Source organism: Convolutriloba macropyga, chromosome 9, assembly GCF_964194025.1.
Source record: "Convolutriloba macropyga chromosome 9, txConMacr16.3, whole genome shotgun sequence".
NCBI classification, from domain to species: domain Eukaryota; kingdom Metazoa; phylum Xenacoelomorpha; order Acoela; family Convolutidae; genus Convolutriloba; species Convolutriloba macropyga.
The window spans coordinates 50,949,700-51,093,878 of record NC_134476.1 but is presented as its reverse complement, the minus strand read 5'-3'; the positions used below and the strand labels follow the sequence as shown (position 1 = coordinate 51,093,878).

Below are 144,179 nucleotides of genomic sequence, written 5' to 3'. Positions count from 1 at the left end.
GCGACCAATTGTTTCGACAAGGTTATTATTCAATCTCACCCTGCCAAGAACCAAGGTGTAAAGCTCTAGAACCAGGCTGTGATATATCGGTTCCGCTGAGATTCTTGATCAGTCGCAACATGTTCGATTCCTCCCTTGACCCATACCTAGTTGCTGATCACCACGTAATATCTTAAGGTCGGTTTTAATACATTTGACAATAGTTCTTCCAATTATTGGTCCAAAAGTCCTGAGAACTTCCCCATTCCTACCGGTCGTACTTCGAATCATTTAGATAGAGCTAACAACCGACGTGCATTTTACTGGATTGAAAGTCAAATGAAACGTAGCTTTGTGCATTGCTAATTTTGCATGGATCAGTTGAGGACGACCTAAGTGATGTGAGAAGCTTTTGTCATTCGTTGGCATCCAGGCCGTAAGGGCCATGACTTCCATGCGTCTTCATGGCAGTTTATTAACCATTGAGGCATTGAGTTGTTCAAAAATGGATTGATGGCATGGAAAAAATTTGGGCGTTCATTGTTCACTAGATAATGCAATTTTGCGTGGTTCCGGGTTTTTTTTCGCGTAAGCCATCAAGAACTGTGTTTTTGTCAATTTTGTCAGTTAAAAAGGTACACAACTTTTCGCTTTTTCTGTAAGACTTCGAATGGCATTGAAAGTTTTTTTTGGTGACATGTATTCTTCAAATTCTTTGTATTCAACTGATCGTTTTGATTTAGTTCTGCTCAAACGTGCCTGGATGGCTTTTGCTTCAAGAAACAGGGAATGTTTTTCCCACTTTACCCATTGAAGTAACGTTCTTGCAATGGTTTTGCTATTTGAGACGTCATCTTCCGTTCTTGTTCTTGCAAGATTGAGATGAGGTGTCACCATTGCGCAGTGCATTGCTGTTTCCGCGTTAGAATCATTTAATGTGGCAGACAGGATTTCATTCAATGTATTAGTGAACTTAAGGCATGTCTTGTTTCTTGGTAGCGTAAAAAAGATTGTTTTCCATTGAGCAACTTGCTTCATAAGCTTTGCTTCATAAGTTTTGCTTTGCTCTGTTTTGCTTTTGATCGAGGTTCAGCCAGTAGATACAGGGATCAGGACAGGCTTCTCTAAAATCTCGCGATGTCTGGCTATCAGCCGCTGCTTGGCTTAGAGTTGTTTCCTCTGAGGAGAAAAGAGATGCGTTCTTTTCGCTCCTTACGCAGCGGAAGTTCTCATAGTGTTCTCGCCTAGCGTTGAGTCTGCCACACTTATTGTGCTGATAAGTTCCGCATGAATGAGATCAAACCTCTCCACCTCTGAGAGCGTTTGAACATGTGAACGATATCTAAATAAGGGAGACTGTTCGTAGTGTGTATACACATGATTAACCATCGAGTGAAGAATTCGAACATGCGGGTTAAATAACAAGCAAACACTTGGTTACTATAGAAAATGTATACCATCTTTACAGAAATGATTATAATAGAGATTGAAGTATGGGGACACAATTTTAATGGTTGAATGAATCTACTAATTAATTTCAAAGAGCTTAATTTAGATTATTGTTTTGATCATTTATAAAACGAATATTTGTGGAGCCAATAGTTTTTGGGACAAAGATGAAGCGAGGATGAAATTGGTTGTTTATTAATTTTCTACAGTTATTTGAAAAGTCATTTGCGCTGGCGTCGTGATCATTAAAACCAGCAATTAAATTTGCAGTGTGGAGTTTCTTTGGTCTATACTGTTGAAGAGTTCTGGTCAAATCCTCGAGGGTAGCACCTCTGAAGCAGTGTATCGTCGCCTTTGTCTGCTTAGGGTCCAGGTACTTCTTCCGAGATGTTCTGATGACCAATCTTCTAGAGAAGCCTGGAATTCTCTTCGGCTTGAAGTGTTGAGTCAATATTCACCTTAGAAACACTATGGCAGTACATTTAGAACAAATGATCAAATGGTTTTTCAAAATATATTTATGAATTAGTTGAAAAATTTGATATGAAAAAAAAACAATCTGGTGATGTTGATGCCTGAGGGGTGTCTCAGGGTGTGTTCTGTCACGGGTCCCCTCACTGGATGGCCAACACAAGATCTGAAGATTTAACTTATTAAATAACAAACGCTATTTAATAAGTTTATCTCAACAATTAAGCTAAAGGAGTTTTTAATACTTCAAATAATATCTTTTAATACTTCAAATTAAAAATGTTTTTTTTTACAAAAATCAAGTTTTGTTGATATTTTCTTTTCTTTCAATCCCAATAGAGTTATGGGAATCAACGGCGGCTAATTTCTGGCAATCTGCCGGGTATGTTTGTCTTTGCGACAGTTGATTCTTCTATATTCTTGTTCTATAATATTTTTTATCTTAGTTCGAAACAATTAAAGTAGTTTTTTTATGGCACAAGTATATTAAAATGAACGACGATTCCCCAAACTCCTGGAAGTTCCGTTGCCTAAATCAAAACGAACGAGTTCTTTTGTTCCGGATGCTGCAGTTTTAATTTTTCTCTAATATCGTGATACTTTTCATGTCTCGGAATTGTTCGTGCTGAACTGTTTTGTTAGCTTTGCCATCAGAGAGCAACACAAAGTTTTATGTATAATATTTTATTATTTTGCCCTATGTCGCCGTGTTTTTCGCATATGCTTTTGCACTCTTTTTTGGATTAATGATTGTTGATAGCAGCCGCCAGCCTTTCAATGGCTAATTTTCAGATGCTCTCCTTTTTAACAATTCGAAGGGTCGTGCGCTGTCTTTTTTTAGTGTCTTTATTTTAATCGACATTTTTTTGGAATGCATTTAAAACAGGATGTAGAAATCAATGCACGTACAAATTGAGAAGCAAAGAGGAGAGAGAGCAAATTTCGGATCTCACCTTAATTTTGAGCGAGGGCGAGAAAAATAGGTGTGAAAAAATTTTGATGTGAGCAAAAATTTTTTATCAATTGCGTCCTTCTCGAAGCAGCATAGTAGTTTTTAATTAATTTTTCGAGTTATGTGGTTTTTCTTAATCGTATTAATAACTAACTGAATGTTTGGGAGCGTTTCTTCTGGTTTTTACCGTTCGGGTTAAGGTTCAAATTGGTTTTTATATTGGTTTTGGTGACCTTTCGATTGGATTAAAATTAAGTTTTTTAAAGTCCAGTCAAAGAGAATTGGCTAAACTATGTGAATTTTCTTCGAAGTTTTTTCCTAATTCTTCTTTTTGGCTTTGACTATACTCTTTTATGTTTAGTTGTTTAATTGTGAATTAGAGTTTTAGGTAATGTTTTTAAGAAATAAAGATCAATAGTTTGGCAGCTATAATTTCATATAGTGGATCGCCTAATTGTGCTTTTTTATAATTTTTTTCTTTTAAAGTATAATAGACGTCTTCAGCGTCTCAACGGACTATTATTTAGTTGCTCGCATTTTTCAGAACTTTTTTTACCACGTTTGACTTGCAATATCACCTTTGACTTGTGACTCATTCCACTGACTGTTTCAGTCAAATAGATTTTAAATTCTTTCACTCATTGAAATACGCAATTTCGTACCCACCGTTTAGTTCAAAAGAGCAAAATCAAATTGATACACTGATAAAGCCTCATTAGGTCATTGTGCATTAGGTTATCAAAATTCATGACAGCGATTGCTATCCAACATTAGTATAAAGCTTAATACTTTTTAGTTGAAAAGCTAATTTAGGAATAGTTTCAGAGTCGAACAAACTGCTTTCTAATTTAGAAGACTTTTTAACACTTGGAAACCAACAAATTATCTTTTCAATCGGGTTGTGCGTCATTGGCGGCTTTTTTCCGGAAATTTGCCGCCTATGTTTTGCAGTGCCTTTTTGAGGTGTGGATTCTCAATGAATAAACGAAATTCTACTTAAGGATTTTTAAAAACATTTAATTAGACTTATAATTACGAAAAAAATTACGATTTTTATTTTTGTTTAGAAAAAATTAAGATTTTTGATTTTGGTTCCCTAATTCTTCTCATTTTACTCGGGTTTTCACCTTTTTGATGCGTATCGTTTTTTTTGTTTTTCTGCCTGCAAGTTATAATTCGCTTATCATAAAGTAAGTAAATCAGGCAATGTGCTATAAGCAATATTTTTGAAGCAGCAACTTGTCAAAAGGTGGCTAGAAAATGTTATTACATTTTGCTTTTCATTTCTAAATTGTTTCATCCGTTTGTCAGTTTTTCAAATTGAAGCATATGATGCGATTAATTGTTTTTTTAGTTTAGTTAGTGGTTGTTATGTATTTACGTACGTTATGTTTTACATCGCTTCTACTCTGGAATCTTTGGCTATGTTTTTTCCAGAACTGTTCACTTTTCGACTTCTTGATGTGATTGAGAAGTCCAATTAGAGTGGTAATTTTAATCGAATGAGAATTTGGTGTACAAACAATTTTTTAGCTTTTGAAAGCATTTTTTCACGTGCGACAGTTTTACTTGTGTTTGCAGTTTTTTTCTACTAATTTTCAAAATGCCATACATGTATTCTATAAGTTTGTAGCAAATGTTTTAGTCCTGAATTTTTTGTTGCAATTTTTTGCTTGAAAGATTCTCCTTTGACACTGTTCGCCCTCAGAAACAGCATGAATAGGTAACGCCGTGAGGGCATTATTTTTTCTTAAAGCCTTTCCTCTTAATAGACTGAGTATGGGAAGCACCAAAACTGTCAAGACAATTAAATGGTGTGAAGGGTGGCTCTTACAGTATTACCCTTACACCCCTCCTTCCCAGTCCCCAATTTTACCCAACCCCACCCCGGCGCATTGATTGACCCGTAACCCAGCACGCCGACACCCCCCCCCCCCCTCTTGCACACAGTTTCATTTGATATTCAAAAGGTTTTAACTACTCTCAGTGCTATCCGTCTAATATATCAGTAATTTTTCTAGTCGTTCTTTATATTGTGGTTCTTTTTGTTTGATCTTTTTGTCTCGTTAATGACATTTCTCATGATTGGTGTTTTTCTTGACTTTATCAATATGGTAAAAACTTTAGTTGTCATGTTTTTGTTGTACTTTTTTTGTCTTCAATTTCATTAATGATAGGTTTCATAGATAGTTTAGGAGGCGTAAATGAGTTGAAACGGTTGCTTCATTTCATAGCTAATGCTTTCTATGACTTAGTCGCAAACTGTTCTAAAAAAATAGTTTTTATTTTAGTTTTTTTCCATATATTTTGTGCATTTAGGACTATCTGCTTTATGGACTGTCAGAGTCTAATTTTGCTGTGTTTTCAGGTACAGATCAATTATAATTTGAATTTTGTGGATTGCCATTCAGGACTTGCCCTGCTTTGTTTTACTATTCAGAAAGATAGCCGAGAGGTAGATTCGTGATAGCCGAGAGGTAAGGTGTGTGGTTCACACGCCAATGATTGAGAGTTTAATCCCCTGCCTCCGTGAAGTTGTCTGTGTGAGGATGAGCTCTTACTTAACCATAGCTTCAGGTTGACAATAGCCTGACCAATGTTGGCTGCAATAATGGTACCACGTGAAGGTTTCAGACGCAAAAAAAGTAGCTATAGTCACCAAAAAAGAGCAATGTTGCTCATAAAAAAATCAGTCTGAAATGTGGGGAATAATAAGAAAAAGGGCAGCTGAAAACAGGCTACTGTAGGCCTAATGCTGTTCCGCTGCGATTACGCAGAAACCAAAATTATTTTTATTATTAGTTATTACGGAAATTGAATTCTATTGCTGTGCAATTTTTTTTAAATATGTTAATCTTTTTGTCAATGAGAGGTCAAATTGCGGTAGTGATTTTAATCACGCTGGAGTACTAAGTGGAGAATAATGGTTAGTTTTCAAGGCATGAAAACTGCTTTCGCTAGCTGCTTTGAAAAAGGTGCTTTCAGATTCTTGAGTTTTCTTCGTTTCTCTTCGTTTTCTGGACAAATAATTTTAAAATGTGAAAACTGTGGTCTATTATTGCATAGTTGCATTTGTAACCCCGCAAAAGTCACTAATGGTTTTTAAAAGTTCATGAATTAATTATTTTTTTAAATGTCGTCCGTTTTTGTAGTTCTTCTGGTTGTTCTCTTACTTATTCTCATAGATGACGAGTCTCATCGGCCATAAAAAGGACGAGTTTTAATTTATTCTTCGATTTGCGTTATAATCTAATGGTTATCACGACTTGGACTACTTCTTTTCAATATTTAATTGATTTTTTTGCATCGTTCTTTGTTGTATTTTTTGGTGTTGTTTCACTTAGTCTCAGTAATGATAGGTTTTGTTGGTTCCTTATTTAGGCGTTTTTTGGTTCAATTTAATGATTTCAGGTAATGCCAAAACGACTTTGGCATAACTTGTTTCCAATATATATTTTGCCCGACATAGTTTTTCCAAAATAATTTCTATTGTTCTTTTTTTCCCATCTTGTTGTCTCATTGATGGCAAGTATCTTGGCTCCTTTTTGAATTAAATTGAATCCATTTTATTGGTTTTAAAGCTTTTTCACCCCGTCTCCTTGTTTCAAAATCTTCATTTGACGTATTCAATAGTCTCTCAATTTCTGACCTTGTTCATGATGTACAAAACCTGTTTTCGAAATATGTAAAAAAAAACTCTATATGTAAAATACGCTCGTTGCACAGCTAAATCAATTGGAGTTGAGTAGGTCAGTGAATTGCTAATGCTTCCATTGGCTTATACGCATTTTTTTTTAAAATCTTTTTAACCTTTGTTGCTTGTTTTTGTTGTTACATTGCATGTTCATTGTGTTTAAATTACATTGATGTTTGCTTCCTTATGACAGTCATTGCTATGCATTTGGAAAATTTTGTTCTATTTGAATTTTTAAATTACTGTGTTGCTACTTATATTTAGACATCATTACAAATCGATTTTTTAATGTCTTTTGTGCTGTCTGTTTGCTTTAGTTCTCGGTTTTTTGACCAGTTTGGTGTTTCCTGTCCGAAGTCGCAATGCATAAAATTTTCTTTTCTCGAGGTTTACTTCCTCGGACCTATTAACTTTTACAACCCTACTTTTTTAAATCAAATGAAAATTTTTCTTAGTACTCCGTTTTCGTGGACGTCTTGTTATATGATTTTTGGATCATCAGATTTCGGAGAGGCTGATGGTGTTCGTTTTTTAAACAATTTCAGGTCAATCAATTTTGGATTACAATTCAGGTCTTCTGCTGCACCTTTGAATTTGCTTTTTCATCACGTTGAAAGTTCATTCCACATAAGTCACTACTGTCACGTTTCATTTCTGATGTGCCTCACTCACTTTTTAGTTTGAACTGTATTTAGAACTCAGAGCTAATTTACTCTAATACGTTTATGGTAAAAAAAGGAATCAAAAGAAACTTGATAAACGAATGGAGCCCGGGCAGTACTCTTCGATAATTAAAGACTGTGCGTTAAATTATTAATGTTTCTAAGAGAATACTGTCAACTGGTTTTTTAGTATTAAGTATGATAACTCTCTTCTTTTGCTTATTTTTTTTCTATCTTTTTCAGCGGCTCTGTAGTTGCTAGTGCCAAGTGCTGTATTGTATCGAAGACTGAGCTGTCGGTGCAATTTATTTTCTAATGAAGATTTTTCATTGCGGGTTTTTGCTAAGTGCTATTTGATGCGAGGGTTCGGTAAAAACGCTCTTCTTTCTATTACAAGTTTTTTATTCATGTAACCAGCTGAACAGGAGAAAGCAGAGTCGTCTGAGTTGATAACAAAATAATAAAAACGTTTGTATGAATTTTCAAGTCGTTTTCAACGAATCAAAATTAAGTATCGTCTCATTACGGCTCTTGAGGCGACGTGTTTGGGACCTTCTTTCATCTTTTAATTTTAAACACGGTTGACTAGTGAGCTATGCCAAGTTGGTCTTCATTAGTGGTATTGTCAAAGTCAAGGGATATACAAATTTTACTAATTAAAAATGGAACGCGGCATCAATATTGGTTTGTTCTAAGTTTTTATTGAGTATTCCAGATCAAGCAGCCGAAAATTAACTTTGTTTGCTCTGATTTCTCCTCTTCTTTTCTCATCTGTTGTATGCGAAGAAATTGAGCTGGGGAACGCGACTGTTGTATGTTGTGACAGGAATACTACATTCCGCGTTGGCCAAGTTAATGTGAGTTTCGTGCCATATCAGAGCCATATTTGTCCAGTTGATGATGGAAGGCTGTGAGGAAGTCATCTGTTTGCTTTTGCCGGATCAGACTTTCTCTATTGTAGGTCGAGCTCAAAGGTTTTTTTTTGGTCTGCTCCAGCATATCGGTTGCGTAGTTGTTCAAGAGAGTCGTCTAGGTCGTTTATTGTTTTCGGCGAGTCAGAGTTATTAGTTGAGTGCATTGCCGACTCAGTGTAGGCGCAGATATCGTGCATGTTGGTGATTTGCTTCAAGTCTTATGCTGCAGTTTTGAAATTGCTTATTCATCACGTTGAAAGTTATTTCCACATAAGTTATTTCTGTCAAGTTTTAATTCTGATGTGCCTCACTCACTTTTTTCGTTTGAACTGAATTTAGAACTCAAAGCTAATTTACACTAATACGTTTATGGTAAAAAAAGGAATCAAAAGAAACTTGATAAATGAATGGAGCCCGGGCAGTACAATTTGATAATTAAGGACTGTGCGTTAAATTATTAATGTTTCGTAGAGAATACTGTCTACTGGTTTTAGTATTAAGTATGATAACTCTCTTATTTTGCTTATGGAGTTATTTGATTTTTGTTATTTAGTCACCTAATGCGTTAATGGCTGGTTCCATGATTTTTCAATTATTTTCCTCCTCTTCCTTTTACAGAAGTAAGCGTTCAAAATCTGTCGCCATATGGTAATTTTTTTTGCTTATTCTGCTTCTATCTTTCTAAGCGGCTCTACGTGTGGTAGTGCCAAGTGCTGTAATGTATCGAAGACTGAGTTGTCGGTGCAACTTCCGTTCTAATAAAGGCTTTTCATTGCGCGTTTTTGCGAAGTGCTATTCCGAGCAAGGTTTCGGTAAAAATGCTCTTCTTTCGATTACAAGTTTTTTATTCGTAACCAGCTGAACTGGAGTGAGCAGATTTGTCTTAGTTGATTTCAAGATAATAAAACGCTTGTATAAATTTTCAACTCTTTTTCAACGAATCAAAATTTAGTATCGTCATTTTACGGCTCTTGAGGCGATGGGTTTCGGACATTTGATCTTATGAAATTAAACAGGGTTGACTATTGTACTGTGCCAAGTGCGTCTTGATTGTTGGTTTTGTCAAAGTCAAGAGATATTCAAATTCTATTGAGTATAAATGAAAAGCGGCTTTATTATTGGTTTGTTCTAAGTTTTAATTGATTATTCCAAATCAAAATGCCGAAAATTTTCATTCTGTTTGCTCTGATTTGTCCTCTTCCTTTCTCATCTGATGTATGCGAAGAATTTGAGGTGAGAAACGCGACTGCTATATGTTGTGACAGGAATACTACATTCCGCGTCGGCCAAGTTAATGTGAGTTTCGTGCTATATCAGAGCCCTATTTGTCCAGTTGAGGATAGAGGGCTGTGAGGAAGTCATCTGTTTGTTTTTAATGGATCAAACTTTCTTGATGGTAGGATGGTAGGTCGAGCTCAAAGGTTGTTCTTTGGTCTGCTCCAGCATATCGGTTGCGTAGTTCAAAAGTGTCGTCTAGGTCGTTTTTTGTGTTTTCGGCGAGTCGGAGGTATTAGTTGATTGCATTGCCGACTAAGTGTAGGCTGAGATATCGTGCACGTTGTTTATTCCCTTTAGGAATTCTAGATACGGCGATGCTTGCTCTCACCTATTCTTGAAATCAGGCCGGTTTCTGTTTGGTAGTCCTGAGAATCTTTTCAGATGTACGTGAGACATACCTGGATCTGCGATTTTTCGTTTTAGTCAAGTGTGTTGATGATATGTCTATATGGAAAGAGGAGTTTGCTCTTTTTTCCAATGTCACAAATTTTACAGTTGAAGCTGTTCGGTTTGTCTTATTTGTTTTTTTTCTGCAGTGTTCTGACTTATTTTCTGTCGATATTTTTTTTGTCCTTACAACAATGTCATAAAATTGTGTAGTGGTTTTTGTGTTATTTTGTTTTTGCTAGCAAAGACAGTAGGTTGATTGGTCAAATAACTTTTAATTGGTAAAATTGGTGTGTGCTTTTTGTGTGGTTAATTTCTCAAATTCTGTAGTTTTGAAAGCAATTGTAAAGTTCTGAGTTTTTTTCTAATACGGATCATTTTGATGTCGGTTTGTTTGTCTTTTTGTGAGATGAAATAGAGGCTAATTCCAGTTTTTGTTTTTCTGATGATTCGGAAAATGTAAAATTTACCGTTAATAGCTAATTCTCTGAGTTTCAAGTAGTTTTCTCTGTTTCTTTTACAGAATTAAGCGTTCAACATCTCTGTCGCCATATGATAACTGTTCTTTTTCGTATTCTTTTTCTATCTTTTTAGCGGCTCTGTGTGCGGTGCAATTTCCTTTTTAATTAAGGCTTTTCATTGCGGGTTTTTGCTAAGTGCTAATCGGAACGCGGGTTCGGTAAAAACGCTATTTTTTCTGATACAAATTTTTTAATCAATTAACCAGCTGAACTGGAGTGAGCCAAAGCGTCTTACTGAGTTTCATAATAATATAAGTGTGCTGTATAAATAAGTATTTTTCAACTAATCAAAATTTAGTATCGTCATATTGAGCTTATTCTTCTTTAATTAAGTGGCTGATTAACCATTTTATTGAATCTAATGAGACTGCAGAAACAGAGTGAACATTTTTTGACTCCAAGAAAACTATTTTTAATGTCATCATCTTTACTTTTTTTACTGTTTCAATCCCAACGGCGGATAATGGGGCGAAAGGCAGCTATTTTCCGGCAATTTGCTGGGTTGGTTTCCGAGATGAAGTTATAATATTTGAATCGTTGTGGCAATAGTTTATGATGGGATTCAGTCGGGTTGGAATGAGACAAAAACTCAACTTTGGTTTGGATGGTATTGTAGATGAAATATGTTTTTCTGGATAAATATGTAGATTTTTCTGATAAGCTTTTCTAATAAGCTTTTCAGAAATAAGCTTTTCTGGTCAAAATGTAGATTTTTTGAGCATAATAGAGACTTAATAACCTACACTTTCTTACTGCTTATCTGAATACATCTTTTTATATGGATCATATGGTGGTGGTGGAGGCCGAATGTATGTGTTTGAATTAATTGATTGAACAGTTTTTTGTGCTTTTTGGTCTGTAACAAACGGAAACTAAAGATCTCCACTTTAAATTAGTCTGAATTTCAGCTCTGCTTTTTGTTCCCTAGGAGTATTATCTGTATCGCTCAATTCATAGGACCGATAATGTAGGAGTTATTTGATTTTTGTTTTTTAGTCACCTAATGCGTTAATGGCTGGGTCCATGATTTTTCAAATGTTTTCCTCCTCTTCCTTTTACAGAAGTAAGCGTTCAAAATCTGTCGCCATGTGGTAACTCTTTTTTGCTTATTCTGCTTCTATCTTTCTAAGCGGCTCTACATGTGGCAGTGCCAAGTGCTGTAATGTATCGAAGACTGAGTTGTCGGTGCAACTTCCGTTCTAATAAAGGCTTTTCATTGCGCGTTTTTGCGAAGTGCTATTCCGAGCAAGGTTTCGGTAAAAACGCTCTTCTTTCTATTACAAGTTTTTTATTCGTAACCAGCTGAACTGGAGTGAGCAGATTTGTCTTAGTTGATTTCAAAATAATATAAACGTGTGGATAAATTTTCAAGTCATTTTCAACCAATCAAAATTTAGTATCGTCATATTACGGCTCTTGAGGCGATGTGTTTTGGACCTTTAATCTTATGATTTTGAACACAGTTGTCTAGTGAGCTATGCCAAGTTGGCCTTGATTAGTGGTATTGTCAAAGTCAAGGGATACACAAATTATATTAAGTATAAATGGAAAGCAGCATCAATGGTGGTTTGTTCTAAGTTTTTTTTAGTATTCCAGATCAAAAAGCCGAAAATTAACTTTCTGTTTGCTCTGATTTGTCCTCGTTTTTTCTCATCTGATGTATGCGAAGAAATTGAGCTGGCTAACGCGACTGTTGTATATTGTGACAGGAATACTACATTCCGCGTTGGCCAAGTTAATGTGAGTTTCGTGCCATATCAGAGCCCTATTTGTCCAGTTGAGGATAGAGGGCTGTGAGGAAGTCATCTGTTTGCTTTTAATGGATCAAACTTTCTTGATGGTAGGATGGTAGGTCGAGCTCAAAGGTTGTTCTTTGGTCTGCTCCAGCATATCGGTTGCGTAGTTCAAAAGTGTCGTCTAGGTCGGTTTTTGTGTTTTCGGCGAGTCGGAGATATTAGTTGATTGCATTGCCGACTAAGTGTAGGCTGAGATATCGTGCACGTTGTTTATTCCCTTTAGGAATTCTAGATACGGCGATGCTTGCTCTCATCTATTCTTGAAATCAGGCCGGTTTCTGTTTGGTAGTCCTGAGAATCTTTTCAGATGTACGTGAGACATACCTGGATCTGCGATTTTTCGTTTTAGTCAAGTGTGTTGATGATATGTCTATATGGAAAGAGCAGTTTGCTCTTTTTTCCAATGTCACAAATTTTACAGTTAAAGCTGTTCGGTTTGTCTTATTTGTTTTTTCTGCCGTGTTCTGACTTATTTTCTGTCGATATTTTTTTGTCCTTACAACAATGTCATAAAATTTTGTAGTGGTTTTTGTGTTATTTTGGTTTTTGCTAGCAAAGACAGTAGGTTGATTGGTCAAATAACTTTCAATTGGTAAAATTGGTGTGTGCTTGTAGTGTGGTTAATTTCTCAGATTCTGTAGTTTTGAAAGCAATTGTAACGTTCTGAGTTTTCTAATACGGATCATTTTGATGTCGGTTTGATTGTCTTTTTGTGAGATGAAATAAAGGTTTTTGTTTTTCTGATGATTCGGAAATGTAAATTTTACCGTTAATAGCTAATTCTATGAGTTTCAAATAGTTTTCTCTGTTTCTTTTATAGAAGTAAGCGTTCAACATCTCTGTCGCCATATGATAACTGTTTTTTTTTCTTATTCTTTTTCTATCTTTTAAGCGGCTCTGTGTGTGCTAGTGCCAAGTGGTGTAATGCATCGAAGACTGAGTTATCAGTGCAATTTCCTTTTTAATATTCATTGCGGGTTTTTGCTAAGTGCTATTCTGTGCGCGGGCTCGGTAAAAACGCTCTTTTTTCTGATAGTTTTTTTGTTCAAGTAACCAGCTGAACTGGTTAGTGAGTTTCTTAGTGAGTTTCAAAATAATAAAAATGTGCTGTATAAATAAGTCTTTTTCAACTAATCAAAATTTAGTATAATCATATTGAGCTTCTTCTTCTTCAATTGAGTGGCTTATTAACCATTTTATCGAATCTAAGGAGACTGCAGAAACAGATTGAACATTTTTTGACTCTAAGAAAAATGTTTTTAATGTCATCAGTATTCCTTTTTTTTACTGTTTCAATCCCAACGGCGGATAATGGGGTGAAAGGCAGCTATTTTCCGGCAATTTGCTGGGTTGGTTTTCGAGATGAAGTTGGAATATTTGAATCGTTGTGGCAATAATTTATGATAGATTCAGTCGGGTTGGATTGAGACAAAAACTCAACTTTGGTTTGGATGGTATTGTAGATGAAATATGTTTTTCGCCGAGATAGCTTTTCTAGGCAAGATGTAGATTTTTTGGGGATAATAGAGACTTAATAACCTACACTTTCTTACTGCTTATCTAAATACATCTTTTTATATGGATCGTATGGTGGTGGAGGCCGAATGTATGTGTTTGAATTATTTGATTGAACAGTTTTGTGTGCTTTTTGATCCGTAACAAACGGAAACTAAAGATCTCCACTTTAAGTTAGTTTGAAAGTCAGCTCTGCTTTTTGTTCCTAGGAATATTATCTGTATCGCTCTATTTATAGGACCGATAATTTAAGAGTTATGAGTTATTTGATTTTTGTTATTTTGTCACCTAATGCATTTTTAAGCCGTGATGGCATTTGTGACTTTTATCTATGTCAGTGACAAATTAATGTTAATTTCCCAGTGACAGAGCTACTCTTCGTAAATTTCAGCGCTCTTTTAGCTATTTGCTGATGCCTCAGGAATCGCTAAATTGCCCGGAGCCACTAAAAAGGGTGTCAGAACTCAAATAGTTACTATGCTTTATAATAGAATGTCTCATATGTTCGCTATGGCAAAAAATGATGTTTTTGTCAATTAGTAATTGATAAACTTAGTTACTCGATCTGAGTATTCATTTGGAGTTGTTTAATAATGACCTGATTTTAACCAGCAGGGCATATCGCTGACAACTTTTTCCTCTACTTAATACATTGGGCCAAACGTGTACAGTTAGTGTGTGCTACTCTCCTTTATTTTTGAGCATTGAAGCTTGTTGGTGATTATGATTGTGCTCGGCTGTTGTCATTTCAACAATATTGCCAACGGAATTCAAATTCAACTTGCATTTTGGTTTTGTGGTGTCAATATAGTTTTATTACTCGTTTTAGTCTAGACAGCAGATGAAATTACACGTGTGACACATAATATCTTAGTTCTTCTTCAAGAAAGTCGAATTGGTTTTACACGTTCGAGTTACCATGACAGCTCTCTATTGAGTTCTAGTCAGGGCTGGGGCTAATTTCTATGGTCAGTGTTTGTGTTATTCTGTGTTTGTGTTATTCTGTGTTTGTGTTTGCACTGTTGAACCTTAAAACATTTAGTCAGTCAAACGGTTTCTGAAAAATGACTTAACGAAAAGAACATCAATTTTAAATAGGAAAACCCCACGAGACAAAATCCTCACTGAAATAAAGCAACCCCCACCACATGTCTGTTAAAGAGGTACGCATTTGGCAGATTTAGCCATCCCGCGTGGGCCATGGCCATTCCTCAGAGACCCATTGCAATTCATAAACAAATTGAAAAATAAAGCAACTGAGCAGATTATCATGTTAACACATATACGCTCAAGCAACAGATTTCCTTGATTTTATATATCAGTTTCAGAATCAATTATTGACAGTCAATCTGTTTTGTGTTGATCGCTGCTGTTGCAGCAATATAGTCTGTTTTTCTTTTCAGGGTTATGGATGAAGATACTCCTCATTTGTGCTTTCCGGAGATTGAAAATTGTGCTCGCAGTTGGGTATTCATTTTAATGGATTGCAGGATCACGCGACTGATTCTTAAATCATGATCTAGCAAAAGGTATTGGAAAAAGTAAATTATCAATTTAAATCCGACATTTCTCGTGAAAATATCCAACAAATGGCGTATGCATTAAATGCTCAAATAACGCAGGGGAGAAGATTATAAAACCAAAGTATTTGCTATACATTTAGAAAATTCAGTTTTATTTGCATTTTTAATTACTGTGATGCTTCTTATATTTAGACATCAGTACAAATCTAGTTTTTGTCAAATGTCTTTTGTGTTGTCCTTTTACTCTGGCTCTGTTTTTTGACGAGTTTGGTGTTTCCTGTCTGAAGCCGTAATGTATAAAGTTTTCTCGAGGTTTACGTCCTTGGACACTTTAAGTTTAACAACCCTACTTTTCTAAATACAAATGAATTTTTTTTTTGTATTACTCTGTTTTCGTGGACGTCATGGTATATGATTTTTTTGTCTATCAGATGTTCTTTTGGGGAGGCTGATAGTATTGTTTTTGAAAAAATTTTTTGGATTTTAATTCAGGTCTTGTCGTGTTACGTTTTTCATTAGCTCTTTTATCACGTTTTACGTAATTCACTACTGTCAGGTTTCATATCTTACTTGTCTCAATCACTGTTTCAAATGAATTTAATTTAGAATTCTTAACGAATTTACTCGAATACGCTCATGGTTAAAAGGCGGAATAAAAAACTTGAGGAAGGAATTGAGCCTGGGCGAGAAACGAATTAAGGTTTGATATTTAAGGACTCTGTGCGTTAAGTTATTAATATTTCTCAGAGTATACAGCTAACTTGTTTTAGTATTAAGCTTATTGTTTTTCAATTTAGGGGCTAAGTTAATCATTTTTATCGAATCTAATGAAATTAAAGAAGCAAAAACAGATAAAACATTTTGTTGACACTAAGAAAAAACATTAGATTGTGGTTAGTTTTTCTTTATTTTTTCCTGTTTCAATCCCAAGGCGGTCAGTGGGGTGAAAGGCGGCTATTTTCCGGAATTCTGTGGAGTATATTTTTGAGATGAAGTTCGAATATTTGAATCCTGGTGCCAATAGTTTGTGATACATCAAGTCAGGTTGGATTGAGACAAAAACTCATCAATTTTAGTTCGGATGGTATTGTAGATGAAATATTGTGATTTTCAAATATAGTGAGACGTGTTTCCCAGAGGAAGCATTTTTACTAGAATGGAGAAAATTGAACTGAACCAAACATAATCTTTGAAAAATGAAATCAAGTGAATACAATTTTTCATGTAGAAAAAAAGTTTATCAAGAAAGGGTTTAAATGGTGAGTTCACAAACCATTTTAGAGCCAATTGCACCTACGATTACTGGGAACAGCTTGCAAGATAACGAAGAGCACAGCGAATACTAGAGTAAACTTTAACATTCACTAATTTACGAAGTTGATTAGTTACAAAGTGTATTAATCTTTTCGTTATTGAATAATAACCTTGTATAGCTTTAGTCTTGCCTGCTTGAAAATGCACTGAAGCTTGTCAGTTAAGATGATAAAACATAAGAGTACAACTGGAGAAAATAGCTTTTATACAGTATTGCGACACGTCTCTCAATTTTGTTAGCTTTCGCGAGCATTTGGTAGCACCATTTGATATTACAGGGTGATTAAAATCACCTCACCATTTTGACTTTTCATTGATATCGGGAATAGAAGAAATTGAGAACAAACCTTAAAAAGGCAGAAGCCCGATGGATTATAGAAATCTGCATTGAGACCAATTTTTAACTGTTAGTAGTACGTAATTGTTCCGAATGTTATTATAACTGCCAAAATAATCTAAATTTGACCGAAAGTTGCATTAATTTTGAACAAATTTACGTTAAATTGAGTTAATCTAGATAGCTGACTTTCAAAACCAGTTACAAATTGCTTCAAGTGTTTCAAATATCGGTCAATGTAGAATAGCCGCCATTATGATGATCGCCTGCGCAAATTTTAGGCCGGTGCTCTAGAAATTTATTAGCATTTTACCGATTTTGTTATTTTTTTTGTGCTAGGTTTCCGATTTTGTTATTTTTTTTGTGCCAGGTTTTTTTTAGCAGTTTTACCGATTTTGTTATTATTTTGTTCTAGGTTTCTTGAAAAACCTAGAAATGTGAAAAACCTTGGAAATGTTCTGTGTCATCTCAAAAATTGACAACAATAATGATTTTCGTTACCTTTCAATTTTTTTGGGGAAATGAAACAAAATTTAAACAAAAAGTTTCAAAAAAGTGAATAGAAGTAGGAAAAATCCGCCTTTGTTTACAAAAATTTGAACCTCAATAACTCTACGAAATCGACGAGTTTCAAAAAAAGTTAATTAATTTTCGACGCTTGAGTGTAGTCAACTGAAATTGAAGCTGCTTCAAATTAAAGTAGAATTCATGTCTAGGAGCCAGCAAACCGAATAGAGGCGATAAGATGGAAGCCAACGATATTCAAAGCTTGACAAAAAAGTAATTTCAAGTCTTGGCGGCGTTTCTTTTATCAACAGCCGCAAAATGATAGCTGAGGCTAATATTGGACTCGTCGTCAAGATTTCTGTTACAACCATATAGCGTCACAATCACCTAAATTCTGCTTTTTGTTCATTCGTTCATGCAGTTTCAACTGAATTGTGTTTGTGACGTTATTTTTCACATTTAATGGAAAGACTTATTTGTTCATTCGCGTGATCAAGTTTTTGGTCACATGTGACTTACCTCACTCTCAAAAAGACTCTTCTTTTTGTTAATTCTTAATACAAACATAAGTAAACCTGGCGTATATTAGTAATTAGTTGGTTTTCGGAGTTGGTTTTGCCTAAAAATAACTGCGTTATCTAGATCAGATTCACTTACTCCTCTCGATGTAGTGTTTTTTTCCTCATTTTTTATGAGCCGAAGCAGTACTTTCGCGTAGAAAAATCTCGGGGTCTGCGGCCTGAATGTAAAAATTTTCAGGCGTTTAATTTGTCTCAAACATATCCGTATAGTAGCAAAAATCATATTAAAACTGGTACAAATTGTTCATCAAAAGTAGGTGATTTTTTATTGATTATTTGCCTGCTGTGATCAACAGTAAGAAGTTTTCGGGCCGTGAAAGTGTATGGTTCTCACAGCTTGTTACCGTCTGGTTGTTACATGTGAAATTTAAATGTGGTGCTGCGAATATTGGCCGACAGGGAGTTCTGCAGAAGAAAGAGAAATTTAGTCGGCAAGAGAATTATATTTGGTCGGCAAATCTCATCGGTTCAAAGACTACTAGTTCGACAGTTAGTATCATTGGTGTGCAGATGGGTTGCACTCCACTCGACATCTCTGGATCTCTGAAAGACCTTTATAATTCTATAATTGATTTAAAAAATACGTGCTTTCTCTTAAGAAAACCGCCTTTCAAATTGACAAACGAGCGCTCGAAGACGGCCATTTTATCATATTTTCATATAGATTATCGGCGTAAACCTCTCTCCTTCTGAATGGTTGAGTTTAAACAACTTTGTTTGACTAATTGTGTATTTGTCAAAGCAAAAATAAATAAAACTTTGATTGCCAATAATTTTGTTTGATCTTAAAGTGTCGAGAGATCTAGTCTAGACGGCAGAGAAAACTCTTCACACTCGCAGTTCAAATATTAGTTGAAAACATTGTAAACGTTAGCCGTTTATTTCTCATTTCTGATGTTACATGGAAAGTAGTCTGGTCAATAAATATTAAAGAATTTATTTTCTCAGTTTTACCCTTTTTAGCGAAATGTCCAACAATTACATTTTTCCCATTGCAATGGCTGCTACAGAAGCCATTATTTTAAATTGAGAAATAGTTTTTAAAATGTCAGATGGATTATTTTGAGCCCTAAAACTTATCTTTCCATTCATTGTAAATAGAGAGGTTGATGTAGATTAAACGGTAATTGAAACTGCAACCAGTCTGTATTCAAATTTTGTACTGGCATCAATTTCGAAACAAATTCGCTCTTTTCTCTTTCATTACTATTCAAATTTTCATTCTGTGGATATATGACTTTGCTTAAATATTATTTAAATGTAACTAAAACCTTGTGCCAGGACTCCATAGCAGTAGATAAAGAACAGCAGTACCAGTTGGTAACTCAAATTTTGGTATTTTAATCAATATTGTTTGTTAGCTTCTGCAGTCTGAGTGTTTTCTACTGAACCCTGATCACAAAAATCGGATCTATTTTGTTTGACCCCCCCCCCCCAGCTTAGTGGGTTTATATTTTTACGCCCCCCCCCCCAAGAGCACGTGCTATTTTTTACATAGTAACATGCTACATAAAAATATATAATTTGTAACTGGGGGACGTAAAAAACACGGGGGGGGGGGGGGGGGACAGAATAGATCCCCAAAAATCATGGTTGCTATACTTCTATAACTGGTATCTTTTTAATTACTCCTAATAGTTTGCACGAGTTTTTTCTGACATAATGTCGTTTCCTGCAGTACGCATATTTAATGGATTAACGGATATTAGTTTTCTTTTTACTGATGTTAGTTTTTGGCGTTAACTAATATTGGTTCGATTTCATTTTTCCCATATAACTCAAAAAATTCAATTTACCAGGTTTGGAGTTCCTTTGATTTCATACAAGAGTCCTATTTTATTACTGTCCATACTTGATTTCTGTGCGCTATCCTATTATCAAACCGAAGAAATCATATATGAACCTTGCATGATTATCTAGAAATCATATATGATCCTATTATGATTACCACATCTTTTTTCCTTCAATTTATATTTTCGTTTTTATCAATATGGTTTCAGTTATGTGATACACTGGCATCACTTTGTGATCCGCCGATTTGCAACACTTTTTGTTACATGGTGCGTACATTTCGTTTTGTTTGCCTGTTGAATTATCGCATTTTTGACAGGTCTAATTGAAAGAATACATAGTCAGAAGAATGCACAGAGTTGAAAAAATACGAACTTTTTAATTTTTTTTACTGAACTGTTATTTTTGGCAAAATATTTTTGCAGTGAATGTAACGATTTCTAACTGCACACTCCTCCTTCCGCTCGTCCACGTCATTCAACCTGCAGCCCCGCACGCTCGATCCCCATGCCCCCAACTCTGCTCACCCCCTCCCTCTCCCCGCTCCACCGATCCCCACCCTTTCAATAATGCTTAAGATAGCCTCATACTGTCTATCTACGGCCGAAACCAACTGCTCTCCAGTCGTTTGACAGTAATTAGGCGGACTTTAGTCGCCTATGTTTTTCTCATCCAAAAACCCATTAATGCAACTTTTTTTGCTCTCACTCATGGCCGTTTTTGTATCAATTTTGTGCCTGAAGTAATTTACTCTCATGGGGGCAAAGTTTCGTGTCAACATTTTGCCACAATTGCAGCTGGTTCATGTTATCTGCGAAATGAGAAATGATGTTGATAATTCGGATTTTGATTTATTATGGGGGAAGGGGGGTTGTTGCGAACTTTTTGTCTGCAATCTACACAGCAATTCCTGGAAGTTCCATCTATTCCAAAGCTCCCCTTTAAATTTTCCAAGATATTGCTTGCGCATCGTTGTTTTTACAAAATTCCCAATAGACATAACATAGTTCGGAGAAGTTTTTTCTGAAAAAGATTTAAAAACTGTATTACATGAGCCGCCCTTGCAATGAACTAGTGAAATAGTAACTCAGTAATTACCATCAACTATTGACGCTTGGTTGTCGATTGCCGCACTACAATGCTCAACGTTTCTTAATTCATACGATTATTTTGGTTTTGAAGAATAATAAAGTTTCAGTGTTCTGCGCAGTATGACAAGTTGAAATATAAGTAGGGAGTTGATGGGCTGATTTCATTTATTTTTTGAACCCCCCCCCCCCCACCAGCATCAAGCCTTCCGAGCACCAAGCCCCCCCCCCCCCCCCAAAAAAAACCTCAAAACTCAGACGCTTGTGCGACAAAAAATATTTTATCTAAGGGAAAATCTTTCGAGAAATAATTAAGAAAAGATTTTTCTAAAGAAAAAAAAATACTTTTTTTATTTTTTCTAAGTTATATGCAAGTTATAAATCCTCTACATTCTGGAGGATAGTAGTAATGCTCTTTCTTGTTTCTGCCTCCAAGAACTCGTTTAAAATAATAAGAATGACTAGAGATGTACAACGAAGTGAATGATCGCTTTGTTAGTCTAATTAACTTTAATTAGAACCCTAGCGTTGGAGCATGTCTTGCAAGCACTTTGACGCAACTCTGAAGCAGTCTCCAAAGTGGCGTGATAGCCGACAGGTAAGGTGTGGTGTGTGATTCACTCGTCAATGATTGAGAGTTCAATCCCCTGCCTCCGTGAAGCTGAATGTGTGAGGATGAGCTCTTACTTAATCATAGTTTCATTTTGATCATAGCCTGACCAATGTTGGCTGCAACGATGGTGTACCACGTGAAAGTTTCAGACTTCAAAAAACTGGCGATAGTCACCAAAAAGAGCAATGCTGCTCATAACAAGATCAGTCTGAAATATGGGGAATAATAAGAAAAAAAGGCAGCTGAGAACATGCTACTGTAGGCCTAATGCTGTTCCGCTGCGATTACGCAGGAACCGCAATTATTATTATTTAGCAGTCTCCAAAGATCACTTCGATTCAACACCGTTCGTCCCTCTAGGTTTTTTAATGAAAAAAATGAGATCTTAAAAAAACAGTTTATACCGAACTGGTAATGAACCTTTATTACCCAGGCTATCCACGGCAGATTATCGGATTTTTGGGCATATAGGCTCTTCGTGAGCACATTTAGAACAAGTTCTATGATTGAGACTAGGCATTTCACGAGTGGATCTGATTTTAATTGTTTTTCAAAGGAACTTTATTTCATTCTAGCTTGTTCCTTTTTAACGTGCTATTGCGTTGTTTTTAATACTGCAACCTAATAGAGAATACCATAATCTCCACTAAAAAAGTTTTCAGTTGGTCTTAAAAATGGATTTCCATTTTTCTGGCATCTTGAGCTAAGCCGAGTTCAACCGCACTTGGAACGCAGTTGAGCTCGGATCTCTTTTCCTCTCTAAAGCTACTGAATCTTGGAATGTTTTCATCAATTCTATTCTATTACTATCAATGACAAGCTTGGCTGCCAAAGAAAAAAATCGACAGTCACTTTAATTAGAGGTATAAAACTTATGCGAGCCTGTCGGGGTGAGCCTTTAGGTTTACTAACAAGAAATTTTCAACGTTATAAATTTTCACTGCTATGCTATAACTTCAATACTTTCAATTTGTTCTATTAAATTTTTACGTTTAGTGTACAATCGATTCGGCGCTGTATCTGTCACAAGATATCTGTCACAAGATTTCAAGTGTTTTTTTTTAACTAAGGAAAGCTTTTCTCTTGCTGTCTTATTATATATAATAGTAACAAGACGATTCGTGCGAGTCTTGTGGCAAAAGATGTTCAGACATACATCTCAAAAATCTTTAAGATATGTCAGAAACCTTTAAAATCTGTCAGAGCAACCGTTGGGAGTACCCGAAAGCCATATATATATGCATTGGAGAAATTTTTTTTACTGTTTGATTAAAAAATATGTCTTTTTTGGTAGACAAAAGCGAAAAATCTTCAACATATTCTAGCAAGATAGGTGCAGTACAATTTCAAAGACAGAAACACAAAAACCATACAAACACACAGCACTTATTTTACACAAGCAAGCACCAGCACACAAATAGATTACCCTAACACCAAATTTTTTAACTGTTCATTCAGTTCTTTGTTTTTTTTAAAACTTAAATATGGAGTTTTTGAGGCAATTGCAACGGCAAATTTAATTTTGACACTAAACTTTGAAATGTAACTCTTTGAAGTTATTCGAAAAATTATTTCAGTTTTGATATCTCTTGAGCCTAATGGGACAATTAACTTTCTAAAATTTCGGAAATGTGTCATAAGCAAAATTTAGAATCATTAAATTGTTGTTTTAGACTAATTTAAAGCCGAAATTGGTAGCAATTATTAAGGGATTGTTTTATTGATCATGATTTCTCGCATTTTTTGCACTCTGACTCATTATGTGTAGCATTAAAAAGAACTCACTATCCCTCTGTCTCTTTTTTCTTACACACATTACACACGAACTCACATAAATACACCCACACAAGTGCGCACACCCAATCGCACATATATAAACGTCGCCACCAAAATAAAATCTTTTTCAAGTTTTTTTCTGACATCTGATCTTTGTCTAAGGTTCGTCACTGTTCATTTGCGTCTTCATAGTTTTTTTCTGAAAAGCTTGTGTGTACTTCTTGAGCCAATTGTATCTGTAATTGTAAAACAGACACTAAATTTTTGAACTGATTTTTTTGAACTTTTTCGAAATGTTTGTCGTTTTGATGTTTCATGAGCATTATGGGAATAAAATTTTTGGGTCTTGCAGACGTGTTATTAGCGAAATTTAGAAGCAACAGTCTTGTTTTCGGACATATTTGAAGCCGCATTTGGCTAAAAATATGATGTAGGTTTCCTAATTTTTGATTTGTTTTAGATTTTTGCATTTTGCCTTTGTGTCTGATTTTTCATTTAAAGGACATCACGCACTCATACATAAACCCACGCAAGCGCGCACACCAAAACATCTAAAAATTGCTTTTGGTTTCTAATCTCTGATCAAGGTTCGTCGCCCTCCATTTGCCCTGATCTTTTCTTTGGAAAGTTTGGTGTGGAGTTCTGGAGGCAATTATATCGGTAATCTTAAAATTGATGTCTGAAGTGATATTTTTAAAGTTTTTCGAAATATTTTATGTGTCATGAGCATAATGGGACCATTAAATTTTTCTCCCAGTCGTGTCATCAGCGGAATTTAAAAACACACATTTTTGGTTGTGGATACGTTTTAAATTTGCGATTACGAAATTTGCAGCATATTTTTAGTTTTTTTTTATCTAATTTCTTCTTGATTTCTGACAGTTTTTCACTCTGGTTTTTTGTGCCTAACGTTTAAAGGAACTGACTATCTCACCCTGACTCTCTCTCTCTCTCTCTCTCTCACCTATTCACACATGCACCCACACGAGCGGATACACACAAACACGCAAAAACAAACCCGTCACCAAAAATGGATTTTGTGATGTCTAATCTCTGCTAAGGGTTCGTAAATCTTATTTATTTCTGGATCTTTTATTTTCTGGAATTATAGGTTTCTACCGTGAAGCAATTCTATTGTTAATGTTTCATTGCCAATCTTTGATGTTTCATGAGCATGATGGTACAAGTAGTATTTTAAAATCTCACTGATATGTTATCGACTAAATTTAAAACAACAGTTTTGTTTTTGGACAAGCCGCAGTTTGTAGCAACTGTTAATTAATTTTTACAACTCTTCATGATTTCTGGTTTTTGCACTCCAATGTTTTTTGTATCTGATCTCGACTCAAGGTTTGTCACCCTTCCTTAATGTCCTGATTGTTTTTCGGAAAATTAGGTATGGTTTTCTTGAGACAATTTGATCGTTTATCTTATAGTTCACACTCATACTTCATGTAAGCTTTTTGAAGTTTTTCGAAATAATGTTGTTTTCGATGTTTCTTAAGAATAATGGGGCAATTACTTTTTAGTCGAAGAGACTTTGGTTTTGCAGCGAAATTTGGTTTTGCAGAGTTTAGTTTTTAGACGTATTTAATGACCCAATATTTAGCAAATCGTACGTTTCCAATTCTTCATGATTTTTGAGTTTTTGTACTCTTCCTCTTTTTGCGTCTAACTTTTAAGGGAAGTAACTCCAGTACTAACTCTCTCTTTCTCGAGCTCTTATACACTCATACCACAGAGATTGCACACACGCACTTATGCATACACCGGTACAAGCGCATAACGCAAAAACAAACCCCGAAAGAGAAAACATTTTTATCTGATCTCGACTCAAGGGTCGTCATACTTGAGTTATGTCATGATTGTTCTTTTATCGGAAAACTAAGTTTGGTTTTCTTGAGGCAATTGTATCGGTAGTTTTAAAATTAAAACAAATTTGAAATGACTTTTTAAAGTTTTTAGACTTTTTAAAGTATTTGTCGTTTTTGATGTTTCATGTGCATAATAGGAAAATTCGTTTATTAAAGAAAATCTCGCAGACGTGTTGTAATTTCAACACAGTGAAATCTCAAAACGGCAGGTTCTGGTTTGGACATATTTGAAGCAGCCCCCCTGCAGCAAATAATAACTAAATTTTCTGACAGTTTTTGCACTCTGATTCTATTTGTGTCTAACATTTAAAAGAAGTAAATATCTCACACTGAGTCTCTCTCTCTCTCTCTCTCTGTCTCTCCTCTACAGACATGCCGCTCATTTTACACAAACGCACATACTTACATACATTGTTTTTGGTATCTGTTTTGTTTTTTGGTATCTGTTTTTTTTGGTATGTGATCTCAACTCAACGTTCGTCATCGTTGATCGAATTCTTGATCGTGTTTTTATTTGGAAATTAAGGTGTGGACTTGAGGCAATCGTATCGGTTATATTAAATTTGACACTAAAATTTGAAATTATTTTGAAGTTTTTCGAAATTTTTCGTCATTTGGATGCTTGGGCCTAATGGCAAAATTATTTTTTTTTATAAAATTAGTGCAGACGGGTCGTCAGCAAAGTTTAAATATACAAAATTTTTCAGTTTTTGGAGCTGCAATTTGCAGCAAATGTAAAGTAATTTTAAGATTTTTGACAGTTTTTATGCTCTGTTTCTTCTATTTGTGTAACATTTAAAAGAACTAAATATCCTACACTAACTCTTTTTCTCTCCAATGCAGACATACTGCAGATTTTATTCAAATGCACATACATACATACACCCGCTTAAGCTCACACACACACACAAACGCAAATGTAAAGTAATTTTAAGATTTTTGACAGTTTTTATGCTCTGTTTCTTCTATTTGTGTAACATTTAAAAGAACTAAATATCCTACACTAACTCTTTTTCTCTCCAATGCAGACATACTGCAGATTTTATTCAAATGCACATACATACATACACCCGCTTAAGCTCACACACACACACACACAAACACAGTTACGCGAATACAAACACCGCCACCAAAAAAATCATATTTTTATTTTTGTTTTTTTTTATGCGATCTTAACTCAAGGTTCGTCATCGTAGACCAAAACCTTGATTAAATTTTTTGTGAAATTAGGCGGTGACTTCCTCGGGCAAGTGTATCGGTTATCTTAACATTGACACTAAAATTTGAAATGATATTCTTAAAGTTTTTCGAAATATTTCGTCATGTTTGATGTTTCATGAGCCTAATGAGAATCTTTCAAGATCGTGCAGACGTGTTGTCAGCGAAGTTTAAATATACAAAGTATGCGATATGTTTGTAGCCGCAATTTGCTGCAAATTTAAGGTAATTTCATGAAAGTTTTTGCGCTCTGCTTCTATGTGTGTAACTTTTAAAGGAACTAAATATCTCACACTCACTCTTTTGCTCTCCTATACAGACAAACCTCACATTTTACATAAACGCACATACATGCATACATCCGCACGAGCGCGCACACACACCTTGACATAAAAAATCTTTTTTGTTTTTGGTATCTGATCTTCATTCAAGGTTTTGTCCGCATTGATTGAAACGTTGATTGTTTTCACAACTCTTCGTGATATCTGACAGTTTTTGCATTCAATTTTTTGGTCTGTGATCTCGACTCAAAATTCGTCCCTTTCCGTTATTTCCTGATTGTTCGTTTTTTGGATAATTATTCGTGGACTTCTTGAGGCAATTGTATCGGTAATCGTGAAATTGACACTAATATTTGCAAAGAAATTTGCAGAATTGCCCAGAGGCTGGAAAAGTTGAGATCGAAGAGCAATTTTTAAATACAGAGAAGCGAAAAATATTTTTCTTGTACTAAATCTTTAAACCTGGCGGCATCTATAAACTCTCTAACTCAATTTCTGTGTGCTGTAACAATATAAAAAATGCCTTTAAAAAGATAAGAGAAGAGCTCTAAATTACCAGAAGTCTTTTGGATACAAAGAACAAAGAAATGGTTGGTACTAGCCAGCCTTGCATATATATTCCCCCTTTTTGAAAAACATGTTGGAACAGTTACTTTTATGTTACTTTTGTTTCTATCAAAAAGCTTTGACAGGATTTTACTGCGTTTTTTGATGTACTTTTTGTTTTTGTAGAAATAATGATGAAAGTAAAGGAGATGTTGATTGATTTTAGTACATATAAGTACCCTTGTGCGCCATAGTATTCACAAATGTTTTCAGATGATCTCCCGCAAAGACTATGGCTTGTTCTCAATATTTAGACCATTAAACTGTCATTACTGGCAAGTTATTCAATCTAATCCCTTTCTTTCAGGTTTGCAATGATGTTTTGCGCTTTATCAGAAGAAGACATCCGATATATTTCCTATTTTAATTGGCGATATTCGAGTTTAAATAAGGGAGGAAATTGGCCAAAAAAACTTTGAACGTTTAAGGCTATAGTTTCAGTTATAATAGCTGTATTATTTATGGAGGGAACGAATTTGTCTTAACTGGCGCATACCTTGTCGATTTTTTACATGTCAATGAGGTTTTGACAAAAATGGCGTCGAAAAGGAATTTCTCCTCTGCAGTATTTGGCCATAAACTGACCGAGCAATTCATGCAAAATTGTGATCAACCTAACTGTGTGATATCGCCTGTGAGTGTATTCCTGTGTATGTCAATGCTGAAAAGAGGAGCCAATGGAGTAACAGAGGAAGAAATCGACCAAGTGTTAGGTACTGCGATTGGAACCCAAACAGAAGCAATCGATTTGATGAAAGTGTTCGGTCAATATTCCCGAACCCAATTCATTCTCTCAATAGCGAATGGACTGATTTTGCAAGAAGGATTTGAACCTTTGTTTCGATTTGTTGCCGATTTACAAACAGATTTCAACGCTAGCGTTAAAAATGTTGATTTCGGATCGATAGAAGGCGTGAAGAAACTGAACGATTGGGTTTCACACGCTACCAATCGAAAAATAAACCAAATAATTGACAGTCCAATCCCTGATACGGTGATGGCCCTGATAAACGCTGTGTACATGAAAGGTCTATGGAGTAAGCCATTCTTTGAACTGCTTACGAAAAAGGAATCGTTTAATACGGCATCAAACAGTGCAGTCGAGACAGATATTATGATAAGAACAGATTACTATGAATACATACGAAATGAGGAGGCTATGTTTTCTGTGGCTTTTCTGCCATACAATTGTTCGAGTTTCTATAATTTTGATCAAAACCAAGTTACAGATTGGGAGATGGGAATTTTACTTCCCGATGAAAACGGAAATCACCTTAATTTCATAAAGTATTTGCATCATGATGCACTGAAGAAACTGCGACAAAAGTCAATGTTGAGGAAGCTTGAAGTGAAGTTCCCAAAATTCAAATTTGAGTCATCTATCGATCTTATTCCAGTATTGAAGAGATTGGGCATTAAGACATCTTTCACTGGCTTAGCAGATTATTCTAAAATCAGGTAGGTTCTGTATCAAGTTTTAGGACGTAAAAGATTTCGATATGCGTTTAATCATTGCTCTCCAACAAAGTTTAGCATTTATTTTAGTCGTGGGTTTCTTTTATAAAATGATGCCTTGATCATTTTTGCTCCAGAATATTTTTTTGCTTGATCGGTTTGACTTTCAGGATGAATTTCATACGCTTGATTTCTTAATTATGCGTGATCTAAATTTGTTCTCTCAAAATTTAAGCCGCTGACTTAATTCGTGACAGTCTACTACTTAAAGTCTAATCAAACCTGCGTAAAATTTGGTTCCATTTATACTCTAAACTAAATCCGTGTTGACTTCAATGTTGTTTCAGTTTAAAACAGTGACACCCTCGACTTAATTCCAAATTTTTCTGTCTCAGAAGCCTGTGACAGTTGAGAAATTTGAGTAATAATGGACTATTTGTTTCGTAAAACTTAGATTTACGCAATAGTTTTGCGGCGTTTTCGATTATGTAAAGGAAGTTCATATATGTATTATGTAATGTCTTCAGTAGTTTTTTTGTTTTTTTTTTCAGCCCCAGAGCGTTTAACTTCTATTCGAATCCAATAGTATCCAAGTTTCTTATGGCTACAAATCTCTGATGGTTCTCTGATTGTACAAATCTCTGAAATTTTTACTGCAGAAGATAACCAATTTCATTTTTTTCTACCGTTGATTTTAAACATTTTATTATTGTATTTTATTTTTTTTTTCATTATTAATTTGCTCGTAGGCTCTAAGAAAGGGCAATATAAAGTTTGCTAGGAGATTATATATTTGATTTTTTGTTGTCATGCGTATTTTATCCTTTATCTTTCAGAGCGTTTGAAATTTATGAGGTGTGGTTTTTGTTGTGTTACGAAGTAAATGAAATAATATTAACCAATCAGATTCGAGTATTTTAAATGCTCACAGAAATAGTTCTAATTGAATAAAATACGTTATAATATACGTTGGAAGTTCCAAGAAAGTTTGTATAATCTAATTTTAAGTAAATATAACCACGATATGTATCGAATGAGCTGAATTTCGGCTTAATATTTTTAGGTTTTTTAGAACATTGTTGACTGAATACGAACCGATTTGACGTCAATGACATCAGATATCAAAACATCAGAACATCAAAAAATCTTGCCGTCTAAGTTTCACTTGTTGTTTTGATCGTACTAATTCTTAAACGTTGCTTTAAATTTGGAGATAAAACGTCTTTGAATTTACATTCGAACTACAGTCTCCGAGATTTACTGAGTTTATATGTTGCCTTAAAAAGGAAGACAAATTTTACAGAAATGTTTGCCTTTTCCATGTCGTTCTCTCTTTTTCTGTTTTCTGTTAAATTGTCTTGTTTTATTGGCCTTGAATCATGTTTAAAATCACATTCTGGAACTGCGTAAAGGCCATGTTCATTTGACCATTATAGTGCATGTGATATTTGTTCTCGATCATAGCTTGCGTTATATTAATTGTACCGTTTTGCCTTCTTATTTTTTGTTACTTCGCTGGCGAAGTGTTTACTGCTCTGATGTGATTTGCTTCATAGTAAAGTTTTAATGTTTTGATAGCCGCCGTCCGCCTCTCAAACGGCTATTATTTAGGAACTCTCCTTTTTTTTACAATTCAAAGAATTTCAATTGTATTGGGGCGCTGTCTTTTCTTAAGATGTGATCACACATTTTCATGATTTTTGAAGTCAAATTGCAGTAGTGATTAGTCACACCGAAACAGGAAGCGGAGCAAAAAACGAGTTGTTTTGCGCTGTGAAATTTTTTCGCTCTAAATAAGAGAGAAAAAACGGTGTTTGAACAAAAATTCACTTTCTCGCTACTGGTTTTTTGTTCACATGCGGCAATTTCACTTTGATTTTTTACTGTTTCCATGTACTGATAACCATCCATAGTTCATTCTAGGCCTAGTTTTTTTCAACCAAATTTCAATTTATCGCTAGTGGTTTTTTTCACATGTGGCATTTTGACGTTTACTGATTTTTGTAGATTTTTTTTCGATCTGATTTTTTTTGAGAAATGGTTTTCCCAATTCACTCATAGTCGGTTCTAGGTCTAGTGTTTTGTTTAGTCAATGAAAATTCGTTGAACTGTACATCAGGACTTATCCTGCTATGTTTTTTTTACAATTCAAAGAATTTGAATTGTATTGGGGCGCTGTCTTTTTTTTAAAGATCTGTTCACACATTTTTCTGATTTTTGAAGTCAAATTGAAGTGGTGATTTTGGTCACGCCGAAACAGGAAGTGGAGCGAAAAAGCGAGTGGTTTTACGGCGTGAAATTTTTTCGCTCTGATTTTCCAGTAGAGTGAGAAAACGGTGTTTGAACAAAAACTCGCTTTCTCGTTAGTGTTTTTTTGTTCACATGCGGCAATTTTACTTTGATGTTTACCGTTTTTTCGAATTTTTTGGATCGTTTTGGACCGTTTTTTCGTATTTTTTCTAAATGGTTTTACCAATCCATTCATAGTTCATTTTATGCCTAGTTTTTTTGTTGAACCAAATTTCCGTTTCTCGCTAGTGTTTTTTTTCACATGCAGTTTTTTGATGTTGATTTTCTGTTTTTTTTAAATGTTTTGATCTGATTTTTTTGTAGAAACGGTTTTCGTAATTCACTCTTACTCCGTTCAAGATCTAGTTTTGTTTAGTCAGTGAAAGTTCTCCGAATTGTATGTCAGGACTTGTCCTGCTATGTTTTTTAATTTCGCTTTACTTTTTGATCACACCTTTTGTTCTACATAAGTCACAATTTTCACGTTTCAGCTCTGATTTACCTCATTCACTGTTTCAACTGAATGGATTCGAAATTCTTTCGCGCCTTGAATTACGTAATGTAGTGAATACCGTCAATGTCAAAAGATCAAAATCAAAATAGGATAATCCCATAAAACCCGGTCATTAAGTCATAGTGCATTAGGTTATCGAAGTTCATTAGAGCGATTGCTAGCTGATATTAGTATAAAGCTTAGTAGTCTTCAGTTTGGAAGCTCAAATAAGTATAGGTAACTGAAACTGCAGGCTGAATTAGAACAACTTTTGAAACTTAGGAAATTTTTTTTGTCAATTTTAAATTTCTTTTTTTTTCTGTTTCAATCCCGATGTGCGTCTAGCGCGTCAACGGTGGCTATTTTCCGGCAATCTACCGGCTATGTTTAGATAATCTGCATATTTTGCTATCTGCTTTTTTAGGCAAGAGCGATTAACCTTTATACTATATTGAGGATTGATCTTTATTGTTTTTATGATAGTTATTTGAATTTGAATTCCTTGAAGTTGGTATTTATAATCTGTAATTTGTTCTTTATAAAGTAGTGATAAGTAATCTAATAGCTGTTTTATTTTTCAGAGGTCTAAAATCGCTTTTTTATTCACCTTAAATTGTTTTGATTAATTACTCCCAAACAAAGTTTTTTTCAATTCGATCTGTTTTTTTGCTCTTTTTGCGACTCTAAGAGGAGTATTGTTATTCTACAGGTTTCAGCTGTAGCAAGTCTGTTCATGACATTAACTTTGATTTCTTTGTTTTCGGACAGTATGCTGTTTCAGAACGTTGACTTCTGATTTCGAAAATTGGACTTTTGGTCATTTGAGAACATTAAGTCCCATAACAGTCCCTCTTAGACAGCCAGACAGCCTACACAGTTAGGTAGGTGCTATCCTTTCCCCACCTACCTGTCCTCCGATTATCTACCTTCCTCCCTCCCCCCTACCTAGCCACCCATCTGATGGGGATGATCTTTTAATCTCTTTGAATAGTATTGAATACAATTAATTTTTTTTCGATATTTCGTATTTAGGCCGGGGTGATTATATTTCACGACTCTTCAAGTCTCTTCTGAAACTTTACGGACTATATTATTGCAATTTTTTGCGCGACTGGTTCTTCGTCTGGCCCTCTTAACATTCTCAAAAGCTAAACAAGTATTGCCCGGAGCGAATGAAGTGAATGAATAGCTTCCAGTGAGCCGTTATCCTTAATAGTCTCTGCATATGATTCACCAAAACTTGAGGAGACATAAAATCTTGATTTTCATCGCTCCCCCGTCCTCCCTGCAGTTGAACCCCCTCCCCTCCTGTTCAGATTCCTTGCCCCAAATCCCTCATGAGACCCCTGAGACCCCCATTACGCTCGCCTCAACTAATGCCTGACCTCATTCTACCATACCCAAGCCCCTGGCTTGTTGCTTGAGGGCAATTCTTTCAATGCTAGTGGTTGTTTTTCAGTTTGCCTGACTGTTATTTTGTGACTTATATCGACCAATTTATTTTTCCAATAAATGTTTACACTGCCCTGACCCTCCGAGACCTCCCCTCACTTCACTTAAAACTCCCTAATATTATTATCCCTACGTCCCAGCTCTCTACTGCCCAAGTCAACCGCTCGCTGGTCGTTTGAGATCATTTCGCCCTACGTTTGTCGGTTATGTTTCTGTTTGTCTAATCGTATTTTGTGACTGTATTTTTAATCGATCTTAAGCAAAGTTTCCGGCAATCGTTTAAATACTGTTGTGTTGTTTTAACCACTTGAAGGGGAGTAGTTGCCTTCCTTGTGCTTTTTCTGCCAGAACCTCATTTTTAACAACTTTTTTACTGATCGCACGTTAATTTCTCTTTTCAAAAGTTCAATTTTTTTGTTATTGTGCATTTGGCGTTGGGAATAAGAGAAGACCCAACAACATAACTGAAGATTGAGCTTGGTATTTTGTTCTCGGTAGTTCTCAGCCTTTCTATTAGCCCGTCAACCCAACTATGAGTGCGCAGCAGCAACTGTAATAATTGTGCTTTATGGAAATAGAAAAAGTGTCTTGACATTTTTGACTTGCCGTGTTCTGGATCAGTATACTAACATTTGATTTGGTTATATTTTGTTAAATAATCTTTTGCGATAAAATAGTACTAGTCCGTATGTTCCTATTTGTCTGCAGCAGAGATGGTCAACTGATTGTGGACACATTCCTTCAGAAGTGTCGCATTGAAGTTGATGAAGAGGGAACCATTGCTACTGCAGTGACTATGTGCGCAGCGGCAGTTTTGGGTTCTTTTGTTGAACCACCTGTCATCAAGTTCCATGTGAAATCTCCCTTTCTCTTCTTCATCTACCACCCGATACTTAATATTGTACTCTTTTGTGGATATGTGACGAATCCTGCAGTCTAAAGTAAGAAATAGCCAAGTTGTCCCTATCGGACAAGTTTACCCCTGATACAAATAAGTTACGCTAGTGCACAGCTCGGAATATGAAAGGACGGAGCTCGACCAAAAACGGGTCTGAAGTCTTTTAAAGTCTTTTTCATAAGTCGAGGTCTAGACTAGAGTAGTCAATGTGCTGCAATTTTTAAAACTAATAAACGCTTAGCATTCTCTTCCGTGGTTTTATAAATTAAGCAGCCTATCAAATAGAACAAGTAAGCTGTGGTTTTATGGGCTTCAATTCCAGAAATCGAAATATGTACCATTAATATTGAAAGTTATAATGGATCAATAATATAAAATGATTAATAATAAAAGATGTAGTTAAATGGCTATTGAAAGGGTTTTTGTTTAGTAGAAATTAATTGAGATAAAACAGCATTCGAAGCCGGCTGGAAAAAAGTGATATGAAATCTTCAAATTTTAAGTTTTTATGTAGAGTTATCTGCAGTATTGGCTTTTTTTGCAAACGTGCAATGATACTCAATAATTTTTTACAGCAGAATCTTTCTATTTTTATTTCACAAACCTTTGATGGTTGTAGTTGCCGGCTTTGAAATTAGCGGTGCTCTAGATTAACTTTTAACAGTGCTCTATTGTGAGCTTTCGAAGCTTTGCTAATGTTTTCATTTTAGCAGATCTAATGATAGTATATTAGAACCTGGTTAATATATATATTTTTGGCCTGACATCTTTTCATTAAGGCAACAGCTCAAAATGACCTCAGTGATAGTGAGCACAACCGATTGGATCATTGTTTTGGCTCTGTCAATACTATAAAAAACTTATCGCGTTCAAGAAAATTTAGAGATCTTGGATCATTCGGCTGCGGTGTTTTGACCTTCGGTTGCTAATAAATGTGCTCGAACAGTGCATTGGATCAAAAGTTTGTATTCGATTTCCAGTAAATTAACTCCAGTTAAGGAAAATACTGTTGCTGTTTTTAGCATTCGAAGTGGCGTACGAGAGAAGTTTGAAATTCGAATTTTTTTGACGTCTGTCGGCCAAATTTGGCGTAACATAAATTGAAGGATAATTTGTTCTGTCTTCTTGTATAGTCTGTATAATTCTTCTTGAATCTAGTTCTTCTTGTGATTTTAGTTATGCTGATGTTCTAATTAGGGACTTTTGTTCTCTGTCTAGGAGAGTTTTATTATCAGGATGTTTCTAGATGCTAAACAAGGCGGCTCGGTAATGTGCAATGGCACGTAAGGTTCCGACCCCGCCCATCCACAATTTTGGCATAATTGTCTACCAAATGAGGAACAGATAGAAAAACCCAAAAATTATTTTTTGCGAATCCCAAAAAAGCCCAAGTCTTTTTCAAAAAATTCTGTATGAACGATAAGATAACCTCCAAAACAAATAACTCAGTGGAGTAAAAATTGATGCATTAGATTGCTGTAATATGTCAATATTAAGAAAGCGAGTCAAAACGAACAGCAAAATCAAACAACAACAACAACAACAAACATTAATTATATCAAAAAATTTATGTCCCTCTTAAAAACTAAATTTAATAACAAAGTCAACATACCGTCAGATAAACCTGAAACTAAACAAAAATAACTTATAAATCACCAGAAAACATATGCGACCAGTCCATAAAAAGGTTTGGTAACAATTATACAAAAAAGAACAAAAACAGAAAAGTAAAAAAAATTAACTTATTTTTTTGAAACAATTAACTTCAAAGTAATAAATACCATTAGGAATAAATTAATATTACCACGAATTTGCGATTACCACTGCTTCTATAGAAGGGCATTAGGACCTGACCTTATTCATTTTTTAGAGCGGCTAAAAAGAACAACAAAGAAACAAAATTTCAATTGAAACTTGCCAGAAAACGCTGTCAAAACCGTCAAGCCAAATTTTGGCACTCAAAATATATTTGATTGCGCCTTCTTCAAACAGCTATAATGTATTATGTGGCCATTCATTAGTAAGACTAGGTAACAAGTAGACAAAAAAGCGAAGTGCTAAAGTATGTAATACTTTTAATTTTTTTTTCGAAACAAAATTACATTCAATGTCATGAAAGGCATTAATTACAAAAAGAGCTATTTAAATATCGTCGTTTTTTCATGAAAAGGAAACCCTCGAGACCTGTAATTATCCAGAATATTTCTTGCATCTACAAAAAGAACGTCAAATATGACAAAAATCAAATTAATTTAATTTTTTTTTTGGAAAAGCGGTGTCGAAGCCAGTAAGGTCATAACAAAATCTTTAAAAAAAAGATTTTGGGACACCAATCCCTTTTATTCCCTTGACACCCATAATGTCATATTTGACCTGTAATCAACTAACGAGATTAGGTAACAAAAAGAAACAAAAAAAGAACAAAATTGCGAAGTTAAAAAAGTTTTTTTTTTTAATTTTGGAAAACGATGGGTTTGAAAGTCATAAATGCCATCAGCTATCTGCTAATATCAGAATATCGGTTTTTCTATTCTTCCATGAAAAGCCAATGAAAGCTATCACTATACAGGAAATTTCATACGACCGAAACGACAAAGTATAAATGACAGTTAAGACAAAATCAAAAAATTCAATTGATTTCTTCAAGAAAGAGGCGTCGAGGCCATTAAAACGATGATTTATATCTTTCAGGATTTTAATATGTTCAATTGTGCTTTAATTTGAATGCTAATAAGGTGACATGAGAACTGTCAATAATGTGATAATGTGACAAAATTAGAAAACTTGAAAAACTGGCAAAAATCAAAACAAACAAAAATCTAAAATCTTGTAGTATCAAAGCCAGAAAACAATAATTTCAGGCTTAAAACTGCAACCGAGAATAAATGTTAACTCAGTAGAAAGAAGCAGCAGTCTTTTTTTGCTGACACTAAGCTGGAAGTTGAACAAATTAAGAAAAAAATAGAGGAAAAGTTAATTAAGCCATTATTTATTGAAAAGTCAATTATTTTTAAAAAAGAAACGACCATAAACTTTCAATTAAAAAACTAAATGCATTAGCCTGGAGCTGTTTTGCAAGCGAATTGGTTGGACCTATCACTCCTGAGCTTTGATTTGATATGTTCTGTTCTTTATTATTAAAAAAAGTCTTTTTTTAAAAAAAAAAAGAGACCGACTGATTACAAACCGATTTTTTTTGGATTGTAACAGTCCAAGAATGGCCCAAAACTACCCCTGTTAATACTTATTGTCCGTTAAGAACAATTGATTTTTCGAATGTTGTAGATATAGATAATTTCTGAGTTGAAACTCAAAATAAATTTTGCATTTTTGATAATCAACGAGTAAAGTTAGCAAAAAACGGCACAGTTTTAACTACAAGGCACTCTCTGCGGACTCTGAAGTAGAAATAGCCCCCTCTGAGTCTACAAAGATTGTATGAGTGTTGTTTGGGGGTGTACTGTAGGCAAATTTAATCAAAGTGGACTAAAGTAGCTTATTTCGTGCTGTTGTTGATGAAAAAGGCTAAATTTTGAAATGTTTATCCAGATTTTTTGACCAAAAAATTAAATCAAAATAATCAAAAATAAAATCGTCTTCAAAAATAAAATCTTCAAAAATAAAATCAACGACACTATTCTTAAAAATTATAACAAATTTTAGCAAAATTGACGAAAATTTAGGCAAAAATTCCGGAAAATGTGAATAAAAACAACGTGAATTCACTCTTCTTTTCTCAGAAGTTTAAGCCTCGATAACTCCCTGTAGAAAACGAAAATTAAAAAAATCTTTTTAATTCCATATTCTACGCTGGACGAGCTTTCTAATGATACCAGTCTCAACTCTCTACGATGAATATATCGAGCGGCGAAAATTCACGGAACAAAAAAAACCCAGTTGAGTATATAGTTCCTCCCCCCTCAAGAGGGTCGGAACAATAAGGAGGCTTGGTAAATGTTTGTTCGCACAAAATGTTCCGACCCAGCTTATTCTAATTTTTCGTTTAATTGTATACCAAATGAGGAAGAGATATGAAACTTTCAATGATCAAGTTATTTCATGCTTTGAAAGCTGAAAATTAATGGATTCTAGAAGGAATTTATATATTAGTGACGTTGATAACAGTAATTTTTTTTCACTAGAATGGACACAATTGAACTGCCTGAAATGTTTGGTTCAAAAAACGCTAATGCAATCAAAATGCAATTAACGCTCATGCAATTCTCACTTAAAAATTTTTAATACTAATTTAAAATGTTTATCTCCGACTTATTAGGATCTCCGAGTTATTGAACTTATTTTCAGCTTCAATGCCGCTCTGAAAAATAATCCCAAAAGGAGAAACAGCGGAAACTGAGGTCGAATTACCAATTTTTAAGAGCTATTGAGCTTCCGAATTATGCTACGTAGTTTTTGTGTGAGGTGTATAACAGGTCATATTTCTCAACTTGTAAAACAGTATATGCAAATCATTCGAGGAATCAGTAAGTGTTCATCTTTAACATATTCGTGGTGCGGAAAAGTGGTGCAGCCTACCATATACCCGTTTTTAGTAGTTATTCTGCTATTCAAATGGCTATTATTTAGGCGTTGTCTTTTTTAAGTCTCGAAGAGGAGTTATGATGAGGTGCCTCGTGTTTAATTATCGAATAAAGTTATGATGATGTTCGCTTTTTATCGATGAAGTACAAATGAAAAAATTAATGAAAATAATTGTCAATACTGCCTTTGAAAAAAGTTTTTACCTATTCTACGCGTCATGTTTTAGTGAATAATTTTATGGCAACATGTGACCTCCCTCACACTCAAAGTGAGTTTTGTTTATTTTAATTGGTGTCCTTAATGTCAATTGAGGATATATCTTTCTAATTAAAGGTTATTTGAGGGCGGCTTCCAAATGTTGAGGAACTTCCTTTCTTTTTTCTTCTAAATGAAGGCGTTCCAGCAATTGATTTTTAGGTTTGTTTTTCAATGTATTATTTAAATACACGTCTCCGAAGCATGTGCAGCTCTTAGCTTGTTTTTTCTGGAAATTTCCCAGCTATCTTTCCTAAAGTGAAACGATGAGACCTTTAGGAAAATCAGCAAGCCATCTTGACTTCCTTCTCACCTTACAACTTGGATTATGTTTGTTGCTGTACGGGTCATTTGTCAGTAGGAAGTTCCATTGCTGCGCATTTAGGGATGCCGCATTTTTCTGGGGATTTTCCCTAAGGTCATTTCACAGCTGACTTAGAATACGCAGAAACAAAATTATTATAAATAACCACAATCATCTTGTCTGTCGGCTATTATAACGGATAGTTTTTTAGGACTGGAAGAGGAGTAATGGTGGAGCGTTCTTTTAGTTGGTAATTTTGTTGGAGTGTATTTGTGAAATCGTGAAAACGAATTGTGAATACGTTAAAAGAAAATGTGAATACGCGGAAACAAGATCTGTAGGTAAATTTCTCAAAGAATTTTGAAGAGGAGAGGGAAGAGTGAGGGCTTTTTTTGTTTATGTCAAATTTTTAAAGGAGCGAGAAAAATAGGTGTGAAAAAAGCTCCGCTAAGCAAGCAATTTTTTAATCACTTGCGGCATTTTCGCACCAGTTTTTTGTTGAAGGTATTTTTTTAATTATCTAAACTATTAAGAGTGCGTTTTTCAGTTTGTCGACCAGCTAAAGCAAATAATACACTTTTGGATTCAGGATTCAATTTGAGGTATATTTTTAATCATTTTGCAATTTTGGATGCTCTTTCAGCAGTTTTTGTTTTCTTCAAATTTGAGGCATTTGAAGAACTCTGGAGTTCAAAATTTTTTGGTCTGGCTGTTTTGGCCACCTTTCGATTTAGCTAATTTCATTTTTGGATTGCTTTGATGAAGATAGTGGAGTTATTTTATGCAAATTTTGGCCGATTTTGTAATTTTGCTGCAGTCCTTCTCAATCTTTAGTTTAGATATTTGTTATTGGGAAGGCTCCTACTTGATGCCTATGTTGGCTATTCACACAATAAAAAAAAATCAATTTTCTTAATTTTTTTTCTGTGCATCTTCATTGTTTAATATTTCTGTCAGGTGCTATTGGTTGAATGCTTGAGCAGAAGACGTAGTAAACGTTATTTGCCCGAACTAATGGTTCGGAAATAGCGTTTTTGTATCTTTTGACTTTGGCCTTCATTTGTTTTTTCGTCGGTTTTGTGTTTTTGAAACAAAAATTCAACGTTCATCTATTCAATATCGATCAACTATTTTGTATAATAAATTAAGAAAGGTTGATATAATGCCTGACTTGATCGGTTGCCTATATAAGGTAGTGAATGATTTTTATCATACATTCAAAGCCACTTTCCTCGTTAATGATTTTGAGTTAGTACGGTATGTATTTATGTTTGAGCTGCGGGTATTTTTCGTGACGTCTACTTACTCCTGACCTTGCTGCTTGTGCTCAATCAGATGGTCCATGACAGGTTGGCTTCACTAGTTGAATCCAGAGGAATATCAGGTAGTGAATGATTTTTATCATACATTCAAAACCACTTTCCTCGTTAATAATTTTGAGTTAGTACGGTATGTATTTATGTTTGAGCTGCGGGTATTTTTTGTGACGTCTACTTACTCCTGACCTTGCTGCTTGTGCTCAATCAGATGGTCCATGACAGGTTGGCTTCACTAGTTGAATCCAGAGGCTCATTCCACCGTCAGTAGAGGCAGGGTCGCTAAGAGATTAAGTAGGATCAATCGTAAAATCTCGCAGGCCCAGTATTTAAGATTTCTTTCTGTTAATATGTAGCAACCCATGATCGATGACAGAAAGCAAGAGTTTTTTCTACAGTCTCAATACTTTTTTGCAGTCTTTATGTTTGTTTGTTACAACTACAACTTAACTTTTCATTTCAATTAATTCAAATGTGATGTTTTGCTATTCATCATTCCTGGGCAGATCATTGTAGACCATCTGGTCTTGTTATCTGTCCTCTTGGTGTTAAAGTTTCTATAGTGCCAGTCAGTCCTTCTTATCTATCTAATTTTGTTTTAAATTTAAGTTTTTGGATCAGTTTGGAGTCTGAGTCAGTTTGGAGTCAGTTCCCGAATGGTTTCTGGATCTTTCCAGTTCGTGCGTCCCATATTAAACACACCCAGACGCGCGTGCCATGTTTTTTGATAATGCTTTACTATGTTTTTGCTCTTGCTCTGTAACTTGGGATGACCAACGTACGAAGGGCACAAACGAAAACGAGACACATCTTTGATCACATGATATAACAGTTTCAGTTGTTTTCCATTGTTGGTATTGGTACTACCCCCCTCCCATGTATACTCTCGCTAAGAAATAAGAGTATATCGAAATGGTTCGCACTTAAAAGAATATTTGCGTGCAATTTTTCTGTTCTGTCAAAGCCAATCGGTGATATGAGAATCAATGGCTGCTAGCTTTTGTCAATCTGCCGGGTATGTTTACTAAATTTTTCGACCTGTGCTCCATATGAGCTCCATCAACATATAATTGCTGTCCTTAAATTATCTGCGTTTTCACGCTTAAAACTATTGATACGTTTTCAGATAATCGATGAGATCTTTTATTCTATAGAAAGAGAAGCTCTGAGATTGTTAGTTTATGATGGCTTCTATCAATCGCAATTGTGTCTACGGGTTCAGAAGCAACATTTTTTATAAATTGTTTGTGTGAAAGTTTCCTCCAGTACAGATTGATTACGATGAAATGTATCTTTAATACTATATCCCGGAAGGAGAGGCAACACTATAACAATTCAGGTGATTTCGGTCATTCTCTGTTCAAGTACTACGTTGACCGTTGCCCAGGCCCTAATTGCGTCATATCACCAGTGAGCGTATTCTTGTGCATGTCAATGCTAGAACGTGGAGCGAACGGAGCAACAAAAACTGAACTTGAAAAACTTTTGTATTCTTCATCAGAAGGTTCTGAAAGCGAATCACAGAACATAATGAAAACGCTGAAAGAGTCTTCGGTTCCTGGATTTATTTTAAATTTAGCGAATGGACTCTTCCTACAAGAGGTTTTCGAACCATTGCCTGATTTTGTATCTGAGATGAGAACGGATTTCAATGCTCATGTCGATTTTGTTAACTTTGGTAGCGTAGAGGGAATGAAAAAGCTGAACGCGTGGGTTAAGAAAGAAACCAATGGAAAAGTCAAAGAAATAACTGATTATGGATCTGACGAAACTGTTCTGGCTTTGATCAATGCTGTATACATGAAAGGAAAATGGAGTTCGAGTTTTATGGATGACAATACTTGGAAATGTGATTTCCATGTGTCGAGATCTACGACCGTCAAGACAGATATGATGCGACAAACCAACAAATTCTATTACGTTCGCGACGAAGAAGCAAACTTTTCTTTAGCTTTCCTACCCTATTCAGGGATGTTGGGCAAAAAATCCTTTTGGGAAATGGGAATCCTACTTCCTGACGACATGGGGTCTGATCTGAAGGATTTCGTGCAATATTTGGAGCAAGGTTCGCTGACGTCTCTCAGGCAACGAGCACGAAAAGAGAATTTGGATGTTTGGATGCCTAAGTTTCGAGTTGAAACTTCAATTGATTTAATCCCTATCTTGAAGCTAATGGGCGTGGAGGCTGCATTTTCTAATCGAGCACAATTTCCAAACATCAGGTTTGATACTGCTTCCATTTAATATTCCATCAAATTTTCTCGATATAAAGTTAACTCGATAATTTTTTGACTATTGAACGTAAGAGTTACAACAGTAAAATTAAAGTGAGTTTAAACTTAACTGATGAAAACAGGATAAAGGATCAGAATTGCTCCTATCCTGGGTTATCATTATATTAAAAAATAATTTAATTCTTCTTGCAGAATTATGAAATCGCATAATTTACAAAATCACATACTACTGGACTGGCCAGAAAGCCAGCTAGAGGCTTGTTGAAGACAGCTTATCATTAGATCACATTTTTGAACAAAAAACCCTGAGAATACCCTAAAGGATTTTTCAGACTGATTACGGTTGCGTACCTAATGATCTCAATGGCTCTAATTTTCACCATAACGTGCTTTACTGTCGAAAAATGAGAAAGGAAGGCAATTTACTTAGGTAAGCTTCTCGTCATTTCGGTGCTTCTGAATTTTGTGAACGACCTTGTGATAAGCAATTCCTTGGTATTGTAAATCAGACCTGAAGAGGGCTCCTTTTACAGTGTTAAGGATAAGTAATAGGGTGCTACTTATTTCTGCGCATGAAGTAGACTAATGGGATCTTTTCCATTTGTGCCCCCAGGACGTTATGCACCCCCATTATATAGCACGTGCCAATAAATAATAATTATGTAAAATATGGCACTTGGGGTGCGAATTAGATTCACGCGCTAAATGGGCACAAACGGCAAAGAATCGACTTACCTAACTCAATTTGCCTTTTACTAGTGAACTCAGCCTTATCAAAAAGGCTGAACTATTACTTCAATGTTAACGACAGTAATGTAATATTGCGAACTCGTGCAAATACGAACTGTACAAATATCTATCAAGACTGACAGACTAATATTAAGTATTAGCAATTTATCACTGAGAATAGGTTTCGGAGTCTATGATCGGTCAGTTGAGTTTTAATTCACGTAATAGATTTCCGTCTCGTATCATTCCAGGATAAATTGTTCCTTAGACAATAATTTATCTATATTCAAGTACAGTATAATACACACGAATTGCACAAAATGATACTTAGAAACCCATCTAACCAATTAAGGCATCTTTGAATTTTGTTTTTCTCTCAGGAAGTTGCCAGTATTAATTTCGATTTTTCGCCTCCTGCTCCTTCAATTTCATTGCAGCCTAGTGCTGTTTAAAGGGACTTGGATTGGGTTGTAATGATTACTGGCAACAGTTTTTACAGGCAACGAATGCTTCGAAATCTTATATGCGCCTTTAACTTCATTGAAAAGAACTGATACGCGACAAGTTTTTGTGGTTGTTATCATATTTAACATACCCCTCTATTGTTTAATGCTGGCTTTAACATGAGTTTGCTTCGTTATTGTAAACCAGTATAGCGTTCTGTGGGTTTGTTGGCAGATAAATTTTAGCAGCAAGTTGTCGTAAATGATGTCATTTTCACTATAATGCAGGAACTGCACTATAACTGATTGCATACCTTGTGTTTTGGTTAAACCTATTTGTTAAGAGCCATGTAGAGAAAACAGTACTTCATGAAGTCCACACCAACAATATAGGAGACAAACAGAAGTACACTTACAAAAACATTAGGCGAGGTTTCTGATTATGATGTTGTTTAGGGGAACTGTTTTTTAACCCGCAAGTTTTCATCTTTTCTCAAAAGGCAGAAACAAGTATCAATTCGACTGTCAGGTTTTGCAAGCAGGTTTTGAGGTAGATCACGCCTTGTTGGAATTATCTGAAAAGCATTAAATCTATTCCTCTTTAAGTTTATAGACTAAATATAAAGATTTTTTAAAAAAAATTTATCTTTTTCGAAAAGGTTTTTGCTTTCTGTAGGAGCTAAAGAAGAGTTCTGTTAATGGCACTACTGTCCCTGTGGATGTATTGCTTTTGTTCTGTAAGTCTTCTCTGTCTCTTCCGCAAATGTAGAAAGTTCATAGGACTTTTTGTGATCAGAGGTTGATTTTTGAGGCGGTAGAACCGCTAGATTTTTCAGCTGTGCTCTTCTGTGCTGGCTTTCAACTTCTTGAGCCAACAGCCTCTGAGTTTCCTCGTCTATGATAAGCTAGTTGTCTTCCATTGTTTCAACAATCGAACTCAAGAAGAAAATACTTTGAACAATATAGTAATGAAGCGTTAAAATCTCTTTGTTGTTTAAAGCTAGTCAGAAAACTGTATAAGTTCAGCAGTAAAATTGAATTGCGAACTATTTATATATAGACATCTCTGATTTGATTAGCCGATCAGTAATTGCTGTATCAGTTTTCTTTTTGGTTAACGTTGGGTTGTGGTTTAAACGTATTTGTTAAGAGCCATGTAGACAAAACAGTACTTCATGTGCACAATAATCATATAGCAAACAACTCGAAGTACGCTTACAAAAAAATTACGCGAAGTTTCTGATTTTAATGTTCAGTTTCGGGAAACTGTTTTGTAACCCACAGGTTTGCATCATTTCTCAAAAGGTAGAAGCAAGTATATAAATTCGACTGTCAGGTTATGCAAGCATTGAGGTTTGAAAATTTGTTTATTTTAGCCGTAATGTTCACACAAAAGTGAGCAAAATGCTTCAAAAGTGTTATGTGGATGTGGATGAAAAGGGAACAGAAGCAGCGGCTGTTACTGTAGTGGATACTCGCGAGTACTGTTTGGGTTACAATGGACCAATCTTGTTCCAAATGACGTCGCCTTTTATCTTTTTCATTCGTAACTCAAGATGTGGCATTGTCTTGTTCTGTGGATGCGTATCTGACCCAACTGCTTAGTCCAGCTTCTTCAGCTTGTTTCTGTGTACTTCAATATACATGGTGAAAATGTGACGGAAATGGTTTGTTTCTCACATTTTTAAAAGTAAATGAGTCGTTTCAAATGTTAGTCTACAATCTGCATGTTTTCTATCCTTATTTCCATTTTGTTTCCTTCCCTTGGTGGGGGCACCGTATGTGACGTGCCATGCGTAACCTGTTTTCAATGAACTTACCTCATTTTTAATGTTTATGAATTAAATGAAAATTTTTTTGCATGTCACTCTGTACGAGCAGAATGTATTGGCATGCATTTACATTTTTTTAAATTATGGAACTATTATTTATTTAGGTGTAATTTTTAACCAGATTTAAGCATTCAAAAATTTAAAAATTTAATTCATTGAAGTTATAAAAGCTTATCGGATTTTGCGAGAAATCCTTTTATATCTATCTGAATTACAAGCATGTCTGTTCAGTAGCAATGTTAGCTATCTTAAGATGATGTTAACAGTGTCACCGCGCTATGTTTCCTCCCGCATTGCGGCCGAATAAGTTCAAAATTCTGTGTAGCTTTTTTGCTGTCATTATTCCAACATTTGTAACCAAAATGGGAGAACTGTTTGCCGGGGTGGTGTTCGAATCAAGTCCGCTAACATTTCATGCTTTTGGAAAAGATGATTACTGAAAGATACTGAAGAGCATACTGAAACTCCTGAAAAGTAGAATTCATTTGCAAAACGGAATAAAACAGTCAGCACTGAAGTTGAAAATTAATAGCACATAATAATTACAATATTTTGATATAAAGAGAATTTGAAATATGTCTTTATAAAGGAAGTCAAGACTTGTCAACTTTTAAACTTTTACTCTAAGTTCGTTCTTTTTGAGAGTCCTATTCTTCATGCAGTGAATATCTGCTCTAAATTAGAATCAGTGAAGCCGCTTGTAAATTTTAGTTAAATTGTGGGTGAATTCTTGTCGTCCTGCAATTGCCGCCCTATGGCAAGAATTAAATTTCTTTGAAGGTTTTCATCCTTTTATTGTTCCGGTCCCATTTAATTTTTATGAAATGAAATATTGGTCTTTAATCCCGGTTTTTAAACCCGGGCTGTTTGATTTTTTTTTCCAGCAGAATAATTGGACTTGGATTTGCCTAGAATGGAGTGGTTATATCTAAGTTATTTCCATTGACTTTTTTTTTAATTAATTGAAAGTTGGGTTTTCGTTTGGTTTCTCGATTAATTAATTGAAAAGAGGTAGTTTTAGTTTTTGTCAAAGACAAATATTTAAATTAATATAAAAAAACAAGTTTATAGAAACAGGTTTAGCGGCACATTTTTTGTGCCTGATGTTCTTTTTACTTTTTTCTGTATCTTCGCATGCTGGCTCAAGATTCTGAGGAGATCAGTGATCTGAAGCATAAATTGGTGCCACTAATGTAGTACTTTGTTTTTTTGTGTGTGTTTATTGTACAGTTTTGGATGATTCAATCATGTCGTCTTTACTGAATTCCCCATTTTCAGCCCCTTGTTTTCATATATAAATTGAATATATACATTTATCAAACAGTGTTTCAAAAGTTTTGGACCGAAAATATTTTCGTGGGGTTTTTGTGGATGATAGTGGTCTCAAGCCTGGTCCAGCAATAACTATAAATGTGTTGGCAATTTCGATGCCTTGCAAGAGCTTGCACGAGTCGTCTCATTTCGACACAATAAAATTCGGTTATGTTCCCCCAGGCATTAGTATGTCAAATGTTCTTATCCTTTTAGTGCGAGTTTGTAAATTGCGATGTTTTGCTTCAGATATCCGAAACGATTTTTAGCGATAGTGGATTCAATCGACCTTTGCGGCTCTTGTTCTGCAATTTGACGCGAAAATGTTGACTTGCTTTCTCATTGATTTTTCTCAAATTGAAAATACTTTTTGCTTTCTTCTTGTCTTTTTGTACTTGAATTCAATTCTCGGCATCGAATAATATCCAATATTGTTCATTCACTCCTGAAAATAATGAGATGCATTGAATTAAGTTCTGAGAGTTTAAAATATGCGCAGTGCCATTTTATAAAGTGCTCGAGTTAGACCTCCTACCGGTTCTGTCTATAAGCAACAGTAGATACATAAACTTTAAGCAAACAGAAGAGCAATCACATAATTTCGATCAATTGCACTAATGATTTAAAAAAATTTCAATAAAATCTTTTTACGTGAAATTTCGATCCAATTGACCTAATACCGTCCCAATTTTACCCATATTTTCCAACAATTATAATTATCCCAATTTTTTCAAGAATTTCCCGAATTTCAACCATTTTCATCCGAATTTTCTGAAATTTACCCTAATTTTACCCATTTTCCCAAATGTCATCTAAATTCATTAAAAAAATTTATAAAAAATGTTTCCGTTATATACACAATATCAACTAATTGTCCTGTTTTAAGCAAAGTTTCTTTAAGCAAAGTTTATTTCAATACTTTCAATTATTTTTTTGAAACTTAATCCAAAATTTAATTAAAAATTTAACCATTTCAACCCGATTCCGAACCCAGTCACCTAATATTTTCCCAATTTACCAACCTTTTCCAAAAATTATCCAGGCGTTAGATCTTGATTTTGTTGTGACATACGTACTATTTAATAGGAACGGTTTCACCGGAGGCTTTTTAAAGTCAGTAAATTTTGAGCAAATTGGGAAAATATTGGATAAATTGGGTCCAAATTGGGTAAAATTGGGAATATTTTGGTTGATTTAAGTTAAAGTGGGGTAATTGTTGATGAACTTTTAGTAAATTTTTGTTTAATTGGTTGATAGTTGTGCAGGATTGGGGTAATTTTTGTTAATTTTGGATAATATGGTATATTCTCTGTAAATTTTGGTAGAATTGGGTAAAAATAAGGTGTCGTTATAGTAAATTGGGTAAAATTTGAGAAATTTTTCGAAAATTTGCGTAAAATTGAATAATTTTTGGTTAAAATGGTTCATGTTTGGATAGCTTAGGCAAGTATTTTTTGTTTTATGTGTAAAACAAAGAAGATATCATGTAAATTAGTTGGAAATTGGTTAAGAATTGAATTATTTTTCATAAATTTTTGGGGAAAGTTTCTGAAGTTTTGGAAGAAATGGAATAAAAAAAGAAAATTTCCAACTAGTATTCTTGTCATATGAGTTTGCGCAAGTTGATTTGATAAATCTGGCTAATTAATAAGGGGGAACTGAATGGTACGGGAACGGATTTCGTTGTTGTTTATGCATTGGGTATACCTAATCGTGATACATAGTTTCATTCTTTTACCCCCTCCCCCACTGTCTTGATCGCCTGTTACTCCTACTATATCTAGAAGAACAAAAGGTATCTTTATGCTGAAAATGACAGGAAAGGGATAATGTAGGAGAGACAAAAAGTCAATTATATTTGTTTTTGTTGTGCATAATACAACAAAATGGAATACAAGCAATGAGAATCAACTAAGTGCAAGATGAGAAGAAACTACTGGCGGTAAAGAGTGTCCGACATCGACTGATGGATGAGCTGGTTGGACAGGCAACCGCTTGAAACCAGAATACCTAACTTGACCCGAGCTGGCCTAATGAGTTATTCATCGCATAACTAGACCAAGATATTCAATGCATAACTTTTGATGACATATTGGGCTTCCTAGAAAAGTCGTTAGATCAACCTGTCTTGTGGCTTATCTGAAAGGGAATGTAAAAACGTTTGATACCAATGACTGGAAGAGGAGTTATGATTTTCTTTGTTGTTTTAAGTCCGGTGTCAATTAATCAGAATATAAAGGTTAGCACTTCTTGGAAAAACTTGTGCATGGGTCAATCGCTGCTCAACAAAAGAGAGAAGCAGAAATAAGCTAAGAATGGTTTCTGATCAGGATTTGGGAGAGAGAGAGAAAAGTTTGTAAAAAATTTTTGCAGAGGTAGCAAATTTCATTTCTGGCTTCTTAAAGCTATTTTTTCAGTTTTGCATAAAATGCGTAATTGTTCTCGAACGAGTTTGCAGCAATTATTGTAAACGTGTGTCTTTTTTCGCTGGAACCTTTTGTTTTTTTGGAGTCACTATTTCTACCGTAACTTCTTTGTTTTGTGTGATCTAAATTTCTCTCATTCACAGGTGTCAGCAGTTAAACTCAAGTGGCGGAAGTGCACTTCTAAAAGTCAAATGCAAAGTGCGCCAAAATTGATGCTTTTCCTCCAAATTTTATTGGTAGTTATAGCGACATATAAAAACCTCTAATGTGTCATTTTAAGGCCACTTAGTGCATTTTGTTACCGACTGAAGCTGGCTGCAATAGATTCGAGTTCCCACTAGTCATTTGAGAGCAATTCGTGAGACGTGGAAGTCGGAAGTTGGTTGAAAGAGTTGATGAAAAATTTTCCCTGAGTCGAGATTTCCGAGAAGCAGGTTTTCCAGTGCAAAAGTTTTTTCTTGAAATAAAGAAAAAATTAGTTTGGAGTCTAATTAATTTATTGATATCGTAGTAGCCTGTTGCGGTACTTCTTTGTTGTATGAATTTTTTACATCACGATAACAAAGGAGTCTCTTGCATTTTTAGGTGTCTTAAAAATATGAATAAATGCATTCATTGACTATTTTATGTTGTTTGCGACCATTGCGTTTTTCCACCCATTTCAAGAGTAGGTTGTTCAGTGGCTGCTCGTTGCCGGCAATCTAGAAATTGCAGCTCTGCTAGACTATTAATTGAACTGTTGAAACGATGATTACGAATTATAAAAATATAAAAAGATGTGACCGAAATTTAATCAGCAAAATGGCAAAAATTGCAAAGTTTTTCTCTTTCGTGAAAATTGTTTGTCACAATAGAAAATTTTTGGCGAAAAATGTGAAATCAATTGACTTCAATATACAGTAATGCTAAATTAGTGGAAAAAATCTCATAAAATGGCCGTTCCGAGAACACTTTGCTGAAGATAGGACGAGATTGAAAAAAAATGCTTTTCATTCGATAGTTAAAAATTAAATGGAGTGCTTATTATGTTTATTTTCCAACTGCGCGTCACCTATTTATAATTCCTTTTAGGTTAACAGCACTTTCCTTGTTGCTGCGAAGTTTCCAAGTGTCGAGAATAATTTTTTCAGTTCAATGAATTAATATTTTCGGCCGCAGCCCATGCTATAGATTCTGCTGGTACTATAAGTAGTTGCCGATCATTTCTTGTCCTCAAAGTCTTTGAAATTTTTATATAATTGCCGCTTGTTAGAAAATGTCCACAAAGTATAATGTATTGATATAACTAATGAAGAACTGTTATCTAATAGCGTTTGTAATTATTAAATCCTGGCAATGACTAAAAGGACGACAGGATTGGGTAGTCGATTTAAATGTCGGATAAATCTAAGTCGTCCCAAAAATGTGAAATATTCCTCTCAAGTTGGCGTTAGAAGTGATCTCTCCCAAATGAGTTTTTTGTGGCACTTTGAACGCGGGTAATGCCTATTTAATAGACATCGAAGAGTGACGAGAAGAATACTTTGTCGGCCGTTCAGGTTTCCAATTGCCCAACTTTTTCACCAGTTGCCTAAGTTGATCTTTGAAAAAATAAAATACGAGGTTCTCTCCGTTTCAAATGTTTCCAAAATGTCCGTACTTTCTACTTCGACGGTTCTGGCTTTGAGTTCCATTATTCTTTACGCTGCCAGGTTTATTTATCATAACATATTGGACAAGAGATTGCTGTTTCAATTAAACATAGCACACAGTTTTCAAATAGCCAGCGGCTTTTTCTGGCAAACGTAATAATGGCTTTACGCTGCTTTTGTATCTACTGAGTTGTTACAATATTCGGGCAGCCTGCTTAAAGCTAATTATCCACCAAGTTTTTAGAGTGCTATGGAGGGAATAAAATGTGAAGAACATTTGGGAAACATTATAGTAGATGGGCTTTGCTTTTGATTTGTTGAAGTTGTTTCGTTTTGTAAGATTTTTCAAAACTGTTAGATTGTTGTTAGTAAGGCACATAATTCTATATCTTGAATCCAATTCCGGTAATTATTTTTTATCGGAGATTTCTTTTTAAATATTAAAATACAGGGTTGCTTGTTTATTTGACGCTGCTATCTGTGTTAACCCAGCTCTCTGTTTTCAGGCCTATGTATGTGCTGGGTACGGGGTGCACGAACAGTAATTTCTATGAAGTTGTAGATAGTGTGCACTGATTCTTATTCCAGTCAATCTGATAAATTTCATACAGGGGAAATATTTACTAATGAGCCAGAATATTTTCAAATCTTCGGCCGATTTCGGCTATTCTCTATTCAAACATTACCTGGAGAACAACAAGGACTCCAACTGCGTACTATCTCCTATAAGCGTGTTCTTGTGCATGTCAATGCTGGAACGGGGTGCCCAAGGAGAAACGAAAGCTGAATTACATCAGGCTTTGTGCACATCGCCGGATTATTGCGGAAGTGAGGTCAATGACGTCATAAAGACACTGAACGGATCTTGTGGCCGTGCGTTTACGTTGACAACTGCTAATGGCGTCTTCTTACAACATGGCTTCAATGCGTCGGTTGATTTTGTATCAATGCTGAGAGATGATTTCAGAGCCTACGTTGCAACTGTTGATTTTGGGTCTATGGAGGGGGTGAAAGGTGTCAACGGATGGGTTGCAAAAGAAACAGATGGAAAAATTGGGCAGATTTTGAATGTACCGGATAATTTACCATTATGGCCCTTATTAATGCAGTTTATATGAAGGCAAAGTGGGATGAACCTTTTCCCGAACAGAGTACGAGCAAAGGAGATTTCATAGTGTCGGAAGCCAAGACAGTAAAAGCTGATTTGATGCATCAGATTCAACAGTTTCGGTACATTCGCGAATCCAACTTCTCCATGGCATTTTTCCCTTATTTGGTTACCAGTTGGGAAATGGGAATTTTACTGCCAGATTCCGGATCAGTTGCTCTTGATTTCGTAAAACATCTGAAATATGAATCTCTGAAGATGCTGAGAGACAATGCGATTAAATCCTGGCTCGACGTTAAATTTCCTAAGTTCAGGGTTGAAGCCTCTGTTGATTTGATTCCAATGTTGAAGAGAATGGATGTTAAGAAAGCTTTCAGTAACAACGCAGAGCTCTCAAAGATCAGGTGAGCTATTGTTTAGCTATCGGTTTCATTTGGAACTTCATTTTAATAAAGATGTGTTTGGGTCGAGTACTCTTTCATTTCTACCGCAATAATATTTGCTTACTGACTCAAATCTTGCATTTCATTAAGTTGCTTATTAACATTAATTGGCTTAGTTTTAAGTTCACGATTGCGCACTTATTTATCAAATCATATGTGGCACCCTAGAGGTTTTTCCTCTCGATAAGCATCAAATATTTATATTATAATTTCAAAACGGTCCAGTTTCCCTGCCAAGCTAAATTATAAGCTAATTGTGGTAAAAGTTTTTAATAGCCGTTGCCATGTACACAGCTGGATCTTTTTTAGTTGCGCTTTTTACAATCCAAAGGATCGATCTGTTTGTATTGGGGTGGGATCTTCTTTGGAAGACTTGATGAGGTGTATACGGTGATGTTCAATTGCTCTCAAACGAATTTTGTAGCAATTGTATTAGTCCTGTGGTCTTTCTGTAGCGATTTTTCGCTTGACCGATTTTCCTTCTGACCCATTTGACCTAATGGGATAATCAGGTAGCGCACGGAGGGCATTAAGTTGTTGAGCTGCTCTCTTATAGCCTTACGCCTTACTTGTCTCTAAGTATACTATTGACCAAAATTGTTTTGAGGAGACAATTTCAGGGCGTGAAGGGCGGTTCTGAAAGTTACCTTTGACCACCCTCAGTCATCACCTCCTCAGTTTAATTTGCTGATATTTCCTTGCGAAGTATATACACTCAAGTGCCGCACACACAGATAGACACACACACACACACCCAGAGACACCGCACACAGACGCGCGCACATACACACAGAAACTCACTCAGACAGAAACACACTCGCATACACACACAGAAACACACATGCTCACGCACAAACACGCCCACCCACGCATGCATACATACACACGCACAAGGTTTTTCAAAGCTTTTGTTTTTTGAGTGAATTAATAGAGCCCTTATTTTTCGTTCTTCGAATGTTCTGTAGCTTATTATTTACAACGACAACTCCCATTTTCTTTCTAATGACGCGATATTATTCAAGCTTTTTGTAGTTTGGAATCTTATTTGAAGGTTTTACCGACTCTGTCACTACATGTTTTAAAGATTTTTAAATGGTTTTTTTATGTTTTTAGTTTTTTTGTTTTCTTATATGATTTTTGACTGGTCCAATCGCCTCTCCAGTGACGTACATGTAACAGCTTTTAATAATTTTTTGAGACAGTTTTAGCGAATCTCTATCGGTATTTTTAGTGCGGAATCATCCGTTTATCTTGCGACCGATTGTTTGATCACATTTCAAAAGCTCATAGCACCGAATACGTTACGTTTTTCAATTCTTCGGTGATTTCTATTACTTTGTTGCTTGGAGTAGGTTTCCTCGAGATTGAAATAATAAGTATTCTGATCATCCTTGACTTAGCGCATTAAAAAAGTCTTCTGCACAAAAAATTGAAGTTGTCATTCAAACACTAATTGAATGTCATCGGAGTCAAGTTCAATCTAATATCTAATGTTAAGAAGGCTCTTGTGTTAAAATTGCCACTTTTCTCTTTGACACTGCCTTTTTTTACTGTTTTGTTAATAGCCGCACAATAATAGCTGGGGCTATTATTGGCCTTCTCTTGGTTTTTTACGATTCGAAGAGGAGTATTGGTTTTCTTAAGGTTTTTTTTACCGGAAGTACTATTCGTTCAGACGATGTTTTGACCTAAAAGCGAAAGCGAGTAAAATTGCAGTGTGAACTAATTTTTTCTGAGCGAGAGAAGTTTTTTTGATCATGCGCTGCGTTTAGTGAATGATTTTTTGACATTGAAAAGTAGTTTTTGACTGAATGGCAGATAGATAACCGTTTTTAGCCGTTTTTTTTTCGTCTAAGTGGCCTAGTTTTTTGCTTGTAATTTGGTTTTTTGTACAAATAATTTTTAATCGACGCTATGTTGAAATGTAAACCCCGGAAATTGATAGCACAGTATTTTGCATAGCCTGATGTAATTTTGTTTCATAAAACTGTACATTTGCTAATCCGATTTTCGTAGTTTTTTGCCAGTTTTTTTCAGTTTTTTGTTTGTATTTTGCTTTTAATTACTAGAAATAGTATTTTGGGGAACATGAGGGACTTTAATTTCTTTTCAATAAAAATTCAATCATTTTTTGGTGTTAATTTTTTGAAAAAACAGATAAATTTTTTTCATAAATGCAGTCTTAAATATTTTATGACCACTTTTTTGCAAAAGGTTTTACTGTTTCGCATGTCTGAATTCTGCTTTTTCTTGTTTTATTCTGTTCAGCAAGTTGGAATTTTGTCTCGAATGACTCGTTGTCTTTTCTATGTCTCGAATGCTGATCAATGAAATGTACTCGTTTTTCTTGATTTTTTTAAATTTGATTTTCAACTTTCAAAAATCACGAATTGGTCTTTTTGTTACGGTGTTCCTAACATTGGGTCCATATTCTTCATATTCTCGTTTGTATCATTCTATTTTTGTCCTGGCGCCTAATTTTATATTCGTTATATTGATTTTTTCAGTGGTTAAAAAATTGAATGAATTCAGCTTTTTCTTAGATCTTGGTTTTTTCGGTTTGCAATTGATTTAATTCAAAATAAGGCAGTACTGCGAGTTTGCTAGAAAGTCTTTCCCAACATTTCTACTTATTACTATTCATTGCAATTTTCTTCCGGGCTTAGTATTGTTTTTAGACGATTTTTTGCCTTTGAATATTATTCTGTTGCTTTTGTTTTTCTATGATTAATTTAATTTTTGAATTAGTATGAAATCATGTTGTCTAGCATATATACAGCAAGGAAGAATCATGTAATATTTTTGTCCTAATTGCCGTGATTAGAAACCTTATTGTAGTGTTTCTCTGATTCGTAAGTTTGAGCACTCTTTTTTGAATAATTTTGACTTTCCTGTCTTTTTTGAAAAGGTTTTATCTGCCATTTGCTTTCGCGATCCTTTACAGATTAGAATCAATAATTATCTGAGGGCAATTGATGGCCTTGTCAGCTTTGTCCGGCTATCAGTTTCGTGACCATCCTAAAAATTTCAGACTTTTTTAACGTTACCAAAGGTTTTTAATAATAAAATTTTGCTGCATTTTCTTTCTCTTGGTGACAGTGGTTCAAATTTCACCGATTTTTAGATCACACCCGGGGAGGTAATGAGTTAATGGTTTAATACAAAAGGTAATGACTTCAGCTTTTTGTGAGGTTTTGGTGCTTCGAGTCGCTTCCGGAATTCTTCCGGCTATTTTTTTTATTTCGTCGTCATGATTTTTTTTACGACCATATGACGTCACAGCCACTTTTTGTTCATTCGTTCATGCAATTTCAACTGAATTGCATGTGTGACGTCATTTTTCGCTCTTAGTGGAGCGAGTTTTTTCATTCGCGTGATTAAATTTTTGTTCGCACTTGACTTACCTCACTCTCAAAAATGACTTCCTCACTTTGAAATTGACTTTTATTTACTTTTATTGAAAGAGATAAGGTCAAATAGGTGTGTTTCACTCTAAATGAAGGTTATTTGAGATCAGCTAAAAGAGGCAGCGATAATTTGTACAGATTTTTAATCAAAATATAGCAGATCAGCCTTCAATGAAAAGACAAATTTTTTTGGTCTTTCTTTTTTTCTGTTTTTTTTAGACTGCCGATCTACGAATCTATTGCGGCTATTTTCTGGCAATCTGCCACCTTTGTTTATTATTTGACAATCTGCTGACAATCTTTTGGCAATCTGCTTGCTTACTTTTCTCTTAGCAGAATTATCTTTATTACTTTAGTCTGGTAAGATCGCTGGAAATTTTTATATAGATTTAATTTTTAGATTTGTTCTCATTTTCTTTTGACTATAATTGATATTTTTTGAGCATTGTTTGTTAATTGTATAATTAAATTTTTATTTGAATTATTCTGGAATTAATCAAGATGGATTCAAGTTTCTTGACAATAGCGATGCAAAATTAAAAATATAATTGTAAATGTGATAAACAGGTACAGTCTAGAGAGCGTTAGGTGGCTGAGGAGCTCTTCTTGAGCCTTCAGCCTTACTAGTCTGGAAGTATGCGATTCAACGGATGTTTTGATGAGACAGCTTCATGGTGTGAAGGGCGACTCTTAATCTTAAGTTTACCCTCCTCACTCACTCCTTATCCCAGCACTCACCGGGTCCACGCTCCATCACCTGGCAATCTGAATCACCTCGTTCAGCCCTCCCAACCCTATCACCCCTCCCCTCCCAATGCTTGACCCCTCCTCCCTCCCCCCACTTAAATCTTGAATAGTCTTGCTTTGTAATCAGTCTGTATGATAGTATCCTCTTATTGAATCATATGCATAGTTTTCTCAGTTTTTGGTTCAGCATCTTTATTTCATAAATTGTACCCATATGAAACCGTTTTTGGTGGTTTTACCATACTTTTCAAGTTTTTTGCTTTCGATTTTTGGTTTTGTTCTAACTGTTTTTTTAAAATATTTTGTCTGCAACCCCACAATCTACTATTTGGCAACTTTTCTGTTTGTATCTCTGTCTTTGAAATTGTCTATGATGAGTTGTTTGCATAATCTTATGTAAATTATTGTTTTGCCCCAATCTGTAATCTTTTTGCTTTTTGCTCTCTTTTTTCTTATCAAATATATTTTTGCAATGAACGAATTCTTTTCATCAAAAATCTGTGCAAAAAAGGAGTAAGTCTGTTACAGTTCAGCTGGTAAGAAAGTTGGCTACCGTATGCCTTCTCAATAATTTACGGTTCTTTTATGGAGTTTCCATAATGTTAGACGGATTTTTTTGTGACAATTGTTGTCCCGGTAAAATTTTGGGGGATCAGTTTGGCCATCTTGATATTTTTTGGCAATACAGCTTAAAAAGATATTGTTCTAATAATCCAATTTTTGCGCTTTCATAATCTCGTTTTGTGGATTTACCAGTGAAACTTTTCCCTCAAGATATAGATGTTTCTCATTCTGCGTGATGTCGCATTTGTTTTTTTTAATAGCCGCCCTCATCTTCTCAGCCGGCTATTATAGCGCTCCTATTTTTTTTTACAATTCAAAGAATTTGAATTCTATTGGTGCGCTGTGTTTTTTTTAAGATGTGTTCACACATTTTTCAATGACTTTGATCGTTCAAAACGGGATAAACAGGTAAAGCCCAGCGGGCATTAAGTTTCATTAGAGGCCCAAAGTGGGCTTTAGTTGTCCTTCAAGTGCTAATAGTGGTGCAGCTGCTGGGATGGCCTTAATTTAAGGTTAAAAGGTCATTTTTAGGAGTTTTTGTGCTCAAAGTGGTGCAATTTTTCATGTTTTTGTGATTTTTTTGAGTTTCTTTGTTTGATTAGTGTTAGGTTGAAGTTTTTAAGAGTTGATTAAGGTCGCTTGTGACACAAAATTGCTTGTTATGATCATTTTAGGATCTTTAAGTTTTGGTACTACAAACACAAACCCTGGGTTTTTTTAGCCCTAGGTGCCAAGAAACCTCCTCTAGAGTTTGATAAAGGGTTTGATAATAGATTAGTGCATAGTTTCTAGTTGTAATGGAATGGTTTTCAACTTTTTGCCATCATGAATTTTAGCATTTTTTGACAAAGCTTGCAATTTTTTCATATTTTTTTGACATTTATTGTCATTATTCAAGTTTTTGAAAACCAGGGGCCATAAAACCTCAATAGTGGTTGGATGATAAGTTACTGAAATTTTTTTAGTTGCCATGGAATAGGTTTCCATTTTTGAATATCACTAATTTTAGCAATTTTTTTTGAAAAAATTCGCATTTTTTTCAGGTTTTTGAAATTTTTCGTCTTCAGTTTTTCCAGCTTCAAGGACCAGGCAATCTCCTTTGAGGTTTGTTAATAGGGCACTTCATAGTTTCTAGTAACAATGGGATGGTTTTTAACATTTTAGTGTTAGAATTTTAGTATTTTTTCTTTGATAAAATCTGCAATTTTTTTAGACTTCCTAAAGTTTTTTTTCTGTTTTTGATATTCGTCCATTCTCAAATGCGAGAAAACCTATTCCACGTTCTGATAAAAATTACTGCATGATTTTTAGTTTCAATGGATTAGTTTTCAACAATTTAACCTTCCGACTTTTGGAAGTTTTTTGATAAAATTTGCAATTTTTTTCAAGTTTTTTCAAAACGTTTGTTTTTTATTTTTTTTCTTGTCTCAGTAGACAGTTAACCTGATCCAATGTTTGATATTATGTTATTAAATAATTGTTAAATGCTAGGGGGCAATTGAATGGCTTTCAACATTTTAATAGAACGAATTTTATTTTTTTAAGTTATTGTAGAAATTATTGCCTATCGGTCTATGAGCCAATGAGTTTTTTAAAGCTTGCAATTGGGTTACTGGGTTACCTCTAGAGACATAGAAGTGATTCTGAAGATATTTGTATCAAGATTTTCAGCAACATTTTCTGATAATTTGCAATTGATTTCTTTTTTCTTACATTTTTTGGTCATTTTCGAGTTAATCATCGATCTTCAAGGGCCAATTAATATTTTTCAGGTCTTGCAGATATAATACTGGACCGATTTCAGAAACAAAATTTGATTTTGAACATATTTTTGAAATAGGTATTTTCAAAGGGAAAAAATTTTGCCTTAGGTTTGAAAACTTCGAGTTTTAGCAATGAGTATATTTTGTTTAGTTTTGATTCTTTTAATTTCTCATTTTTTTGAGATGATTTTGTTTGTGTTCTGGCTGGAATTGTTCAATTGATCTGCTTTTCAGGTAGAGTACGTCTGAGTTTTTCATTCAATTCTTTGAATTGTATTTCAGGACTTGTCCTGCTATGTTTTTTTACTTCGTCGAATAAAAAAATGTTTCGCTTTACCTCATTTTGCCGCCTTTTCAACATTTTGCCTGAAATCTTTTTGACTTCTCTAGCCTAGTTTCTCTCTTCTCTCATTCTGCTAAAAGTGATTTTGAACATCAGTTGCTCAGCAAAGCAATTCAAAATGAACAGAGTTAGTACAAAAATGGATGTCAGAAATAGAAACGGGATAAACCCATAAAGCCCAATTTTAGATGCCCGCTATTTGAACGTCGTTCCTATAAGTCTTAGTTACCATCTCTTATGCTTATTGGTATTGATAGGAGCCCCTGTAGCCTCTCTCTAAGAAACAGAAGTATGTTCAACTAAGAAATGCCATCAAAATAAATCGGAATAAAAAAAATGTTTTTGTACAAAAATCTTTTTTTTTTCAATATCTTCTGTTATTTCAATCCCAATCATGCTTATTGGAATCAACGGCGGCTATTTTCCGGCAATCTGCCGGGTTTGTTTTCAGTTTCGATTGCTTCAACTGTGTCAATGCTGAAATTTTCCTCGTTACGACAGTGGTCTTAACTTGTGTGAATTTTTGAAGTTAATTTCGAGTCAAAGAATGGTTGACTTTGTACGAAAGATAATGCTATGACTATTGATATGATAATGCTATGCTCATTTTACAGTTCATTCAAACAGTTGACCTTTAAATGCTCTTTTTTTGAATACACAAAATCGTTTCGTGCGCATTAAATTGAACAAATTCTCACAGTTTCCTTTACGTAAAACATTTCTTGTGAAGATAAAAGCAATGAATATAGATTACAGCTGTCAACTTCCCAACCTGCTAAATCTTGATGAATGGAAACAGCTAAATAAAGATACTTCCTTCAAACTTTATGTTAATTTGTCTAATAAATTACATCGTAAAGAATTATTTATTGAACAAGTGTTGAATTAGTTATTGAACGGGCTCAAAACGAAATTTGATGCTCATCCCTGCCTTGGAGGAGAACAAGACAACAAGTCTGAGAAACAGTCAGCATTATCCCCAACGGTTTCGGTTTGTTCCAGGAACAGGTCAGAGATTTCAAAAAAATGATTTCACAAATTTGCAGAAGAATTGTGTTTTGGGTAGTAGCATAATAGCAAAACTGTATGACGGTGCAAGTATTCCTCTGGACGTTGCAATTCATGCCTACCGGGGTTCCTCGACGCTTGAAAAACTAAAAGTTCTTGACAAGTATGAATCGAAAAAACTAAAATCCCTTATTTTGCAGGATGGGACTAATAGCGTTTCAAAATCTTCCAAAAATGGTAAAGATTTGTTTGCTGACTATCAAAAACTGGTTGATAAATGCATGGAAAAAATTACTCCCGATTCAATGGTGCTGTGTGAATTTCCTCACTTTAGGGAGATACCTATAAACAGTGATAAAAATGAAAAAAATTGCAGTTTTCAATGATTTGCTAAATAGTACTTATGGGAATGTTGATAATGCAATTGTAGTGCTTAAGCTAAATGATATTATTCGAAGTGTTCCTTCCTACAATCCACGCATCACACATTTCAACCAACTGTACCATGACAACGTGCGTTTAAATTATAAGTTGGGAATACCATTCCTGAAAAATATAATGCTAGGATACCTATGAAAAACCTCAAATGGGGTTATTGAGTTCAGTAAAGTAACATCTAACGCTTCTTATAGAATGCAGAATAAGTTCTCTAATTATCAGCAATGTTACTTTTCACATCCTCCAAACAACAACCAATCATTTAATCGTTATCATCCATATTAATTATTGTCAAACCTTGACATTTAGATGAAATAAATGGAAACATTTTGATAGTTTGTTTGATTCATTGGGCTCGAGCGGTTTGACATCAATAACTGAGTATAATGTTGAAAGCTGTCATTTGATAAATTTATGTTATTTTTGATGAGGCAAACTATCCCACGCCACTGAGCCTCACTTACAATTCTAAATTGAAAAAACTTATAAAAATTGACCTGCTGAAAGTTTTCGGCTTCGTATGTTTTTCCTCATCTGGGCTCTTTTTCCTTCTATATGTTCATTTACTTATGTTAATTCACAAGGATTTTGAAAGAAACCCGGGGCCTTTGGAAACCTTAAGCAGTATATACACAAAATGTAAAAAATGGCCCATGCAACTGAAAATTGTGCATGCTAGATGTCAAATTATCCAGAAAAAACACCTATAGTTGAAAAGTTTACTCAATGACATTGGTCCAAATTGTATTTATGGTTTAACAGAAAAGGGGTTGACCAGTACTGATAGTAATAGTTTTTATAACCATTATCCCTATCAGTTTGATATCCTCAGATGTGATCGACAGGCTAAAAAAGGAGGAGGATTGTTATTATTAGTACCAAAATTTTGCAATTCCAAAATCAGGAATGACTTTAACAACATGTCCAAAAGTTTTGAAAGTCTATGGATTGAATGCAAATTATCCTCTCACAAAAGTATCTTGATTATTATTTCTTACAGTCCAAATAAGCAATTTTGTTCAAAGTTTCTAGATGAATTGTTTTTATGCATTGAGAAGGCTTCCACTGAAAATAAATCAATATGCCTAATAGGAGATTACAACATTAATTACTTGAACAACAAAGAAAACCAGAATTTGGATACAATTATTCTACCTTATGACTTGCACTTGATGAATTCAAGAACTGCAACCAGGCACCAGAACGGTAGCTGCAGTTTATTAGATTATATCATAACCGATAATTGGCTGAGAGAGAAATACAATTATGTATTTGACTCTCCTATCACAAGCGATTATCTAGCACAAATTCTGTTCACTGATTTCACGCTGACTCAAAAACAAAAATCACTCAGGAAATGGATATTTGATAAGCGTAATTACGATCCCCTTAAATTCAGAAATTCTCTAAGTTACATTAACTGGAGCCTAATCCATGAATCTAATTATATCGAAGAATTGTTCTGACATTTTGAAAATCTGATTGCAAATGTAATCAGATTACATGCACCCATCAGAAAAATTTTTATACGAAACCACAAACCTATTTTTTCACTTGCAGATAAGTTTGTCTCAAACACAACAAAATGCCTCAATAAAAAGAGGAACGAATCTCTATTATCAAAAAATATTGATATTTTCCTAAAACTAAAAGATCTGACGAGTAAAGAGTATCTGAAAAATCATGAACGATTCCAAACACAATTGATTGAGTCTGCGAACAGCTTCAGGACACAATGGACTCTGATCAGCGAAGTCAGAAATAAATCTAGAACTGGAACTAAAATTCTCGCCTTACAAAACTGCTTCGAGGATGTAACAACTGACAGCAAAAAAATAGCGAATTTGCTGAACTACAAATTTAGTAAACTTGGTGAATATCTTTTGAATAAACCAACCATTAAACAAAACTTTCAGCAGGTCAACCGTAATAAGTTCTGGTTTCGTTTCTTTACCACATTTGAGTGTCGTAAAGCTCTCAACAACCTCAATAAAAACAAACCATTGGGTCCTTTGACTATTCCGGCTGGGGCATTAAAAGATGGTGCTCATATCTTAGCAGAGCCGATATGTTTTCTCCTTAACGGATTTCTTATAACAAATTTCCTTCTCTCCTTAAGTTGGCAAATATTACACCTATCCACAAAAAAGGATACACTGAAAATCCGCTGATTTATAGGCCTATTTTTACAAGGCCTGCTTTGTCAAAAGTTCTTGAGAAATTAATCATAGATCAAATAGAGGAACACCTATCAAAATACAACCTCGTCTCGAAAACAGTTTGGATTCAGAAAAAGTTTTTCAACAATTGATGCTCTTGTTTATCTGACAGAAACTGTAAGACAAAAACTTGGATTTGTCAAAAACTTTTGATTCAATTGACCACTCGCTTTTACTAGAAAAACTTAAACACCTTGGTTCTCCTCTTCGGCTATCCTTTTCATTAAGAGTTACCTCAGTAACCGACATCAACGAGTAGTGATACCAGAAGCTGAATCTGACTATCTGGAGGACAGGCAAGGAGTTCGACAAGGCACAGTTTTAGGACCACTCCTTTTCAACCTATATGTAAATGATCTACCAAATTACATCAACTGCAGTTTAATCCAATACCCTGACGATGCAGTTTTTTATGCTTTCGGCAACGAAATTACTGATTGCAAGCTTCATTTAGAAAATTTATTTCTTTTGTTGACTTTTTTTCATACCATTCTTTAAAACTGAATTCAGAAAAAACAGTTCATTGTCTTTGGCACTTCATCCGCAGCAATGTTTATTAAAGTTGACAACCGTACATTAAAAGAAGTTGAAAATGTGAAATATCTCGGAGTAATTTTGAACAAAAAATTCTGGTACCAACAACAAGTTAAACAAATATTCAGCAAGATGGCGCAAGGAATGAAAACACTTTGTCCTGAGAAACGTAGTACCCTACCATTTGCGCAAAATCCTACTGAATTCTGTTGTAATTAGTCATCTCCAGTACACAGCTGTTTTGCTTTCGTCTATTTCAAAAAATCTTCGGACAACCTTAGAAAAGCAACTCAATTGGGCATTTAAAGCTTGTTATTTTCAAAGATTTAACAGTTCATCACTTAGTATCAAACTAGATAAATATATACTGCCAATTAAACAATTGCTTGAATACAGAACAGCAGTGTATGTCAATTAACTCTTGCAATGTAAGAAGCCTGTCTTCCGGAAAATAACAGGACTTAGCTTGCCAACTTATAAGTTTTACAGACATTCAAGGACGAAAACTATTTTTTCTTGAAGAGAGGTCAAAAACATCATGGCTGGACAAAAGTATCATCCGAAGAGGCTTATCATTTAATAATTGTCTTGAAAAAAACTCTAAAGGGAATGAGTCAAACAGGCGGGTTAAAAAAGTTTTCAAAAACTACTTTTTTCAACAATTTCAGAATGACCCAATGGGAAACATTGTCGGCAATCTTTCTTGGAAACCTTTTAAATTTAACTAACGCTTCATTTTTGAGTTTGTATTCTCACATGGGAGCTTAGACTTTGTTTCTTCTACCTTGAGAAGAAAATCTTTTATCTGTTACTTATAATTTATGTTATATCTTTACACTGCCATTTGTGTTATTTTTAGGCTCCTTGACCTATTTATACTCATTTGGAAATTCAATGTTTTTTTATTGATTACAATGACGGTTTTGACTGCAAGATTTCCAGATTTCTTTGGTTTCCGGCTATGTTTGTAGTTAAGTTTATCTTTTTATGGCAAAATTTTGCTTGACCGATTTGAATTATCCTTAACATCTCTCGATCTTGACTTCATTTTTTTCGTGATCCAAAATGCTCGACTGTCAGTTCACTAAACGACGGTTTACTGCTAAAAGTCAAATGAAAAGATGAAAAGTACACCAAGGTTGTTTTGCGTTTTTTGTTCCGACCCTTCTTGAGGGGGGGAGGAACTATATACTCAAATGGGTTTTTTTTGTTCAGTCAATTTTGGCCGATCGATATATTCATCGTAGAGATTTTAAACTGGTCTCATTAGAAAGCTTGTCCAGCGTAGAATATAGAATTAAAAAGTTTTCTTGATTTTCGTTTTTGACAGGGAGATATCGAGGTTTGACAAGGAGATATCGAGAAAATAGAGTGAATTCCGTTGATTTCATTCACTTTTTTCGGAATTTTTTACTAAATTTCGGCAATTTTGATAAAATTTAATACAATTTGTCGAGAAAATGTTGTTAATTTTACGTTAAAAGACAAAATATATTGTCGGCCATTTTTATTGAATTTTTTTTGTCACAAATTCCGGCCAAATATTTCACAAAATTCAGACTTTCATCAAAAACAGCACGAAATAAGTTTCTTTAGTCCACTCTGAATAAAATTGCAGGAAGTGCACACCCAAACACCATTAACACAACCTTTGTAGACTGAAATGGGGCTAATTCCACTTCCACTTCCGTTGAGAGTGCTCTGTAAATAAAACTTTGACGTTTTTTGCTAACTTTATTCGTTGATTTTCAAAAACGCAGCATTTATTTTTGAATTTTTAACTATTAAATTATCAATATCAATGACATGCCCAAAATTAAATAATCCTAGCGGACAATCAGCACTAGAGGACTAGTTCTGTACCAATCTTGGACCGTTACAATCCAAAAATATTTCGGGTTGTCATCTGTCGGTTTTTTATAAGAAAATTCGATCTTTTTTTAAATCAAATACCGAACATTTCAAATCAAAGCTCACTCGTGATAGGTCCTATTGGCTTCCTAACTAGCTCAAAAAAATTTATCTGGTTGATTGCATGAAATCTTATTGTCGTTTTGACTTTTAAAATGTTTGAGTTCTAAATAAAAAAATCGCTTAATGAACTTGCCTCCATTTTTCTCTTAATTTGGTCAGCTTGTAGCTTAGTGTCAGCAATCAAAGAGTTGTCCTTCTTTCTGCTCAATTCAAATTTAGTCTTTACTGCTGTTTTACGCCTTAAGTTATTGTTTTCTGGCTTGGATACTACTAGATTTCACATTTTTTTAGTTTTTAGGTGTTTGCCCATTTTTCAAGTTTTCTAGTTTTGTCAAATTATCACGTTATTGTGATTTCATATATCACATTTTTCGCGTTCAAAATACCGCACAATTGATAATATTTAGATCCTTAAAGATATCGATTGTTGTTCTTTACCAATTCGACAATACTTTCTCGAAGAATTTAATTGAATTTTTTTAATTTTGACTTTAACTGTCCATTTTACTTTGTCTTTTTAGTCGTATTTAATTTCCTGTACAATGACCCCGTTTGATTGGCTTTTCCTGGAAGAATAGATGAGCCGATTTTCTGATATTAGAAGATAGATAATGGCTTTCATGACTTTGAAAACAATTGTTTTCTAAAATGAAAAAAAAAACATTTCATTTTCGCAATTTTGTTCCTTTTATTGGCTGTTTGTTAACTGATGACATTATTTTTGTCAGGGGAAGCTGTCAAAAGGGATTGTTGTCAGAAAATCTAATGTTTTTAAAGAATTCGTTATGACTTTACTGGCTTAGACACAGGTTTTTCGCAAAAAAAAGTAAATTAATTTTTGATTTTTTGTCATATGTGACGTTCTTTTTGTAGACGTAAGACATGTTTTGGATAATTGCAGGTCTCGAGGGCTTGCTTTGGAAGAATAAACGGATCTATTTAATTTTTTCATTTTGTAATTAATGGCTTTCATGTCTTAAATGGAAATAAATTAATTAGAAATAAATGCTTGTAAATAATTTTTTTTCGAAAAAAAAACTAGTATTACATAATTTTGCATTTTTTGTCTAATTGTTGCTTTTTTTTCATTAATGAGCGGCCACACAATACTTTATCGCTGTTCGCTGAAGGTGCAATCGAACAAATTTTGGTGACCAAAGTTTGGCTTTACGGTTTCCAAAGCATTTTCTGGCAAGTTTTAATTGATTTTTAGTTTGTTGTCTATTTGTTGTTCTTTTTGTAACTGCATAAAATATAGAATACCAATTCTTAATTCCCTTCTATAGAATCATTGGTAATTGTAAACCTATGGGATTTTTTTAGTTGATTCCTAATGGTTTTCATTACTTTGAAATTGTTTTTTTTTTAAATTCAGCTAATTTTCTAACTTTAAAGTTTCTGTTCTTTTTTTGTCTTTTCGTTACCAAGTTTTTTTATAAACTAGTGAATAACCATTTTTTTTCTGTTGAATTGCAAGTTTTTTGTTTATTTTCAGTCTCATCTGACGCTATTTTGACTTCGTTTTTTAAGACGTAGTTTTGTTTTTTAAAACGGACATAAATTTTTTGATGTAATTAATGTTTGTTGTTGTTGTTTGATTTTGCCGTTCGTCTTCGCTCGCTTTCTTAATATCGGCATATCTCATCAACCTAAGGCTTCATTTTTTTCCACTGAGTTATTTGCTTTGGAGGCTGTCTTTTCGTTCATGCACACACATTTTTTTTTAAAATACCTGAATTTTGTGTTTTTCTATCTGTTCCTCATTTGGTAGACAATTATGCCAAAATTGTGGATGAGCGGGTTCGGAACTTTATGTGCGATCGCACATTACCGAGCCGCCTTGTCAACGTCTATCATGAAATTGTTTTATAAAACGATATATGAACATCAAAAGTGCGACGAGGTTTGTAGCTTTTATATTAGTCATGTTAGAATTTTTAATGCAATTTTTGGTACTACCAACTTTTCATCTGACCATCGAGCTTGCATACTTTTTGAAAATGAGAAACGGAATAAACTGGTAAAGCGCAAGAACATGTGAATTTGGATATTGTGCAGCTCCCGCTTGTCGCCTAAGTGCTTTTCGTCCAGTTTTATTCGGTTGTAACTTGAATTTTCGCGCCCGCTACTACCCTCGAACCAACTTAATGTTTTGATTGGGATATGATCGCAAAACTTAACTGGCGTCCATTGCATTTATTGCTCCAATAACTATGTGAAAATATTGTACTGGTCGCCATTAGATTTGATATTTACCAAAAGTTTTCCAACTTGATTGCTAAATTCTGGAAATGGAGAAGAAACCTTTTAACTATTTAACACGGCAACACTTTTCATACGGAAATATGACCTTGTATCTGTTTCAGTGACGGTGCAGCCCTGAAAGTCAGCCAAGTTCTTCAGAAGTGCTTTGTAGATGTGGACGAGGAAGGCACAGAGGCTGCGGCCATCACCGTGGTTAAATGTGTCCCATATTGTGCTAGTTTTTATGAGGACGAGCCCATTAAGTTTATATAACTTCACCTTTCCTTTTCTTCATTCGACATGTTGACACGGGTATTGTCCTATTCAGTGGTTGTGTGAAAGATCCCACTACTTAGATAGAGAGGAGCATAAAGGTTAATGATAGAAAGTGAAGAAAAAATTAAAAATTTTACCTAAAATTTATCAATTAGCTATTAAAGTTTTCATATATTTATCTTTCATTGTGCCTTCCGGTATTTGTTTGATCTATACTGTGAAGAGTACGTGAATTAGATACGTTTTAAGAAGCGTTGCGAAACTATTGGTTGACATCTTTGCGAGCTTTTAATTATTCAGAATCTAAAAATGACCTTTAAATTCACAACTGCGCATGATTTCTTTTATATTGGTGCTTAAAGAACAACCGATGGTGCTTTCCTATTACAATATTATTCAATTAGTGCAACATTGTAGTTTTTAGCCAAGTAGAATGTGCTTAGAAATGCTTTTGTAAATGAATAAATTACACTACGAAGTCAATATTTCGACTCCTGTCGTTTTTTACTTGCGGCTGCCGAGCAGATTTTGGCCATAATTTATCCTCCTGATATGAAGATGAAAAAAATGTTTTTGATTGGATTAAATAAATTTTCGAAGTTATTGTCACGTGTACTTGCATTTCGTGACCAATGTACGAAAAGGAAAATTTCTTTGATTTTTGTGTTAGTTACCTAAACTTTAGTTACCTAAATTTTTGTGTTAGATCGAGTTAGTTACCTAAACGTGTCACCGCTTTCATAATTCATATGCCACTTTCGACGATGAAATTTATTTACGCAAAACGTGAAAAAAAAGTTTTTATTATGAAAAGGCAATTATTTTTTAAGGCTTGAATTTGGGTTACTGGATAGCCTCTGGAGACAATGAAATGGTTCTGATAAATTTAATATAAGAAATAAGTTATAGCAACACTTCATTGAAATTTGCAGTTGTTTTCATTTTTTTGACATATGATTTACGTTATCAATGTGCCTTGGAGTATACCATTATTTGGTATTAGTTTTAATCATAATGTCTTCCATCTTGCATTGTAGAGGCTGAATCAAATAAATGTAACAACTATGATAAAACTGCGGACTAATTTGAGCACTTTTTGGCATTTGGAAAAAAATTGGCTATCGTCAAATTTCTCTTCATTTTTCTCTTACCGTTTGAATCCCAGGGTCGGTCAGTGGGGTCAGCGATGGCTATTTTCATGATTAGCTAAGGTTTTGAAATATAAGATCGTTCATATGTTTGTACTGTTCTATGTTAACTGTTGTTCTGTGTATTAAGAGCAGAGAGTTTGATGTTTTGTAGAAAATTTCAATGACAAAAGATTACTTTTAATTAACTTGATATCACTTTGTTATATTGGATAACGGTATTGTGAAAACTAAATTTGATTTAGATTGTTTTCCGGCCTGAGAATGAATTTGTGTTTTCTGTTACTATCTACAAATGGGGTCACAAAGATAAATACCGACTTTAAACACCCCTTTTACATTTTGGGCAAAGTGCAGTTAATTTCATTGTCAATTTGCAATGACCGAGCTCAGCTTCGAAGCAGCTACTGATTTCAGTCATTCATTGCTGACGAATTACACAGAGAGTTGTGGTGGACCTAACTGTGTTATATCGCCAATCAGTATTTTCCTATGTCTGTCGATGCTGAAATATGGTGCTCGTGGAACAACCAAATCCGAACTGGACAGTGTATTGTTTACACCATCTGAAAGCTCGGGAAGTGAAGCTCAAGATATCATGAGATCGTTGAAAGAATCTTCGGATTCTGCATTTAAGCTGAATATTGCAAACGGGATTTTTATTAAGGATGGTTTTACACCTTCTTCCGAGTTTCTTATTGGTTTGCACTACGATTTTGGTGCAAGGGCACAAATCGTAGACCTCGGATCTTCAGCGGGCGTTGATGAGGTCAATAAATGGGTCAAAGATGAAACCAACGGTAAAATCACAAAATTAATGGCGAAACCGGATGAGTCAGTTATGGCTCTGATCAATGCGGTCTACATGAACGCGAAATGGGACGAAGCTTTTTACGAAGGCAGTACTAAGAAGGGTGATTTCAAAGTGTCGGATGAGAAGACGGTTCAGGTTGATTTGATGCAGCAAACTGCAGAATTTAAATATGTTCGCGACGATGATGCAAAGTTTGTCCTCGCGTTCTTTCCCTATCTTTCTGAACTAGGGAAAGGTAAGCAGTGGGAAATGGGAATCTTGTTACCAGATTCAGGTGTTGAAGTTGCAAAAATTTTGCCTTTTTTGAAGAGAGATTCCATAAAAGAGTTGAAGTCAAAAGCTTTTATGGAACGGCTTGATGTAAAGCTACCAAAGTTCAGAGTTGAAGCATCTGTCGATATGGTTCCAATCATGAAAAAGATGGGAATGGAAAGAGCTTTCACTGACCGAGCAAATTTCTCTGGCATCAGGTTGGAATTTTTAAAATTGAGATGCTACATATTGTAATTAATCATTCACAAGAGCTGGTTGATCAACAGGTCCGTTGTTCTATATTATAAATATGGTTCTTATACGGTTTACTGCCTCAATCAAATGAAGCCGATGAGTATTTGGTTGTGTTTTTGGTCTACACCAGAGTACTTTGTTGTCTTAATCATAGCAGTTTCAGTATTGGCGTATTATGTATGGTAATGCCGTGGCCTCGGACTTTTTATAATAGATAATGATCTTTTTTAGCCATGACAGACAATCTAATCTAACCTTTAGTTGCTCTCCAGCATGATGTATAGCTTTCATTTGAGTCACGTTATTATCTTTTTGAGCATCTTTCATTTAAATAAATGGCCTCAACGTAGCTACGTTCTCACATGATTGAGCTGTGATACAATTTAAAGTCATACAGTGCAAGTATGCCCGCTGATTAGTGCCTTTTATGACAGTCGAATTTAAGTTTTTTTGAATATATTATAGGCATTAGGTTGTCAAATTTCATTAGAGTTATTGCTAGCTGGAATTAGTAATAAGCTTAATAGCCTTCAGTTTGAAACTGAATCAAGCATAATTTTAAAATCGAACTGAAACTGCACACCAAATAAGAACACTTTTTGACACTTCGAGAGAAATTCAGTCAATCTCTATATTTTTTTCTCTTTTTCTGTTTCAATTCCGATGTGCGACAGGGGATCAACGGCGGCTATTTTCCTGCAATTCGCCGGCTGTTTTTACTTACTCTCTAACGAAGTTTAAAACGATTAATGTAGTCGTGTCTCTTTATGTATGCGCCTAGAATAAGTTTTAGCTCTCGTAAGCAGTTTGACTTGTTTGAAGAGATGGGAACTTTTTTCAAGAGAAATGAGATAGACTGATAGTTCGGGGCAATATGTCTCTGCATAGCTTTCTTAGAGCCTTAGTAGCGCCCACTTAGTATCCTTCCTGCACCTCCGCCCTCCCCTTTTTGGCTAAACAACATGCGGCTGACTTCCCTAATCTGAAGCTAGTGGCGACCAAAGCCAAACCCTGTATTGTCGTTCGAGAGCAATTTGTACGGCGCAGTCGATTTTTTTTATAATCAATCGAGGATAGATCAATTTAACGGATCAAAGGCTAGCAACTGTTTTAACACAGACTTGTCCACCAAACAGCGTTGTCTTATACTCAAAAAAGTAAAAATTAAAAATAATTATGTACTTCTAAATTTCAACTCGAAAAGTGAAAAAATTAAATTTTCATACCGTAACTGTAAAAAATCTAAAAATGCAAGGGACAAATTTTTTTTGGTGTTGGCCCTTCAAAATTTCTGCAGAAAGATCTATGTCGTTAGATATTGGGCTGGTTAATTGAGCACAACAGCAGCATTTAGTATAAATGTTTGTCTTGAATTGAACTGAAACAGATTGCAAGTAAGTACCCAAATAGTTGAATGAAAAATTATAGCCGCTGGAGATTTTCAGACCATTAAAGCTCTTCGCGTGAAACGAGAACAGCCAGTTAATTTTCACAGGTGCCGAATATCAAAACCGGAGATAAGTATAAAAAACTGAAGATCAGCTTGACCGCTTTCCTCTATATTTTAGTGTCTATTTAGAGGAATTAAATATTATTCTTTTTGTTAATGTAATTTTCTTGAAATGAATACAAAAACTGAACAAAATTTTTTTCGAGAAGTTCAAAAATAATTCCGCTTCAAACAATTTAGCTAAAATTGCTCATTAATTGCTCTCAAACTAAGTTTGTACTAATTGTGTTAGTCATGTGCTCTTTTTAATTTGAATTTTTGCTTGACGATTTTTTTTGGTCTGGTTCATCTGATTTTTCTTCCTCAAAAACGGGACAAATTGGTAATGCCTGGAGAGTATTGGCAGTTATTAGAGCTTTTCGGTTTGTAGATTCTGAGTACGCAATTCAGCGAAACTGTTTTGGAGACTAGTTCATGGCGTGACGGGTGGTTCTTAGGGAGTTTGATTCCCTAATTGCCGCCCTTTGTCCAACCTATTGATGTTAATTGTATCAGTTTGACACGAATTAAAATTAGTTTGAAGTTATGTAAAACTGTCAAGGCTGAAATTGACAGACATGAAACCGGCTCTACCTTCTGCCCGGTCCCATTAGAATATCCTAAAGGACGGTATAGAATTTTATCGGTCTTGCGTGTAGTTATTCTGTTTTCACAGTGTTCCATTTTCAAGAGTTAAACGTTTTTAATTGCTCTTGAACGGAGTTCATAGCAATTATGAAAGTCTTGTTTTAATTGGTTTCTCTCTGCGGCCTGCTGGCCTCGTTTCAATCCATTACTAAGTTTCGAAGTGTGTCAAAAAAGGGTTGGAGACAAGAGAAAATATTGCCAGACAAAACATATGAAAAGAGTACCCAACAGCACGGAGCACGGTAATCCTGGGAATGATATTAATAAATTATCAGCCGAATGTTGTGTCCTGATTGGGGTCAAGTTTTGTTTTTTAAATAAAATCCGAGTTACGTTTCATATCAAAATACATGGTCCGGGTATTATTTGGCACTGTTTTTAGGTACTTCTTCGGCCGTTTTGTTTTTTACAGTTATGTAGTATCTCGTCTGAACGCACTCTTTTTTCTCTGGGCACGATCGGAAAAGCGGCAGTCTAATTTACACGTGTTTGTTTTAGTGAAAGTGGGGAACTCAAAGTTACCCAAATTCATCATAAATGCTACATAGATGTTGACGAGGAAGGAACAGAGGCCTCAGCTGTGGCTGCAATCAAATTAGCTCGGATGAGTAAGATGATATACTCGACTGACCCTGTTGTTTTTGAATAGGCTCATTTGTTACTCATGCTCTACAAAATATGGAAGTATAGTTTATCCTACTTTTTAGCCCAATTTTTGGTTTTCTGATGATCTGAAATTGCTTTTTCATTTTTTTTGTTTATTTTCTTGTTCTCTGGCTTTCAGTTTGCTGAAGTCTGTTTGGTTTTTTAATAGGTGCATTTGTAAATGTTGATCTTGAAAAGAATAAAGTATAGTTTCCTACTTTTTTGCTCAATCTATTGAGTTTTCGGATATGATTTAACATTGCTTTTGAATTTTTATGTTTATTCTCAAGTTCTCATCCTTTCAGTTTGTTAAAGTCAATTTGCTTTTGAATAGGTGCATTGGTAAAACCTGGTCTACAAAAGAATGAAGTATAGTTTTTCTACTTTGATAATCAGTTTTTTTGGGTTTCTTATATGGTTTAAAATTGCGTTTAATATTTTGTTTATTTTCTAGCTCTCATGCTTTCAGTTTATTGACGTCTATTTGGTTTTTGAATAGATGCATTTGAGAAAGGTGATCCACAAAAAAATAAAGTATAGTTTCCTACTTTTTGCTCAATTTTTTTGGGTTTCGGGATATGATTTGATTTTTTTGTTTAGTTTCAAGTTCTCAGCCTTTCAGTTTGTTGAAATCTATTTGATTTTGGAATAAGTGCATTTATACTTCGTGCTCTACAAGAGACTGAAGTATAGTTTTTCTACTTTTTTGCTCAATTTTTGGAGTTTCAGATGATCGGAAATGCTTTTGGTTTTTTTTTTGGTTCTCATCTTTCAGTTTATTGATTTCTGCCAAAGATGCTTTCAAACTATTTCTTTTTTCAATTGTTCTTTTGATATGATTCATAAAATGTCTGCTTATTATTCGCCTGGTTTTGTCTGCTGTTAAAATTCAAATCTTTTTCGGCTATATCTTCCATTTTTCCAAATATGCTTCTTTTTTCATTATCAATAACTAACCTAGAAATTTCAATTTAATTTAAATTGATTTATAATTGGGTCCGAATGACAAAAAATACGCGTATAAATTTGAGGTTTCGTGGTAGTTGTGCAAGATAATTTGTTGAGATATTTTATTTATCGTTTCCTGTCAATATTTTTTTAATTTTCCTGTCAATTATAATCAGCCTGGGAAACTTGGCTTTCAGCAGCTCGGAGTTTTAATCAGCTGGGAAAGTTGGCCTTTTATCTCCAGATTTTAAATGAATGGCTGGTGTTTGCTTTGATTAGCCGTTTTGGTAGCAGAGGCCTATGAATTTTGGGCTAATGTTTTTCAGAACAATAAGGTTTTCTGTTGTTTTTTTAAGTGATTAATTGAGGTAGCTTCTTTGCCTTCGTTTGTTTTTTGTTCTTTTTTGTTTGAGTTCAACACTTCGATGGATCTGATGGATTTTTTGTGCAAGTTTAATGAACTGTTCGAGTCAATTTTGTTTGGTTCGCTTTCAATAAGGTGTCGGTTTCTCTTACGAAGTATTTATTTTTGCGAAGTATTTTTTGTTTGCAGCGGTTACGTCACGCTCACTATCATTTTTTTGAATCAGGCATTCAATTAATTTTTTTGACCGACTTGTGTTTGTGACCTTGTACTTTTGCGTTTACTTGAGAGAACTATTTGTAAAATAGCATGAAAACATTTGACCACGCTCAGAATGACTCTCGCGTACTTTAGTTTGACGATGGTTGAGATCAAATAAGGATACCAGATATCTCACTCAATTATACTGAATGATGCTGAATTTTTTTGGAGTAAGCTTTTTGCAAACAGTATAGAATTTGAACAAATCAAATTAATTAAGAGAGAAGTTTCAAGAACTGTAATTTAATACATTGCTTCTCATTAGATCTCGTCGGTGTCGAATTGGTTTTGACAATTCTCTTACTCTTTTTCACTGCAGTCACCATTGTACTTGACTCAGCATTTTTTAATACTTCGGAGACTGGTTTTCGCGACCCAATATAATCATCCATTTTTTCAGTTTAGAAATGATTTTGAGCTCTATTGCCGCAATTATATTCTGCAATGTTTGAATTAGTTATCGAAAAAGCGACTGATACACGTTTTCTACCATGAAATCCATTCTGAAATCAATCTTTCCCAAATCGAAACCAAAACGAGCTCCGAGAAGAAACAATTGTGTTGCTTCGACTACGAGTGATGATTTTGACAATCCTTCCGATGAAATTTTGACGAAAGAAAGTTACAAATCAGTGGGTGATTTTAGCCACTATCTGTTCAAGCTGTACTTAGACAGAATTTCTTCTTCAAACTGCGTTATATCTCCTGTAAGCGTTTTCTTGTGTATGTCAATGCTGAAACATGGAGCTGAAGGAGAAACAAAAGCTGAGCTGGAAGTTGCTTTACGAACATTATCGGAGGGTTCCAAGAACGAAGTAGAGGACGTTATGGAGGTTTTGAAAGAGTCTTCTGATTCTGAATTCACGCTCACATCAGCCAATGGGTTATTTCTACAGCAAGGCTTTCAGGCTTCAGCTTCGTTTGTGTCTGACCTCCAATGTAGCTTTTGTGCTAATGTGGAGAATGTTGACTTCGGATCCATTGACGGAGAGGAAAAAGTGAACGCTTGGATTGAGAAAGAAACGAGGGGGAAAATTTGTGAGGTGTTCGAGTCAAGCAACGACACGATTATGGCTCTAATCAATGCAATTTATATGAAAGGCAACTGGGTTGAAGAATTTGACGAAGAGTATACCAAAAAAGGGGATTTCTTTGTTTCTGATACAAAAATTGTCAGTGTAGATTTCATGTACCGATTTGAAGAAAAATTTCGTTATCATTGTGACGAGGCGGCCAAATTTTCACTGGCATTTTTTCCGTACCAAAAGGAACGTGGTTACAATTGGTCTTGGGAAATGGGAATTTTATTGCCTGAGGCAGGTATGAATCCAGTTGACTATCTGAATTATTTGGAATATGAATCACTGAGGGATCTGCGAGCAAAAGCTATTCCAACAACGCTCAACGTAGAGCTACCCAAGTTTAAGCTTGATGCGTCAATTAATCTGATTCCGTTGCTACAAGTCATGGGTGTGTCGAAGGCCTTCAATACTGGCGCTGATTTTTCTCAAATTAGGTTTGTTATTGTCTTCAATTGTTTTCGCTATGTACACATAAATATAGAAGCATATAAAATAGATTTAAATGTTTATTCGGATCTTTTCCGTTTGTGCCCCCCCCCCCCACAGTACGTTATGCTCCCCCCAAATTACAGAGCTCGTGTCATTACATAGTAAAAACGTATCTAAAAATATGGCACGTATTACTGGGGGCGCAAATAATATGCACCCACTAAGCTGCGGCGAGGGGCACAAACTGAAAAGATCCATTTATTCATAGCCGCTCCGCTGCAGCCAGAGTTGATATCATTAAAGTAGAATAATGAAGTCCGTGCGCATGAACTCATTGGCAGTTTTTGAAGCTCTATTGGTGTATAGTATGCGTTGTGCACATAGCTAGATGGGAGTAGCTTAAAATTCAAAGAGCGAAACAATTGGTGTGAATGCTGTGTAAAACAAAATCAACAAAAGTTTGATTGAGGATGCCTCAACAAGCAAAGAGAGAATTGAGCAACGAGTTGTGAAACCTAACAAATAACGTAGATTTGAAGCAGAAGTTTTGAATATGGCTAGAACAAAAACAACTAGTCAAAACGCAAGCGGAGACAAGTAATAATGAGAATCAGATAATTTCAAGCAACAAATCGAATTGAAAGAATGCCAATCAAAGTCGGATGATGGATCAACTCCAATCCGAAGAATGGTTGTCTACGTAATTTGAACAATTTCCTGCTTGAAAGCCTAATTACCCTAACAAAATACCCAAAATTTCGGCAGTTTTTTGGAACCAGAAGAATCAATATTTTCAAAATTTATTTAGAAAAATACGAATCACCTAACTTTTTCAGACAGCAAATGCAAAAAACGACAATCCGGTAAAAAAAAAGCTGAACAATGTTTGCCAGGCGCCAGTTGTTAATCTTGAAATATTTCATGCAGGCAACAACAGCTTTGACTAAAGAATACCGGGACTTGTTGCTGCAAGTCACATCTGTGAAACTCTAACCTGTGAAACTGAAACCAGGTGCTTTAAATAATAATTATGGGCACGAGTCAAATGTTGAAATTGAACAATTCGACAAATAAATGTGCAAAATTGCAATAGAAATTTATGGAACATTCAAATCGACTAGGATGACAATTAGACATACAATATAACTACGTCAGATCTCTGAAACGACGGCTTTGAGTTGAACCTAAATAGAGAGTAAAAATTTGAAGCTTTTGTCGGAAAAATAACAGCAGTTTCTCACAAAACAACATTGCACTTCTACAAATTCGGCCCCTTTAATCAATTCCTTGGATGTATGATGAAATTGAATTTTCTAAAATCGAGATAATGTTCAGGAAATTTTGCATGCTAACGGCTGTTGCTTTTTGGTATGCTCTAGAAAGCGCATTCATTATACTTTGATAATGAAACCCAAATATCCAAAATTGATTTTGATTGTAACTAAACAAGGTTTCGTTTCTTCAAAATGTTCTTTATTCCTGAAAAAATTGTCCATCATTTTATGCCTTTGATTCTGAATGACAATATTCATCCAAGTCCTGGCCCTGATTTTATATTAGTAAAAGACTCAGGTTTCATTGGAAATGTTAAAAACCTTGCTAGAACAAACATTTATCTTTGGTTTTACCAGGCTGATAAACAATTTCATTTTTTTTTTACTTTCTTTTAGTTTCTTTCATTCTGTAGAAAAGTCTTAATAGTAAATCTAATTGAATCATTGTTCAAAGTAAACGGAGACAAAGAGGCTTCGTAGTGTGCGTACTCATATAATGTTCCGACCCCGCTCATCCACATTCTTAATTGGCTACCAAATGATGAAGAGATAGAAAACTTGCAAAAACATACATATCGTTCAATGAGCAACCAATGGAATGCAATTATGCCACGCTAGAGGGCCGATGAAAGTTGTTAATATGAATTCTAGTAAGGACAATAAACAAAAAGCAAACAATAAACATTATTTGCGACCAAAACTCGATGTCTATAATAAAAAAAAGCATAACAAAAACGAACTCGCATCAGAAAAAACCTAAACAAAACAATTTAACCTATACTTCATCAGAAAAGATATGGGACCTGTCCTCAATGCGACTAGTTAAGAGGCCGACAAAAATGAACAAAGAAGTTCAAAAATACGTTTCTATTTTTGACAATTTTCACAGTTATTGATGTCATTTGATATCAACTGAAATCACTAAAATGTTGATTTATATCTCCATTGGAAGTAATTGAGACTTGTCATTGTCCAATGTTCAATTGCGCAATAAATCAATTATATCAAAGCCAATGGGGCCAACGGTTTTTGTTATAAATTAAAAAGAAAACAAATCCTTCAAAATGTACAATTTATAGAAAATCGCGAAAATTTTAAGAAATCTCGTAGTCACAGTAGTAACAGAGCCGAGAAGCAAATGTTTGAAGCTAAAACAGTTATAAAAATTAAACTATAGCTCACTGGAAACGAGTTTTGACCTGTGCTTACAGAGGCTGGGCTATAAACCGACCAAAAAATCTAGTTAAAAAATGACGAAGCTCAAAAACTCAAATATGTTTTTGAAAAAGTCATAACAGACTTAAGAAAAGTCATAACAGACTTAAGATTTTGACAAAAAGCGATGGATTAGGTTGCAACACCTCAGGAAGCCAATTAGGTTGTTATTAATGAGACTAAGTCACGACACCACAAAATAACAACAAATACAAAAAGAAGCCAAAACTTCAAACAAATCTACATCACACTGGTCAAGGCACTATAATTATAAGATGTTACCTGAAAGAACTGTAAATCATTACCTGCTACTCATCTTAACATTAGCGACTCTTCCTTATGAAAGACTACGTAGACATGACAACAAAAAGAAACCCAGAAATTGAAAAATATGAATCTCGAAAAGTTATATGAAACTAAATTGTCGAAGCATTCAGTCACAACGTATAACCAAGCGCACAAAAATCGTTTGAATCAACAAAATTAATTGCGACTTCTGATTAGTGAGATTGATTTACATGAAGACGAAAATGAAAGCAAAAAGGAGACAGTTGAAAAAAACTTTTTTTTTTTAGTTTTAATATGAAAGTCATTAAAACCAGCAGCTATAAACTGAAATCTTTAACCAGGTTTTGTATTATGCGTCCTGGGGAAACAATTGAGGCGTTTTTTATCAGCTACATGGCGTACAACAGCAAAAGGAAAGGCAGACATAGGCAAAAACAAAAAACTCCAAATTTTTGTGAGATAACTGTGTCTCAGCCCAAAAAGCAAAAACTATTCAACAAAAACAATTTAACATATCCAGATACGTATTTTTCCAACGCTTTGTGATATTTTCCTAAAACAAATATGAAAGAGGTGTCTAGTTTCATTATGCCTCCTGGAAACTCAACCTGGATCTTTGATTGGGGACGCCAAGTCATTGGTCTACAAAAAATAACAAATAAAAGCAAAATTCAAGATGTCCATAAAATTTTTACAAGAACAATTGGTCAGAGCCACAAAAGCCATGAGCTAAACTCTGAAACCATAGCATAATCTCGTTGGGCTTCGTTTATTTTATATATTATTTTGCATCAATTGGGCCCTGATTTGAAATTTTTGTCAGTAATTTAAATAAAAAATACTTAACGGAAGTATTCTGAATAAAAGGTGGTCCCATTAAAATCCAAAATATTTTTTGTACGGCTCCATGTTGAGATCAAGATCAGCCCAGATATTGCTGCGCGTCTAACAAAACACTCAATTGCTCAAATGGTTATGAAATAGACCAATTTGAAATTAAATTTTTTAATTTGTCAAAAATAAATGATTTTATATAATTATCATCGAGTTGAAATTTGCAAGAAACTGGCTAAACTATGATTGCAGAAGAATCCTAAGGCCAGCGGGAGAACAACTAGCTCTTTTTCGAGCTTCAGAATATGACTGCAGTTTTAAGGTGTCTACTTCCTGCAAATCTAAAGAAAATGGGCTAAAAATAGCAAATTTGGTCTCATTTTTGACGAAAAAAGTTTGAAATTGGAAAAATTTAGCTTTAATTCTAGCCAAAAAGTTTGGATCGAACAGTTCAGCAACCTCCTCTATCTTTAGAGATGAAATCAATACTACTACATTTAACAATTTTTACATATTTTATCAAAGTTGACGAAAATTTGGTCAAAAATAGCGAAAATGTGAACAAAAACTGCTGAACTGCGTCTATTATTAACAAAACTTGAGCCTCGATAACTCTCTATAAAAAGCGAAAATTGAAAGAATCTTTTATTTCCATATTTTACGCTGGAGGGGCTTTCTAATGATACAACTCAAAACTCTCTGCGATGATTATATCGACCGGCCAAAATTTTCTGAACAAAAAAAACCAGTAGAGTATATAGTTGCTGCCCCACTAAAGTGGGTTGGAACAATTATGTTTGTTTTTTCTATTGTAAACAATTTTTATCAATGTCCCGATCATCGCAAACACAGGAAAAGACTTTGAGGGTTGAATCAAGGAGAGCTTTAGCAAACTGTTCTGATTAACGCTTCATATGAGTCATCCATTGCCTTTTCAATTACAGATGGTGTTTTTTTGTTCAGTGGTTATAATCTAAAAGTTTTTGTCAGGAAAGAAGCAAGTGTGTCAGATTAGTTTGCAAGAGTCTCACTTTTTCGAAAAACGGGAAATCAACGCCTACTGCGAAACAAATATTAACTTTGGTTGCTTATTCAACAAAGATATCAAACACATGAAGCCGATGTTTTACCCGCCCTGAGACATGGAAAATTTGACTTTGCTTAATAAAATTCAGGTTTATGCGATCCGATTATGTAACATAGAGTAGGATGAATATCGGTCCCGCTAATGTTGTCTAGACTTTACAGTTGAAGAGTGGATTTTACCAATACAAAGATGGAAATATTATATGCAACGTTTTCGTCAGTTTTTTGTGTGCCTTTTTGGAGAAACATAAACCGCGGAAATGTCTCCCTCAAGAATGTGGAATTTCCGATGTGGAACTTTGCTAAAGATTGGAATAGAAAAGAAAATATTGCTATTGATGAAATTCAAGATCATTTTGTTTTGGAGAATAAATTAGATATTGAGACCTGCTTTAAAATGAGTTTTTTAAAAGTAAAGGATATAAAATGGAGCAGACGTAAAAATTTAGGTTATTTTCAGCTGTTTATCTAAAAGAGAGATTTAGTTTAAAGCTTTTGATTCAATTGACTCCCTGATCGGCGGCTTTATCAATGGGAAACAATAATCTATCAATGTTGTCCTCCATAGTCTTCCGGTCTTTCATTTTTTCTTTATCAATCAGTTTAACAAAAAAAATACGGAAAAATATTAATTTTTCCAGTTTTCAGGCCGACCAAAAACCAAACTTTGTCTGAATGAAAAGTAATCTCCTCGGATTTTAGAGAAGCAAATGAGTACCTCAAACAGAATAAGCTTACAATGCATACTGCGAAAATAGGTTTGCCTTTATTCGAGACAAATTGATGATTTTAAGCGGAGTAATTTTAAGCGGAGAACAAAAAAGCGAAAGAACAATGTATTTATTTTGAAATGATATTTATTCAAAATTGATCATGCAAAGTGAACCTTATAACGTTCTCTCAAATATTGCAGTGCCCATGCAATCAATACATGCTGTTCATGTTCAAATATCAGTTGAAGACAATTAATTTTGTTCTGATTGTTAGTACTCACTTTTGTTCATTGCATCATTTTTGCAGAACTTCATTAATTTATCAATATGACTGATAAAACGACAGATAAAATAGGTAATCAATGTGTGCTACATGAAAGATCAACGATCCTGTGACTTTTTATTAGCAAATTTGCTAATCACTCAAATCAATGTATCGAAGTTATGAAGTGATGCATTTTAGGAACTGAACTTCGTAGAGATAATTTGTTATTCTGGGCAATGTTTTACTGAAAAATGCAGAGGGAAGCATTTTGCCATGTTAAAGGCAGCAACTTTTCTTTACAAAAAAGACGCTCTGAGATGGAATATATGCCTCTTGAAATATCAATTTGGCTCGCTTTTCCGGTAGTGGCTCATTTTTGAGCCTTCCTGGCTAAATTTGTTTTTGCTTCGGGATGATATAGGACCATATAGTTTTTTGAAACATTTTTTTGTTTTTTTTTGTCCTAATTCATCTAAATGCTTTGCTAGTAAAATTTAACGTGATTTTTTTTGAGAAAAACATCATATTGTTTTTTTTAAATAATCAAATCTTTGTATCACTTGATTTTTGTATTCAATTGGTTTTGCAGTGAAATCCAATATTTTGACTAGAGATGTAAACTGTGCGTTTCGTTATTTTTTAATTAATTGAGTTTTGCGAGAATTAACAGGTTTACCAATTCTGTAGTTTAATTAGATATTTCACATTGCTTTTTAGCATTTTTTGTCCTTACAATTGGCGTAGTATTTTCGCGAATAGCTGAGACAAAATTTCTTGTCATGTTATGTTATTAAATATTATCTGGGCTCCTATTATATTTACTTGTGGAAGGTTACGAAACTAATTGTCTGAAGCATAAATTCAACGATATGAGTCCATGTTAGAATGCACTAGCATCAGAATCACTCTGGAAAAATTTTGATGGTTTTGAAAGTTTTGAATTTTGAAATTTTTCGCTGACTTTTGATCAGCTGAGTAGACTCAATATGTATGCCATATCTTTCCTGTATAGAGATGCGACAGGGAGGATATGAGATGTAAATATTGATTCTGCTAAGCTGCTCAGTGCAAAACAAAACTTTAAGAAATTCGAATTTTTACCAGTGGGATTTTTTTGATATGGACAGTAAATAGCTATCCGAAAAATTTGTTCTCCAGTACGGATCTCCTTTTTTGTTTTCAAAAACCGAAACAAGAACAAATAAAATTTCATGACCTACACAATATTTGGGAATATATGATGTTCTTCGAATGACAGGGGGTTAACATTCTGATGGTCTTCTTTGCAAATCTTCTTTCGGTATTGTGCTGCATTGAGGTTAATATGTTGAAGCAAAATGAATGATAGATAGCTGGACGTTAGTGAAAAAAATTGAAATTTTTTGTGATTGTCATGGAATGACACTGTTTCAGAGGATTGATGTTTTTGAGATTTATCGGTTGTTTGGAAAAAGGAGTGTTTCAAAGTTGGAACACTGTTATATTAAAGTATAACGTCGTCAAATTCATAACTGAGAAAATTTAGACTTTACGGCTATGCTGTTATTAAAAACTGGAATAAGTTTAATGAGAAAACTTAATCAAATGTCAGTCAATTTTGAGATCTTTATTAGAACTGGAGCAAAGCCGCATAATTGATGGTCTTGGTGCATCTCAGTAATATTTTTATGGAACAACGGCTCTAAAACAATTGTTGACATTGTTATTGTTTGAAAGGTGAAATGTACAAAAATTGTTGGGCTGAAAACATGCAACACTCGTAAAAAAAGTAGAGTTACATTCAAATAGTTGTTAACGGGACGATTTTAGAAGGATCATTATCACCAGAACTTATTGTTTTAAGAAATAATTAGGGCAATTAGCCTGTAGCTATTTAGACGTTTCACAGTGCGGTTGCTTGGGGCGTGGCCGGTCAATTGGCCGACATACAAATTAGCCGACACACCTTTTAGCCGACACTTAAGTAAATATAGCTACTCGAAAACCACTGTTCATGATAATTACCCCCACGCTAATTGGGTAAAGTAGCGTCCCTTAGTTTTAAAACAAACAACATTTGGCTATTACTGCTAGCTAAATTGGCCATGCCTCAGCGGCCCGTGGGACATGATATGAATCTATCGGTGTCCGGAAAACTAGCCGACGTGAATATTAGCCGAAAAAGTCAAAATGTGGCATAGTAGCAGAACTAATTACATGAGATAATTGCTGTAAGCAAACATAAGTGGGACGCGCAATTATATAACTCGCTTACACATGAAAATAATGCATTTGGCCATGCCTCACGGGCCACGGCCATGCCTCAGCGACATATGGGACTTGATATGAATCTATCACAACCGAACAAAATATCACGGCCGTTCTCAAATCTGATTGGTTCTCAAATCTCCTTTTCGGCTAATATTTCATTCGGCTAATTTTCCTTTCGGCTCAATTTCCTAGCACCGAATCTATCACAACACAACAAATTATTACGACCGAACAAATAAGTCGACGCTTCTAATAACACTATTACAGTTTCAATTTCGATCTTTTTCACGTCGTCTTTATCAAATCTGTTGGCCAATTGGCGTGTCTTCTAATTTGTGTGTCGGCTAATACCCCTAGCCCCGCCTGGGGATAGTATTCCTATTAACAGTTTGCTAATTTAGATCGGTTTTCGGATGCGCGCTATCGACTCTATGGCTACTATTTTAGTTGTTAGTAGTTATGTTCTAACACAAATAATCAGTTCAATCTTAACTTTGAAAGAAACAAGAATTCTATAACGTTGGTAAATAATTCTGATTGATGTTTTCAAGCGTAAAGAAGATATAATTATTGGACAGTTTCCAGACAAAGTTTTAATCAGCTAAATCTCGGGGTATTTGTCCGGTGTTGTCTTGTTCAGTTGTTCCATAGATCTATACCTCGGGATGTATTGGTTCTTCGTAAATATGTATTGATCTCTCAAGCAAGTCCGTGTTTCCTGGTGTCCTCTGAGTTCATTTACAAACGAGTATAGACATCTGCTTTACCAGTATAATTATCTCATCAGGTACTTTAATTCTACTTTACAGTATTTACCAGTTACACAAGTCTATCTTCATCAAACCTAAGAAAATAAATCATCAATCAATTTGGTTACATACGGCAAGGTCCTGCGTATAAACTGGTTGAGTTATCATCCGGTTGTTTTGGGCGAATGGTGTGGCTATGGTGCTGTTTGGAAATCAGAACCAAATATGACCTTGAAACTGAAAAGGATATATAACGTGTGAATGAAGGGAGCGAAATCAGATCGTGACAATTGTTGATTTAAAGGCAACAGTAGTGTCGATAACAAAGTATGAATTGGGCGTTGGAATTTGTAACGTATTTTAATTTATTGAAAGGTGCAATCTTTGACCGATTTTAGTTCGAATTTCAACGCATTTTGTCTAATGAGTACTAAATTTACGGCAACCGAATGTCTGATCAATTGAGATTTATTTTTAGAAGATTCGCGTCATTTCATGTTTTTTTTAGAGAGCACCTGTTTTGTCGATGATTGAGTTGAGTCGCTGTTTATAAATTTGTTTTAGTAAGAATGCGGATATGAAACTGAGCAGCTTTCTTCAGAACTGCTTCATAAGTATTGACGAGAAAGGGACTGAAGCGGCCGCATTCACAACGTGCGGTCTTCAGCTCTCATGCTTCGAGGAAAGGAGAATCTGGTAATTACAAAATTACGAATTTAAAATTACTGGATACCAAATTACAATCTAGAGTTCATTTAGACAAATAACGTCAACCTTAAGAACCTTTGAAATATCAGATCATTTTAGGTTGCCGAGGCGTAGCTGATGAGCGTTTTTCGATGTTGTAACGTGAAACTTGTTTATGTTGTAACTTAAAATTTGTTTTGGGTAGAAGGAAATCAGTACATCAACTAATGCATTGGGGGGGGGGGATTTTTCAAGTATATTAAATTTGACAAGCTCATGATAATGAGATGAATTTCTTGTCTTTAATCGGCGCGGGTGCCGTGAATATTAGCCGAAAGAAAAATTAGCCGAATGGAATATTAGCCGAAAAGGAGATTTTAACCAATCAGATTTGAGAACGGCCGTGATATTTTGTTCGGTTGTGATCGATTCATATCAAGTCCCATAGGCCACTGAGGCATGGCCAAATGCGTTATTTTCATGTGTAAGTGAGTTAGATAATTGCGCGTCCCACTTATGTTTGCTTACCGCAATTATCTCATGCAATTAGTTCTTCTAATTTTCCTTCTTTTGACTTTTTCGGCTAATTTTAACGTTGGCTAATATTCCGGAAGTAGTGGATAAAACAAGGAAATCAACCACCAGCAAAATTTGGCCTGTTCTCCAAACGCTAATCGCGCATGTCGAATAGGGCCAAATTTTACTACTTGTTGATTTCCTTGTTTTATCCACTACTATATTAGCTTTATTTTCACTCAAAATCTATCATTTCTTGTCTCACTTAGTGCAATCCACCAGTACAGAGTTAAGCTGGTAATTGTCCATTATCAGACGGATAGTTCGGGTTCTATCAGTGAAACTGCTTCGCAGATCCTCACCGACTCCGGTGGACGTATCCCAGATACTAGTGTAACTAGAGAGACCGTGTAAAAAGCACGTAAACAAACTTGCGAAAAAACTTGAACAAAAAAGAAAACTTGAACAAAAATTGAAAGAAATGTTAAAATAATGAAAATTTTCATATATCTCCGTAATCAATATTTAATCAATCTAAAACTAAAACTTTCTGTCTCACTTGGCGTAGTGGTTAAATCATCGAGTCTAGTTAAGTTGCTTCAGCAAACGGAAGGTTTGGGGTTCCTTCCTCACTAACTCCAGTGAACGTCCCCCGACTTTGATGTGAATTACTATGAAACTAAGTGAGATAAAAAACAAATTCACAGTAAGGTTGATCAGTGAAACTGCTTCGCAGATCCCTACAGTGAGACTGTATATAGGACACACTGTGATGGGTATACAGTAAAAAAACACTGAGATCGGTGGAAACACAGTGATTGGTGTTTTTCAGTATAACTAGTGAGATCGTGTAACAAGCACGTAAAACCAAACTTGCAAAAATTGATGAAGCCACTTCGTGGATAACTTGAACAAAAAGAGCACAGTCAAAAACACTGAGATTGGTGGAAACAGAGTGATTTGTGTTTTTCAGTGTCTTCTTGAATATTATACTTGATTTCTAGTATGACCATATCTATATCTATGAAGATAAATACATAGTCTACATTTCCTTTTTCTAAATCTATATAATGATATATGTTTATAAACATTACACATACTACATGTTAGATATTGATCAGGATCAGAATAATGATATCCCAAATGTTCTATATAATCTTTCACTTTAACCATATTTTTACATACATAACAAGAATTTTCTAATTCTTTATAATTATTACAACATTCATATTCAATATTACACTTTTTGCATTTCATTTTCATTTTTCGAAAAATTATTTTTCGATTATTTCCCTAAATAAATACGTCATGTCTCAATCAGCTAATACTAGTGTCATAAACTTCTGCGATGTCTGTAATCTATCATTTGAATCAAAGAAGGGTTTATAAAGGCATCAATCATACCATCTCAAACATAAGGAACTATTGGAGAAAATGTTTGAGTCTGAAGAAGAAATCTCGGAGAGGGTGTATAATTCGGATGAAGATGATTATATTATTAAAACTAAAGCCAAAACCGAAAACAACACCTACTCTAAAATTAGATCGGCGAAGCCATTGGGGTACCAAGGGCAGAGCCCCTTTCACGGATATGAATGTAAAGAATGTCATGAACAATTTAGGAATAAAATAGCTCTAACTACTCTCTCATATAATCTTAATCGTAAGTATCTAGAAAACACAGAAGACTTCGATATAAACTCTAGTCAGAACATGAGAGAGTTTTATATTACAAGTGGAGGTGGGAATTACATTGAAGATATAGATGAAGCAACTAATTACTCTTTAGAAGAAATTAAAAAATGTTACCAGTTCAGAAAATTTAAGAGTTTTAAATATAAGATCACAGCCGAGTGTGAGTATAAAAAGAGAACCAAAGAAGAAGTTAAAACTACTAAAATATTTTTCAATACTGACTATATTATTAATAACGCAATATATGAAAATGGAGACTTCACACAATCGACGAAGCCGTTTCACGGATCGTTAAACTTTGAAAAGGAAATGTATGAAGGTTATGGTTATTATTTCGAGTTTCTTGGAATAAGAAGTATTCAGTTAAACATTGAACCAACTAAAACATCTATTGGTACCCATATAGATTTACCAGCTGATCTCAAAAACTCTAAATCGATATTAAATATACGAATTTATAAATACAACTGCTTGCAACTAACTATCACCGCATGGTTACATCCAGTCATAGGTAATGCAACTCGAGAAAGTAAATATGTAGATAAACTAATTGAACCAAGACAACAACATGAAGATGACTCCGGCTACATATTAAGAATACAGAAATTATACAATTTTAATATTTGGTTATACACCCCCTGTGGTGGAGATAAGGTAGAATTGTTTAAACAAGTGGATGATTCTAATAAAGATAGAAAAGATGTAAGAATACTAGTTTGGAGTAATGGTCAAATAGAACACTGTGCCCTAATAAAAATATAGAAACCCTATTAGTTCGCCCAAATAAAAATAACCTTAAAAATTATTATTGCGATAGGTGTACCTATTGGTTTAACTCACAAATTAAATACGATAAACACGAATGCAACAACTCATTCAAACCAGAGATTGTTTGTCCTAAGAAAAAACATATTACTTTTATAAATGAACACAAACGTCAGAATATAAAAAATATAACTGCCGATATAGAATGTTGCATTGTTGAAGTCTCACCTAATGATTGTAAATATGTAATAGCTGAACATATTCCAATAACTGTGGGTTACACTTGGCAAGGTAACTTCAAGCACTACTTCGGTCTAGGCTGCATCAAAAGATTTGCTGGAGATCTATTAGAAATAGAAACAGAGAATAATTTCAAACGTAGTGAAAAGATGATATTCACAGAAGATAAATTATATCATGAAACCAATAACACTTGTCATATCTGCAGCAAAACATGTAGTAACAAAGTAAGAGATCACTGTCATGAAACTGGTAAATATAGAGGACCGGCATGTAAAATATGTAATCTAAGATACAAACAACAAAACTTCATTCCTGTAATATTCCGTAATGGCTCTGGCTATGACTTCAACCTACTATGCAGTGAACTCTTCAAACAGAATAATGATAAAAGAAAAGTAGATAGCATACCACTAGCTGCTGGTAAGTCTAAGATGTTTAGCATTGGTTGTCTTAAATTCTTAGATAGTTATAACTTCTTAGCTATGCCTCTAGATCAAATGGCAAAGATATACGGGTGTAAAACTAAAACATTATATTCATATGAACACTTTGGTTTAGACGAGATGGGCACCACGACGAAGCCGTATGGTAGTGGAACTACCAGTGGTAGCAAAGCTACCTATGACAATCTTATAGGTAATCTAAAAATAGAAGACTTCAAATCCTCACTACATAATAAATTACCAACACAAGAAGAAGTAGATAACTTTAATAATGAAAACAGTCATAAAACTGGTAAAGATCTAACTATAGAGTATTTACAGAATGATGTGGAAATTTTAGACTATTGCATGAATGAATATGTTAAATTAAGTATGAAAAAAATCAAGCTCAATCCACTACATTACGTTAGTCTCCCGGGTTATAGTTTTGATTGTTGGTTAATGTCAAGTGGTGTTACATTAGATATATTACAAGATAAACAAATGCTAGATGATTCTGTTGAAGCAAAGAGAGGTGGTATATGTGGAATAATGGGTGAAAGATATATTAATAATGGTAATAGTAATGCTAAGGGTAATAGTAAAAGAAATGGCAATGGTAAGGGCAATGACAATGACAATGACAGTGGTAAGACCATCTGGTACATAGACGCAAACAAACTGTATGGTTATGCAATGATGCAAAAGTTACCTTATAAGGATTTTGAGTTTATTACTACTACTACTACTCTAGATGTAATATTGAATACTCCAGATTGTTTATACTATTGAATGTAAAGAGAGAACAGAACAGTTAGCACTAATGCCTAATAAGAGAAAGATAAATGATACTGAATTGGGATATCGAGAAAGAGATGGAGGCAAGGCAAGATCAGAGAAATTAATCTTAGACCAAAACAACAAAACAGAATATATGGTTCATTATAGGATGTTAAAGTTCTATGTTAAGATGGGATTAAAAGTAACAAAAATACATAGAGTAATTAAATTTAAACAAGATTATATATGTAGAGATTATATACAAAACAATACTAACAAAAGAGCAACAGCTAAAACTGAAGCAGAGAAGGATGTAAGGAAATTAATGAATAACTCCCTATATGGAGGAATGTGCATGAATCCTCTACACTTCTTTCAAAGCAAGTTCTTGCATGATGAAGAAAAGATAATGAAAAGTGTAAGTAAACCAACATTTAAGAATATAACTAGATATAGAGATTATTGTCAAATAGAGTATATAAAGAAAAAAATAGAATATAGCTCACCTGTATATGTAGGAGTAACAATACTCGAACTTAGCAAATTACATATGTTTGATGTATTCTATAATATTCTACAACCATCCCTCAAAGATCTAACACTTCACTATATGGATACGGACAGTTTCGTATTAAGTTATAGTGAAGGTAAAGTTAGTGATGAGCATATGGACTTAAGTAATCTAGACATACCTATAAAAACTAATAATAAAGTCCCCGACAAGTTTAAGCACGAGCTGGGGAGTAGGATTATTGAGGAATTTATAGCATTGTCCCCCAAACCATATAGCGTCAAAATTATCCTAAAAACACTAAATAAAAAGGAATAAAGAAGCAAAGAAGCATAATAATGCTAGGCACATAGATTATTATGATGCATTAATGAATAATACACAGAGAACAGTAGATGAAAGCGGAATACAAAAAGTTGGGGATAGCATGACAACAACAAAAACGAGTAAGATTAGTTTAAGTATATTTGATGATAAAAGGTTTTATGTAAACAATATAAAAAGTTATCCTGATGATAAGGAACTATATTTATTTGAAAGGGATTTGTTAAATAGGATTAAGAAACTAAATAAGGATAAGGATAAGGATAAGGATGTAGATAAACTGATTAATGATATTAAAGAATTAACTATAGATAGCAACAGAAAATTAATAGAAGCAGTTATTATATTATATGAGTTATTATAATTAGTTATTTTAATTATAATTATAGATCTAATTCATACTTAGTATAATATTTTTATATAGAAAAATGACTAAGCTAGATGAACTTATAGAATTAAACTATCTAGAAAAACAAAACAGAAAGAATAGATTAGAAGATAAATCAAAACAACAGGAATATTATGGTGAAATAGAAGAGTTATTTGATCCTTTAACTAAAACTTTAAATACTAATAGTGAAATACTACAAGTCCACCATACACAAACAATGGAAGCAATTGGTGAAACTGCTGCGCAGATCGGTGAATTCGGTTTACGGATAGAAGAAAACACAAATGCATTGAAAGCTTTAGAGTTCTCTCCAGTTCAACAAAGCGGGTTCTCTGTCAGAGAGCCTATCACATTGCCAGGTCGAGAGGGCAAGTTGTTTAAACTAAGTAACGAGATGCTTGATACTCTAGCAGATATGAGAAAACAAACGAATATTCAATTACGATTAGTCCCATTCGATGCAAATGAAAATGAGTTTACAATTAATAATGTGCCCACTCATATAACGCCGAATGGTATAAAACTAAGAAATATTAACTCTGATTTCACTAAAGGTTTCCTTATGTTTATCACTAATAAAAATGTGACAGAAAGAGACATAAAAGCTGATGAAAACAAAGTAAAACGATTTCTAAGGGATATCGGTTATAAACAAAGAGGAGATACTAAAAGTAATAGATCGAAAGTTATAAGAAGATTATCAATTAGTATCGCATAATCGAGAAGGGATTCCTTTAGTAGTGAATCCACTATTTATGATACTAATGAAGAAGAAGAAGAAGTTAAAGCCGGCGGTCTTACTAAGACTGACCCCAACAACTTAATAGAAAGACTAGAATTATTAATACAGAAACAAAAGCTGGTCATGATGGATTATATGATGAAATGCTAGATATATCTAGGCAACTATTATCTATGGATATTATTAATCAAGAGCAACTAAATAATTTTGTTTTTAACTATGGTAAATGACCAAGCTCAGAACTTCGTTGATCAGGGAACCTGCTTTGCAGATAGGTGAAACCATGACTAAGTCCATAAAAAATGTGGATAAACAACAACAACAACTAGCTAAAAAAGTATTCAGTCCTCAAATAACAAGGTTTAGAAGAGTAAGAATAATACCATTATATAAAGATGAAACATGGTCAGCTGATTTAATTGATAAGTAATCTCTAAGTAAATACAATAATAATTATAAATATATATTAACTTTTATAGATATATTCTCAAAATATGCATGGGCTATTCCTTTAAAGAATAAATCTGGTTTATGTATAACTAATGGTTTTAAAATAGTATTAAGTGAACATCCACAGGGTGGCTCTGAAAGTCGAAAACCAGAAATGTTATGGGTAGATAGAGGTAGTGAGTTTTACTATAAAACATTTAAATCTTTACTTAAAACAAATGTTAATAACTTATGAAACAAAACTATATTCTACATATAGCTATTTACAGGCTGTATTCATAGAGATATTTAATAGAACAATATTACATATAATTAATAAACCAATGTTTATCAATGGTGATGGTAATTGGGTAAATATATTAAATGATGCAGTCATAACATATAACAATAACATTCATTCAACAATTAATATGACACCTGTTGATGCTTCTAATAATCCCGATAAGGTTAATTACTCATTCATTTATAGGAATATTAAACCTAAGCTTAAAGTTGGTGATTATGTTAGAAATGCAGATAAACTTAATATCTTCTCTAAAGGTTACACTTCTAATTGGAATAGAGAATTGTTTAAAGTTAATGAAGTTCTAAAAACACAACCACCAAAATATAAAATAGAAGATATGAATGAAGAGATAATAGAAGGTAAATATTATGAACAGGAACTCTTAAAATCCGAGTTTGATTTTGAATCTAATAATAAAGTTTTAGAACCATTAAATATATTTCTTAATATAAATAATGACAAGAAATAGATTTAACCAAGCGAAACATCATATGGGGAATGGAAACAACTTAACACTAAGTAATGCTCGTGGGTTATTCCTAGAAGATAATGATAATTTTGATATGAAGGATACCTGTAAAATTACAAATGTACATCTTCCAATAGATGAAAAAGATGTTCTTAATAAAGAGTATTGTGACAATAACTTATTAACGACAATAACGAATAATAAAATAGAAATTTTAAGTAAAAACAAAACTGAGCTATGAAAAGGTGAATTTGATAAAGTCACAACTAAAACATTACAACTAAATGAAACACAAGTTAATGATGTACTAATTAATGCGTTTATTGAATCAGCAAATGAAGTTACAAATACTGTTAAGTTTTGTAATAAAGTTGCTGCTGATATTATCTCTAAATATAATCAATTAAAACAAGAATTTGATAATAATAAGTTTAATCAAAATATTAATAACATACATTTAGATGATATGTTTACTACGGGTCTAAAAGAATTTAAAGAAGTTAATAAAAAAGACTAATTCTGCCGTTGATGAAGCACTTATAAAGAATAAAAGGACAATAGTACAATATATAATTGCTATACTTTTACGAAGTACGTCAGTTGATAATAAAGAGCAAGCAAGATTTGAGATGCGTTATGGATTTAAACAAGAAGATATAACGAAAGAAATAGAAAGTTTTTTACTAATGAAAATAAGCAAAGCTATGACGGAGTCCATGACCAATCCAACAGCACCGAGTGAGAGATTACTATATCAAGATTGGTCATCAGTAGCAGAAAGATTGATAGATGAGAAGATCTTAGCTAATAATAAATTTAATAATAATATTAACATTATAAAAGATATTAGAAATTATTACGAAACTGAAACTAATAACTGTAATAAGAAGTTAAGTAGATATAAAAATTATATTAACGTAGCTGAGATAACAGAAATAGTATTATCATCAATTGCAACAACGGCAACAACAACATCAGTTGCATTAACAGGTATAAGATTACCTTATTCTATACCAACAGCTTTTGCTACAGCAACTGTTTGTGGTTCATTATCAAAAACAATTAATACTAAAATAAGAAATAAAATTATAAAGTATTCACAAATGTATATTTTAAGTAAACAGTTTAGCGACAAGTTTAATAAACTACATACTAAATCAATGAAAGATAATAAAATAGATAATGATGAATATAATGAATTAGTCAAGGTATATGAAGAATATAAGAAGAACAAGAAAAACAAGCTGAGTATTTTTTTAGATTAAAGATATTAGTGTTTAGTAATAATAGTATGTTTAGTAATAATAATATTAGTATTAATATTTATCCGCGAAGCGGTTACACCGATAGATAGATATATATAAACATAAATATAATCATGACTATAAACATAAATTTAAACATAATCATAAATTTAATCATGACTATAATCAAATAATTATCTCTTCTTAGTACCTAAGTATAACCCTCTTCCTTTTTGTACTAACTTTTTACCTTCACCCTTAGTTGCAAATTTAATTAAATCAGGTTTGGCTGATAAAGCAGCTCTAGGGTTTCTACTTGCAGCTGCTCTTCTATTTTACTTGCTATTTCTAATGCTCTTACTGGATTATTAGCAACTTTCTTTCCAATGTTAACCGTAGCTCTACCAACACTTTTGAAGAAATCTTTCAATCCCTCAGCTTCTATTGTCGCATCAGATACTGTCATTGACTTTTTCCTTCTACATTTAGTGCAGGATCCTCTTAACATTTTATTAGATTTTGAAGTAATAGCTCCACTTATATTATTAGCACCACTATAATGTCTGCCACCAACACAATATGAATTAGTTTTGAAATTGTTTAAAAGACTCATTTCTATATATAAAAAATAATGGAAGTTAAAAAGTATAATCCCTTTGTTGTTATTAAGCCTAAGCTTACGGGTTCCACCCGCGAGCGAAGCTCGAAGCCCAGGGTTAATTCTAAAGCCCAACCCAAACCCCAAACTAAACTTGAAACTGGAGGCTTAGCTCTAGAGAATAAAAAGAAATTAGATATTGTTTATTCTAAGGGTTTTGTTAAGACTAGTAGGAAATAGTTTGATTATCATTGATTTAGTCATTGTTTAGTCATTGGTTAAGTCAATAAATATATCATTTATTATAACTATGACTTAATTATAACTAAGACTATGTCTATGATATAATATCAACCATCTTATTACCATCACTATTCAAGCCAATAACCACACCATTTTCTAGTTAATACTAATGCATGACATATAACATCTGCAACTGCAGCACTAAATTTAAAAATAAGTTGTATTGGTTGTGGACCTATATGATCACTTTGATATCTAGTATCAAATACATATATTCTATAACTACTCTTGAATGTTCTATGATTTATATATGGTTTTATATTATGTGGTAGCCCATTATAATCTTTATCAAAGCTAACAATCTCTTTAAAAGCCTCATTATAATTATTGGTTCCATAATTAATATTCATTCTATCCTCAGGATAAAACTCACTACCAATCTTACAATAACATTCAGTAACATTCATTATATGAAATGTACTTGCATCATGAGTTTGTTCATTAACATTATTATTTTCAAAACCAACTATTATTTTTTGTGGTCTTTCCATACCACTTTCCATACCTAGATCAAACAAGAAGTTAGTCGCATTGGGTACATTCTTATAAAATGACTTTCTTTCATAATAACTAAAGTCTACATTCTGTTTACTTAAACCCTTTTGCACAATAATTCTATTATCATTACTAGGATCAATACTAGGCACACACCATGATATATCTCTAACTTCTATATTACCATCATTAGCAACTGCACCAGGATTAGCATTAACTCTAAATAGAGCTCTATCATTATTATTCCTTTTTAATATTAGTTTAAATCCTAAACCGCATATAATCTTTTCTAAATCATTTACGAAACCAAATAGATCACTCATCTTAATCATCATATACATATTACCTCGTTGTGCTGCAATATGGTCACCTTTAAGTTGACTATCTCTATAGCCTTGATTTCTAACAAAAGCACTCTCATATTCATCACCAATACTAGTTAATAACTTATACATCAATAGATTAGGATGACAATGATCTATATATTCAATAGTCCTACCACCACTAGTTTCAAGCTTAATTGAACTAAACAATGCCATCATACCATAATTAACTAATCTGATATTAGCATCATTAGCAAATACACCACCAGCATGATCTGATACAACAAACTCTATCTCTAGATATGAATCATGCAAATTTAAATGATTCTCTTCTCTATTGAGTATGATATTAATATTAGTATTAACCGTATTCATTGTCGCCAGATTATTTGGTTTATATTTTATAATCTTACTTTTGTGTATATCATTTTTATAACCATAAGTTGTATCCATATTGAAATCCATTTTTATAGGATAAAAATTTATCTTTTAATTATAACTAAGACTATAATTATGACTATAACTATGACTATAATCACAGCTATAATTATAACTATAAATATAATCTAATACTTGAATACAAAAAATGACAGACAACTTAATTCTATATGAACTACAAAAGATACATGAAACTCTAACTAAAAGTAAAAAAGAGCATACACTTAACTTTAGAATGATAAAACCAACAGAAAAGTTTAACTTTAGTGAACCTATACTTAATACAACAAAATTAGGTTTAATTAGATTATCTCTTTATAACTCGGTGTTTGATGTGAATAGGAGAAATAATCAGTTCTTATATGCTAGTACTGTTATAGAAGGTGAAGAAGCTTTACCTCAGGCTCTTAGTTCTGACCCTAACCCCTACTCTAACTTTAGCCCAAACATTACATCTGTCCTTAATTATAAATATAAACGAATCCCATTGCTATATTCAACTATTACACCAGGAGCATATGAGTTAACTGACATAGCAGAATTAATAAACGAAGAAACTAATGGTAATGTTATAATAGAACCTGATAAGAATACGATGAAATGTTTAATGGAAATAAAACAAGGAGCACTTAGCTTTGATGTAGAAAACTCAATAGCCCCATTACTAGGCTTTAGAAAAACAGTATATAAACAAGGTAAATATACATCTCAGAAAATTGTTGATATTATGGGTTTAGTACTATTAACATTCATTGTAATGTGATATCTGGTTTTAAAGATAATGGGAATAACTTAATTCTATATGAACTACAAAAGATACATGAAACTCTAACTAAAAGTAAAAAAGAGCATACACTTAACTTTAGAATGATAAAACCAACAGAAAAGTTTAACTTTAGTGAACCTATACTTAATACAACAAAATTAGGTTTAATTAGATTATCTCTTTATAACTCGGTGTTTAATGTGAATAGGAGAAATAATCAGTTCTTATATGCTAGTACTGTTATAGAAGGTGAAGAAGCTTTACCTCAGGCTCTTAGTTCTGACCCTAACCCCTACTCTAACTTTAGCCCAAACATTACATCTGTCCTTAATTATAAATATAAACGAATCCCATTGCTATATTCAACTATTACACCAGGAGCATATGAGTTAACTGACATAGCAGAATTAATAAACGAAGAAACTAATGGTAATGTTATAATAGAACCTGATAAGAATACGATGAAATGTTTAATGGAAATAAAACAAGGAGCACTTAGCTTTGATGTAGAAAACTCAATAGCCCCATTACTAGGCTTTAGAAAAACAGTATATAAACAAGGTAAATATACATCTCAGAAAATTGTTGATATTATGGGTTTAGTACTATTAACATTCATTGTAATGTGATATCTGGTTTTAAAGATAATGGGAATAACTTAATTCTATATGAACTACAAAAGATACATGAAACTCTAACTAAAAGTAAAAAAGAGCATACACTTAACTTTAGAATGATAAAACCAACAGAAAAGTTTAACTTTAGTGAACCTATACTTAATACAACAAAATTAGGTTTAATTAGATTATCTCTTTATAACTCGGTGTTTAATGTGAATAGGAGAAATAATCAGTTCTTATATGCTAGTACTGTTATAGAAGGTGAAGAAGCTTTACCTCAGGCTCTTAGTTCTGACCCTAACCCCTACTCTAACTTTAGCCCAAACATTACATCTGTCCTTAATTATAAATATAAACGAATCCCATTGCTATATTCAACTATTACACCAGGAGCATATGAGTTAACTGACATAGCAGAATTAATAAACGAAGAAACTAATGGTAATGTTATAATAGAACCTGATAAGAATACGATGAAATGTTTAATGGAAATAAAACAAGGAGCACTTAGCTTTGATGTAGAAAACTCAATAGCCCCATTACTAGGCTTTAGAAAAATAGTATATAAACAAGGTAAATATACATCTCAGAAAATTGTTGATATTATGGGTTTAGTACTATTAACATTCATTGTAATGTGATATCTGGTTTTAAAGATAATGGGAATAACACAGACATACTTTTACTCTAACAGAACCACCAGGTTACTTGATAAGTATTATACCGACTAATATCTTGTATCAAAATGTAACTAAAGATAGAATAGAATATATTGAATTTCATATTAAAGATGAGCATGGAAGACCTATAGACTTTAATGGTGATGTATTAAGTTTTACTTTGCATTTAGTGTAACAGCTAGGCAAAGCCTTGTTTTATTATAATCATAACATATTTGAAATAGTATTTTTTCCTTAAAAAATGTTTAGTATTAAATGTGTTGAATGTAAAAATAAGTCCTGGGCTCAAAGTTGTAATTGGTGTCAGGGCAAACCATATCAATGTTTTGTATGTAATAGAGTTATAACATGTAGAGATAAACATAATCATTTACTGGAACATTTTAATAATCCCGATCAATATCTAACACGTAGAAAGTGTAAAGTGTATAAACATATCTCCCAGTTTAGATTTAAACAATTTTATTGTAGGTTATGTACATACCTCCATAGATATACTAAAGAAAGATTTAGAAAACATGTAGAATCCCTTACACCATTTTCACAGATTTGTATAGTTGTAAATTATAATTAAACATAAATAACTACAATACCGACCCCAATTAATTCTTAGTTTACCATTAATGTTTTTGTTTTTAGTTATATCAATGACAATATAATTTTAAGGCTCTTTCCATACCTTATTACATATATTAGCAAAATCATTATAACTAAGTTCAACATTATTAAAGAAATCTTGATATATCGATGCTAGGACTTTACCTCTCTGTTCAAATAAAATAAATAGATTACAGTTCTCTCTAACATTCTGCCTATCCAGAGAGAACAGGTTTTGATTAAGATATGTCATATTGCAATTATTATGTCTACCTCTACAAAAGTGTTCATTAATAACTGGTTCTTTGGCTCTAACATCATCGAATATCATTAGTTTCTTTAAGTCTTTGGGTAGTTTATCAGGAGAGGGTAAATCTTCATCATGATTGTAGGTCATCATTTATGTTAACAGAGATATCACTAGTAGGGGTATTATTGTTAGGTTTACCCCTTTGATGGGGCTTCGCCCATGTTTCACCATGTTTTTCATCAAATTGATATAACATTATCATTAACGTTATCATTATCCTTAACATTATCATTAACATCATCATTATCCTTAACATTAACATTATCATTAACATTAACATTATCATTAACATCATTATTAGCCTTAACATTAACATTATCATGAACATTACCATTAACATTATCATTATTAGCAAAGCTACTTCGTAGATCATTATCATCATCATTAACATTATCAATGACATTATCATTATCATTAACATTATCAATAACATTATTAGCAAAGCTACTTCGTAGATCATTAACATTAGCATTATCATTAACATTACAACCTAAACAAAAACACTCATTATATATTCCTGGATATTTACATTGATTAACTAGAATATTTAAAGCACTTTTAATTCTAAATCCTCTAAGATAGATCATATATAAACAATAAGCCCCACAATAAGATTCATCATATTGTTGTGTCCTCTCATTAGAGCCTAGATCAACATATTTTTCTAAAAATAATGGTGGGGTCTCAACACCAAAACTATCAAAGTAATACACAGGACCACCTTCTCTTCTTATAACTAAAACCCAATGTGTACCATCAGTCGGATGTAAATTAACGATAATGTTGAAGTGATCATCATTGATAGTTAGTGGTGTCTCATCTCTCATTACTATTTCTATTGGGGTTAGACATGTATCTTTACCTATATCTTTTATTCTGATATCGCTCATAGCACTATTATCAATATTAAATTTATTGAATTCCTCAAAAGTTAGGATAAGCATTTTTATATAATAAATTTAATAAGTCTAAGTCTAAATCAAGTCTATATTTTATATATAAAAATGGAGACGGGTAGTGTAGTTCTTATTTTATTTTTAATAATTATACTTTGTTTTATAATATATGATTCAATACCGAGTAAATACACAAAACTAGAAGAAAGCTTTGGTGGATTTATGAATAGGAGTCTAGTGAGATTTGAATATGAAAAGCCACCATTACATACTATTGTTTATAGTGGAACTGGTACAGGGAAAACATATTTTATTAGACAATACTTAAAATTATACTCAGTCCAAAACCGGGACCAAAACCAAAACCAAGACCTAGCTAAAAATATAGTTATTGTGTGTAAAGATGACAGAGACTGGATAGATCCTGAGTCTAATAAGTTTTATACTGGGTTTAATAGATGTGATATAAATATGATCACAAAAAATAATATGCATAAATTTCAAAATTGTGTAATAGTACTTGATGATATGAGTGATAGGTTAAATAAGGATATAGCTTATTATTTTACTGAAGGTAGATATTATAATATTCAAATGATTGTAATGTGCCATAAACCAGCTCAAATAATTAATACGGCAAGAATGAGTTGTGATACGATTTATTTAACCACTTATAATGGACCTGATCTATTTAAAAACTTTAATGAGATATATAAATGTGAACATGACTATAGTAAAATAATTAGTGAGTTAAATAGTAACCATTATAATCGTACAGATGGAATGCCAGATGAACTTCGTTATGATATAATTAAATAAAATAGGAAGGAAAATACTTTTATTATTATTAATAGTAATAGAACAATGGTATATGATTCAAGAGTTGGTTTCCTTGATTTAAAAGCTCTTAGTTTAAAAGATGAATTAGAAAAAGAAGATATAAATAAACTTATAGCATATATGAAACCACTCATGATAAATGCAACAGATAGAAATACCATAAATCATGATAATTATCAGTTTTAATTTAATAAACTTCTTACTTTAAATAATATTAAAATTCAGAATGATGTTTTAACAAAAGAGATGGTTAAAGCAAAAGGTTTAAAACAATTATCAAATATTGGTAGAATTATAAGTTGGGGTTTAGTTATAACTAGTTATATTTATCCTGATTCAATAATAAAAACGGTTGGAGCCGTGGCAATGAGTGCAAGCAATATGTTGAATAGAGCAAACACTTTGGTTAACGTTGGATATGGAGAAGATCTGCCAAGCAGGTACCCTGATCCGCGAAGCGGTTACACCGATGGTGAAACATGGACAAAGTCCTATTTGCAAAGTGATTATACCGATGGAGAAACATGGGCGAAGCCCTATCTGCGAAGTAGTTTCACCGATCTAAAAAATAGTTTAGTTAATGGGGCACGTAAACTTGTTACACCCTTAGAAAAACTACAAGAAGAATATATAAATGAAGAGATGGGAATTTTGAATAGAAAGGCAGGAAAGTTTTGAACCAGACTATATGGAAATAATGAAGAATTTAGAGAAGAAATAAATTTTGTTAGAGATAAAAAAGAATTAGACCTTGAATTGATTTTAGATAAGAGATGTAAAACTAATACACTCAATACGTTAGGAAATAAATATTTAGCAGAGTGTATCACATCTAAAGATAAAACTAAAGATTTAATTGAAATCATGGCTAAATATTATCTGCGAAGCGGTTACACCGATCTGCGAAATGATTAGGTAAATATTATAGTTTACCCTATTATAAATGCTTTTAAAATGTTTTGAGTGTAACTATAAATATGGAAACCTTGCTATAACTATAAATCATGTCATAAAGATAAAACTGATAAATGTATGTGTGGTAATATAATACTATGTGGTATTTGTGCTAATAATTTTTCTCCAGGGGGTTGTTCTTTAAAAAATGAATCTAGTTCTAGTTCTGGTTCTAGTTCTATCTATGACTCTAACTCTAACTCGGACCCTACCCCTAACCTTAACCCTAACCCTAAACTTAACCTTAACCTTAGCCCAGAAGTCTTAATTAGAAGTTGTAATAAATGTAATTAGATAAAACCACTAACTGATTTTGATGAGAGTAAGTATACATGTAGAAGTTGTACTTCAGCTAAAGTTAATTGTCCATATTGTGCTTCTGTTGTGAGATATGATGGGATACGGGCTCATGTAAAGAAACAACATCCAGATGTAGAATTAACTAGAGGATTTAGTAGAAATTTGAGTGAGAAAACAATTAATCCTAGTTGGCAAAGCAAGACTGTAAGTCCTTTAGTTTTTAGCCAAACTGAGGAAAGTTCTTCGTGTAAATATTATAATTTTGTATCATTTCTTATTAATAATGGGTTAAATATAAAAAAAGTAAAAGAAAATATAAATTTATTGAAGAGTATAGATAATTTGAAATAAAAGTATAAAAAATAAAAAAAATATCAAAAAAAGAGGGAATCACTCTTTAAGAGCGAAAAAGAGCGATCTTTCTACTGGGGGATCACCCGAATAAGAGTGAATTGCTCTTAAAGAGTGAAATGTAAATTTTGCTTTGATTTTTTGATTTTTGTTTTATTTTTGATTTTAATTGATTTCTGATTGATTTTTGATCGAATATAGAGAGAATGTATAGTAGTGGATAAAACAAGGAAATCAACAAGTAGTAAAATTTGGCCCTATTCGACATGTGCGATTAGCGTTTGGAGAAAGGGTCAAATTTTACTGGTGGTTGGTTTCCTTGTTTTATCCACTACTTCCGGACACCATCGGCGCGACAACCAAAAACAGTTAGTCATGGGAGACAGTCAGCAAGCACTGTTTAACAGCTACATCGTATTTGAAATATGAATTCAAATTTTTTTAAATCTTTTGCTTGAAAAGTAGCCTGGTTATTATCGTTCTCATCGTGGCTTTCATGAACCGAAGGTGATTATCCAATTTACCGGTTTGTACGAACTAACTTGTGAGTACGAACTGTAGGGGAGTTATGGTGATCTTTGTTTCTAATCAATGAATTGGAGAAGCAAGATGGAAAAGTCAATGCCGCACGTGAAAAAGTGTGTAGGTCAATCTGCTCAACGAAAATTGAATGCAGAGAAGAGAGCTAGAAGGAGAATTCACATTTAATCTGGTTTTTCTACATGCATTATTATGAGAGAGCGGGAGAAGTAGGCGTGAAAAATTTTTTGATAAGCGAACATATTTTCAGTGAGCAAATTTTCAATTTCAAGTGCGCGTTTTTAACAGCCGCCGTCAGCCTCAACTATTTTTGCGCTCTCCTTTTTTGCGAATCGGAGAAGTATATTGGTATTGCACATTTTTTTGGTTGCTGAAGCAAATTTGTTCATGACTTGAGTTTTGAATTCTTTCTATTCGACTATTTAACTCCGTTTTCGAACAGTTGACTTTAACGGTAGCTTAGTTTTTAATATATAGTAATTAGGAACTACTGGTAATATTCAAGGTGAAGAGATTGTTTTGAGAACTTTTGATCCCATATAGGTCCCTCCTCTTTATCTAAGCTGGAGACCAGCCCAACCCCCTACCTACCCCCACTTCCGCCCTGCCCCCTTGACCCCTCCACCTACTTACCTACCTACTCTTACCTACCTACACTGGCCCCCTACGTACCTGCCCCTCCGGTCACCTACCTAGCCCCTTCTAAACCCCTCACACTTAGCTTACCACTCCGCACCTCCTACCTACATCCCCACCGAGCTCCTTCCACTTCCCTAAATCCCCCTACACACGCACACCTACGTACTCCCCTCCCCCCGCACCTACCCACATTCATATCTAAAAATTGTGTCTAACTAAGATTATTCGTTTTTTTCTTTCGATTTTTTAAGGTTAGTTTCTATTGAATGACTTTGAGTCGTTTCCGGTACTCGGCTGGCTATGTTTTTAAATTCGTTTGACTTTTTCATATCACGGTTTTTGATAAGCCAGCAAATTTTCACTTGAGCCTTTTCGGACCGTTTTAGATTTTTGGTTTCCACTTGAAATTTTTGTATTGAGTGGTTTTATTGTAACAAATTCTAAGTTAAGTGACAGATGGGTGAAGTGAAGCAATTATTATATTCGTATTACTTCTCAAGTGAATTTTCGACGTTTGTGTCCCTCATGTTAGAGTGATTCTCAATTTCTAGTAATCTCTTTGACTTCTCAAGTGTTTTTTTACGCTTATGTCCTTCATGATTGAGTGATCTGAATTTCGCTCAACCCAAGATAAATTTGGTTGCTAAAACGACTGCGATTGTAGCATACGAATTCAGGGGGTATGCTCTCCGAGTGGTTATTGCTTCTTTGCTTCTATAGAGGAGTCAGTCGGTCGGGGTTTCAAATCCTTCCCTGGTCGGAAGGTTTTTCTCCATAACGAAAAATGTATCTAGGCTACAGCCCCTGAATTACCTCCTCTGTCTTTCGAGAGCAATTTGTCAGACATTTTTCATTTTCTATTTGAGTTTTTTTTCTCCCCCACTCGATTTTCGTCATTTAGTGTTGAAGTTGTTGTTAATAGCGGCGAAGCGATAGCTGAGGCTATTATTGACCTTCTTTTTTTTCAATTCGTCATTTTTCGTTACGACCATACAACGTCTCAATCACTTCAAATCTGTTTTTTGTTAATCCGTTCATGCCTTTTTCACTCTCAGTGGAGCGAGTTTTTGTTCATTCGTGTGATTAAGTTTTTGGTCCCACGTGACTTACCTCACTCTCAAAAATGACTTCCTCATTCTGAAATTGACTTTTCTTTACTTTAATTCAATGTGAGTGTCAAGTGTAATACAAAGATAAGGTCAAGTGAGTGTATATCATTATAATTAAAGGTTATTTAAGAGTAGCTCATAGAAACAGCAATAAATTATACAGATCCTTAATCAAAATTTAACATCTCGGCCCTTAATGAAAAGAATAAGTTTCTTTTTGTCTGTCTTTTTACTTTCTTTTTGAGAATGCAGATCTGCAAAGCTATTGCGTCTTTTTTTGGAAATCTACGAGCTATTTTTTCATTTGTTAAGAAGTTCTGGGCCATTTATTGATCCTTGTGCTAACATTTCTTTGTGCACACTAAATAAAGTTACCCTAACTTACCCTAATTTTATAGTAAATTTTTTGAGTGTTTTTTTTTTCATTTGGAGTCAAACACCTCAAAGTATTTGATTAGCTTCTTTTGGAGAAGTTTTCCAGTCACTGGTCTTTCGTTCGTTTCCGGAGACATTTCGGCAAATGATTTCTTTCGTTCTTTGTTCTTACATTTGACCTGAAAGCGAAAAAACAGTTTTATCATTCTAATTTAGTCAGTCTAATTGAGTCAGCGGAGCAGAACTATGAAGAGCTCATCATCCTGAGGTTTGTTATAATTATAGTAAGTTTTTTATTCTGCGGGTGTTTGGTTTCTCTAATAAATACTGATTGTTTAGTTTTAATTATAAGGCTGTTCATTGTCTTTAAATACTGATTATGAGGTCTTGAAGTGCTAAGGAAGGTTTCAAGGTAGTACGAACCTTCGCTTTGCTTCCGGAATCCTCGGGCTATATTTTTTACAATTCAAAGATCTGTTCACACATGTTCATGATTTTTGAAGTCAAATTAGAGTAGTGATTTTGGTCACGCCGAAACAGGAAGTGGAGCGAAAAAGCGAGTGGTTTTGCAGTGTGAAATTTGTTCGCTCTAAATTTAAAGTACAGTGAGAAAACGGTGTTTGAACAAAAATTCGCTTTCTCGCTAGTGGTTTTGTTCACATGCGGCAATTTCACTTTGTTTTTTTACTGTTTTTTCAATTTTTTGGATCGGATTTTTTTTTCTAAATGGTTTTCCCAATCCAATCATAGTCGGTTCTAGGCCTAGTTTTCTGTTAAGTCAATGAAAATTCTTTGAATTGTACGTCAGGACTTGTCCTGCTATGTTTTTTAATTTCGTCGTTCTAGATTTTTTGCAGTGACTTGTACAGCTCAGCAGCTGAGTTTGGGTACATTTGTTACTCCCTTGATATGAGTTATTGGTTTAATGGAATTTTTTTATGATGCATGAATTTCATCTCGCATTAAAATGACTTATGCGCTAGTTTAAATCTAAGTGGACAACATAACCTCTATTTGCGATTCAACCGAGTTAACTCAAATTGAACTGTTATAAGGCTTTAATACTTGAAAGGCTTTTGTTTGTAATTTGATTTGCAAGAAAAGATGAAGTTTGAAATTGGATTTTTTTCTGGGTAACATTTTTCTGGTCTCAGTGTCCCTTTTTATCGAGGTTCTCAGCGGTCTTGTTGGCGGCTTTAGTCAAATAACTGTCTATCCTTTCAAAAATATTTTGAAGTGATAATTGAAGTCAACAAATCTCTCGATCTGATTGCCAGGTTAATACCTATTTGGATCATATTTCTTTTTTGATACTTTGATAAGAAGTGAAATTTGATCGCCTTCCCTCATATTGGGTGGTATAAAAAGAGGTGAGTGTTTTCCCCCTTTCAATGCTTTAATTTATAACTTAAATTGTAATTATTTTAAAATATATTAAGCACATCAAAGTTTGATAAATTGTTGAAGCAAAACAAATTGAGCTGCATTAACGCAGCTATTTTTGATAACATGAATTGTCTTCAATAAGTAAAAATGAACAGAAAGATTTGGAACCATAGTTATTTGGCAATTAGACAGCACTTTGTTTCAATTCAACGCCAAACAAAGTAAAAAGGTGAATAAACTTTTCAAATGTCCTTATTATAATTATTTTTATTATTATTATTATTTCTGTTTTAGGAATTTTTACGTCACGTCACCCTTTCTGTTCTTCATCTACAACCCACAATCCGGTCTTAATCTATTCTGTGGCTGCGTGAAAGACCCAAGTGCTCAATGAATGTCAAGACAGAAGAAACAATCCCCCTTCGGTCTACCCCCTGCGCGCTCTGTTGAAGTGTTAATCATGTTTGTATTTTTTTAGCCTAGCTAAATTGATTGAATGGATACAATATTTTTGATAAATAATTAGATATTTAAGAGATTTAACGAAAATATATTTTTAAGATATAACTTGTTTGCATTTTTGTATCGATAGTTGCTGTCTGTTCTAAAATCATTGTAGAGTTTTCATAATAACGTCTTTTTGTTATTGCGCAATTGATGGTGCTAAATTGAGCTTTAGCTTTTACATATTTATAGCTTTAGTTTCATTGTTCTATTTTCCTGATCATCTTGCTTGTGGTGCTTCAAATTTTTATTGCCTTCCTCTGTATAGTTATCTCGAACATCGTTACTATAAATCATTCTTTAACAATTTTTTAATCCAGAGAGTTTAGTTGTAATTCAACGTCTAAATAATTGCTGTGTCAAATGATTGTTTTGCTAAATAATTGAGCTCGGAGACCGCAAATTGGCGAGGGAAAGCATTCGAGATACATTTTGTTAAGCTTTATTAGAGTAATAAGCGCAGGTCGCACCGTTTTAACTGGTAAGGAATGTATGAATTCAGGATTAAAGGAACAAGATCTCTGTGCTATTCAGTTTCCTTTCGGTTCCTTTTTTTGGCCTATGTTGGATTTTTTTGCTTGAGAACGTTCAAAAGTCATGCAGTTCTCTTGAATTTTGCATTGTTATTGTCCACAAAGGTTTTGATTTAGATAATTTAACGTTTAGTGATTTTTTGATTTTCAAACAGGTTATGTCAAATTCTTCAATAGCTCTTCTTTGTTATTAGCTAATTTTTGGGATCCTAACTCTTCGGCAACATTTTTGCACTTATCATTTTCTTTTCTGAGAAAAGAAAAATATTTTTGTTTTTTTATCATTTTTGGAGCGTTTGTCTGACTTGTATCATTTAAATTTTCAAGTTTTTTTGTTTAGCTTCCATCTAACCTGATTTCTAGTTTTCGGACAATTTCTACTTTCAAGGCATGAAAATATTTGGTCACGCGTAAATAAGAATGCCTAAATAATTTTTTCCATGGTGGGGAGGAGTTTCTTTACTGGATTATTTTAACTGGATGATTTTCCAAATTTCGTTTTGTTCGAGGATTTATCGGGGTTTAAAGTTTTCTGAACATTTGAACAATTAACAGTTTGTTCGCGTTTTGTATTTTCGTTAAAGTTTAGTTATTTTTGCCACATTTTGTTGAACTTTTAACAGAACAATAACACTTTTGTTATGTTACTGCATTAAATTAAAAGTTTTAGGAAATTCGGCCAATTGTTTCTGTCTTTGTTTTTCGATACAAAAGTTAAAATGATGGTATCGGTTTTTCAGAGATTGAAGATGATTGTTGAATGGTTCCGTCTAACTGCTTTCGTTACAGTAAATCGCCTAACCAAATTTTTGCCCTCTTTTGCCCAAATTGGTCAAAAGAAGTGACAGTATAAACTGCAGTCACCATATTCTTAATTTCGTCTTTTTCTTCTATTTCCTTGTGGAGTAATCTAGTGATGTTCTACTATATTGAACTAATTTTTATCCTGCAGGCTATACCAATTCAAGTGGCCCTGCATTTTTGCTTCTACTATAACCAATTTCTAACTACATAAATTCTTTTTCTCATTTTTACGATATTTAAGAAATTTCAAATGTGATGAAATTGACTCTTCAGTCTTATCCGTCAAATAATTCTTAACTTAATTGCATTTGATGAGCAAAATAGTAATTGAATGTTGTAAATTGTGTATAATAATGTTCTTCTTTATTTTGTGAGAGGTTTGAAAACCGTATCACGCAGATCAAGCAGATGCGGCGAACTCTCACGCCAAATGCTTCCACGCAGTAAACAAATAAATAATTCTCCAAGATTTCTTTCCTCCGCAGGAATCTAAAATCCCCGGTGATTGAGGCTACCCAAAAACCATGAACGGCCTCTGATTACACAATAAATAACAACACGCAAGCTATTTAATAAGTTTATCACAACAATTAGGCTAACCATAGCTTCAGGTTGACCATAGCCTGACAAATGTTGGCTGCAATGATGGTACCATCATAGCTGAACCATATTTTCAAGTTGCCCATAGCCTTACAAATGTTGGCTGCATTGATGGTACCACGATTAAATTCCAGGCTAAAAAACTGGCCATCGTCACCAAAAAAGAGCAATGCTGCTCATAAAAAGAACAGTCTGAAATGTTGGAATAATAAGCAAACAGTGAAGCTGGGAACAGGCTGCTGTGGCCTAATGCTGCTCCGCTGCGATTACATGGGAACGCAAATTATTATTGTTTTTTGATTCACATTTTTTCTTTTGATACGTTAATAACAAATGAAATTTGATCGCCTTCCCTCATAGTGAGCGGGATAAAAAGATGTGTGTTTGCCTCCTCTCATTGATTTAATTTATGACTGAAATTGTGAATATTCTTAAATTTAATAAGTGCATGAAAGTTTGATAAATTGTTGAAGCAATAGCAAATTAAGCTGCATTAACGTGGCTGTTGTTTTGGAATTTTTGATAACACGATTTGTCTGCATTAAGTAAAAAATGAACAGAAAGACTTGGAACCATAATTACTTGGCAATTAGAAGACTCCACTTTGTTTCAATTTAACGCCAAACAAAGTAAAAAGGTGGATAATTTCAAATAAGCTTATCAGAATTAATTGCATGATTATAATTATTTTTGTTATAGGGATTTTCACGTGACGTCATCCTTTCTCTTCTTCATCTAAGACAGCAGAAACAAACCCGCTTCGGTCAACGCGCACTGTCTTATTTTTATTTTTCAGCTTAGCTAAATTGATTGAATGGACACAATATCTTCTGATAAATAATTAGAGAAATGAGAGATTTCACAAAAAATTTTGAAGATATAACTTGATTGCATTTTTGTATTGATAGTTGCTGTCGCTCATACATATTTATACTTTTATTTTCATTGTTCTATTTTGCTGATCATCTTGTTTCTGACGCTTCAATTTTTTATTGCCTTCCTGTCTCAAACATTGTAATTGTTAATCATTCTTTAACAATTTAATCCATTGATTTTATTTTTTATTCAATGTCTAAATAAATGATTTGTCTAACGATTGAGCTCGGAGATCGCAAATGGGCTTGGGAAATCATTCGAGATACATTTTGTTAAGCTTTAGTAGAGTAACGAGCTTAGATTTTACTGGTAATTTGCGACCGCACTTTACCAAGCTTCCTAGTTTGAAAGTTGCTCAGTAATATGTTTTTCTTTATATCTATCTAAACAGTTCATGGGTCTTTAATATTATAATTGTTCTTTTAGTACTCCAGAGTCTTTTGGAATTGATATGAATTTTAATATTTGTTAAGTTTTGCAGGCATTTTTTAGTTTTTGCTTTCTTCTGGTGACCGAAAAGTGATGCTGAGAGTGACCACTGTGGGCATGCTGGCGTCGTGAGAACACTTTATAATTTTGCTTTTCTAATGAGGAGGGCCAAATTTTATGTGGTCCGGCTAAGGGATAGTTGGTGAGAAAGTATGTGTTGGGTAGATAAGATGGAAAATTGTCATACATTTAGGATAAAAGAAAAAAATCTGCATATTCATCTCTGATAAATGATTATTTTGACTGTTTAAAAATTGCAGTCACCTAATCACGGAAACTGCTCTTCCTACTTTTTTTTTAAAAAAAATAAAACTGGGGTTACCATTTCCTAGTTAAGTGGCAAATAGTGAATTTTAACTGAAAATCTTGTTTACAATTTTCAAAAACTGATAATTGTTTCCGTATTGAGTAGAAAAAGAAATATTAATCCGTGTTTTATTTTTCGCTGTTTACAAAAAAATCTTAGAAGCTATTTTTCGTTAAATTTTTTATAAGGAAAACTTGCAACATCTATTAAGCCTAGATTTCGTATACACACGTTTCTACGGCCCATTTTTTTTGGTACGGACCAGCAATTTTTTTTTGGCAGTTTGACAGCGGGAGGACTTTTTTGTTTCACATTAAAAAATATAGTACAATTCAGTTCTTGAATCCCAGATCGCTCAACAAGTCTCAATCAATGACTCTTGTGACCATTTTTCACACTTCAAGAGCTCTAAACATTTTGCCCGTCTCTTTTGTTGCTTTTGTATGTGTTGCCGATAGCAGCCGGCTACTTTCGGATAAAGTTGAGCATGAACCCTTGTATCCTGCCAAATAACTGTTTGAAAACGTTTCTGCTACATGTAACCACGGAAAGCTGCGACAAATACGTTCTATTAATTAAGTCTAGATTCCTTGTTCAAGATCTCAGTTTGACGGCTAAATTTGCATAGGAAGGAAATCTTAGAAGTTAATCAAACTTAAAAAATATAAAAGATATAAATAGCCAACGTATATGATTATTAGAATATTTCGAAAAAAAATTGAAGAGCTTTTGTAATTAAACCGGATAGCTAGATATGGAAATTCTAGTTGCTAATTGATATGAACCCAAGCTCTTGCAATTTTTCGACGCGTAACTTTTACATAGTCTGCAGGTGTCCATTGCAAACTGAGTGAAAGTCGAAACGCAGTTCCATTATCTATTATCACCAGTTGATGATACTCATTAATGAAATTGTTGTCCACTGTTCACTCATTTTGTTGGCACCTACGATTTGTTGCAAGATACTGAAACCTTTACTTGTGTAATGGCCAAGAGCGAAGGTGTCTTATTACCCCAGACGAACTCCAACGGTTATCTTGTAAGATCTTGCAAAAATCTTGAGAATAACGTTTATCTTGCAAGAGATGCAAGATCCGGACGCTTATCTTGCAAGATCTTGAAAAATGATACGTAATTTTGGAAGGTTCTTGCAAGAATTTTGTAAGATCTTGCCAGATAACCGTCCGATTTTGATTGTTGTAACACGTCAATGGTTGAGTGTTCAGTGCCCTGCTTCCGTGAAGCTCATGTGCTTCATAGCTGCACCATAACGTAAATATAGCTACAGGTTGACCATAGCTTATCAATTTTGGCTTTGTTGATGGCACCACGTGAAAGTTTTAGACGCAAAAAAGTGCCCCTGTTAGCCATGAATCAATGTTACTCATCGAGTTTGAAATGTGTCGAATACTATGAATAAAGGCAGCTGAGAACAAGTCGCTGTGGAGTCATGCTGTTACGTTAGCAACCACAGATATTATTGTAGTTTATTTTCCTAGAAATTTTTCTTTGTTTTCAGATCCAGAAAGGCTTGATGCGTGATTCGAAATTGATCCTGTAAATGACTTCTTGACCAACAGGGACGTTTTGCCATTTTTTGTCATGGATTCTGCTTCTCAATCTGTATGTGCTAATAGTGCAACATCAAATAGTGGCTCAAGATCTGATGGTGATTCATCATTGCGCGCGCAAAACTTTAATTCTGCAGCTATTTTCGGCTATTCTTTAATCAAATGTTACTTGGAGAACAACGAGGATTCTAATTGTGTCCTATCTCCTGCTAGTGTGTTCTTATGTATGTCAATGTTACAACATGGCGCAAAAGGAGAAACAAGAGCTGAACTGGATCTCGTATTGGGAACTGCTCCGGAGGAGTCTGGACAGAAAGCCAATGACGTATTAAAATTGTTGATGGAATCGCGCGATGCTGAATTTACGCTAACTTCAGCTAATGGGATCTTCATACAGACCGGATTTGAACCGTCGAGAAAGTTTATATCTGACATGCGAAAATTTTTCAGCGCAAATGTAGAAAACGTAGATTTCAAATCATCGAAAGGCGTGAAAAAAATCAACGGTTGGGTAAAGAGAGAAACGAAAAAGAGAATCAAAGAAGTAAATATTGACACAAGCGATCATACAGTCATGTCCTTAATCAATGCAGTTTATTTAAAAGGCGCTTGGTTGTATCCTTTCGACAAATATAGAACTAAGAAAGGACAATTCAGAGTGTCAGCACAAAAGACTGTGTCCGCTGATTTCATGACGACAACAGAAAGCTTCAGAAATTTTTACGACCCGAAGGGTAGATTTTCGTTGGCGTTTTTTCCTTATAGAAAGGAGCGCAGTTCTATGTTTTCATGGGAAATGGGAATTTTGCTACCTGACGCAGGAATGACACCAGCCGATTTAGTAACGTTGTTAGAGCCTGACTCGCTGAAGTGGCTGCGGTGCCAGGCATCAATGGGTGAACTAGCTGTTAAGCTTCCGAAGTTCAAATTCGAACAATCGTCAGTCGATTTGATTTCCCTTATCAGACAATTGGGTGTGAGGAGTGCGTTAAGTGATGATGCCGACTTCTCCTCTATCAGGTGGGTTCTTTAAGTATGACATTTTTAAACCAATGACATAGTGTTAAATGACGGTAGAAAGACCAAGTTTGCGAAGCGAGGATTGCCATGGAATATCTAGAATTTTTAGGCAAATGTTTATTATAGCTGCGAAGCTGTAAGCTGAGCGGAGCTAAATTGCGGTGCTCTTGGTTTTGTTTTTTGTTTCGTCGTCTGATGCTCTTTTTCGTTCTACATTTGCTCACACAGCAAAACTGAAAAAGTCTAATTGTCCGAACGTCTTGCTCTCACTAACGGCTTTTGCGCGCGTGACGTCATTTCTCACTCTCTCTAGCAAACGTTTTTGCGGGATTAGATTTTGATCACAAGTGACTCATCTCACTCAATAAAATGACTTTTGCACTTTAAAACTAAGTTTATTTTGAATTCATTCAAGGTCAAAGGAACTATTCTTCCGCAGCTATTCCAACAATCTGCCGGCGATGTTATAAGTTTTAGAAGGCATAAAAATTTATTTTGTGTAGGCTTGATTTTGCTCTCGTGATAAACAATACGTATCATTTTCACCTTTTCAGGACACGATGAGATTTCGACTTTATGAATGCTTCAAAATGAAGTTTCCAGTAATTTTTTGAAGTTTTTGCTCGCGGTTTCATCTAGCGTAGTTTTGTAATGGCACAATTAGGACAAGAGTCAGTTCTGTTTGTTAAATACATTTTTGTGCTTTGCTTCAAGTTCTAATTTTCCTGTTGTTTTTGCTATTTTTGTGAGTTTGCTCAAAGTTCCTTGTTCAACAAACTTAAGTTACAGTGACTTTTTCAACGAATATACGTAAGTTTCAGTTTCCAAAGATTAAATATATTTGAGGGAATCATCGGTCTTGTCATAACGGAACACATTTTAAGTTGAATAGATGATTGTACTTTCGTCAAACTTTGCTACTTAAAAGTTCAGTTTCCTGTGCCTCCACTATTCGAATATCTTTTTAAAGGCCGAGAAAAATTCTTTTTTGTGGAATTTATAGTTACTTTTTAATGAAATTTCTGTCTTGCATTATTTACATTTCTGCTATAATTTTGTTTGTTTTTTTTCTGGAATTTATTTGGTTGCAAAACGTTTCCTAATTAAATCATCTTTTTGCCAAAACTATCGAAACTATTTTGTTGCCGAATTTATTATGATATATTTGCCATGTTGGGATTTTTCTCTAGACAAGATTGAAACGTTTTTTAAGTGAAAGTATTTGTTGAGTACTCTTCAATCGTTGAGTACTCTTCAAAATTTAGCACTCTTCAAACGGAGATTCTAATGATATATCTTATCATTAGCCGCACAGCGATAGCTGGGGCTATTATTGGCCTTCTCTTGGTTTTTTTATTTCGTCGTTGCGATTTTTGTTTTGACCATATGACGTCACAATCACTTCAAATCTGCTTTTTGTCATTCATTCGTTCATGCAATTTAAACTGAATTGCTTGCGTGACGTCATTTTTCGCTCTTAGTGGAGCGAGTTTTTTCGTTCATTCGCGTGATTAAATTTTTGGTCACACTTGACTTACCTCACTCTCAAAAATGACTTCCTCACTTTGAAATTGACTTTTATTTACCTTAATTCAGAGAGATAAGGTCTATTGGGTGTCTATCACTCTAAATGAAGGTTCTTTGAGAGCAGCTAATAGAGGCGGCAAAAACTTATACAGATTTTTAATCAAAATATAACATATCAACCTTCAATGAAAAGACGAATTTTTTGGGTCCGTCTTTTATACCGTTTTTTCAGACTGCGGGTCTACGAAGCTATTGCGGCTATTTTCTGGCAATCTGCCAGCTATGTTTGTTTATTTAACACCTTGGCTCTTTTTGTGTTCAAAAATTTTTCTTTGAGATTGTTTATCAGTGAGCGGGGTGGTGTTGATTTTATTAATTGCTCTTGAACGAAGTTCATAGCAATTATTGTAAACGTGTGTGTCTTTTTTATGCAAAATTTTTGCTTGACAATTTTGACTTTTGGATTGACTTTTACGCCCTTAACTTTTTGCGTTTCGCGTGATCTAAAATTCTCTCTCAATCACAATTTCAAGCAGCTGAACTCAATTGGCGGCAATTTAATACTAAAAGTCAAATGAAAAGTGCGTGGAAACTGGTGCCATTTTTTACTTTAGATCCTAATAGTGGCATATGTTAACCTCTAATGTGGTTTTTTGAAGCCCACCTATTGAACTTATTAGTCCCATTTAAGCTCCCCTTGAATTTTGAAAAAGCTCCATTAAACGGACAATTTTTCAGATAGCCGCATTTAAAATTGTCCCTGGCGGGCCGCTACGCGCGCTCCACCAGCGTCGGCAATTTGTGGATTACATTCCACAACGGATGAGAGGCATGGCCATGGACAGATGTCCTAGATTTTGCATTCACTAGCTCTGTAAACAATGACCTTATTTTTGTTTCTATGGTACTTTGGAATTAATTATAAATTGCAGGTGCCATACGCTGTCTTGATTGTAACGGTCAACCAGCCATTATTTCTGATAGATTTCAACTATTATATTTCAACATTCGGCTTTCTTTCACTTCAGATAACTTTGCGTTTACCGGAAAAATGACTTATTATACATAAAGGTAGACAATTACTTCAATAACAATTATGTACTACTTCAGCTCCGTGGACTTATTTGTCAGTAATGTTGTTCAAGTACTGTCGTTTCAATTGATTATTAAGAAAATCAATATAGCTGCAAAATTGCAAAAATATCAACAAAACTGCAAAAAATTTCTAAGAAATTCTGGAAGAACTTTAAAAGTTGTTGCTATAAGCGTGAAACAAAGGTTAAAGCTAAGGACCCGATTTCTGGATTATTTTTATTCATGGGTTTGTCAATATTGAATTTAGCGAGCTTTACTTGTCGAAATTATCGAGTTTAATTTAGATTATTTTTCGTGGAAAGGCAGTAAGTAGTGATTTGACTAAGTAACTAAACAAGACAGCAAAAGAGCTAGGGTTAGTCTTTAGGGGGCACTATTACAATTTTATTGATTGATTTTTTGTTATCCGAATTTTATAAAAAAAAACTCATTATGCTTTTGCGTTGTTAATGGTTTTAGGCGTTGTCTACAATGAATTGTTAGTATGTTACCGTTTTTACAATAGCTTTTTTCAGCTTTATTCCTTTTCCCCGCTTTTTACTTTATTAAAAAAGAGTTGCATAAGTTTTCGTTTGTAATGGGTTGATTGTTTGATTCAGAGAAATTACTTAACAGTTAAAATGCGTAACTGCTAGCAAAATTTGTATTTTAGTGACAAAATGTTGTGCAGAGTTTAAAATGTGCTGATCAAACAAACTTAAAACTGAATGACACTCGTAGCGGTCACCAAACAAATGAACCTTTTTTGCGTAATTCATATAAATTTTGTATTTGTAAACTTGAAAATTGAACTCTGTCCATGTTTGAAATCAGTTTGAAGTCTTTGAATGATGTCTTGATTTTTAAAAAAATCTTTCTCTCTTACAAACATTTTTTTCAAATTAAAATTCTGAGCATGAAATCAGTTGTTGAACTCCGATTTTTCTGCAGTGTCATTTTTTGTCAGTTAAAATTTTTTCCAGCCCTGGTAGACGTTTTAAAGTGACGTTGCAGATACTTGTATACACATCATGGGTTTGGTTGTTCCCCAGCAGAGACATTGACTAGAAAGAGAAAGAAAGAATAAATTTCTCCAAATATTAGACAGCAAATTAAATCAATTTAATTAAAACAATTACTTAATCATATAACATAACAACAAAACGTATCTCGGAGAGGACAGATAGACGGGGTTATTAAACCCACCTAGTATCTGCCCTGGCTAAAGTTAAATAGTTACAGTTAAATATTTAACATTCCATGACCAGGTCACCGGTGCCAACGCCTAGGCAAACAAACCTCAGAACGCTGTCATAGAGACATGAACAAGGAACAATGCTTAATCGGAAGAACGACTAACACTGTGTCTTTGCTAACGAGAGAGACGTTGATTCCTAGCTACTATGTATTAAATAAATAAAAAAAATTTTTTTTCTGCAGTTCGATTTTCTTGGTCGATTTTCTATGTGTAGACTTCGTTATTTTGCAAAAATAATACCATTTTTGAAACCTCGGCACTTACGAAGTAAGTGCCGAAACAATTTTTGACTGGAGTTAATGGAAAAGAAAAGAGAAAAAAAATTATTTAAAAATATAGGATACTAGCTCCTCATTATTCAGCAAGTAACTTTCTTTGAATTTATAAAATTGCGATATTTTTTGCCAATTTTCGTCTTCAATATTTTGTGCTAAAACTTCATTCTTTCTCAGTATGTTAAATAACCTTGCACAACGATATGAAATAGAGGATCGCTCAAACTGCTTTTTAAAGGAGGGAATTTTTAGGTAATTTTTGGTAGACCTTCTAGTGTTTCTGGTACTATGCTCATATTCAAAGAGTTCATTTAGATAAGTTTCGCTATGCATCTTTTTCAATGATTTCAGGACAAATTTCAGCAGCTCATATAAATGAAACTCGAATACTGTTAGCAATTTATTAGAGATAAAAATGTCCCTGGAACTACCTGACAATTTCCTGAAGTAAATGAATTTTAAATTTTTTTTCTGCAGATTGTAGATAGGTAAAAGCGACGAATAACTGCAACAGCCATATACCAAAATACCGTATTGAATTATAGGGATAACATTGCTTCGGTAGTAATCAATTAACTGTTTTCGGGTTACATAGTGACGCAGCTTACATATAATACCACACTGTTTTGAGAGTCTTTTCTTAATAGATTCTATATGTGATTGAAAGCTTAACTTACTATCTACCAAGATTCCGAGATACTTACAAAGATTTCCAACTTCAATAAAAACATCATCAAACTTAAACACTGATTTGGAAGCACTATTTTTGTTCCCTATATTCATTTGTACGGTTTTTTTTTCCATATTTAGTATTAACTTATTAGCAATCAACCAATTATTGATGTTATGCAGATCTTCTTGCACTGAATTATTGTCTTTATTGATTGCGGTGAGGTTTGTATCATCCGCAAATAAAATAACATCAAGAGATTTGCAAACTGTTGGCAGATCATTGATATAAATGAGGAACAATAACGGACCCAAAATTGAGCCTTGTGGAACCCCACAAACTATGGAATTCCACGATGAACAGGCCCCATTAACAATAACCCGCTGCTGTGTCCCATTTAAGTATGATGTTATCCAAGTTAAAGCTGGGCCCCTTATACCAGTGTTTTCAATCTTTTTTAATAAGATATCGCGCTCAATGGTATCAAAAGCTTTTTTAAGATCAAGAAAGAAACTGATAACTTTTACATTTTGGCAATTCAATCTTATTTTTTCGACTAATTCAACAAGAGCGTCAATTGTACTGTGTTTGGCACGAAACCCAAATTGCTTATTGAAAAGCAAATTATGATATTCCATGTAGGCATATATGCGAATGAACAAAGCACGTTCTTTAATTTTACTCCAAACAATTAGAAGAGAAATTGGTCTGTAGTTATTTTCATCAAGTTTTGATCCATCCTTGTGAAGGGGAATTACTTTAGCCTTTTTCAGATCATCGGGAAACATTCCTTCTTCAAATGATTTATTGATTATCTGAGTTAGGTATGGAATCGTGATATTTGATGATAACTTTACTATGACAGACCAGATGAAAATTTATTGTCTAGATTTTCAATGATTCCTCTTACCTCGTCAATGGTTATTGGTTTTAGATACATGGAGTGGTTAACTTCGTTCATCTCAGGTAAAGGAACATGTTTGATTTTTTCTTTCAACTTTGGACCAACATTAGTGAAGAATGTGTTAAACTGCTCAGCAATGTCAGCTCTGCTGGAATCAGTGCAACGTTCACTACATGAGTTGAGCGCCGGTACTTGCGAATTTTTGCGATTAGTTCCTTTTATATCATTGATTAACTTATATGTTTGCCTTGAGTCTCCCATACATGATTCAAATTTTTGTCTATAAAAATCTTTTTTAGCTTTTTTGACACATGTTTCAAACTTGTTGCGTAATAATTTGAATTTTGTCGCTGCCTCATTATTTTGCGGATTTTGTTTCATGTTTCGATGTGCTTTATTTTTTTTGAAGCGCAAGTTTTTAAGTGAGTTGGTAAACCACTTCGGTACCTTAGACTTTTTATCGGTCAAGCATTTCAGAGGAGCATACTTGTTAGTGGTTTCCAGGAAAACGTTGTTGAATTTAGTAAATAATTCATTGGTACTATCAGAATCTAAAAAAGGACATCGATTCCTTAGGCTCCAGTCTAAGTCAATTAAGTAGTTCGACAGTTGCTCTTGATTTTTTATAAAGCTCATGTCTCTAAACGGCAGATAGTTTTGTTCAGTATCAACATTAAGTGGCCACTTCATTAGGATAGGATAATGATCCGAGAAGTTTTCATGAGTTAGTACACTAAAATCAGAGCTGGCCAAATTTTGATATATAAAGTGGTCTAGACAAGTTGCGGAGTTAGAAGTTTCCCTGGTAGTTTCCAGATTGGCAAGCTCAAAATCATTAGAAGATATCGTACATAAATAATTAGATTGTAATTGTTGAGGTTTGTAAGGTAATTGTTAAGGTAAGTGTTTTGAGGTTTGCCTTCTTGGGTACAAAATTCAGTTAATCTGGTTGAAAATTGTCTTTTCCTGTTTAGCTATGGCTTCACCTTGCCTATTCTGTTTACAAAATTAAATGCAAGGCTGATTAAGTAGTGCAAATAAATGGAAAGCAGTATTATAGATAAATACTGGGGCACAGATACTGGGGCACAATAAATACTAAAATTTTAGTTCTAATATTTCAGTTTTGAACTTGAGCTCCAATGATGCTAAAATTGAAATCTGAATGCACAATTGTATTTTTGGCGAAATCAAATTTAAAAAAAAGCGCCTCAAAAACTAAATGGCACAATCTTCAACGTCGTCTATTTACTGAAAAAGTTCTTAAGATCAGTTTTTTTTTTGTTATTTATTTTTCATGTTTATGAAAGGTTGCTCTTCGTTTTCGGAAGCTTTGATTTCCTTTCGAGGTCTATTTGACAATCACTGTTTTTTTGTCCAACGCGAATGAAACTTTAGCTATGTATTGGAAAAATGAAACATTATTTCGTGCAAAAACTAAATTTGTTTTGCATAATGCATGATGTTATTAGTTTGTTTTTTTTTACTACTGATTTTTTTTCGTTTTTATGCCAAAGATCAAGTGACACTCTGATTGATATCTGTGTTTGCAGTTATTCCCTGTGATTTCCTGCTACATCTTGTTTTTGGGTGCTATTGAATTTTTAATACTTGATATATCTTGCCATGTCGTGGTTAGTCTTTCTTGGAAATATTGCCAAGATCTTGTTCCTTGACAGTCATGCAAAGAAGTTGCAAGCTCGTACATATCTTGATGTTTTCTTGGTAAGTACCATGGCAAGATATTGGCAAGATTTACCAAGATTTAGTATCTTGTCTTAGTTTCTTATCAAGATGTACCAATTTTCAGTTCACTGGGTCATATTTTATTTTTGTTGAAGTGATACGATTCGGATCAAGGTCAGCCAGATTGTGCAGAAGTGTTTCTTTAAAGTGGACGAGTATGGTACAGAAGCTGCAGCTGCAACTTGTTCAAATAGCATGGATTTGTGTGCCAAACCACTCCCCCTGCAATTTGATGTTACTTCACCCTTTCTCTTTTTCATCTTCAACCCCCAATCTTATATTATGCTGTTCTGTGGATGCGTCATGGATCCTACTGCCTAATATAAAACACAGGGAAAATTTTATGGTATTAATTCAACGGGGGTGCTCACAGCTTATTGCTGGCTTCGCTAAAATTATGATTATTTCTTTCACCAAACAAACTTAAATTTATTCTGGTCTTTCTGTTCAAACAATTAATCCGTGTTGCATTGATAATGGTTCTTATTGCGTAATCAGAGATTGATACTAGCAAATGTGTTTAGCCTATCTTAAATTCGGTGCCGTGAATATTAGCCGAATGGAATATTAGCCGAAAAGGAGACATTAAACAATCAGAATTGAGAACGCACAAATGTTATCGCGAGAATAACATGTTCGATCGTGATATTTTGTTCAGTTGTGATACCCCGGTTTAGACCTCGACTTATTTTATTGACTATAAAAACACAGTCCAGCACTTAGTTAAAGTCCAGGTAAAGTCTTTTCATGGGTCGAGCAAAGTCTTTTCATAGACTAATAAAGTCGAGCACGGTCTTTTCATGGGTCGAGTAAGGGTCTGTTCATAAGCCAAATAAAGTCGAGCACGGTCTTTACATTGGTCGACTAACGGTCTGTTCATAAGCCAAATAAAGTCGAGCACGGTCTTTTCATGGGTCGAGTAACGGTCTGTTCATAAGCCAAATGAAGTCGAGTACGGTCTTTGCATGGGTCGAGCAAGGGTCTGTTCATAAGCCAAATAAACATTTTAAACATCTTTTTATAGCAGTTCTGTCGGAAAATTATCTCAAGTTGATTGAAAAAACCAACTTTTGAGATTTTCCAGTATCTTCTGGGTGTGTTTCCCTCCTCCTTCTCTCAACCAGGCTGGGGACCGGCTATGGCGGAGTTACAAACAAACAACTATAGGAGAATTGAGCAGAGCACTAGAAAAAAACTGGGCTCGAAAAGCTCTCCTCAAAACAGACAACTTTATAAAATGACAACTATAAATGACCATTCATTTTGCATTACAACTTAAATAGTACTGGTAGTCTTGGATATCAATTTGGTTCACTCCTTGATCCGATAAAAAAGACCTATTTTTAAAATTCGTTATCCGCAAAATTCGCAAATTTCCGTATGAAAAACTAACTTTTTCCCTGGACAAGCTATACCACAAATTCTTTTTGTTGTAGACTCTATATACACAGGGGATAACCCATACAAAGTTTGGTTCCCTTTGAACAACTTAAAAGACCTTATCAAAAAGACCTATTTTCAAAATGACTTATTCGAAATAACCGCAAATTTCCGTATGAAAAATTAACTTTTTTGCTAGGCAAGCTATAGCAAACATTCTTTTCGTTGTAGACTCTATATAAACAGGGGATACCCCATACCAAGTTGGGTTCCCTTTGAACAACTTTAAGACCTAATCAAAAAGACCTATTTTTAAAATTACTTATTTGAAATAATAGCAAGTTTCCGTATAAAAAACTAACCTTTTTGCTTGGCAAGCTATACAAAAAATGCATTTTGTTTTACACTCTTCCTATACAGGAGATACTCCATACCAAGTTTGGTTCAATTTGAACAACTCCTTGATCCGATAAAAAAGACCTATTTTTAAAATGCGTTATTCGCGAAATTCGCAAATTTCCGTATGCAAACCTAACGTTTTTTGCTAGGCAACCTATAGAAAAAATTTTTGTTGCTTTACACTCTAGGTACCCCTGATATGCTCGATACCCAGTTTAGTTCGATTTGAACAACTCCCTGACCCGATGAAAAAGACATATTTTTAAAATTCTGCAATCGCAATTTATTCGAAATAATCGCAAATTTCCGTATGAAATACTAAATTTTTTCCTAGACAAGCTATAACAAAAACTCTTTTTGTTTTAGATTAAGTACAGAGGGGATACACCATACAGAGTTCGGTTCAATTTGAATAACTTCTTGAATCAGTGAAAAAGAGCTATTTTTGAAATTCGTTATTCGCGAAATTCAAAAATTTCCGTATGAAAAACTAACTTTTTTCCTTGGCAACCTATAGCAAAAACTTTTTGTCCTACACTCTACCTACACGGGGATACTCCATAACGAGTCTGGTTTGATTTGGACAATTCTTTGACCCGATGAAACAGACCTTTTTTTAAAAATCGTTTTTCGCGAAATTCGCAAATTTCCGTATGAAATATTTACTTTTTTCCTAGGCAAATTATAGCAAAAATTCATTTCGTCCTACGCTCCAACTGCACAGGGTATGTTCTTTACCGAGTTTCGTTTGATTTGTACATACTCCTACATAGACCATCGAATCATTTGATTAAGTCCTTAACTAAATTGAAAAACATTTTTCTTGAAAATGCTTATTGTTAGTTTCTTGAACGCAAAGTTTGACAACGTATTACAGACCCTCCTATACCAAGAATAAATTGTTTTGTATACGCAGTATTATTCTTTTGTGTGTAAGAAAGTAACAAACTCTCCAACACATCTTCGAACAAATTTGAAAATTTGCGTACTTGAAAACAAATTTGAAAAGCTATCTTTGCTACTATGCAAGAAACAATGCTACTCAATCCCCGATTAGTTTAAAAATTTCCTTTCCAAAACTTTATTTGACAATCAAGATTAGTCGCAGTAAAAGTTACAGCTACGATCAGGTTACAATAAAAAAGAACTTAAATATAATTTTTCCAAAAAAATTGACACATATATGATATGTGTATGTTCACTCTAATCAACAATGATATCAGCATTCATTATTCATGTTCAAAATTTTTCATTAGTTTAACCAGATGTAGAGTTTCCTGAATAAGCTTTGAATGGAAACAGTGGAATAAGCTTTGAATGGACGAAACAGGAACGCGAATATATTTCTCGGTTTCCTCTACAATATAGCCAAAGACAGAACGAGTAATTGCGTTTTGATGATATACAAGTCTGAGCCGACGTATAATATTGAAAATCGTAAGGCATAAACCTTTGCTATTTTCAATTTCGAAAAAGAAATCAATTTTTCCAACCACAGTTTCATACAAAACAATGTAAACAAACTTGTCTGCCCTTTTACTTTTGGAGTAAACTGTAGATGTGAGGTAGAAATCAGTAAATAAACGACCGAAAATTCTGCAACTTGGATTTTTGGCCTCAAATGATTGCGATTCAGTAGTTTTTTTGTAAACTAAACGTATCGTCGAACTTCCTTCCTCTGCTACTATCCACACAAGACGACAAGCAGTCCTCATCGATCTTGAGTGTTCCAAGGATCTGTTCCGAATATAGCGCGTTACTAAGAGATCGAAGTGTCTAGTAGTTCCAGTAATAGGACAAATTACGCGATGATTGGCTGCTTCAAACATTGATGCTGATGTACAAACAGCGGTCCAATGTTCTGTGCTTGCCACGCCAAATGTCTAAGAAGATGAAAATTTATTGATTCGAACTGATTGTATTGTTCGTTCATGCTCAAGCAAAACTCGTTCAAAAGAACATCGCATTGAGCTGCTTTATCGCAACTTTCTTATAGAAAGCGCAGTGCATAAATCAGTTTATTGAGGTCTTCAATATCGCTAATGCGATCTTCGCCGAAAAAGTACTGAGGGAAAACAATAGGTGCCAAATTTAAAAGGTGGACCTTAAATTCCTTTGCTTTGAACGTGGCTATGTCTTTTACCGGACGAATTTTTCGCGTGAATTCCTTAGGAGCTTCAATTCTGGAGAGAAAAAGATCAAGTTCAACCTTTTTGTCATGACGTAATCTCTCGTAATAGAAAAGGAGAAGTTCTTTAGCAACGCCCAAAAGCAACTGGTGCATTACATCAACAGGAGAAGTCAAAGGCTGATTCGCGATCAACGAAAAACAGTACTCCTGCCCTTGACACCTTGCGTTTTTCTTTCAAAATCCGATCTGCGGCCATTTTTTGCTTTAAGACGTTCTTGACTGCCATTCTCTAAAGCTTCCAAGTTCGCCATATGCGACTCCAGTGATCTCAAGACAGTTGCTTCATCGTGAGGGTATCTATGAGATCCATGAATATGAACACCTCTTTGAAGGCACAATGTACATCCGTCAAATCCATTCCACTGCTTCATATTCAGGATCTTTGCTTTGCCAATGAGATCGGTAATCAATAGTATAGGATTGAGATGAACAGTGATTTTTCTACCCTCAAAATTGATGACACCTGATTTCTGCCTTTCTCTTTGCAAGAAGTCAAAAATATCGTTGAAATTTGGATGGCTATTGCCAACATATACCGCAGCCGTTGTACGATTCTTGAAACGTTGCCATTGGAATGGTGGCAAATCAGCAATCGCAATGAACACTGGCCAGGTGGACAGAGGGGGAGACTTGCAAACAGTTGCTCCATCAGCATTGAGAATCAAGCTGACTCTAACTGCATTCTCTTTAATTTCAAACTTTGGAATCAAGAGGTCCTGACTGGACTGTCGCTCTGCGGCGTAGTTTAACATTAACGGCAATCTCTTTTCAATAATTGCGTATAAGAGATTTTTAAAATCAAGAAAAATGAGTTCACCATGATCTAATTTTTGATGCGATTCCTTGTAACTCGCTGCTTGAGTTGACATTTTACTCTTTAAGAACCACGGAGAAATAGTTTGATTACCAAGTAAAAATTGGTCTCTTTTCAACAAGTCAGTCAAAAGTGCATCTGAACCGTTGTGCTGAGCCACTATCGATAACAAGGAAGCGGCCAAATTGATTTGGACAATTCTTTGACCCGATGAAACAGACCTTTTTTTAAAAATCGTTTTTCGCGAAATTCGCAAATTTCCGTATGAAATATTTACTTTTTTCCTAGGCAAATTATAGCAAAAATTCATTTCGTCCTACGCTCCAACTGTACAGGGTATGTTCTTTACCGAGTTTCGTTTGATTTGTACATACTCCTACATAGACCATCGAATCATTTGATTAAGTCCTTAACTAAATTGAAAAACATTTTTCTTGAAAATGCTTATTGTTAGTTTCTTGAACGCAAAGTTTGACAACGTATTACAGACCCTCCTATACCAAGAATAAATTGTTTTGTATACGCAGTATTATTCTTTTGTGTGTAAGAAAGTAACAAACTCTCCAACACATCTTTGAACAAATTTGAAAATTTGCGTACTTGAAAACAAATTTGAAAAGCTATCTTTGCTACTATGCAAGAAACAATGCTACTCAATCCCTGATTAGTTTAAAAATTTCCTTTCCAAAACTTTATTTGACAATCAAGATTAGTCGCAGTAAAAGTTACAGCTACGATCAGGTTACAATAAAAAAGAACTTAAATATAATTTTTCCAAAAAAATTGACACATATATGATATGTGTATGTTCACTCTAATCAACAATGATATCAGCATTCATTATTCATGTTCAAAATTTTTCATTAGTTTAACCAGATGTAGAGTTTCCTGAATAAGCTTTGAATGGAAACAGTGGAATAAGCTTTGAATGGACGAAACAGGAACGCGAATATATTTCTCGGTTTCCTCTACAATATAGCCGAAGACAGAACGAGTAATTGCGTTTTGATGATATACAAGTCTGAGCCGACGTATAATATTGAAAATCTTAAGGCATAAACCTTTGCTATTTTCAATTTCGAAAAAGAAATCAATTTTTCCAACCACAGTTTCATACAAAACAATGTAAACAAACTTGTCTGCCCTTTTACTTTTGGAGTAAACTGTAGATGTGAGGTAGAAATCAGTAAATAAACGACCGAAAATTCTGCAACTTGGATTTTTGGCCTCAAATGATTGCGATTCAGTAGTTTTTTTGTAAACTAAACGTATCGTCGAACTTCCTTCCTCTGCTACTATCCACACAAGACGACAAGCAGTCCTCATCGATCTTGAGTGTTCCAAGGATCTGTTCCGAATATAGCGCGTTACTAAGAGATCGAAGTGTCTAGTAGTTCCAGTAATAGGACAAATTACGCGATGATTGGCTGCTTCAAACATTGATGCTGATGTACAAACAGCGGTCCAATGTTCTGTGCTTGCCACGCCAAATGTCTAAGAAGATGAAAATTTATTGATTCGAACTGATTGTATTGTTCGTTCATGCTCAAGCAAAACTCGTTCAAAAGAACATCGCATTGAGCTGCTTTATCGCAACTTTCTTATAGAAAGCGCAGTGCATAAATCAGTTTATTGAGGTCTTCAATATCGCTAATGCGATCTTCGCCGAAAAAGTACTGAGGGAAAACAATAGGTGCCAAATTTAAAAGGTGGACCTTAAATTCCTTTGCTTTGAACGTGGCTATGTCTTTTACCGGACGAATTTTTCGCCTGAATTCCTTAGGAGCTTCAATTCTGGAGAGAAAAAGATCAAGTTCAACCTTTTTGTCATGACGTAATCTCTCGTAATAGAAAAGGAGAAGTTCTTTAGCAACGCCCAAAAGCAACTGGTGCATTACATCAACAGGAGAAGTCAAAGGCTGATTCGGGATCAACGAAAAACAGTACTCCTGCCCTTGACACCTTGCGTTTTTCTTTCAAAATCCGATCTGCGGCCATTTTTTGCTTTAAGACGTTCTTGACTGCCATTCTCTAAAGCTTCCAAGTTCGCCATATGCGACTCCAGTGATCTCAAGACAGTTGCTTCATCGTGAGGGTATCTATGAGATCCATGAATATGAACACCTCTTTGAAGGCACAATGTACATCCGTCAAATCCATTCCACTGCTTCATATTCAGGATCTTTGCTTTGCCAATGAGATCGGTAATCAATAGTATAGGATTGAGATGAACAGTGATTTTTCTACCCTCAAAATTGATGACACCTGATTTCTGCCTTTCTCTTTGCAAGAAGTCAAAAATATCGTTGAAATTTGGATGGCTATTGCCAACATATACCGCAGCCGTTGTACGATTCTTGAAACGTTGCCATTGGAATGGTGGCAAATCAGCAATCGCAATGAACACTGGCCAGGTGGACAGAGGGGGAGACTTGCAAACAGTTGCTCCATCAGCATTGAGAATCAAGCTGACTCTAACTGCATTCTCTTTAATTTCAAACTTTGGAATCAAGAGGTCCTGACTGGACTGTCGCTCTGCGGCGTAGTTTAACATTAACGGCAATCTCTTTTCAATAATTGCGTATAAGAGATTTTTAAAATCAAGAAAAATGAGTTCACCATGATCTAATTTTTGATGCGATTCCTTGTAACTCGCTGCTTGAGTTGACATTTTACTCTTTAAGAACCACGGAGAAATAGTTTGATTACCAAGTAAAGATTGGTCTCTTTTCAACAAGTCAGTCAAAAGTGCATCTGAACCGTTGTGCTGAGCCACTATCGATAACAAGGAAGCGGCCAAATTTCCAGAACTCACAGGAAACACTTCACTTATTTTTACATTTTCCTTGCTTAGCACAACTTCTTGGTGATTTTGGGTCACTTCTTCGTCATCACTATTGTTGCCAAAATTGTCGATGTCAGTCTCCTCTGCATCAGGAAGGTCTTCCAAACATGTTGACTCAGTCTCATCTTCAACGTAGTCTGAGTCACACAAATCTGAGTCAGAATCATCCTCCCTCTCCGATGCGCATTGTTCAACCTCATGAGTCTAGCTCTCATTATCAAACGATTGTATACTTACATTTGATGTTTCATCGAAAAAGTTAATGAACCTTAGCAGATTGGACGGTTGTGTATCGCGAACGCACTTAAATCGCGGAATCACTCTTCTTTTACGTTTTGATGAAAAACTTGATGACCAGGTTTTGGTGAGTGAAGATCTTTGTTATTGCACAGGCAATCGCAGTTTCATAACCGAAACACATCATCGTTAAAGTAAGTACAAGGCTCGTCTCCAGGAGAAATATCTCGCAACGCACGTAGTCTTACACAAGGTCTCCCTCTGAAACCTCCTTTCATGTAGAAATCACAATTCGGTCGACAGGAATGGTTAGCCCAGCGTGCAACACCAACAAGGAGCTTCTCACCCTCCATAACAGATCGAAGTCTTTCTCAGGGGGGATTTTAACAAGCAAACCAACTGAGCTTTGAATTTCTCCCGCTTTTATTCTTTTCGAACCGTTCCGGAGACAAAAACCACCGTAGCTATCTGGTTCAATCTTTAGGCCATCAGAAAAAGTGGCCTTATACAATGCTTCTAAATCATCGAAGATTTGTTTGAATCTTTTGTTATTTTTCATCTCTAATTCAAAACCTTTTCAGGCCACAATTCGGTCAAAATTTTTGGGCGCTCGTTGAGCTTGGCGAGAAACTTGATTGAAAGAAAGCCTTCAGCTTGCGCAAAGTATTCTGCGTGATCCATTTGTTGATAAGCAACATGCAGGGAAACTGAAGAAACAGTTGCACATTAGGAACACTATCGCAGTAATTTCTAGTTTTCGATCTCTTTGACTTAGGTTTTTGGATCAGTTTACGATTAATTGATTTAATTTGAAACTTTGATTAAACGTATTTTATCGGTAACAATCTTCTCAAATAAAAAAAAGTACTTCAAGCATTAACAAAATTTTTTAAAAAAATTGCAGATTACGAAGCAACGCGGATCAGCTCTATAATTTAAAAAAATCAGCTGGGGTTCATTCGATGATTAACCTTGACGTAAAATTGAGAAATATTTCAATCTCTAAAAAGTACTCAACTAATAAAAAAGGGCAATTCAGCGATAATTTAATGACAAACATCAGGAAGCGATAACTATCTCGTCATCACAATTTATCAAACAATTTTTCCAAACATTAGCTCAAGGCAAAATAAACCATCTGCAAACTAAAATTAATTTATATGTAAACTGACAGAATCTAATTTTTCAAAAACTAATCACACAAATATAAGCAAATTGAAAAACAATTATCTGTAATTTGCCTCAAATGTTACCCAACAATTTTTCACTGAAAATCAAACTTTTCATATCTCTTCAAAAACTTATTTTCAGCATTCCATTTGATTTTATACACCAGGCAATGACTCTGAAAGCTCAATCAGGATTTTCACCAAGGGGAAAACTGCATCTTCCTGTTCATATGTCATTTGAACTTGCGAAAACCAGGCCAGAAACCACTGAAATTCCGCCGCATTAGGAAAGAACTCCACAATAATAGCTTCGTAATCGGTGGAATTATTAATCATAATAAGCTGTTCGAAAGAATTGGCAATAGAAAAAGGCGACTGAAAAGTGAAGTGAACTTGAAACTGGACAACTTCAAATTGTTCTAACAAAAGTGTTCCAGGAACATCAATGAGCACGCAAAAAATCATTTTGCACTGAAAAACTTGAAATATATTTATTTGAAATTCAAAACGAGCTGTTTCTCCCAGTTTTTTACGTTAGCAGTCGAATGCTGATAGGTCGTTAATTAAATCGCAGTGTCTAATATCTTCCAAAAAATCTGTGAGCATAATTAAAAACCTCAGACATGAAGTAAGACAATTATAAAACCTCCCGCAGATTACGAGGCAATGTGGATCAACTTTATAGATTTTCAAAAAGCTGATTAATTCAACAATTTTCCTTGACGTAAAATCTAAAAAGAGTGCAAGCTTTAAAACTACTCAATTTTTTGAAAAAGAGCAATTTTGTTAAATAACTTAAATCTTATAACAAACATCAGGCAACAATAAGTAACAATGCAAACTGCAGGCAATGCAGATGACTAGGTAAAAATGAATTACTTTCAATTTGTGTCCAAAATAAACTCAATTGAAATCACTAAAGTTTTCTCATCAGTACAATCTAACGAAGAATTTTTCTAAAAAATAGCTTGTTTCAACTCCAACTAATTTTGCTTCATTGTCTTTTAGTTGTAAATAGTTTTTTCGTCAGTTGGGCTATCGTCATTGTTCTCCCTCATCAAAAATGACTTTTGCTCCCTGCCAGCTTGATTTGCCGCATCTCTTGCTTTTCGGTAAGCTAGACGTGCAGTGAGTGGATTCTTTTGATGAACCACATCTGCAAAAAAAAACAATCCTTTTTTGCTCCTTATGCAAACATTTTCAATTGCAAATTTAAAAGTAGTCATGAAATAGTCACAAGTCACAAATTGTTTAAGATAAATGGCAGATAATCAGAAGAACTTGTGTCATAATTCCATTAACCATGAACTGATTGTCAAACTTTTTGAACTAGATCAAAAGTCATCCGCGAATGAACCTTTAATTGGTGTGGTCACAATTTTATTTAATGTTTGAGGTAGTTATAGCAAGAGTTACGCTATATATTAAAAAACAGAATACTGGAAAACTTCCGGGTCAAAGTTGGATATGCTGCAATCCGATTTGGTGAATTTTGGGCCTGGATCATGTCATCAACCAGACCGTTTGCGCCAAAAAGTTCTTTTCTCAATGCTCGTCCGAGGTGTGATGGAAACTCATCGGCTGTAAGTGCTTGCATCAAGTCAACGCCCATGTGAAATACCGGTGCAACTGGGTTGTCTCTCAGAAGGCGCTAGTCTAAATCCACACTCAGGAAGCCAGCAGCTTGCAGCAAATGGATCTCCTCTAACTCGGCGCCCTGTAAAATTTCGGCTCGATTGAGAGAATCAAAACTCGAGAAAATTCAACTTTCAGAATGAATTTCGTTCAGATATGACATCAGGAATGTAGAGAGAGAAAAACGTGTAAAACACATAATTTCAAAATTGAGTTTGATTAGATCTCAAAAAAACTCATATTCTCACCTTTTCATCAAACTCAGCAGCTATCTTTTTCATCGACCTATTATTTCTTCCCTTGATAACATCAAAACTCTCTCGCTCGCTTAGCCCGTCTTTCGTGGGCAAGAAGAAAAACATCGAACTGTTCGCCGCTGCAGTTTGTGTTTTCTTCATCCGTAACTGGAATCACTTCATTCGCTCGACTCTGCATTAGTAATGGGACTTCTGGGTTGCTGGTAGATACGGGGAGTAAGCTGTGTGCAAGCGCTGAATGCTAGTGTGAGCTGCCAGAATTCTTTGATTGCGAGCAGGTCATTGGCTGGGCTTCACATAAATTGCGCTGGCAATTACGAGATTTATCAACAGTCTTCGTTTTCTTGCGATAGAAGTTTTCTTCGCGTCAGAATTCACTTTCAATTTCTTCTTCTCTCGTGAAACTTCATCAGGAGCCCCCATCATGATGAACTTCGCATCTACTTATCATCTTTAAGAAAAACCCTGACAGTTGTACCTGCCTTAAGACTTAATTTCTGATCCAGTGTGAATCCAAGGGGCCAAACTTTAGATTCAACTTAACAAGTAAACGGTTCATCATCAAAGACGAAAAGGAGTGTCGTATCTAAATTTGCCTTCCTCAGCTTGCGATTAGCATCCTCCTCGGATCCAGAACTTTGGTTTGGTGCAGTGATTACTCTCCCTGTTCTATTCTAGTCTGAGACATAATATTTGAAGCAATGAACAGATCAGGTCTAAAAATTAGGAACCTATGGAGAAATTTGTTCTAGAAGCAAGTCTCGACAACTGATATAATAACGGCAGAATTTTTGCTCAATGTCAATATTCGAACGTTAAAAATTGATAGTCTCCGCTAGTCTAAAACTAAGCTAGGCTTCTCGGAAAACTGCTAGGCTAACTAAAATTAAACTAAGATTTCAAGAAATTTAAGTTTAAAAAATTAACAATTTGCCGACAAATCAGGCTATTTATAAGCAACAAGGCTCTCTGCAGATAATTGAATGCTGATTCCAACTGCAAATTATGCTAAAGCTAAGTAAGTAGGGTATGCATTTATGCATACCCTACTTACTTAGCTTTAGCATAATTTGCAGTTGGAATCAGGATTCAATTATCTGCAGAGAGCCTTGACTAATTCAAATCTCAGCACCTGTCCTTATTTCACTTAAATTCTAAAAAAATTAATAGAATCATTGTTCCTCTGTGTAATAGAGAATTCGAGCTGCATCTTTTCGAAATTTTAATCTTGGGTTTGTCCGCCCTTCTTTTTCTTCGCCATTAGTTCTTTTTTCGTTGTTTTTGCCTCTTCAGTGTATTGCCCTGATACATTCACACGTGCCCTGGCATTGAGACCAGCCTTGTTCGCAGCATTGATTGCAGAGTTGAAAGCCTTCGGATATTTTTTTTTGGGAATTTCCTCTGCACCGACCCTGAATGCCAAACAGTAAAAAAACACCTGAAGACTTGGCACGCAACAGATTGATATAGAGAAAAAAGATTTCTCTATTGAGTTTTTTTGGTTAGGTATTATACAGCAAAACCGATGACAAATCAATATTGAGTTTCCTTCATGAAGGTTTTTCGTCTATTCAGTTTTATGTCCACAACTAGCCTTTTGAGTTTTTAAGATGGCGCATAGATGAAATTAGTATGACTTACGGAGAAATTTGAGCACGAGATCCCTGGGAGGACTTCCTCTTTTGCCTTTTCTCCGGGGCAGGATCGTCACATCTCAGAGTCCATCTTTGCCAAACACGCTGGTTCGGAGCAACAGTCCGTAATGCTCCGGCTTATGACCAATGTATACATGATCCAAGTAGCGACCATCTATTCCGAACTGTTTTTCTGGTTTTTTCTCTACTTGTGCAAAGAGACCAATTTCGTCAGCAAGCCCGATATCGTCTAATTGGCCAGTGGTATCTGGGTTCTCTGGCAATGGATCGAAGCGCCTTATGCTGTCAATCACCTGTTAAACAATTGCAAAGAGTACTAATAAATGTCAATTTCCTCGTTTACTGATGGTTTTCTTTGATACCGTTCCTTTTACTCCGTATTAAAGAACAAAAAGACAAGAAGTCCTTGCTTGAGAGGAAGACTCACCGCTTCGCTCAATGCGCGCTTCATTTTAGCCATTTTTCTCATATTGTCTTTCATTGCTGCTTCAAAGATAATGCTCATCTGGTGCATCTCATTCTCGGCACTGAGACATCTTTCAGACAATAACTTGTTTCCTGCAGCACTAGAACGTAAAGATAATTGGCTGACATACATTTTGAAGGTTGTCCGCAATACGAGTACCTTTTAAAGCGCTTCACAGACGTAACATTACTTTCGTGAAATATCATTTGAAAGCATTTTTAAGGAAACAAAGTATGGCTCGCAGTACATTTAGTAACTAACATCAACAGGTTTGAGCTTCTCATTTTGTTGACTGATGACAGATGAAGTTTTCTCGGCATTTGTGATAGAAATGTTAGCGTCCAGGGACATTGTTGACTTCGGTCACAGTTCTCTCAACATCTGAGGGGGCATTGCGAAAAAAGTTTCATTCTCTAACTTTCCTCCAGCTCTTTCAAACTCGTAAGTCCTTGCTTGATAACAACGTATTCTTTACCCACACCATCGGGGAAAAAGGCGCGTGTCATTCTCTATTGTGCATAGTTTGTCAACTGCTGAGGCGTTTTCACCCCATATGGAGTCACCCGCAAATATGATGCGCAAGTCGTCCTTAGCAGTAGAAAGAATTAGCCATTGGTTTGGGAGAGGCATCTGGTCACTAAAATCAAATAAGCAATCTATCGTTAGCTTCAAGGAAAACAAACGGAATCCATCGAAATGATAATCTTGCAAACTAAAAATTAAAAATTTATAAACATTAGAACTATATTGACAAAATAACACAAATTAAAAAGTGAGTGCCACAGTAAAATTAGGACCAGCAAGCAGTTACTTGTGATTGTTAGTATTTTTTTGAATAATTAATCTGTAAATTCAAAAGCTTTTGTTAAGAACAAGAAAGTCCCAGAACACAAAGCCGTGAATCAACCACCTTAGTTGAAATGAAATTATTTTGTAAGAAATTCAAAACTCTCTAGGCACTGTGACAGACGCAGGCAGCAAACCCGCAGATCAGCTACTTTGGTAGAGATACTATTGTTTTGTGTGTAAGAAAGCAACAAACTCTCTAGGCATTGTGAGACGCAGGCAACAAACCCGCGAATCAGCTAATTAAGTAGAGATAATATTGTTTTGTGCGTAAGAAAGCAGCAAACTCTCTAGGCACTATGATAGATGTAGGCAACAAACCCGCGAATCAGCTACTTTGATAGAGATAATATTGTTTTGTGCGTAAGAAAGCAACAAACTCTCTAGGCACTGTGAGACACGCAGGCAACAAACCCCACAAATCAGCTACTTTAGTAGAGATGATATTGTTTTGTGCGTAAGAAAGCAACAAACTCTCCAAGCACTGTGAGACGCAGGCAACAATCCCGCGAATCAGCTACTTTTGTCGAGATATTATTGTTTTGTGCGTAAGAAAGCAACAAACTCTCTAGGCACTGTGAGATACGCAGGCAAAAAATCCGCGAATCAGCTTCTTCAGTAGAGATGATATTGTTTTGTGCGTAGGAAAGCAACAAACTCGCGAATCAGCTACTTTGGTAGAGATAATATTGTTTTGTGCGTAAGAAAGCAGCAAACTCTCTAAGCACTGTGAGACATGCAGGCAACAAACCCACGAATCAGCTACTTTAGTTAAGATAACACTGTTTTGTGCGTAAGAAAGCAACAAACTCTAAGCACTGTGATACGCAGGCAACAAACCCGCGAATCAGCTACTTCAGTCGATATTATTGTTTTGTGCGTAAGAAAGCAACAAACTCTCTATGCACTGTGAGAGACGCAGGCAAGAAACCCGCGAATCAGCTACTTTGGTAGGGATAATAATGTTTTGTGCGTAAGAAAGCAACAAACTCTCTCGGCCTTTTGAGACGATGGCAAAAAACCCTCGTATCAGTTACTTTAGTCGAGATATTATTGTTGTGCGTAAGAAGGCAACAAACTCTAGGCACTCTAAGAGACGCATGCAACAAACCCGCGAATCGAATAGAGAAGTTATTTTTTTGTGCGTAAGAAAGCAACAAACTCTTTAGGCACTGTGAGAGACGCAGGCAACAAACCCACGAATCAGCTACTTTAGTAGAGATAAAATTTTGTGCGTAAGAAAGCAATAAACTCTCTAAGCACTGAGACGCAGGCAACAAACCCGCGAATCAGCTACTTTAGTCGAGATATTATTGTTTTGTGCGTAAGAAAGCAACAAACTCGCGATTCAGCTACTTTGGTAGAGATAATATTGTTTTGTGTGTAAGAAAGCAACAAACTCTCTAGGCACTGTGAGACACGCAGGCAACAAACCCACAAATCAGCTACTTTAGTCGAGATAATATTGTTTTGTGCGTAAGAAAGCAACAAACTCTCTAGGCACTTTGGGAGACGCAGGCAACAAACACGCGAATCGGCTTTTTTGGAGATGATATTGTTTTGTGCGTAAGAAAGCAACAAACTCTCTAGGCATTGTGAGACGCCGGCAACAAACCCGCGTATCAGCTACTTTAATCGAGATATTATTGTTTTGTGCGTAAGAAAGCGACAAACTTTCTAGGCACTGTAAGAGACGCAGGCAACAAACCCGCGAATCGGCTACTTTAGTAGAGATGATTTTGTTTTGTTTGTAAGAAAGCAACAAACTCTCTAGGCACTGTGAGAGACGCAGGCAACAAACCCGTGAATCAGCTACTTTATTTGAGATAATATTTTTTGTGCGTAAGAAAGCAACAAACTCTCTAGGCACTGTGAGAGACGCAGGCAACAAACCCGCAAATAAGCTACTTATTAGAGATAATATTAATTTTTGCGTAAGAAAGCAACAAACTCTCTAGGCACTGAGAGAGACGCAGGCAACAAACCCGCAAATCAGCTATTTTATTATTATTATTGTTTTCTGCCTAAGAAAGCAACAAACTCTCTAGGCACTGTGAGAGAAGCAGGCAAAAAACCCGCGAATCAGCTGCTTTAAAGAAATAATATTGTTTTATGCGTAAGAAAGCAACAAACTCTCTAGGCACTGAGAGACGCAGGCAACAAACCCGCGAATCATACTTTAGTAGAGATAATATTAATATGTGCGAAAGAAGGCACGAACACTCTAGGCACTGTGCGAGACGCAGGCAACAAACCTGCAAATGGGCTATAAATATTATTATTGTTTTCTGCCTAAGAAAGCAACAAACTCTCTAGGCACTGTGAGAGACGCAGGCAAAAAACCCGCGAATCAGCTGCTTGAGTAGAAATAATATTGTTTTGTGCCAAAGAAAGCAACAAACTCTAGGCACTGTGAGACGCAGGCAACAAACCCGCGAATCAGCTGCCTTAGTAAAAATAAACAGCCTATTTTTAAAAATAGTTATTTGCAAAAATTGAGAATTTTTGTATGAAACTAAATTTTTCTATCGGCGACAAACTTTCTAGTCACAGGGAGGCGCAGTGAAAAAACCGGAAAATCATATTTGCGTTCAGATTTGATTGAGTATATCATTCAAAAACAAAAAAAAACAAGGATAAGAGATTTAAGCAAAATTTTCTGAAAAATTAATTTCAACTCTTTTTAACAAAATTAACAAATGCAGAAAACATAATTGAACAAAAATTTCAAATCGATCAAAATTAGTGATATTAGCAGCTCAAAATCAATGAAAACAGCGCATCAAATTAACAAATCAAATTTAACAATAAAGAAATTCAAATAAAAGACTCAGAAAGACAAATCTTCACCAAATTTTTCTAGGCGCAATTTTTTCATCGCACATGCGAAAGCTCTTCGCCCCTTCAAAGTAAGATGAATACCATCGTCATTAAATTTTCTTCTTTTTGTGACCTCTCGATGTAACTTAAATGTACTCATGTCAGAGTTTATGAGCAGTTCATTGTATCTTGCAATCAACTCATGATTTGCCCTCAATCTTCTCAAGACGGTGCAAACAACATTCGGAGAATTTTCCGCAGCCAACATTGCATTCCGTAGGCTTTGCATCTGCTCAAGAACTCTCCACGGCTCTTCGCCAGCTTCATTATAATGAGACAAATTATTGCCACCCAGCGCAATAATAATGTTATTGTATGACTTCAGAGTCGGCAATAAGTAAAAAAAATCGTTAATATGTCCTCCAGATAACGAATATGTAAAGCAACCGTTCAAGCAGATGTTATCGACAATGGAATCACCGATTAGCGCAGTTGTGACCCCAATTTCATTGCAGAAGTCATTATAAATGAATTCGCGTGTTCGACCATGTGTGCCGAGCTTTGTCAACCGTCCTTGAAATTGTGCCTCCGAGAAAGCTGGTTTGAACTGTTTTCTGAGTGGCTCACCTGTTTCATAGTTGTAATCGGAAGGTCCCACCCCAGTGTTATTTATCATTAATCTAAAGAATATTTTTCAATAATGAGGAGGCTTCTTTTGTTGAGAAACATTACTATTACTTGCAAATGGTTAACGAATTATATATTTGGAGTTTACGTTTTCATCTAGAAATGAGCGGATGCGCAAAATTAGAACAACAATTCGATCAAAAAAGTTTTTTTTGCTCTACAAAAATTTGAACATTAATCAACCCCTAGAGAGACGTTCCCCTGATACCCGGGGCTGAGTGGTCCCACTTCGACCCGTAATAGGTCGTCTCAGTTCACACATGGTGGCGTCCCCTGATACCCGGGGATGGGTTCAACCAGTTTTTGCCGATGGCTCGGCTCCCGTTACGCAATGGGAAAAAGTTCACGGGAAAAAGATTCTTATTGACCCGATGAAAAATACTATTTTTAGAAATTAAATATTCGAAATAATTGCAAATTTCCGTATGAAAAACTAACTTTTTTCCTAGACAAGCTATAGCTCAAATTTTTTCTCTTTTGGACTCTTAGTACACAGGGGATACTCGATACCGAGTTTGGTTTACTTTGGACAACTTTAAGACCTAATCAAAAAGACTTATTTTTAAAATTGCTTTTTCAAAATTATTCGGAAATTATAGGAAATTTCCCTATGAACAACTAACTTTTTTCCTAGACAAGCTATAGCAAAAATTCTTTTTGCTGTAGACTCTATATACACAGGGGATACCCCATACCAAGTTTGGTTCACTTTGAACAACTCCTTGATCCGATAAAAAAGACCTATTTTTAAAATTCGTTATTCGCGAAATTCGCAAATTTCCGTATGAAAAACTAACTTTTTTGCTAGGCAAGCTATAGCAAAAAATCTTGCTGTTTTACCCCCTTATTACAATGGTGATACTCCATGCCGAGTTTAGTTCAATTTGGACAACTCTATGACCTAATCACAAAGACCTATTTTTCAAAATTTTAAAGTTCGCTAATCGCGAAATTGGCAAACTTCCGTATGAAAACCTAACTTATTTCCTAGTTAAGCTATGGCAAAAATTCTTTTTGTTTTACAAGCTAGGTACCCATGGGATACTCCATGCCGAGTTTTGTTCGATTTGAACAACTCCTTGACCCGATGAAAAAGACCTATTTTTAAAATTCGTTATTTGCGAAATTCGCAAATTTCCGTATGAAAATCTAACTTTTTTCCTAGACAAGCTATAGCAAAATTTCTTTTTGTTTTACAATCTAGGTACCCATGGGATACTCTATACCCAGTTTGGTTCGATTTGAACAACTCCTTGACCCGATGAAAAAGACCTGTTTTTAAAATTCGTTGTTTGCGAAATTCGCAAATTTCCGTATGAAAACCTAAATATTTTCCTAGACAAGCTGTAGCAAATTTTTTTTTGTTTTACAATCTAGTTTCCCATGGGATACTCCACATCGAGTTTGGTTCAATTTGAACAGCTCCTTGACCCGATGAAAAAGACCTGTTTTTAAAATTCGTTGTTTGCGAAATTCGCAAATTTCCGTATGAAAACTTAACTATTTTCCTAGACAAGCTATAGCAAAAATTCTTTTTGTTTTACAAGCTAGGTACCCATGGGATACTCCATGCCGAGTTTTGTTCGATTTGAACAACTCCTAGACCCGATGAAAAAGACCTATATTTAAAATTCGTTATTTGCGAAATTCGCAAATTTCCGTATGAAAAACAACTTTTTTCCTAGACAAGCTATAGCAAAAAATCTTTTTGTTTTACAATCTAGGTACCCATGGGATACTCCACATCGCGTTTGGTTCAATTTAGACAACTCTATGACCTAATCAAAAAGACCTATTTTTCAAAATTATTTAAAATTTGCAAATCGCGAAATTCGCAAATTTCCGTATGAAAAACTAACTTTTTTCCTAGACAACCTATACCAAAAATTCTTTTTGTTTTACAATCTAGGTACTCATGGGATACTCCATACCGAGTTTAGTTCGATTTGAGCAGCTCCTTGACCCGATGAAAAAGACCTATTTTTAAAATTCGTTATTTGCGAAATTCGCAAATTTCCGTATGAAAAACAACTTTTTTCCTAGACAAGCTATAGCAAAAAATCTTTTTGTTTTACAATCTAGGTACCCGTGGGATACTCCACATCGAGTTTGGTTCAATTTAGACAACTCTATGACCTAATCAAAAAGACCTATTTTTCAAAATTATTTAAAATTTGCAAATCGCGAAATTCGCAAATTTCCGTATGAAAAACTAACTTTTTTCCTAGACAAGCTATACCAAAAATTCTTTTCGTTTTACGATCCAGATACCCGTGGGACACCCCACACCGAGTTTGGTCCACTTTGGACAATTTTAAGACATAATCAAAAAGACTTATTTTTAAAATTACTTATTTGAAATAATCGCAAATTTCCGTATGAAAAACTAACTTTTTTCCTAGACAAGCTATAGCACAAATTTTATCTCTATTGGACTCTTAGTACACAGGGAATACTCCATACCGAGTTTGGTTTACTTTGGACAATTTTGAGACCTAATCAAAAAGACTTTTTTTTAAAATTGCTTTTTCAAAATTATTCGGAAATTATAGGAAATTTCCGTATGAACATCTAAAATAAAAAAATCTTGCTGTTTTACCCCCTTATTACAATGGTGATACTCCATGCCGACTTTAGTTCAATTTGGACAACTTTATGACCTAATCAAAAAGACCTATTTTTCAAAATTATTTAAAATTTGCAAATCGCGAAATTGGCAAACTTCCGTATGAAAACCTAACTTTTTTCCTAGTTAAGCTATGGCAAAAATTCTTTTTGTTTTACAAGCTAGGTACCCATGGGATACTCCATGCCGAGTTTTGTTCGATTTGAACAACTCCTTGACCCGATGAAAAAGACCTATTTTTAAAATTCGTTATTTGCGAAATTCGCAAATTTCCGTATGAAAATCTAACTTTTTTCCTAGACAAGCTATAGCAAAACTTCTTTTTGTTTTACAATCTAGGTACCCATGGGATACTCTATACCCAGTTTGGTTCGATTTGAACAACTCCTTGACCCGATGAAAAAGACCTGTTTTTAAAATTCGTTGTTTGCGAAATTCGCAAATTTCCGTATGAAAACCTAAATATTTTCCTAGACAAGCTGTAGCAAAATTTTTTTTGTTTTACAATCTAGTTTCCCATGGGATACTCCACATCGAGTTTGGTTCAATTTGAACAACTCCTTGACCCGATGAAAAAGACCTGTTTTTAAAATTCGTTGTTTGCGAAATTCGCAAATTTCCGTATGAAAACTTAACTATTTTCCTAGACAAGCTATAGCAAAAATTCTTTTTGTTTTACAAGCTAGATACCCATGGGATACTCCATGCCGAGTTTTGTTCGATTTGAACAACTCCTAGACCCGATGAAAAAGACCTATATTTAAAATTCGTTATTTGCGAAATTCGCAAATTTCCGTATGAAAAACAACTTTTTTCCTAGACAAGCTATAGCAAAAAATCTTTTTGTTTTACAATCTAGGTACCCATGGGATACTCCACATCGCGTTTGGTTCAATTTAGACAACTCTATGAGCTAATCAAAAAGACCTATTTTTCAAAATTATTTAAAATTTGCAAATCGCGAAATTCGCAAATTTCCGTATGAAAAACTAACTTTTTTCCTAGACAACCTATACCAAAAATTCTTTTTGTTTTACAATCTAGGTACTCATGGGATACTCCATACCGAGTTTAGTTCGATTTGAGCAGCTCCTTGACCCGATGAAAAAGACCTATTTTTAAAATTCGTTATTTGCGAAATTCGCAAATTTCCGTATGAAAAACAACTTTTTTCCTAGACAAGCTATAGCAAAAAATCTTTGTTTTACAATCTAGGTACCCGTGGGATACTCCACATCGAGTTTGGTTCAATTTAGACAACTCTATGACCTAATCAAAAAGACCTATTTTTCAAAATTATTTAAAATTTGCAAATCGCGAAATTCGCAAATTTCCGTATGAAAAACTAACTTTTTTCCTAGACAAGCTATACCAAAAATTCTTTTCGTTTTACGATCCAGATACCCGTGGGACACCCCACACCGAGTTTGGTCCACTTTGGACAATTTTAAGACATAATCAAAAAGACTTATTTTTAAAATTACTTATTTGAAATAATCGCAAATTTCCGTATGAAAAACTAACTTTTTTCCTAGACAAGCTATAGCACAAATTTTATCTCTGTTGGACTCTTAGTACACAGGGGATACTCCATACCGAGTTTGGTTTACTTTGGACAATTTTGAGACCTAATCAAAAAGACATTTTTAAAATTGCTTTTTCAAAATTATTCGGAAATTATAGGAAATTTCCGTATGAACATCTAACTTTTTTCCTAGACAAGCTATAGCAAAAAATTCTTTTTGCTGTAGTCTCTATATACACAGGGGATACCCCATACCAAGTTTGGTTCACTTTGAACAACTCCTTGATCCGATAAAGAAGACCTATTTTTAAAATTCGTTATTCGCGAAATTCGCAAATTTCCGTATGAAAACCGAACTTTTTTGCTAGGCAAGCTCTAGCAAAAAATCTTGCTGTTTTACCCCCTAATTACAATGGTGATACTCCATGCCGAGTTTAGTTCAATTTGGACAACTCTATGACCTAATCAAAAAGACCTATTTTTCAAAATTATTAAAGTTCTCTAATCGCGAAATTCGCAAATTTCCGTATGAAAACCTAACTTTTTTCCTAGTTAAGCTATAGCAAAATTTTTTTGTTTTACAATCTAGGTACCCATGGAATACTCCATACCGAGTTTGGTTCAATTTGAACAACTCCTTGACCCGATGAAAAAGACCTATCTTTAAAATTTGTTATTTGCGAAATTCGCAAATTTCCGTATGAAAATCTAACTTTTTTCCGAGACAAGCTATAGCAAAATTTGTTTTTGTTTTACAATCTAGGTACCCATGGGATACTCTATACCCAGTTTGGTTTGATTTGAACAACTCCTTGACCCGATGAAAAAGACCTGTTTTTAAAATTCGTTGTTTGCGAAATTCGCAAATTTCCGTATGAAAACCTAACTATTTTCCTAGAAAAGCTATAGCAAAAATTTTTTTGTTTTACATTCTAGGTACCCATGGGATACTTCACACCGAGTTTGGTTCAATTTCGACAACTCTATGACCTAATCAAAAAGACCTATATTTCAAAATTATTCAAAATTCGCAAATCGCGAAATTCGCAAATTTCCGTATGAAAAACGTAACTTTTTTCCTAGACAAGCTATACCAAAAATTCTTTTTGTTTTACAATCTAGGTACTCATGGGATACTCTATACCGAGTTTGGTTTGATTTGAGCAGCTCCTTGACCCGATGAAAAAGACCTATTTTTAAAATTCGTTATTTGCGAAATTCGCAAATTTCCGTATGAAAAGCTAACTTTTGTCCTAGACAAGCTATAGCAAAATTTCTTTTTGTTTTACAATCTAGGTACTCATGGGATACTCCATACCGAGTTCGGTTCGTTTTGAGCAGCTCCTTGACCCGATGAAAAAGACCTATTTTTAAAATTCGTTGTTTGCGAAATTCGCAAATTTCCGTATGAAAAGCTAACTTTTTTCCTAGACAAGCTATAGCAAAATTTCTTTTTGTTTTACAGTCTAGGTACCCATGGGATACTCTATACCCAGTTTGGTTTGATTTGAACAACTCCTTGACCCGATGAAAAAGACCTGTTTTTAAAATTCGTTGTTTGCGAAATTCGCAAATTTCCGTATGAAAACCTAACTATTTTCCTAGAAAAG

General features: G+C 34.4%; 6 protein-coding genes across 7 annotated transcripts; all 6 read left to right on the top strand.

Annotated features, from left to right (window-relative positions):
• The first annotated feature begins 27,438 nt into the window (after positions 1-27,438).
• Positions 27,439-34,176, top strand: LOC142345438 (iripin-1-like). Of its 2 annotated transcripts, none has more exons than XM_075397491.1 (2): positions 27,439-28,585; positions 33,528-34,176. In XM_075397491.1, exons 1-2 carry the CDS (start codon positions 27,663-27,665, stop codon positions 33,754-33,756), a joined length of 1,152 nt encoding a protein of 383 aa, XP_075253606.1. In that variant the 5' UTR covers positions 27,439-27,662; the 3' UTR covers positions 33,757-34,176. The 2 variants fall into 2 exon arrangements, with proteins under 2 accessions (XP_075253606.1, XP_075253605.1); XM_075397490.1 differs by having other exon boundaries at positions 33,525-34,176.
• A 7,085-nt stretch (positions 34,177-41,261) lies between these two features.
• On the top strand, positions 41,262-45,984 carry LOC142345831 (leukocyte elastase inhibitor-like). Its single transcript, XM_075398232.1, has 2 exons — positions 41,262-42,353; positions 44,914-45,984. The coding sequence occupies exons 1-2, from the start codon at positions 41,413-41,415 to the stop codon at positions 45,140-45,142; spliced, it is 1,170 nt and encodes a 389-aa protein (XP_075254347.1). The 5' UTR covers positions 41,262-41,412; the 3' UTR covers positions 45,143-45,984.
• Positions 45,137-68,302, top strand: LOC142345832 (leukocyte elastase inhibitor-like). Its single transcript, XM_075398233.1, is given in 4 exon segments — positions 45,137-45,204; positions 51,244-51,829; positions 51,832-52,249; positions 67,652-68,302. Coding segments are annotated over 3 exon segments (1,035 nt in total). The 5' UTR covers positions 45,137-45,204; positions 51,244-51,363; the 3' UTR covers positions 67,803-68,302.
• Positions 68,303-69,259: 957 nt separating this feature from the next.
• On the top strand, positions 69,260-70,048 carry LOC142346259 (neuroserpin-like). Its single transcript, XM_075398773.1, has 2 exons — positions 69,260-69,958; positions 70,036-70,048. Exons 1-2 carry the CDS (start codon positions 69,333-69,335, stop codon positions 70,046-70,048), a joined length of 639 nt encoding a protein of 212 aa, XP_075254888.1. The 5' UTR covers positions 69,260-69,332.
• Positions 70,049-70,082: 34 nt separating this feature from the next.
• Positions 70,083-121,586, top strand: LOC142346258 (serpin B6-like). Its single transcript, XM_075398772.1, has 4 exons — positions 70,083-70,237; positions 72,910-73,019; positions 112,513-113,563; positions 121,113-121,586. The coding sequence occupies exons 1-4, from the start codon at positions 70,113-70,115 to the stop codon at positions 121,336-121,338; spliced, it is 1,512 nt and encodes a 503-aa protein (XP_075254887.1). The 5' UTR covers positions 70,083-70,112; the 3' UTR covers positions 121,339-121,586.
• On the top strand, positions 75,034-107,757 carry LOC142345829 (iris-like). The gene is made up of 3 exons (XM_075398231.1): positions 75,034-76,145; positions 85,379-85,510; positions 107,154-107,757. The coding sequence occupies exons 1-3, from the start codon at positions 75,121-75,123 to the stop codon at positions 107,251-107,253; spliced, it is 1,257 nt and encodes a 418-aa protein (XP_075254346.1). The 5' UTR covers positions 75,034-75,120; the 3' UTR covers positions 107,254-107,757.
• Positions 121,587-144,179: the final 22,593 nt, after the last annotated feature.

Bases quoted from the DNA above. Each gene is read 5' to 3' on its own strand.
- LOC142346258 (XM_075398772.1), top strand. From the start codon at position 70,113: ATGGAACGGCTTGATGTAAAGCTACCAAAGTTCAGAGTTGAAGCATCT. The intron at 73,020-112,512 runs GTAAGATGATAT...GGCTTGATGCGT, and splicing joins AATCAAATTAGCTCGGATGA to GATTCGAAATTGATCCTGTA. The intron at 113,564-121,112 runs GTGGGTTCTTTA...TTTTTGTTGAAG, and splicing joins GCCGACTTCTCCTCTATCAG to TGATACGATTCGGATCAAGG.
- LOC142345438 (XM_075397490.1), top strand. From the start codon at position 27,663: ATGGCGTCGAAAAGGAATTTCTCCTCTGCAGTATTTGGCCATAAACTG. The intron at 28,586-33,524 runs GTAGGTTCTGTA...ATTTGTCTGCAG, and splicing joins GCAGATTATTCTAAAATCAG to CAGAGATGGTCAACTGATTG.
- LOC142346259 (XM_075398773.1), top strand. From the start codon at position 69,333: ATGACCGAGCTCAGCTTCGAAGCAGCTACTGATTTCAGTCATTCATTG.
- LOC142345829 (XM_075398231.1), top strand. From the start codon at position 75,121: ATGAAATCCATTCTGAAATCAATCTTTCCCAAATCGAAACCAAAACGA. The intron at 76,146-85,378 runs GTTTGTTATTGT...AATTTGTTTTAG, and splicing joins GCTGATTTTTCTCAAATTAG to TAAGAATGCGGATATGAAAC. The intron at 85,511-107,153 runs GTAATTACAAAA...TTTCTGTTTTAG, and splicing joins TTCGAGGAAAGGAGAATCTG to GAATTTTTACGTCACGTCAC.
- LOC142345831 (XM_075398232.1), top strand. From the start codon at position 41,413: ATGAAATGTATCTTTAATACTATATCCCGGAAGGAGAGGCAACACTAT. The intron at 42,354-44,913 runs GTTTGATACTGC...TGTTTATTTTAG, and splicing joins GCACAATTTCCAAACATCAG to CCGTAATGTTCACACAAAAG.